The sequence below is a fragment of the Anopheles marshallii genome, chromosome 3 (assembly GCF_943734725.1).
Source record: "Anopheles marshallii chromosome 3, idAnoMarsDA_429_01, whole genome shotgun sequence".
In the NCBI taxonomy this organism is placed as follows: domain Eukaryota; kingdom Metazoa; phylum Arthropoda; class Insecta; order Diptera; family Culicidae; genus Anopheles; species Anopheles marshallii.
In genome coordinates this window covers 69,305,052-69,433,825 of record NC_071327.1, presented here as the reverse complement: position 1 = coordinate 69,433,825, position 128,774 = coordinate 69,305,052, and the positions used below count along the sequence as shown (strand labels likewise).

Below are 128,774 nucleotides of genomic sequence, written 5' to 3'. Positions count from 1 at the left end.
ATCAGATTATTTGGCAGTATAATAAAAATGTTCACGATCGTCACAAGTTCATTTTCGATTCACCGTATTCATTTGTTATTCTTCTTCAATAAAACAAACAATCGTCAGTACAAATTTGTTTAAATTATCTCAAAATCCATTAGCTAGAAGAGAAATAAAGCAATCGCTTGTTTACCCATTCGGGAAGTTTGACAAGTTTACAAGAATGGATTAAGGTGGTTTACTGAACTATTAAATTAAATTGTTAATTATACTAATGAACAGTAAAGGAAGTGAATTAATTGGGAATACACAATGGAATTAATACATATGTAAGAACATTTTGAAGCCTTTTTTAAGATATAATCATTATTAAACAAAAAACTGCTAACACCACAACTCACAAGTAAATAGTGCAGTCTATCGAAGAAAATGTCTCGAATCGAGTAACTGACAGAATGCTGTCTGACTGGCTACCATTGTTCATTTAACTATGTCTCTTAATCCGTCGTTACGCAAATAAATTATTCTTAAAGATAATGTGCATCTTACAATAATATTCTGCTCGAACGATAATCACCTCATCTGTCTCACACTTAACGATTGTCAGTTGAACTCACTCCGTGAGTCACAATCCCCATATTCATTTTGTCGAAGATTCATTTTTACGAATGTTTTACGACGATTTCGTTCGAGATATCAGTGAATAATATGGAAATTAATAGATTGAATGTTTTTAACAAAAATAAAACCTGTAAATTTTGATAACTTTAAGTAGTTTAGTAATAGCAGTACATAATATACTACTGTTGGTATATTTAAATAAGAAACGTACTGTAACGCCGCAGAAGCCGTATCATTGCCATTCTGCAATCCACCTTAAACGGAGCATGTGAAACGATCGATCATGCCCGGCACACATTGCCCGGCGCCTTTTTCATACATTTTCACTTTCAATTGAATTTGAGTGTGTCGCTTTTCTCTCTTCCTAGCCCACCAACTCCATAACCAGTTTGTGAACCAGTGACAATATCGCTCCACGAGCGCATCATCACGCCCAGTACTGTATCTGTTCGCCCGTCATGCTCCGTGTTTGATCACCGGCCATTGCGTCCATTGTGAATGATTGCGTTACGGCCGGCCAACATAACCGATTTGTAATCAATATAGCCAATCCCCCCAAAATCCGGCTGCCATCCATCCATTTGCAGCCGCATCGTATCACATTGCAACGGGGAGGGGAGATTTTGGTCGGCAGATGAGAAATGTCTGCGCAGAGTGCAATCAATGCAATGGATGGTGCGCACTGTTTGACTTTAGCATTTATGCCCTCCAAACACGTGTTGACAATCAGCACGGGTGACGGCAAAGCCAGCGTCACCCCAAAGCGTGATGTAAAAACTGAACCGATCGTTGATCTTTTTTTTTTAAGCTGTCCGTTGACTGCATTAGTGCACGGTGTGAAAATGATATGCCGCGAGCGTTATTTGTGGTTTGAAAAATGCTTTTAATTACCACCACCATCTGCCATTTCCTTCCGCACCAGCGCTTAACCAGCACTAATAGAGCAGTCAGGCTGTCCTTGAGCTGGTGGCAGTTTGTTGGCGGTTGGCAATAAAACAAAAAATCGACGGCCTCTACCGTATGGTAAATTTGTTTTATTATCAAACGATGCAATTAAGTTAAAATGTGACCAAAAATTGATTTCTCATTCGATCTGCAAATGGTTTCAGTGCGCCCCGCCGTTGTTCACATTATAATATTTTAATGGCCATTACGCCAGTACGGGTTTTGATTGATTTGCGCGGAACGGGGCGGAATTCCTTCCTGTTATGACGCATCGTGGTACACAATTCGTTGGCAGGCGGTAACCTTCACAACTCGCAAAACTATTGTTGTGATGGTGTTAGCATAAACAAAAACTTTTAGATGCGCCCTCGTGATTAATGATCGATGAGCAATCTATAGCGGCCAAGGTATTCATCTTGTTAGAAAAATATTGTTGTCTAAACTGTTGAGTATTTCTATATAAAAGAACCGTTAGAATGCTGTCATTTGGGTAATATTTTATCCATTATTTTAAAAAAAATAAGCCCTCACCAACAAACCCTTCTTTTATAAGTGTGAAGAGCGAATAGACCATATTGCTTCGTTATGACACTATGTCTAGACAGAATCGACCCCATAAAACATTTCAAAAATCATAACACTTCCAAAAGGTGCTCGCATGCAACGGAAAACAATGACTACAAGTTCAAGGTTCAATGTTTTTGGTCTGTTGAACACTTGCAACACTATGCGGATGTTAGTACTTCCATGACATTAGCCGCTGTCAGTGCCGGCATTCGTTTTATATTGCCATGAAACACAGAATTTAACACTGGTGGAAATGCAGGTGAAATCGATTTGGAAGCCTTTTCTGGACAATTTTCACGTAGAACTAGAATTAATCGATGTGGTTCAGGAATTCTTTTCATTTCCTGGAACAGCTGCAAGCTGATAACGATTGAAAGGATAATCCAGAATTGATTTCATATAACCAAAGGTCGAGAAAGGTGTAAAGATTCCATAGCTACCTTCAGACATTCTACCAAACAATTTCATATTTTCTTTATCTTTCCCGGCTTAACAAACCTCATGAGGCTTTCTTTGACTTTACAGGGTTTTTAAGAAAATAGAAGCACGCAAGCGCCTGTCACAACAAACGCAGCACAGCATTTTAACGGCCTTAGAAGACACCACAACCCCAACAGGCATACTGCAATACAAGCACATGAAATCACAATGGCAACGCACCTTACCACAACACCAGTACGATCCGTGGACTATAAACAGACGTTGATTCTTAGTACCATTTACTGTATTTTTCAAGAAAAAAAAAAAAGTAGTTTCAAGGGTGCTCTGACGACTTCTTGATGAAGTCGAGAATGATCAGTACATCTGCTTTAAACTCAAGGCTAATCTAGAGCTGTCCAATCTCTAGAACCAATACGGTCTACTGCAACATACCATGTAGACTACTTGTATTTTTAAGGGTGCTCTGATGACTTCCTGATGAATTCGAGGTGGATCAGTAAATCTACTTTAAGCTCAAGGCTAATCCGGAGCAGGATCACCACGATTATTCGAGCTTTATTAGCTAATCTCATTGGCAGATCGAATAAAACAGTTGATATGCCTTCAAGCATCACAATATGATGATCAACATCAGGCAATTACACATCTATCTCGGGGCAGTTGTAATACATCAGCTCCATCCAGCTGTGTCTGACGCTAGCAAATGAGAACGAGCTTATTAAGTTCTTCTCGCAAAGTTCTATGGCTAGATCTTGCAAAGTAAATGACTAGAACTTTCAAAAATCTCAGATCTCAATAAAGCCATAAAGCGTGGTCTATTGAAGTTTATACTGGAACAGAATGATCGTGTCACGTGATCTTGAAAGAATGACTTAAAGTGAATGTCTAGACCAGATCGTTCAATCTTATGCATCAAATATCTGTGAAGTTACCAACATCAAGATGTTGGCTTAGTGTCAGAAAATTACTTCCCTAAATGCCCAACAGTGCTCTGTTGGGAAGAATAGCTCTAGTCTCTGGATGATACTGACAAGGTTTTTTAATCGTACTTTAAACATTTTGCGAGGAATTATTATTGCTAACATCCAGCAGTTCTATCGTCACAGGGTGGACAAGGCTAGTGTTTCAGAAGGCTCATCGAAAGTGCATGGGATGCTAGATAGACAGGGACAAGCAACTGCTACGGTCAGTGTCTTTCAGACTATCGTCTAACACCGCACCTGTGGTGTCAGCGTCCACGATAGTAAAGAAGTAAGATATCACTTACTTAATACTTAGAATGGGAAATATTAGAATTTTTATCAATGTTATAAAAACTTACTTTCCTTTAAAAAACTAGTGTGACAGCCAAAAGACCTAACGTAAATGCCTAAAAACTTAGTCTTTTTACCGCTAGATGGCGTTTTTTTTCGATTTCATATTAACGAATCGCGTGAATGACCTGTGAGTGTGCCAACGCATTTTTACTCTAAAAAGGGGGCAGCTCTTATTAGCATTCGCCAGTCTGAGGTATTAGAACCGGTTTAAAGGCCGTTACTCGCGACTAACGTTCTGAACTCTCGCCTATTCCAGTCGAGTGTTATGAAACAAGCAGACGGTGGGAACTATCTGGCAAGCGTGAAGAAGAACAAACAGTAGCTTGGCTGATCTTCAAAAGAGAGGTGGAATTAGGCACGATCGCTCCGTAAACAGAATACGTTGAGCTGGGGTTTAGTCGGTGATTCATAGTCAGTCGCAACACATCTAATCGATAAGCTTGTTAAGACAGTATACGACAGACAGTCTCAAAGGATCGATCTAACTTCAGACGACATTGAATCGTGATCGTTCTCATGATGTACTCCAATTGCGGTGCATGCCCGAAGAATGAGCGGAGGAATAAGAACTTAAATGATAAATGTTTTCACACCAGATTTTAAAAAATAAACAACAACACTAACAAAATAAAAGTGTATATTAAAAAAAAACATATGATAAAGGTGGGTGAAATTGTAACTAATTACAAACTCTCAAGGCCCTAAGTGCGCCGGCAGTATGACATCTTGCAGTGAAAATGGACAACATTGCTTCAACATCTGCATAATTCTATGGTACTGAGATGCGTTGAACGGCACTAGACGAAGTGGATGAATGGCTTAACGAACTTTGCACTGCGTACGGAATTGTGTGGATCCATCTTGAGCACGTAGTTCCTTCGTAAGAAAAAAAAACAACTACCCGGAGCAGGATTTAGCCGAGGAAGAGCAGTTTCTTCAACTTCTTCAGCTTCAGGAAGGCCTGCGGATCTTGCGGGTTGAAGCTGTCTACTTCTGCCTCGTACACGTCCCCACCGAGAATGGACTCATCCTGGACGGCTGGCAGCGCCGACACGAGCGTCACAGCCAGAACAAAACAGAGCGAAGGACTGTTGGGTAGAGGGCGACCATTGGTACGTGAAGAGCGAATAGACCATATTGCTTCGTTATGACACTATGTCTAGACAGAATCGACCCCATAAAACATTTCAAAAATCATAACACTTCCAAAAGGTGCTCGCATGCAACGGAAAACAATGACTACAAGTTCAAGGTTCAATGTTTTTGGTCTGTTGAACACTTGCAACACTATGCGGATGTTAGTACTTCCATGACATTAGCCGCTGTCAGTGCCGGCATTCGTTTTATATTGCCATGAAACACAGAATTTAACACTGGTGGAAATGCAGGTGAAATCGATTTGGAAGCCTTTTCTGGACAATTTTCACGTAGAACTAGAATTAATCGATGTGGTTCAGGAATTCTTTTCATTTCCTGGAACAGCTGCAAGCTGATAACGATTGAAAGGATAATCCAGAATTGATTTCATATAACCAAAGGTCGAGAAAGGTGTAAAGATTCCATAGCTACCTTCAGACATTCTACCAAACAATTTCATATTTTCTTTATCTTTCCCGGCTTAACAAACCTCATGAGGCTTTCTTTGACTTTACAGGGTTTTTAAGAAAATAGAAGCACGCAAGCGCCTGTCACAACAAACGCAGCACAGCATTTTAACGGCCTTAGAAGACACCACAACCCCAACAGGCATACTGCAATACAAGCACATGAAATCACAATGGCAACGCACCTTACCACAACACCAGTACGATCCGTGGACTATAAACAGACGTTGATTCTTAGTACCATTTACTGTATTTTTCAAGAAAAAAAAGCATATTTTATTCGATAAATGCAGTAAATATTTCTTCGGATCAAAACAAACATCGTTTAGTTGTCAAAATCCTTCCCAGACTGCGTTTATTCTCTCGGATCGTACTTGGCTGATACCGCCGTGCGGGTTTTGTGATAAACAGTGCTGCCATTGTGATATCATGTGGTTGCATTAATCTATGCCTGCTAGGGTCGTGGTGTCTGCTAAGACAGTTAAAATATCCTGTGCTGTGTTTGTTGTGATAGGCGCTTGCGTTGTTCTGTCATCTCAAAAACCCTGTATTTATTCCGCAGCTAAATCGAAACTCCTGTGTACAGGGGATCGATTCGGATGAGATTTTGAACCGGCTCGGTCGTGTCTAGACTAGCGCCACTATAATAATTTAATACATAAAATTTTATTTACTATCGACTAAATCGTACTAACCCAAAGACAAACACAAAATTGGCGCTCAAGATATTTATATTTTATACTTGAAGAACGGTCACAGTGTGAGGAAAGAATGTTGAAATAATAATTTCCTTTGTTTGTGTGAATAATTTATGAACTAATTGGGTGTGGTTCGACCGCAACAGCACATTCCCAAAACCAAATCTGCTAACACGTTAAAGATGGCACAGCCTGTCCCTAGCTGCGCGTTGGATTCTTTAGAAAACAAGTTTCCCAATCCATTTATGCTTTGCCCGTCTTTCACCTGTTAGTCATCGTTATCTTGGCACCGGTGCCCGGAAAACCTTTCCCTACAGGTGTTTGCTTCCGGGATCAACGACTTGTCTCAACCGTTCCGGGACGGTAAAACATCGCCAACCAGGACCTTTGCCTCCTCCGGCGCGCAATGTATTATTATCGTTCTCCCGTACCCAAAAGGGCATTATCTCGGTACAGGCTCGCATCGCATACCCCTGCAGCCTTCGTCCGCCTCGGGACGGGTTTCGTCTACCGCGGCAAGCTTCTCGGTAGAAATGGTGAGTTGATCGACATCGGCCAGAACGGTTCAACGGTTCAAGGTTCCACACAATTTCTCCCCACAAGCGTGACGAAACAAACTTACCCGGTTCGTGCCTAGACTGCTGTTCTGTACGCAGTGCAGTGCAGTGTTCATTAACTCCAGGAGTAAGTGCTGGTAACCGGATGTGTAATGGGTAGTGCGCGAGACGCTCTGTGCAGGTGGCTAGCGGACGTCAAAGGCCATTAAGAATTCTTTGGATGATAACTGGCCGTCTTTAAAACTATTTACCAGGTGTACAGAAGGGCTAGGGAAGACACTATGCAATCCATACTTAACAATGATCTCTGCTGTAAATGGATGTAAGAATGCTAATGGGGACATTATGAATGTCTCACAGTATCTTTGTTGGAATTTCTATCATCAAAGCTCGAGAATCTGAAGAATCTTTTGAGTAGACTGCTCAAGAATCAAACGACTCTTCTTGATAGGTTCATTGAGCAGAAGACTCAGTGGTGATCACCCCGCCATTAAGGAGTAGCTCAAAGAAAACTGTAATGCAGCAAATAGTAAGTCATCCGAACTGAAATTAGACAGTTTTAGGCATTCAACTACCATTTCGCCCAGGGCGAAACCAAGGATTTTGGTACACAAGACTACACAGTATAGTTCAGTTCTCGTCCTATTTAACACTAGTTTCGCCTCTGTTGACTTGAAGAAGTCGCAGTAAAGTGACTTCTCCGTACATTAAAGGTAAACTCTTTGTGTAAAAACTATGATGTCTTCTTGTTATTGTCGTTTTACCACCGAAAAACCTGGTGCTTGGCTGTGATCCGGGGGTCATACAAATCAATAAGATGTAATGCATACTACCCGTACTGACCTACATCGCCGCCCCGGAAAGGGCAGTGCGATCCGTGCGATCCTGATCGTACGGCGAACATCAAACCAAAAAAAAAAAAACGAAGCATCCCATCCAACGGACAAGATAATTGTCGGATATATTTCGATTTCTCCGCAACAGCGTTACAGCAGCGCCAAACCGGACGGTGCGCACAGTGTCGACCTTGAGCCGGATAGCACCCCGAAACCTGGCGAAATTGGAGCTGCAGGGTTTCGTTGTTTTTTTGTTTTTTAATTTTCTTTCGCCCAACCGGACAACCTGTTACGTAATTTACGCATTGTCGCACTCCCCTTCACTCGTACTGATTTATTACTAAACGCTATCCCGGCTGAACCTGCTCGCGGTGCGGCGAGATTCGGCTAACACGATTCGGGTCATTGTACCAGGTTCCACTGCAGAACAAGTGAATGCGGTAACGGGAGGACCGGCAATTAGAATTAAAAAGTTGGAAATGAAACTGGGTTTGCGCAAGTGCGTAAGATTTCACACATAAAAGACAACCAAAAAACCTGATGACTAAACAGTGTGCAGCTGTGGCAAAGCAAAACCTGTTTTATGCACCGCGCGTAACCTTTTGTTGTGCGTTGTGGGGTGGAATTTCGTTGGCAGAGGAATGCATGTAACGCCATTTTAATGGTTTCACGTGTACAGGTTTCACTTTCTGCCTACCGGGTCCATATTGTGCGGGAGTAGATTAGGGAATTGGGTGGTAAATCACGTTGTCAAACACAATGCCACCCGCACACTCATTGGGTCAGTAGCCGGGGGATGGCCTGTGTGCAGATGAATCGCTCGCGCTAAGCAGCCAAAAAATAGTGAAACATAATTAAAACATGTTTTTTTTTTTTTTCACAACCTGTTCAAACATGCTCGTGATGCAAGACAGTTGTTACCAAGCAAGTGGCACAGTGGTTCGTTACGAAATGAATTTCAAACACACTGGTGGTAATAAGTGTAATGGTAGAGCACGTTGGTTGAGGATCGTAGCAATCATCTGGAAGGGCTGACAGTTGGTTTAGAATTATCTCTGAGCTTCTAGAATTGTATCTTCCAGACAGGCATCCCGGAAGATGTTCTGCTTTTTAACAGAAAGCACAACAATTGAATACAGTCGAGTTCATATCTTTGGTCTGAAGTACCTTCTGCAGTTCTGTCTGAGTTTATTCTGCCAAAGTCTGAAGTATCTGTACCTGAAGTACCAAATTTTTATTAATGCTTTCTTTGCAAAAGTATTCTAAATTGCTAAACAGAAGTGAAGAGAAAGAAGTAAACTCTGTAACTTCGACGTGTAAACGATTTTACATCAGGATTCGAATTACGCGAATCTTTTACGGATTATAGCGGTCCGCTTTGATTGCGTATCTCGGAGATTGCCTGTAAAGGTCTTTCTTCAAGATTCGGTCATATAAAAATCATATTTAGTATTAAAATCATAATTATTCGCCCCAATTCTTCAACAGATCTATCAAAATATTGTTTATAAAATATTATCAATTTTTTTTATAATTTGTAACATTTTAAAAAAAGTTAGTGTCAAGTACCCAAAGCACAAGAATTGTACCTGTTCGGTAAAGTAAACTACTTGCTGTTATATTTATTTCCACCAGTGTAGTTTGTGCGTAAGCTGCTGAAATGCACTTTCATTTTGGTGGTGTTTTAGCTACGCAAAACTCTAGCCACGGGACTAAATTTCTCGTTCAAGGTCTCGGCCAGGTTATGTAATTTACCAGAAGTGCTTAACAAATGTCACAATATGCAACAAATCAAACCTTTTATTTCTGCTATATTTCAGTGGATTAGCGATGATAAATATTTCGAAAGTTAAGTCAATTACGGTGAAGCAATCCCTTTGGTAGAAGCATCTTATCGAAAAAAACAACACGCAAAACTGTGGATAAAACCAATTGGTTGATTAATCACAACCCTCGCAAGCTCGTAATCGAAACCGTGACACATTAAGCCAGCATTAGCTTGGCTCTTCCACGTTCAAACTGGCCCTTTTCTCGCTCCGTAGCACGATCCATGCGTCCCTTCGTCACCTGCATGACGAAATCGTGCGCTAACGTACGCACTCACATATTCCAGCTTCCCGGCAACAGCCTCCCTCCCACCCCCTTCCCCATGATCCGCTCCCTTCCTTTCCGGGCGAACCGGGCGGATACAAACCGCACCGAAATCGCGCATCATTCTCAAATATTGACTTTTCACCAAATTCATTGAAGCCCGCTCGGTTGGTCAAATAATGATTTATTACACAAAATCCTTATTAGTATGCGCATCGGGCCGGGTCGTGCACAGGCACACCTGACGCACACTTCCTTAACGACTGCTCGGTGGTTTGCCCGGTGCTACCCTTCGCACGCAACCAACAGCAAGCCCTGTGCTATATGGGGACCGGCTTTCTAAGTGGTTGGGAGAAAAGCGCTTGAACATCTTGGGAAGAAGAGGAGAGAAAAAACCACCCTGCCGGTATACCGTTTGATATTTATTTTACCTATTATAAGCGATTATCTAACCAGTACTGCGAAGAGTGAGTACGGTGCGAATGGGTCCGAATGATCGTACTATAGGAAACCTTCAATAAGTATTATTATTCAATACTTGCTCCAGCAAAATAAATCCCCACCACAACATGTGCTGGATTATGATTACCGCAATGGTAGACGTTAATGTGTTGGAATTAGCGATGAGAATATTTTTTACAATTTAAGTTTTTTAATTTAAAAATAACATATTTTACTGTGACAAGCTGGTGGAATACTATTCGCAATGTATGAATTCACGTGACCATTTCGGCTCCCGAGCTATCCTAATCACTATTGCAGTGACCACTGCTACGAGCAAAACTCCTTGCAAAACTCCATGAGCTTGTTTGTGTCCTTGATCTGACGTTGATCTAAGCTTCAAGCCTTAGTCTGCTCTATACTATCGTAGCAAAACCAGTACTTAATAGCTGCTTGTGGCCTGTAAAATAGTGAGGAAATGATTAATTATTAAATTTTCAAAACTAATCCTCCTTGCAACTGGACAATTTCAGCAAAACAGTAACAACAACAATTAAGAAATCATGATAAATCATAAACTGCATAGAATTCAGCTGTAAGTAAGATAAAGTTCTCATCTATGGTTTGCATGTGGGCAAAAACGTGTGCGCTGTAAAATTTGAATTTTTGCGGGAAAATTCCGAAGCGCACATGTGTCAACCGAGGTTGTAAACATTACCAGACGGAAGGTTGGTCAACACGTTTGACTGTCATCAAATCGCGAGTACGTTTGACAGTTGCCTATCTATCCACTAGCGAAAATTATGCGATTTTATTGGTTTAATAAAGTTAAATTGGATTAAAATTTGAACGCATTTAAATTGCTTTGCTGAAAACAGTGCTGCATCGTGTTACATCTCTTTTAGGACGAAGTTTTGAGAAAAAAACTTATTTTGTGAAACTGTCAAACTCGGTTGGTTTTTGTATTGGGTGAGACCACCTCCTTATCGAATAATTTGTAAACAAACTATTTGATCCGGGATTTGTTAGCAATATTTATTAGCTTACAGCGTTTAAAGCGTATTTTTTAATGCGCACAAACCTTCCAAAAGTTTGAAAAAGTGTGTACCGTTCGTTATAATTAAACAATTCGCTTAGCTAACAATTGTTTGTTGATTGTGTTTTTTTTTTGCGTTCGTCTCGAATTCCTTCCTTTGCTGTCAAGTGTCGTCAAAACGCAAACGTACGTGAAAATTCTAATCTATTAGTCATAGCCAAAGCAACTCGAAAGAAAAAAACATCTGTGGAACGGATGATACAGTGCCGAAGGTCAGCCTTTTCTGATTCCCGGCAGTTAGTGGCAGCATCCGCTCGCTCGCACTACGTAATTGTAGCATCGCAGTAATAGTATTACAGCCCGTGAATCGACAGTGTGCTGATGCAATCGGCTGGGATTTAGTCTTGTGGATTAGAAAGACGTCGAAAAAAAAACAAAGGAGTCGCCGTATTCGATCGCAAAGCAGAAGCGATGTTGAATGGTGAGTGGAGCTGGTGGAGATTGTTTGTTTTATTCCTCATTTTAGTGTAAATACCTGCCATCAAACATTCCCGGAATGCCCGGAAAATTCCGGTTTTCCCAGCAGGATTGTGTGTCGTGCTGTGGAAAGTGTGTTCAACCCTCTCCAGCCTCGGGGGGGATATGTGAGCAGTGATATCGTTTGAGATTGGTGGAAACGTGACAGCATGAATTAATCACCTTCAAAGCTAACAGTTCATACAAAGTCTTGCGTATTGACTAAACCACCAGCTCATCATAAATCTTTCTGAAACAAAGTAAGGTTTCGGGGTGGAAGCTAAGTTAGGATAAAGAAAGTAATGAGCACAAGTGGCGCAGGAAAAGGGTCAACAACATCAGAACGAGCCGTCACAATCGTGCTGGAAACGAAAACGAAAATGTTTGTCTCGCGATTGTTTTTTTTTTCTTTTCTTCTTTTGCTCGCCCTTATATCGATTGACGAAGCATGGTTTGCTTCCTAGGGGCAAAGCGCCACTTCTCTCCGATGGGTTCGTGCGCACTTCTGTCCGCGTGCTACAAATCCTAGCAATAATAATGAGCGAAAGTTTGCATCCCTAATAAAACGATGTTGCTTTGATCTTTGCTTCGTAGGGCTGTGGAAAAACCCTCCAATCGTGGAAAGAGATTTCATTCAAGGTATTTGAGGTTTTAATAAGCTTTTAGAACGATAGAATAAGATAAGAATTGTTCATAATATGTCGCCTCGCTTGTATCAGTTCAACTCATGGGTATTCGAAAACGAAGTCTATTGCGCTACAATTATACAATCTCTCTAGTTCGATACTATCAGATTTGCTGTACTGTGGCTACATGTGTTCCGGTTTTAGCACTCACCCCTGACCGGAACAGTTTGATCTTGGTTTTACTTTTATATTATTCATCCCCGTTCACGTTCTGGCTCGACGCGCGCGTCATAATACTTCACGGTTGACAACGTACATATGGTTGCTAGATACGGTTTCATCTTCGAATCGCGGTTGGCATTTTGCTTTTGGTTGCTTGGTTAAACAATTTCTGGTGATGACCGGTGTAGTAGCGGTGGCGTGCATTTGTGTGTTTGACTATATGACCTCTGGGTATTTTTTGCCATTCTTTCACTCATCATTTGTACTCGTTTCAGTTCCTACAAGTGTCGCTACGTTGATTTGTTACCTATAAAACAACTCCTTCCGATTGTTCCCTACCGATTATCGATTACCATCCCACCTACACGGACCGCCGTTTAGTTAAGTGTTGTGTTTAGCCTTCCTTAAAATGTTCCCTCAAAGTGTCTTCCCCGTAATCCTTGTACATACTGCTCAGTAATAGTCCACTGCTGCAACGCGTGGGATCAAACAACCATTCCGAAGTAGCGTGTACCACTAAATGCAAATGGCTTGGCTCGGGATCGGTGCACTGGCATCCGGTTTAGGTACACACTCTTCCGTAGCTCAATTGTTCGTAGGACGCGCTGTATAGCACTATTGGGCTAACCATAATTTTCTCTTCAAATTTTGTTTCTTATCCTGTTGTCTCTTTTCTCACCACACCCGCATGAACACAAATAACTGCACAGTAATCCAGCGGCTGTTAGGCGGTGACGTACCACCCAACAAGGTGCAAGAGGTGAAGAATGAGTCCTACATCAACCTGCAAGTACTGCAGCGAAATGAATCGATGCGACTGTTTGCACCGAACCCGAATGCGCCCGACAAAAAGCTGGTGTACGAAATCATTCTGGAACGGCCCCATTCGGAAACGATCAACACGTCCTACAGGTGAGTGCGATCATTGCGAGAAGACTTAACAATTTACTAAAAACATTGTAATATATTGGCAGCTTGTACCGGGCACCAACACAAGCGGCAGCGGAGGAAAAATTTGAAGCCTTCCATCAACGTCTGCCGGAGTTAGTGAAAATTGTTCGCGAGGTAAGCATGGTCCCCCTTCAACGTGCTTCGACAATTCAGGCTCAGATGCATACTGGTATATCCTTTTTTTTCCCCCTTTTGTAGATGTATAATATTAACGGTTTGCAGAAACTTTGTGATGTGCTGATCGAAAACCCTTCCTGGTCCCTGGCACACGTTGTTGCTTTTTACAATCTAACTGACTACGTATCGAATCCTAGTATTATCGATTTTCTCGACTATGCCGAATATTCCGACATGATGACCCCACTGCAGGTAACTTAATTTAAAGTTTAACTCCCTCCCCCCTCGATGTACTGGTCTCTAGAAGGATTGATCTTATTTCCCTTTTTTTGTTACAGGTTGCCGTTAAAGCGAACAACATCGAGTTTGTGAAGGTGTTGGTACAATCGAATCAATGCAACTTGGAGCATCTGGATAAGAACAGCAATTCGGTGTTTCACTTTGCGGCGAGTACGACAAAAGAAATGATAAATGTAGGTAACACGCAATCTCCGCTTCATCGTAATTACAGGGTTTCGCAATAGATAAGATAGAACCGAATCAGATATTCGCGGCAATTGATCCTTGTGGTGGACAATGGGATTCGGATTGGATCGTAATCGTAAATCTAGGTTCGTCTGGATCTCGGTTCAGATTTGAGGATGGTGTCCAAAATAAGCTGGAACCGGATTGGTCTAGATCGGATTCCGCGATTTAAATATGTATTGTTCTGTAGTTGAAGCTCTAATCGTTGGAATCCAGAGTTGGATTCCCGAGTATTCATTATTATGAGCAAAATTATACCCTTTAATTTTGAACTTGAGAATATGTTATTGTTTATCTATAAATTGCGGAATCTTGGTTAAATTGCAAACGAACCTGGTTAACTTTGCCATTTCGTTTATTTGCAGCTGTTAACAGCAAAAAGTACCTCGAACCTAAACCATTGCAATACCGATGGTTACACACCGCTGCATCTGTCCTGCTTGGCCGATAAACCGGACTGCGTGAAGGCGCTACTGTTGGCCGGGGCCGATACGAACAAAATGGCTCGCGGTGCTGGAACGTCCTACAGCAAAACCATTCCATCGAGTAAGTAGTGTGCCCGGAAGATGGGGGATGGGGGCACTAATAACTAAACATTAGTTTCATTTACAAATGATTTCGTTCTGTTTCTATGTTTCTATTTCTTCTTTCACAAAAGCCTGCACTGATGGCAAGTGTTACCTTAGTGTTCCATAACTAGCACGATTTGTCTGTTTGTCGTTCTTTGCGCAAATGCTGCAGCACCTTATTTTATTTTTTCATTAATGTTTTTTTTTCTCCCTTTTTTGTTGTTTATTTTTTTCTAATAATGCTCTATTGATAAATGCTGCGACGTAAAATATATCAAAACGTTATTTGCTTACTTTTGGCTTCTATTTTAAAATTACACCAATTGGATATAATCGACGTAGAACCTTCTTCTACAGGTAATGTAGCTGATTTTCTTGTCAGCAATCCAAATAAACTGTTCACGCAGGACATGAAACACGGTGGCACACCGCTGCACTGGAGCTCGAGCCGGGAGGTACTGAACTCGCTAATAGAACGCGGCTGTGACGTGAATTTAGTCAACTTTAACGGCCAAACACCGCTGCACGTAATGGTAAGTGATGCTGCAGTTGAGTTCGACGCCATGTTTGCTGCATTGCTTCATTTTTTTGCATAATTCTTTAATGTTACTATTATGAAAACAGGGTTAAAATGTAAGCGTTTCAATTAATTTAATGCCACTTGTAGGTTGCCCGTGATCGGTTGGAGTGTGTTGTGGCGTTGCTAGCGCACGATGCGGATATCGACGTAGTGGACAACTCGGGCAACACGCCACTGCACATAGCGGTGGAGAAGAAACTAATCCCCATCGTGCAGTGTTTGGTGGTGTTTGGCGCTGACTTTAACAAACCGAACAAGGACGGTAAAACACCACGCCACATGGTCGGCAAGGATGATAATGGTTCGAAGGATTCGATGATACTGTACATTTTGCACTCGGTTGGGGCAAAACGGTGCCCGGAGAAGGGTACCGGCAAATGTCCGCCGGGATGTGCATCCGGCGGTACCTACAATGGTATCCCACCCGCACAACCGGAAACCTCGGAGCAACGGGAACACATCCAGCAGGTGTTGGCCCTTACGACCACCAAATCGCATCGGAACAGTGTGCCAAGCATCATATCGAGCACGATACGGGCTAGCATACCGGAGGAGCGCGAACGGCGCGAGGTCAAAACGATAGATGTCAGCCAGGAACGGAAGGGTGCCAGCATGATGGATGCGCTGCTGTCGATGTTTACGAACAAGGTAGAGGCGGCCTCTAAGCCAACGTCACCCACGTCGACCACTTCGTCGCTGAAGGGTTGCACCAATCTGCACGGAGACTTCGATATAGGCGACGAACCGATGCTAACGGACGAGATTGCCGGTGCGGAAGCGTCCAAAAGTCCTGCGGGAGAATGTTCCAGCGGTGGTGGGAGTCGAACGGAGTCTAGACCACGATCGGCATGCGAACCCGGAACTAGCGGTGAATCGTACGGTGGCCGGGGTCGTTTACTTTGCCTCGATGGTGGCGGTATTAGGGGGTTGGTATTGGCACAAATGCTGTTGGAGATAGAAAACCTCTCCCAGACACCTATCGTGCATCTGTTCGATTGGATCGCCGGTACGAGCACCGGTGGCATACTGGCACTCGCGTTAGGCTGTGGCAAAACGATGAAACAGTGCATGTGTTTGTATCTGCGCATGAAGGATCAAGCGTTCGTCGGTTCGCGCCCGTACCCGAGCGATCCGCTCGAGACGGTACTGAAGGAACAGCTGGGCGAGTTTACCGTCATGTCGGACATCAAGCACCCACGGTTGATGGTGACCGGTGTGATGGCCGACCGGAAGCCGGTAAATTTGCACCTCTTCCGCAACTACGAGGCGGCCAGCGACATACTCGGTATCGTAACGCCCTCGAACAATCGTGGGCAACCACCGCCACCGCCCAGTGAGCAGCTGGTGTGGCGTGCGGCCCGTGCAACCGGTGCCGCACCGTCCTACTTCCGTGCGTTTGGCCGTTTCCTTGATGGGGGATTGATTGCGAACAATCCGACGCTGGACGCCATGACGGAGATTCACGAGTTGAACGCTGCCCTGCACCACATTGGCCGGGCAGCCGAGGCAGTTCCGGTAGGTGCATTGGGAGGCAATTTTCAAGAAAAACAGTTTCAATTCATCGTTGTTTTTGCTTTTCGTGCAGGTGTCGGTTGTAGTTTCACTTGGCACTGGATTAACACCCGTGGTGGATTTGAAGGAAATCGATGTGTTCCGTCCGGATAGCATATGGGACACGGCAAAATTGGCGTACGGTATTTCCACTATCAGTAAGTACATCGTTTGAGCATCCTTTGTCGAAGCTGTTTATTACAAGCAAACTACTTTAAAAACTTCAGGTACCCTGCTGGTGGATCAGGCCACCGCATCCGACGGTCGAGTGGTGGACCGTGCCAGGGCATGGTGCAGCATGATTGGCGTACCGTACTTCCGCTTCAATCCCCAGATGTCGGACGATATAGCGATGGATGAAAAGATTGACGAACCACTGATTAATATGCTGTGGGAGGCGAAGGCATACATGCACAGCAACCGGAAGCAGGTCATAGAGCTGATCAATCTGCTCAAGTAGCAGCAGTAAACAGTAACCGAGCCGAAGGCTGTAAAGATGAATAAGAAAGTAACAGCAAGTACTACAACTACTTACCTTCTCCGTATTAGCACCCAATGCTAACCACCTTCAAGATGATACGGCCCACCCATGCAAAAAAATGCAAATAGAGTTTAGGCAAAGCAAAAACAGGAATTGCTTCAATTCTCCATATTCTCTCTCGCTGTTCCGCCTCTTAAGGCGTGAAAGCACGAACATTCCTGATAGTGACAAATTTTGCTTTTTTGATAAAACAAAGATGAAGTATATGAGAGAGTGTGAGAGAGAGAGAGAGAGAGAGAGAGAGAGAGAGAGAGAGAGATAGAGAGATACAGAGCGGAGAGCACTGTTACTCACGTATGCCTCAACACAGGTTTTCTTCATTGTTCCCAAAACATCGTACTGAATTGTTGACAATATCTTTAGCAAAACGAACAATTTATGGATAGATTATTAGGCGGGAGGAAGCAAACGAAATAGTTGCCCAATAGCCGATACAAAAACGAGTTGAAACATTTAAAACGCATCGAAAGTAACCTCGAATTACGGAAGAAGTGGAAGCAAACGGAATATAAATAATATTAAGCCACAGTTGCTGGATATTGGTTTTTAGTGGGAGGTGGAAGAAGGAAAACAAGGAAACAGTAGCAAAAGTTAGCGTACGATAAGTGATGAACCAAAAATACCTTTCACCGCGGGCGCATACCTGATATACTGTGTTACGGGCATTACATCAGGTACGGCTCCCAATGTGTGCGTCAACATATTTAAATTGTGATCATCGTGCGCGGCTTATCGAGTTCTGTGTCTACAAAGGGAATCGTTCCACTGTGTGTTGTTGTCATTAATCGTTAAGATTGGGGATAAATTATTGCGATCGTACTACAGCACAGGTGCGCGGTGTTGCTAACTGAGAGTAGTTTAGCGAGGATTTTGTTTTTTCATTTCATAGTTTATTCGTTCTATTCAAGTCGGGGAGGGTTTTTTTAGTATGTTATTTTGGAAGCAGTTGCACACAACCCTATACAAACAGTACTAAACAGGCAAACTTGAACAAAACGTTTGAGATATATCATTGCGAAAGGAGATGCCCACCAAACATGTGCGTACCGTAGAGTTCCACCAGGGAGTGAACCTTAACGGTTCCAGTTCGGTGGTTTGAGCAATTTTAATTCTGGGAACCAATACGCACCTGAATGTTTTGTAACCTATTTATGTTGTTTATTGTTTAAAAATAAGTATATCGGTGTAGAAGAACATGCTGCTTCCAGCAAATCGTTCCAATCGGTGTAACGAAAAGAGAAACGCGTAACATCGTGTTGCGTGTACATTCTTCCTAGCGAAACCTGTGCTTTGCGCAGCTCACGTATTACAATTGTCAAACAAATTAGATCAATTGGGCTACTGTTTTGTTGTTTTAGTCATAACAATTAAAATAAATTAGACACACTTAATAATATAAACGCTTGATGAAGAAAGCAAAAACAGAATTGGATAAAACATCTTGTCGTTGTTTAAAAACTAATGCGGAATAAAACCGTTTGTGCATATATCGCATTTCGGAGGCCGGGCCCGGGCATACACGCTCCGCGATCCCCCCACGCGTATTTTGTAATCCATTTTTCTCCGATTGGACGTTGACCTATTTTAACGTAATTGTACGTACGACACGATCGCAACCGATGTGTCGTGATGCTGCAAACAAACAAACAAAACCACTGCAGTAAAATTGCATATTTTAATGAATTGTTGGACAAATCGTGTGTACAATATCAAATAAATGTGTGAGGTGCGTGAGAAAAATGTTCAAATGCCGTTTGCGAATGATTGCTCGAAGGAAATCTTAACATTTCGTCCCTTTACATGCTTATATTGGAGTAGGAAACAATTTTTACTTCAATTCACTTTTTTATTGTTGTTATCTTCTTACAAAAAAAAACACATACCCCAAAAACTAAACTTATGCATAATGTGGCTATCGTCCCGTCGAACACACGGACCAGCAATTTATATCCGTCGGGAAGGGATCAGACATCCTGTGATATCTCACATGCGTATGACAAGTAAAAATTGCACGAACCGTAAACCCACGTTGCACTGGGCAGATATGTAGCCACACACACGTCCTTGGAGTTCGGTACAACGCCATCGATCCAGTTTTGGAATCCATTCAGATACCCGACCGGTCTGTCATTTGTAATCCAATAGAACTGGCCGTATTCGTCATGGCGGGCCCCATAGTTGGTTGCTGCTATCCAGTACGCCGTATCGTAACTGTCATACGGTGCTATAGAGCGATGATCATGTGAGGAATAGATCGTGAGTGTCTAATCGGTAAAAAGCACACACACACACACACATGCAGGAATTGTTCGGTTCTTACCGTTTTGCTCCTTGTACGCCAGATGGTCCTGATAATTTTCAATCGTAGCCAATCGTTGCCCTATTGCGCGACAATTGTTCCAAGCTTGGAAGAATGTTGCCCCGGTGTTGTTGAATGTGTATGTTTTCGAGCTGTACGTTAGTGGCGGTAGTCCATTGACGGGAAAGTTGCTCACCCCTGTTCAAGAAAACGTGTTCACCACATTAATGTTGCGTTTGCGTGACTTTGCGCTTGGCTTTATGGCTCCATTCGTCACTTCTTTTGTCGAATCTTTAAATTTGAGTAATGTGAGAAGACTTTTTGTTCTGTGTAATAGGATTATTTTAATATATTAAGTAAATATTTTTTGTCCAAAAGCATCAAATTTGTGGTGAGATTATATTTACATCGTACGAAAAAAAAAATCCGCTAACAAACAATTATTTTCTTATTGTGAAGTACAAAACTTTTCTATAAAAATATGACGTTTCAAGTTTCTAAAACTTTAAGTTTACAATTTTACAGTTTTAAGTTTTAAGTTTAAGTTTAAGTAAGTAACACAAGAACCACACACACAAAAACTGGGCGTCACCGCAGCACCCAAAAGGTGATGTTGGTGTGATTAATTCTTAGGCACGCGGGGGAGTGCTCTGATCGTGGCTGATGTGTAAGGAAATGGTGATGGGATGTTTTCTAGCTTGGGTAGGGCCAGATGCTCAGCAGTCGGCGAGAAGTTGAGTGTTGCTCAAGGAACTCTTGAACGATATTTGATATCTTAAATATGAGGATTTTTGGAATTTTTTGTCCCGAGAGCATTCAAGAACCTGCCAAAGTCAGAGAATATGCTGCTGGGTTATTGGGGTGAGCTTCTTGAGCAGCTGGCAATTGCCTCAGCAGAAGTGATGGGAAGTATGATAGGGAAGTTTAACCGGGCAGCTAGAACTACTGGAGTAAATGGAGTTGGAGTCAGCGTAAAATTCGATGATGTGTGAGGAGTATTTTATTTCAATTCATTGAAGCTTATCCCGGCTATTTGACTGTTTAGACCTAGCTCGAATCGGTATGATCGTTACCTACGCATCACTAACATACCCCCGGAACACACCGCAACCGTTTACACTTACCACCGTCCCCGCCACCCCGTGCCACGATTGTTTCCGCCGGCTTTGCTTTAACGATTTGCTCCGGTACCGAGGCGGCTGCTGCCAGCGACAGAACGAAAAGCACCGCCACGAGCGAGTAGCACAGTGGCTTACAGCACGACATCCCCCTTGGTAAAAGCAGCGGGTCACCGCACACGGAACCGAATGTGACAAACACCAAATCACCACCAACCGACTTGCGATCCTTTGCGATCCGCTCGGACAGACCGGGCAGACGATCGTTCGAGGCAGCGGACGAACCAGAAATGAAAGCATTACTTTCTTGTGCACATTTTTTTATAGTGTCCTTTTGCGGATTCCGCCCTCCCCAACGCCCCTCCCCTTTCCCCCTGGCTTCTCTGCCAGTGCTCGTCCCGTACGGCTGGACTGTCTTTTCTCTTTTTTCGGGTTTATCTCGGCCTGCAGTTAGTTTTTGGAGAACGCACACGGTAAAACGGTTCCGTACGTTGACCCTGTGCGGTGCCCGCGTACGAGTTTGGGGCGGGTTTATTGTTGTAGCTTTGCAGAAAACAGTTAACTACAGTCCCCGAAATCATGGCACCGAAAAACGAGTTTCCGATCGATTGCGGAAATGCAGAACGAGATGCGATTCTGGCCCGGGAATCTGACACGCAGCGAAGAAGCAGAATGGAGAGTATGCTAAGTACGGCTTTTGCCAAAAAAAAAAAAAAACTGCACCAAAGGTAAAGGGGACCAATGACCTCACGGTGAACTCGTCGAAGACACAAACCTGAATTTGCAGATGGAATGGAAACTGCCCAACAGTGCTTTACTATCGCACCTCTCTGAACGTTGAAATTGTTCTTCGAAGGGGTGCAGTAAATTATTTCTCCACAATATCCTTGATCGACGGGAATATCAACTATTGTTTAATAGTTTGAAAATTTGTTAGAGTGTTTGCAGAAAACTTACATATTTTACATTTACATATAATTGAACTTTTAAAGTGTTAACAAAAGTGAAAAAGTTTAAAAAAATCCACTTTTATTGTAAATAATTGTTTTTCCAACAACGAAAATGGAAGGCCCAGTTTATCAACATTCCCAGTTTTTGTTTGTTTTTGGTTCCCAAAATACTCAATCTCGATCGTCCTCAATTGCAGAATTGCCCCCCAAAAAAAAAAAACAAAACACGGAACCAGTTTTGGTCCATGGCATTTTCTTATTGCTGCTCCGTTGCTTTCTGCTCCCGGCGCGCTTATAAAAGAAGGTGCATCGCACGGACGGCTTTTCAGTGTCAAGGTGAGTTGCGGCCCTTCGACAGTACACGCCCAGTCCCGAAATGTTCCTTGCGCACGGAAACTTGGCCGTGGTGCTGCTGGCGCTTTTCGTCAGCCTATCGTTAGCCTTGCAGCGCGTGGACGATGCGGTGCCGAAGCCGCGGGAACCCGGACAGCAACGGAGCTTGATCGGTAGCGTGCGCCCTCTAGCGGGAAGTGCAGTGACAGTAAATGACCGCACTTACGTAAACATTGCCATTTGCTTTCAGTTTCACGGACGGGCCGTTTCCTGCTGCCGGCCGATTTTGCCGTGAAGCAGAAAAAGTACAGCATCGGTACGCGGGGCGTGGGAACGTTCTTTCGCGCCTGGCGCAACTGCATCGAGGAGGGTAAAGGTCTGGCCACCATAGAGAGCGCCGAGGAGCAGGCGTTTTTGGAGTCTATGCTACGTAAGCAGTGCAGCGCGCGGAGATGTCGCGCCGGCCGGCGTACTACTGATCGTACGACTTTATGTTGATCTATCTTGTTGCAGAGTCGATCTCATCGAAAACCCGTTACTGGATTGGCGCTACCAACCTGGGTGCCGTAGACAACACCACGCTGACGTGGATTACCACGGACCTACCGGTGCAAACTGCACCCGACTCGATAGATTTAACAGCAGACGGCTGCTATACACTGAGTCCTTCTGGATATTGGAAAAGGCATAGCTGCGACGGTTCGGAAAAGGCTCATCCGTACCTCTGTGAAGAGTACTACTAAGTGTTTGGGCATTGTTGTAGCTGGTCGTGATCATGATGTTTGTAGAACTGTGTAGCGCGCTAAGGGCTTTGGAATTAGTACAAGCAAGAAATCATGGGTTCGCGAAAACCCCTACCGAATAAACTCTTTACTCATGTGGTCTTGGTTTTGTATTGCTAGCTAAATGAAATTCTGATCTGTTGTTATCGCGGACTCTGTCCAAAAACCAGACGAAACCCTCGTAGACGTGAGCGGGTAGGAAGGGGCGCCGTATGTGTGGAAGGATCAGGACGAGCTCTACGAGCTGTACGACGAACTCCCTCCTGTACAGTGGATTAGACTCGTCAGGCTCCGGGTGGGCTGGTCACGTCATGAGCATGACACCGGATGACTCAGTCCTTTTAGGTCGTCCGTATATTGACAAGTTCAGCGAGTTGTTGTTTTTTTCGGGCATATAATTGACTTGTTCGGCAAGCTATTGTATTGTACAGTAGATGGCGTTGACATGTTCGGCAGAACTGTTGTACGACGGTAGAATGTTGTTGCTGGCAACGCGGTTGCTATGGATTTGACAGAAGCTGCGTTGCTATTCGCTGTGCACTTTGCTAGCAGCAGTGTTGCCAGAAACATCATTCAACGACAGCTCAATAGTTCTGTCAAACATGTCAACGCCAGCTACAGCTACAATTCAATAGCTTGCCGAACAAGTCAATTATATGCCCGAACAAAACAACAACTCGCTGAACTTGTCAATATAATCCCCGAAAACCCTGTAATCCTCGAAAACCCCGTAATGTGGTACGGTGTTTCAGACCGACAACCATAGACATTGACGATATCTGGGATATCTAGCAAGAAGGTAGTCTTGCTTTACATTGTCTAAATTTTGGATTCTTCTAGGCTCCTAAAGAGGTGTGTTTAGGAAGCGAACTTTCCGCGTTGGATTCATTGACGTCCAACTACCTTGCGATGGTTATACTTCGTCCTATGCTGGATCTACTTAATAAATCTTATTAGTTACTAGTGCACGCTTGTGTTTGAGCTATAAGAGTGAAGGACTGGAGTTTAAGAGAGCTTTTGGAAAGCTCTTCACCGTTTGTGAGTTTATCTCCAGTTGCACTCCTAGAAGTGCACTTAGTTCTATTTTGCTCCCACACCCAAATCCCATGTACCACTGCATCAATGTCTGTCGCAAGCTTAAAAACTGTATGATTAGACCTAGAAATGGGCCAGAAAAGCGTCGCTTTAACCCTCTCCGTATACTAGAGGGGCCCCCAAGGCTATCACCCCCGTTCAACAGTTATGAAATGGCAGCCCGTTAAGGATGTTATCGGGCAGCCCGTTAAGGATGTTATCGGGCAGCCCGTTAAGGATGTTATCGGGCAGCCCGTTAAGGATGTTATCGGGCAGCCCGTTAAGGATGTTATCGGGCAGCCCGTTAAGGATGTTATCGGGCAGCCCGTTAAGGATGTTATCGGGCAGCCCGTTAAGGATGTTATCGGGCAGCCCGTTAAGGATGTTATCGGGCAGCCCGTTAAGGATGTTATCGGGCAGCCCGTTAAGGATGTTATCGGGCAGCCCGTTAAGGATGTTATCGGGCAGCCCGGTAAGGATGTTATCGGGCAGCCCGGTAAGGATGTTATCGGGCAGCCCGGTAAGGATGTTATCGGGCAGCCCGGTAAGGATGTTATCGGGCAGCCCGGTAAGGATGTTATCGGGCAGCCCGGTAAGGATGTTATCGGGCAGCCCGGTAAGGATGTTATCGGGCAGCCCGGTAAGGATGTTATCGGGCAGCCCGGTAAGGATGTTATCGGGCAGCCCGGTAAGGATGTTATCGGGCAGCCCGGTAAGGATGTTATCGGGCAGCCCGGTAAGGATGTTATCGGGCAGCCCGGTAAGGATGTTATCGGGCAGCCCGTTAAGGATGTTATCGGGCAGCCCGTTAAGGATGTTATCGGGCAGCCCGTTAAGGATGTTATCGGGCAGCCCGTTAAGGATGTTATCGATGTTCTCAGAAGGATGTTCGCAGTAAGTTTGCCAGAAAAAAATAGTGCTTTTAAATAATGCTTTCAGACAAACTAAACGCTAAGTCGAATTGTCAAGTTCGGTTAGAAGATAGTAGTAGTAGTAGTAGTAGTAGATAGTCTCCTATGCAAGTTAATGAAGGTCCATTGTGAGCATAAAGAATGTGTGGTGTGATAATCTAGGGAACGGAACTGGAAAGCTCTAGTATTAGACTTACCAGACTGCAGTAAAGGGCTCTCGGCAGAAGCTCGGATCATAAAAGATCAAGATAGCACGTTCGATTGAACCCTCGGGTTCCGATGTGATTGTAGTAACACCTCTTCAAGCTGTAGTTAAAACATGGCACGATTAGCTAGTTGAACAGCAAGGTCACAAACAGCTATAAGGGGACTTACTATGGGACTTATGTTTACTAGTGACCTGCTTTTGATATGTCGTAGCAGTAACCGAACACTGCCCAGCTTGTAGCCAAGATATGGCCTTCGTCGATATATGGTACCAAGTTGGTTGATGGCGAGGAAGCTCCATTCCTCCCGCAGCATGCCCCCAAATAGTCATGTGAAGGCGAAGGCCTTCAGCGAAGATTCATAACACATGAATGGAAGGATGAATGATAAAGGCGTTTCTTTTTTTGTCACTAATCCGTTTCCTAACCGCGGTCAGATGGTTGGTGATCATGATAGCATTCTGCACTGTAATCGATTACATTCGCGCCGGCGTATGCGGCATTGTTTCGATTGACGCTAAACAGCCGATTTACGCTTACAGAAGTCATTCAATCCGCGTATCGCGGGCACGCTGTACAATAGCGATAAGATTAGCAATCTAATCTAATCCACCGTAGAAGAATGATGTCCGTGTCAGCGGGGAAAACAAGTTTGGTGAATGATTAGTGAACTTGTTGAGAGTCGAATCCACTATTTCTGGTCGCCGTATCCCCGTTGTCTTGGAACATGGAACGATTCGGGCAGAGGTAAATCAAGAACAGCAGTAGCAAAGATCATTCCCTTCTCGGCTGATCCACATCTCGAGAAATCCCCACCTTGATGATAAATAAGATAAAAATAGTCATCGAATTGTAAAGTGAAACGCTCTATAGTTTACTCATGTCATAAGTCCTCCGATTTATGGTTGCAGGAACACAGCAAAAAAAACACAAACACGGGAAATCAACCATTTCTAAGTTTATGAGGATCAGATATGGGTTGCTTAGATCGAAGAACGGCAATAAAGCAATACAACCATCGGCGATTATCTTATCGTTTAGGACTCGAGGCTGATATACTCGCCTACTGCCTGGCTGTCAATAGACGGCAGGGCAGGGTGGTTATTAACGTAAGCCGTAGGCAGATAAAGCATGATAGAGAGCATTGAGCAGAGTTCGCCCAGTCGGGCGGTGCCCCGGTAAACGCGCCCGGGGTATTAAAGCATTTGGTTTGGCAAAAGCGCTGACTAGTGCACCACTAAGGCTGCCACAGGATACAGCGGTGCAGCCGTGCGATAGAGAGTGACTCCCAACCCTCCCCCACCCCCCGGGAAATATGGTGCGTTCCGCGTTGATACTGGTGTCGATTGGTTTGTGCTGCTTTGCCGCGCGTGCCGAGCGACCTCCGTTCCATAGTAGTGGCCTATACGTCGACGAGCCGGAACTCGCCGCCAGTGAGGCTGCGGGCGATATTATCGGTGTCGTGCCGGCGCAACCCGTGGACGAGCGGTACCGTCTGCCGAAAACGTCCGTCCCGATCCATTACGAGCTTCATCTGCGCACGGAAATTCACAGCAATGTGCGTACGTTCGATGGGTCCGTGAGCATCCAGCTGCAGGTGCTGGAAGCGACGAACCTGCTGGTGTTGCACAACCGTGGACTGGCGATCGCGTCCGCGCAGGTTTCGTCCCTGCCGAACGGAGTGGCCGGTGCACCGACACTGATCGGTGCCGCGGAGTACAGCACGGACACTACCTTCGAGCATATTACGTTCACGAGCCCCGCCATCCTACAGCCGGGCTTCTATCTGCTGGAGGTCACGTTTGAAGGAAGACTCGCGACCAACGATGACGGGTTCTATGTGTCCTCCTACGTGGCGGACAATGGCGACCGTAGGTGGGTACCCTTTCCGCTGCAGGTTTTATGTTGGCAAGCCTCCGTAAACAATTCGTTTCCCATTTTCGGTTCGGTCGACAAAACAGATATTTGGCCACGACGCAGTTCGAATCGACGAGCGCCCGCATGGCATTCCCGTGCTACGATGAACCGGCGCTGAAGGCAACGTTCGCGGTGTCGATCACGCACAGCCCCACCTACACGGCCATCTCGAACATGCCGGAAAAGGAGACAACCGACCAGGACGGCATGCGTACGACGGTGTTCGAAACGACGCCCGCCATGTCGACCTATCTGCTCGCGTTCGTCGTGTCGGACTTCCAGTTTCGCACCCGCGGCACGCAGCGTGTCTACGTGCGCCCGAACGCGTTCTCGGAGGCGTTGTTCGCGCTGGAAGCTGGCGTTAAGATTCTGCAAGCGCTGGACGACCATCTGGGCATCCCGTACGGCATGTACATGCCGAAGATGGACCAGATTGCCGTGCCCGACTTTGCGGCCGGTGCGATGGAAAACTGGGGCCTGGTAACGTACAGGTAAGTGTGTGTGTGTGCGGTGCGGGGAGGTTAGGTGCAAGTCATGTGACATGAGTGTCCCGACGTTTGCCGGTCCGTCAATTGATCCCACACTGACGCAGGCTCAATCGATGGTGGCATCGTAAACGTCGAGGGGCAATTCAGCCGATAAAGCGCGATTAGAATGGCCAAAACCCACATATATAATGCTGTCCAATATCTTTACCACCATCGTTTGGGGTGGGGTTGGGGTGGTGGGTTTTGGATTTGATTACATTGCAGAGAGCAGGCACTATTGTTCAACGAGGCGGTATCGACTTATCGCACGAAGACGAACGTCGCGACCACGATTGCGCACGAGTACGCCCATCAGTGGTTCGGTGATCTGGTGACCCCCGAATGGTGGGAGTACATCTGGCTGAATGAAGGTTTCGCCACGCTCTACGAGTACTACGCGCTGCATCTTGCCTACCCGGACCAGGAGTACTGGGAGCTGTTCAACTTGCAGGTCATCCAGGCCGCGATGGTGCCGGATGGGCAGGCGTCAACCCGCCCGATGAACTGGAATGCGGCTACACCGGGCGAAATATCGTCGCTGTTCGATCGTGTCGCGTACCCGAAATGTAAGCTCGCTGCACTGTAGTGATGTGCGCACCAACGGCTCCGGAGCCGGTTCCGAACAGACGGCACTGGAGCCAGTTCCGACTTCAGCCCGCAGCCAGTTCCGAACCCACGGCTCCGGAGCCGGCTCCGAACCTATGGTTCCGAACCCACGGCTCCGGAGCTGACTCCGAACCCACGGTTCCGGAGCTGACTCCGAACCCACGGTTCCGGAGCCGGCTCCGAAACTACGGCTTCGAACCTACTGCTCCGGAGCTGGCTCCGAACCTATGGCTCCGAACCCACGGTTCCGGAGCTGGCTCCGAACCTACAGCTCCGGAGCCTGCTCCGAACCTACGACTCCGAACCTACGGCTCCGAACCCACGACTCCGAACCAACGGCTCCGAACCTACGGCTCCGAACCCACGGTTCCGAACCTACGGCTCCGAACCTACGGCTCCGAACCTACAGCTCCGAACCTACAGCTCCGGAGCCGGATCCGAACCTACGGTTCAGCACCGAACCTACGGCTCCGAACCTACGGCTCCGAACCCACGACTCCGGAGCTGATTCCGAACCCACGGCTCCGAATCAACTGCTCAAAAGCCATTGCCAAACATAAAGGGCCCCCCAATTTTCCCCGGTCAGCGTTTTAGTAAATTATAACCATCACCTCTCTCCTCCTCCTCCTGCTCCTCATCCCTCGTAAACCCCTCCTTCCTCACCCCCTTCGTGGTTCGAAGCCGTAGGTTCGGAGCTGGCTCCGGAGCTCCGTTTTTCCCATCACTACTCCACCGTGTACCGACAGGCTCCACTAAACGTTACGTCCAATTGCAGCTGGCAGTGTGCTGAACATGATGCGCCACGTGCTTGGGGATGAAAATTGGAGGGCCGGACTGAAGGCGTACCTTAGCGATCGTGCCTTGAGTGTGGCGATGGATGAGCAGCTGTACGCCGGACTGCAGAGCGCGATCGAGGGCAAGGGAGTGCTGCCGGGCGACGTAACCGTGGCGCAGATCATGCGCACCTGGACCAACGAGGCGGGCTACCCGGTGCTAACCGTGCGCCGCTCGTACGACACGGGCGATGTCATCATCTCGCAGGAGCGGTTCTACTCCGATCGCAAAGTGCCCAACGCCAACGTCTGGATGATCCCGTACAACTACGTGCGCCAGGCCCAGGCCGACTTTAACGAGTTCGAAGACTTCGAGTGGCTGGCGACGAAGGCGGCCCGGTTCGAGACGACCGTGCCCGCCACCGAGTGGATCATTTTCAACAAGCAGCAGGTGGGCTACTACCGCGTCAACTACGATGAGCGCAACTGGGAGCTGATCACGGACGCGCTGATAGAGAACTGGGCCTCGGTGCATCGGCTGAACCGAGCGCAGCTCATCGACGATGCCTACTGGCTGGCGCGATCGGGCCGGCTCGACATGCGGGTGGCGCTGCGCCTGATGACGTACCTGCGCGACGAGCGCGAGTACGCGCCGTGGACGGCGGCAAACGTTGCGCTGTCGTACTTCAACAGCCGTCTGCGCGGAACCGAGGCATACCGAGACTTCCTGGTGTTTGTGGACGCATTGATCGAGAATGTGTACGGCACGTTGACGATCAACGCGGTGTCACCGACCGATACGCTCCTGCACAAGTACCTCGTGCAGACGGTCGCCACCTGGGCCTGCACGATCGGTTACACCGACTGTCTGGAGAAGACGGCCGCACTGCTGACGGCGGAAGCGACCAGCATGGGCCTGAACGCCGTCCATCCGGACATTGCCACCGTGACCTACTGCCACGGTATGCGGGCGGCGGGTGCGACCGAGTTCCAGTATCTGTACCGCAAGATGATGGACTCGAAGAACCTTGCCGAGCGGACGATGCTGATCGACTCGCTGGGCTGCTCGCACAACAAGGAGTTCCTGACGTCGTTGCTCACCACCGCCCTCGGCAATGTGGAGATCAACTACCGTGCGGACGAACGTAGCCGCGTGGTGCAGGCGGTCTACTCCGGCAGCCGTGCCGGGGTCGATGCGCTGATCGAGTTCCTGATGGATCCGAACATGGTGAATGAGTTCGTCAGTGCGCTGTCGGCGTCCACGCTCAACTCGGCCCTGTCTGCCATCGCTTCCCGTACCAACACCGTGGAGGAGCTGAACAAGGTAAGATGGAGTCGAGCAGGCGATTCCACCAATACGTCAACACTAAACACACCAATCCTTATTGCCACAGCTGAACGCTCTGATCACCGCGCTGGGTGCGAGAGTTAGTGCCAACACCGCCACCAACCTGCGCAACACGGTCCAAGCGAACTTGGACTTTGTGAATGGGTTCGAGGGTTTGATGTTGTCCAACTTCCTGACCGAGTTTGCGGCGAACCTCCAGACCGAGGCTCCGGAAACGACTACGGTGACTGCTGCACCGGACACTACTACCACCGCTGCACCGGTTACTACTACCACTGCTGCACCAGGTACTACTACCACCGCTGCACCGGGTACTACTACCACCGGTGCACCCGAAATTACTACTACCGATGCACCCGAAATTACCACTACTGATGCACCTGTAATTACTACCACTGTTGCAGCTGAAACCACTGCCGCACCCACCACCGTAACGACCACAACCGTACAAACGACGACGGAAGATGACGGTGGAGCAGCAACGGTTGGTCTCTCGATAGCGGCACTGCTGGTCTCGATCACGATGCATCTGCTCGGATAATCACTGGTGGGCAGAGTAGGCGACCGTTTAGGGCCCTCGCCCGTGTAGGGCCTAGGATGTAGGCCAGTTTAGTAGGCCCCAAAGTGTAGAGTCGGAAGGGACCTCTGGAGAAAATTGAAATGTAATCCACCCCACCCAACCTCTCCCCCTCCCCCAACAGTTTTCAAATATGCGAAGGACCACCCCCGCCCCCCTCCCACCCCGCGGGGATAACTGGATTCTAAGAGAGACAGTTGGGGAGTCCATCCAATCCCGCTGTTAGCTTCGACTCTTTTGAGGGGCCTCGAAGCTACCCCCCCACCCCATCCCGCCAGGTCAGTATTTTTTTAAATTTCTTCATGACCCCCTCCCCCTTCCCGGAAAACTTTTTTTTTTAATACGGCCCGGCAAAAGGCCACGCAAAAGGGGGTGGCTATTGTTTTGCCAGAATTCCAGAATTACACAAGATCCGGTCGGATCGGATGATTAGGGTACGATTATAGATAGGGATATCAGGGATAGAATAAAACCAACAAAAAAAAGGAACGTAATATCAATCGGGTGTTCGATCATTCGTCATTCATTGTGTGTCGCAAAGCTGTGGCGCTTTGCAGTGAGTGTCCGGTTAGAAAAGAGGCATCCGAACGATGATGGTATCGATCACAATACATCCGTAATCGGTTCGTATTGTTCGCAACTGATAAAATACGCGGGTGAATTGAAATTTACAACCTGCTCAATGGTGAATGCGCACACAACACACACACCTCACACCTCGCAGTGATTAGATGATCGTGCAAACGTACGATGACTTTAATCTCGAAGTGATTCGGAGCCTATTCCCACCATAAAACAACATTGCACCGCGCCGAAACGAATCAGTTCCCAGGATTGCTGCCACCGAGGCGCTGGTATTTTCCGGGGTGAACACTTTCAGACCGAATCGCAATGGTGCCGAGCAGGGTGTCTACACTGTCCTTGCTGTTGGTGTGCGCGCTCGTACCGGCCGGTCTCGCACAGCCACACACAGCAAGCGTGTCGTTCGATCGTCAGCACCAACCGCGCCGCTTCGACCTTCGTAACCAGCTGCACTCGATCAACCGGGTACCGTTCAGTGGTGTGCGCAGTGCGAGGGATTCTTCCCCCTACCGGCTACCGAACGGGACAATGCCGGAAAGTTACACGCTCGAGCTGAGCTCCAACATACACACGCAGGACTTCAGCTACACCGGGACGGTCGGGATACGTGTGCGCGTGCTGCAACCGACCCGAACCATCGTGCTGCATACGCTGCGCAGTCGGTTGGTGAGTGTTGAGGTTAGGAACTCCAACCAGCTGAATGTGCCGATCGTCGGCACCGTGGAGGACGCCGAGCTTGAAACGCTCACGATCGGCTTGGGTGTGGAGTTGCTTCCGGGCGTTTATCAGCTGACGATCGCGTTCGAAAATACGCTGCGCAGTGATGTGAGTGGATTTTACTGGACATCGGTGAACGGTGGTAACGAGGTGCGATATGCCGCCGTTACGCAGTTCCAACCGGTCGATGCGCGCACGGCTTTTCCGTGCTTCGATGAGCCAGGCATTCGGGCGACGTTCACCATAACGATCAACAGTGGCGTCGGGATGAAGGTGTACTCGAACATGCCGGTACAATCCGTTACCATTACGTAAGTAACCGTTTTGCAGCGGGGGTGACTCACGGAAGATCTGACGTCACTGCTGACGTTCGCTTATCAGGAGTTTAATAACGCGTCTTCTATCGCCAGCGGAAATGGGCTGAAGCAAACGCGCTTCCGTACGACACCGAGCATGCCGACGTATCTCGTGGCGTTCGCCATTACGGACGACTTCGCGAGCACACGGCTGTCGTTGAAGGCACCACCGTCCAGCATCGGCATGGAGTTGATAGCGCCCCCGACGGTGACGGACAGTGCGCAAACGTACGGGCTGGACCTGGGTGGCGTCGTGATACGGGCGGTCGAACAGTACTTCAACCAGACGTACGATCTGCCCAAGCTGGACCAGCTGGCCGTGCCGGGTTTGTACTTTTCCGCGATGGAAAACTGGGGCCTGGTCATCTACGAGGAGCGGTACCTGCTGTACGATGAGCAAACGGGGACGAACCGCGATAAAGAGAACGTCATCGCGACGATTGTGCACGAGTTTGTGCATCAATTCTTGGGCAATCTGCTAACGCCCCACTGGTGGTCGGATTTGTCGCTGAGCGAAGGTTTTGCCACCTTTTACGAGTACTACCTCAGCAGCATGGTAATGTAGAGTGGTGACTTTCAAACCCTGCCCTTCCCACCGGTCCGAATCCGATGTAATTCGTCATTCCTTTTTCCCATCGCAGGTGGAGCCAAGCATTAGATTCAGGGAAAAATTCACCATCGAGGCACTGCAAACGGCACTGCTGCTGGACTGTGACATTAACGTAAGGCCGATTTCGTTCGATGTGGAAAAACCGGTCGATATTGCGCGGATGTTCGACATCATTGCCTATCAGAAAGGTGGCAGCGTATTCCGGATGTTCCACTACGCGCTCGGTGAGCGAACGTTCCTGAAGGGCATGCGTCGTTACATCAGCACTAAGTATGTTCGAGCTGGAACTTGCCCACATTCGAGTGTCGTTAATGCGTTGCTTTCGTTCTCAGCAAAGGCCGTTCGGTCACACCGGATGATCTGTTCGAGAGTTTGCAGCAGGCGGTGGCGGAGGATGCCATGCTACCACTCAGTCTCGACGTCGCTACGGTCATGAGACCCTGGATCTATCAGTCTGGCTACCCGTTGGTCACGGTGCTGCACCAAGACGGCGAGCTGATCTTCACGCAGGAACACTTCCTGTATCCCGATTCGTCGATCACCAGCAACCGGACGTGGTGGATCCCGATCGCGTACGACATCGGCTCCGGTGGAACGCAACAGTTTTGGATGCCTCACGGAACGTCGCAGGTTTCGCTGCCGGCAGACGATTTGCTGGACGGAGAGTTCCTGTTGGTGAACCCCCAGCAGACCGGCTACTATCGCGTCAACTACGACGAGGATCTCTGGATGCGTTTGATCGCGCAGCTTACCGCTGACCCATCGGTCGTGTCACCCATCTCGCGCGGACAGTTGTTGGACGATTGCTTCAAGCTGTACTACGGTGGACGAGTAGGAGCCAGCATTGTGTACAGCTTGCTGTCGTACACTGGTGGCGAGACGGATGTGATACCGTGGACGGTGGCATTCGCCAACGATAATCTTGGCGTGTTGCGGGACGCTTTGATTGTGGACAGCTCAGCCTACGATGCGTTCTCTGTAAGTTACCGCTACATTCTATCACATTGCGTTTGGACGAATTATTTAACAGTTTTCCACAGCGTGTCGTAGCGCTGCTTACGGCGAATGTCTTCAGTGCGGTAGGCTTCGATGCATCGCCGGCTGATCCGCACGAAACACAACAGCTGCGCCGCGCCGTCATAGAGTGGAGTTGTCGGGCGGGATCGACCGATTGCCGCACGGAAGCGTTATCGCGGATGTTGAATGATTTGAGCGGATCGGTACTGTTGCCTGCGTACATTAAGGATAGCGTTTACTGTGGTGGTGCAACCATCGCCAGCCCGGCCCAGCTAGAGACCGTGTGGCTACGGCTGCAGACGGTTAGCGATGTTGGCGAACGGTTAAACATCCTACAAACGTTGGCTTGTTCGGAGAGTGCCGAGTTTTTGGACGAGTTCCTTGATTCCATCTTCACCAACGAGAACCCGGGCGAGTGGGAATTCATCCTGTCCGCGGTTTATCGCAACTCAGCCATTGGGTACGAAGCGTTCGATCGGTGGCTGTCGCGCAATGCACTGCAAATTCTTCAAAGGTAAGTGTGAGAGAGGGAACCGTTTGAGGGGTTTGTGAATCGATTTTCATGTGATACACATTTTCAGCATCGGTATGGACCCATCGTTCCTTAATATTGTGTCGGACATTAATCAGCGGAAGGCGAACGTTCCAAAGTATGACGAGGTAAGAACACGGCATCTAACTGACTTATCAGATATATTATTCCACTTTAATCAAAGTCCATGGAATATTTCTAATGTAATATTACGGTGGTCCAATATAATATTTGTAGAGATATGCTCAACTCTCTGTGGTACTTTTAGCGAAGAACTTTACGTAACGTATCTCCAAATTAATGTCAAATCGATGCTCCAGCATCCATCATAATTTTCTTATAAACGCAATATTTGTGATCGAGGTCTGAAGTTTACTACCTCATCCCAGCTCATCCAGGATTTAGTATGTGGTGAAAATCTGCCCAGTGATTTATTTCCCGTAAACGTAATCCTCTCTGACAGTTTCCACACTATCTATTCACAAGACAAGTTGATCTTGAAGTATATCTTCTAGAGGATATCTTGTAGTCTACACCTCACTCAGTCTTATGGTCTATAACACCATAATAGATGGTATTTTGTAGTCTACATCTCAGTTAATCTCATGATCTGCAACACCATAATGGATGCTCATAGATAATCCAGGCCAGGAATTCCGATTCTAATCACAACATTTCTATTCTTAATCTCGGCATAGTTCGGTTATTGCTAATACCAGTGGGTGGCTTTAGCTCTCTAGCTTTAGCTAATCGTTTAATAATACGTCAAAATTTTGAGTCTTTCGCGAGAGTACCTAAGGCTAGTAACCGATTTCGATTAAACTCTCACCCTTTTTTCGACAATATCTTATCTTGTCGTCCAGTAAGGCTCTAGTAAGGCTCTAGTTCGAAGATCTCTTAGCTATGTGGTCACCAATTTACTTGCTCCGACTCAGCTACACATAAAAATAGATCTGTAGCCCAAGAAAATAGCACTTCCGCTTCCAAGTAAGGATCATAACTCATAGCATAAAATACACCACATCTGCATAAACTGTCTCGAAGATAAGTTTATGACTAGTAGGCAGTGCACCGCAAGGCAAAGCGTTATGCATCCACTCTGTTTTACGCATCCGACACGATCACTGGTCACTAGATGTCAGCCGTAACTAATGCGACGAATAGCCCCCTTTCCAAACAGTTCCAGCCCACTTAGTAACGAATGTTTTTTTTCTTATCTTTTATCTCGTTTTCAGTTGGTGCAACTGTTCAAGAACTCACTGCTGACGCGTTAAGCCTGTATTGTATGCATGAATAAATGATGGAAAACTGTGTACGCAAGCGTTTGTTCGTTTCGGGGGTACAATGTATCACAGCGGAGGTTGTATTTGACGACAAAAAAACACGTTACAGGCAAATAATGAGGTTTTTACCAATTAACTTCCAGTTTTCACAACTTGAACGCTGTCGGCAATAAAGTTAAAAGCTCATCTGCAGCTAACCCGTAACATTATCTTTAAACAATAGAACTTTCTATAAATAGTGGAGAACCACAGCGCAGGTTGAGCAGAACCTGTCAAGCGTACGGTGCAGTACGCTTACGGACAGTGTGTGTGATGGAGATGGCAGCAACTCGGTGTGTTTTCATAGTGTTGGTATACTTTGCCGCACACGGGTATGCGAATGGGAGCTTTCGTTTACCGAACGGCACCATACCAACGCACTACATCCTTCGGGTGGACACTGCCATCGATCGAAACACGTTCAACTACACGGGAAACGTACAGATCTGTGTCGTGGTGTCGCAACCGACCACTCAACTAGTGCTGCACAGTACGCAGAGCAGAATTTCGAAGATTCAGCTACGTGACAACGTCGGGCATCAGGTGCGAATAAAGAACTTTAAGTTGGACAATCTGAGGGAGTTCTTGGTGATCGATGCAGCCGCAGTGCTACACTCCGCGATCGGAACATACACGCTCGAGATCGATTTCACCAACAGTGTCGATCGTTTCGATTTGGCCGGATTCTACAAAGTGCCGTACCAAACCGAGAACGATACCGTACGGTAAGAACACAACAAAAAGTGCTTTAGTTGACAGCGCAAAACTAACATCTTGCCGTGTTCGTCTCCTCTTCCACACTGAAGCTACATTGGAGTGACACATTTCGAGTCAATCAACGCAAGATCCGCCTTTCCGTGCTTCGATGAGCCAGCTCTGAAGGCCACATTTGAGCTCCACGTCAGCTGTGGACAGGCGTACCACGTACGCTCCAATACACCTGCCCGAACCGTCCAGCCACTGCCGGGCGGCAACAGGTTGTACAGCTTCACCACAACACCCCGCATGTCGACGTACCTGGTGGCCTGGTTCGTGTCGGACTTTCCCAGCGAGAGTAACGTGCTGGCCAAAGGATCCACTGTAACAGTCGCCACATGGGCCAAACCATCGTCCGCCCATTTGCTGTCCTATTCGGTGGACGCCTCGGTGCGATTCCTCGGTGCCATGGGGCAATACTTTGCCGAACCGTACGGCTTGCCCAAGATCGACAACGTTGCCGTACCGCATTCGCACTTACTGCCGGATGCGATGGAAAACTGGGGGCTGGTAACGTACAAGGAGAGGACGATATACGTTAACCCCCAGACGGACGGTTTGGAGAAGAAGCGGGCCGTGGTAAGCATTATCGCCCACGAGTATGCGCATCAAATCTTTGGCAACCTACTCACGCCCGCCTGGTGGAGCTATCTGTGGCTTAAGGAAGGTTTCGCCCACTTCTACTCATACTACTTGGGATCGATCGTACGTAGCGTTCGGGGTTACCGCGAGACGGTGACGGTGTGTCTTTAATAACGTGACGCCTTTATACCACCCACAGAGCCATCCGGAGCATAACTTCCGCAAACGATTCCTTGCGGAATCGTTGCAGGTGACATTATTCTTGGACAGTGTTCCCTCCGTTCATCCAATGACCTACTACGTGGAGAAGCGTACGGAAATTGGACGCCTGTATGGTCATGTGGTGTACTCGAAGGCGGCCTGTGTTATTCGCATGATGAATTATGCACTGGGGGAAGGTGTTTTTCAGCGCGGCATACGTGACTACATCCAGCGAAAGTAAGGCTCCTTTCACTATCTGTCGAAATACTCCAATAATGGACATCTCCTTTCACATTTTCAGTAAAAAGCGTGGCATCGTGACGGAGACCGATCTGTTCGACAGTCTCGAGCAGGCTGCCAAGAAAGAAGGGGCTCTACCGAAACAGCTGACGGTGCATGAAGCGTTCGGCACCTGGAGCCATCAAGCCGGCTACCCTGTGGTGCGTGTGCGCCGTGAAGGAACTACCTACTTCTTCACCCAGCAGCGCTACGTGTTAGATCCTGCGTACAGGCCACCGATCAACAGCTCCTGGTGGATACCGATATCTTTCGCAACGGCAAACAACGCAACGTACGCAAAGTTGCCAGCCTTCTGGATGGCACCGAACGCTACCAAGGTGTCGTACACGATTCCAACATCCCCCGGTGAGGTGGTGGTGTTCAATCCTCAATCCACCGGCCTCTACCGTGTGGAGTACGACGGATCCCTGCAGCGGGGAATTGTCCATCAACTCTCCGAAAATCATACTGCAATTGACCCTACAGCACGTGCCCGTTTGATCGATGACACCCTACAGCTAACGTTCCACCGGGGTGGCAATTTCAGTGAAGTGGTGCAGCTTTTGAGCTACCTGCGCCGTGAAGCTGACAGCTTACCGTGGTCGGTTGTCAGCGAAAATATACGCTACATGCAGTCAATGTTGCGTACCAATGTGAAGGCATCGCGATTGTTGCAATCGTTCGTCGAAACGATCGCAGCTCCGTTGCTCTCCAGGCACGATCTACACCGTCCCACCGGTGGGTCCGATCCGATCGACGAGCTACAGTCAATTGCGATAGAATTAGCTTGTGGAGCTAGTGAGTCTTGCAGAAAAGCTTCCACAGCTATCGTACAACCTACCGCGTACAGTGCGTCAACGCGTTACGGTGCGACCGAAAGTGCTCTGTTGTGTTACGGCCTGCAGCAAAGCAATGTCCAGGATCGTCAAGCGTTCCTCAAACAAGCGTCCACAATGGCCCACGCGTGGAAGGATAACATTGGCTGTTTGGGAACTGCGATCACGGCCACGAAGTCGTACGCAAACGCTCTGTTTCAGCTCAGCGACTCCGTCCGTCCCAAGGAGTTACATCGTTTAATCGTTGGCTCCAAAGTATCGCCAAGCGTTCTTCTAGTGTCAATCGGATCTGAACTTTCGCTTCGCAATCGGTACGTATTCTCTGCCGGCTCGCCGTAAATGATTGAACAGCACACTAATGCAAATGCTTCTCACAGACAATCTACTGATCCAAACGCCATCTCCAAGACTCTGACCGCAATGGCCCGGTTTGCAATGGAACCGGCAGAAGAAAAGTCATTGATCACCGTTGCATCGACGTACGTCTCTGAGATTGTACCGGAGCTCGAGCAGCAGCTGATGATCAATCGTAGATGGAGGCATCGGACCGTTCAACCCCTTACGGATGCTCTTTCACGGTTCTTGCTGCGAAAGGCTTGAATCCACGCCAGTCATACAATTGCACGTTCGAAAATAAAATAAAAAATAATTCCATGTAACCAATTTGGTTTTCCTATAATTTAATAAAAAGAAGTATACAAAAAAACCGAATGTTTCATAATAATTAATAAAACAATAAGTTATGGTCAGACTGCTTCGTCGTTTGAATTCGAAAGTGCAATCTACAGTGGCGCCCTCTGTTGTTAGGTTACAATACTGCTTTGCACAGTGGTTCACACTCATCAGAAGCATTGATCACATTAAATATTATTAAATAAAAAACGATGATGAGAAAAATAATCAAAAATACGGTTGCTTCAAAAAATATTGTTCTTGTCCCACCTTTCTAACGAGAGAAGGAGTGTGAAAATGTGCTAGATAATAGATTAAAAATAATAATAATTTAAAATTGTCGTTAATCGTTAAATTCTAAAATAAGTGTTTTTTTATGTTAAGTGAAATGAAGTGAAAAACGACATTTCTCGCATTAGTAGACAAACGAAAAAAAAAAGTTGTATGCATTAATCTATTGAAATCAGAAGTTCAGTTCATATATTATTTTAATAAAAATAATCTTATTTTATTAAGAACCTTGTAAACCTCATTCAACCTTACTGTACATCTTCGGGTACTGATAGCTAAATCTTCATACAGATTATCTGGCATTAGAATCCCCTCGCATTGCGTAAACAAACGTTTAAATTCAAAAATCATCCACCAGTTTCGCAAGGTCAAGATAGTGTGGCTGGAGTGGTTCGTTGGTAAATCGAACCGCGCTGACTCACGCGAAAAGTGGACGATAAAATAATCTTATCAGCAGTGCCTTTATTCCCTTTTTATCAATATTACATTTGCGACAGTATCTCTTCATCGATGCATACCGATCTATGCCGATGCACGGTTTGGACGGCAGTTCCGTCGAAGCAACGCCCTGACGCACAGGTGGTTCAAGTTTTGCTGACCCTCGGGAGTATAGTGTCCACCGTTCATAATGTCTCAACTACCCGTATTCAATCCGGTAAGTGATGCCGGTTCTCCGGAGCGCGTCGAACCGTTTTGACATTAACGCACCTCCCCACTTTTCTCCCAAAACAGCCATCCCCGTTCCTGGCCCATATGCCAGCAGGGCTTGGAATCTATCGGAAAATTACGATTCGCGGTAAAATGACTCACGACCAGTAAGTGTAAACGTGGGGCTACCAAATATCCTTCCCAAATGCTCATCCATCGTTTGACTGCAGATTCAACATTAACCTGCAAACCGGCCCGAACACCAACCCGCGTGACGATACGGCATTGCACATCAGCATTCGACCGCGGGACGGTGTCATCATCCGTAACTCGGTCCAGTTCCGCAACTGGGGCATCGAGGAACGATTCGGTGGATGTCCGGTGCAGAAGAAGTCATACTTCGACGTGACCATCACGGTGAAGCCGGAGGGCTTTGGCATTGCGGTGAACGGGGCGCACTATTGTGACTTCAACCACCGTCTACCGTACGCGTCGATCCGCTTCATCCACATCGGTGAAGGTGCGAAAGTGGACGCCATCACGTCAGAATAAAGGACGAATCGAACGAACCGAGCTCCCTGCCAACAATAGCGTTTAATGTCGTGCCGCTGTAATAAACCATGTCACTCACGTATTACATTCGTGCCTGCGGAACGTGTTTCGTGTTCGTGGTTGCTAAGCTTACTTTGTGAGGTTATGGTTGGACAATGGATCTCTGCCAAAGTTCAACATGGAGGTGTAGCAAACCTTGCGGAGGGGACGCATTGGCAACGCTGTGTGGCTTGTCTTATCGATACCGGATGTGTATCAATTTTCCTAGGGCATCAGAAGGTTACACCTACTTATGATACTACGATAAGGGATTTTGCTACTCTACCGTCGCGCTGATACGGCAACGACTCCACTAATCGTTCCCACAACGACTCCACACCATTCTTTCGTGAAACAGACGTACACCTGCCTTTAATTGTAAACATATTAAATTAGCGTTTAGACATAACTCTCGCACCGCACAACAAAGCGCCGATCCTCTCCCGTTCTGGCGTTGCGTTGTCCGCCGCACACACGCGCTCCTACTCCGTAATGATGGCATCGATCTGTGCCCCGACACCGGTGTGTATGAACCGCACCGACGGGTACGGCAGCCTATGGCTAAAGTCACAGAAATGGCACCCGTTCACCGCTATGCCGTAACTGTCCGGTTTCACCGTGATGCTGACGTCGAAGTAGGACTTCTTCTGCACCGGACAGCCACCGAAACGCTCCTCGACACCCCAGCTACGGAACTGGTACGTGTTCCGCACGATCAGACCTTCCCGCGGCCGAATGCTGATGTGCAGTGCCGCATCATCACGCGGATCAACGTTCGGTCCGCACTGCAGGTTAATGTTGAACCTGTGGGCGAAGACGCAAGAACAGACTGGTGAGACCCGGTGCGAGGTGCTAATCCGGCTGCTCCGGCGTCTTACATGTCGTGAGTCATTCTTCCTCGGATTGTGATCTTACGGTACAGTCCCAACCCGGCCGGAAGTATACCAAGGAACGGTGAAGGCTAAAACGGAAAGAAAAACAAAATGGATTAGCGTGCAGGGAAGGTGTACATCAATGGCGGATGACGAGTTCTTACCGGATTGTACACGGGTAGCTGTGACATGGTTCCCTCGGTGTGGGTATGTGCCCGAACGGTTCGACGCTGTACCACCCGATTACCGTGTTCGCTGGGCGCTAGATAAATTCGGTTCGGTTTAGTGCAATGCGAAAGGCACACTGGGTTCGGTCGCTTAGACTCCGCGCACGTTATCGCAAAAATCACCCGTTCACTGAATCATTCCCGATTACTCCGCCGATAGGGTAGTGGTGGTGTGTTGGTGGTTGTTTGATAACAATTTCTAAAAGTGTTTTTTTTTTACACGATGGAGGGTGTTAGACATCGTTCGTCGCCTTTGCATTTCCACATCGAACGGGGACATTGAGGATAAAATGTGCAATTTGACAACTTTCCACTGTGGCTTGTGTGTCAGCAGACAGTTGCAGTATAAAGCTGGAATTTGTCAGTATAATGGCGTTGTTTTATTATTTAAACAAAACAAAATCTTAAAAAAAAAAAACGTTTAATAAATTCGTCACAACCGCAAAGATAAGACAAAATCCTTGCAAAATGATATCGATTAGATAAATTCGCAACGAGCGTTTGAAGCGTTCGGTGCAGCAGTCTTTTACGACCAACGCGTCAGAGGTGTCTTGTGAGTAGAGAAGATCCTCCATCCATGGCACTAATGCTTCCATTATTCAATCCGGTAAGCAAAACCAGAGGAACGCGGCCATTACGACGATTCCGGTCTACTAAACTGCTTGTCTTATTTCAGGACATTCCCTGTCTCGGAGCAATCCTTGGCGGTTTGTCGCCGGGAAAGAAACTGATCGTGCAGGGCACAGTGACGGACGATCGGTTAGTGAAAGCGCCGCAAAACCACCGAAATGATCTTACGTTCTCCCGTTGCCACCCCTCACCCACAGATTCAACATCAATCTGCAGTACGGACCGGAGGTGGAGCCGCGCGACGATACAGCGCTGCACCTTAGCATCCGGCCGCGTGACAGGCGGGTCGTGCGAAACACGTACGCCAACCAGTGCTGGCAGGACGAGGAACGTTCCGGCGGTTGTCCGATCGGTGTGGGCGAACCCTTCACGCTGGAAATCCGGGTGAAGGAGACGCATTATTCGATTTGGTTTAATGAGGAAAAGTACTGCACCTTCAGCCACCGGATGCCGTACGAAATGGTGAACTTTATACATCTCGGTACCGGTGCTAGTGTCGATTCGGTGTTGGAGACGTTTTGAGCGTGGTTTGCGGTGCGGTTGAAGAGTGTTGGTAGATATATAGTGTGACTGAGCCAGTAATGTGACCGAGTAATATGAATAAAATCGGCAGTTGAGTCTTCATCCTGAAGGTGTTGAGTAAACTGCCTCTTTCAACAGTGCAGAGTGCACTGATCTAAAGTCCTTCAGTAGTAATTAGTATTGGGCAATGAACAGCTGAGGGCCTCACTGAGCTTGTCTACTCTTCAATCTGGCGCTGTAGAGAGCCATCCGCGACTAGGAGATGGAAACTACGCGCATCATCTTCTATAGGTCAATCCAGATTTTAGCATATTGAGATTGAGCAGGTGGTGGAATCCTCGGATTGGAGGTTAATGAGGCAAACTCCAAGTAGATGGTGGCACCACCAGCGACTCTGCTAATAAATCTGCTAATAACTTACGCTGGGCTGTCCTACAGATAGTTGAGCGCACTTTCGAAGGCGTCCAAAATTTCACCTATCTTGGGTTAAGCATTGCTGTTGTTGGACATGAACTTTGTCCAAAACTGAAGAATCCCTCTTAGCCTCTTAGCGTTCGAGAGGTAGATGCTCATGACAATGCCGCTACAATGAGCTCTATGATCTGTACGGCGAACTTACTGTCGTACAGCAGACTACATTCGCCAGGATCTAGTGGGTCACGTCATAAGAATGGTCCCGGACAACCCAGTCCTTTTAGGTCGTCGACATGGTAGGCGTGGTAGGCCCAAATTGAGATGGAGTGATGGCGTTGTTGCGTCCTCCAGAATGGCCGAGATTATGAATTGACAGACGAATGTGATCGACCGTGAGCGGTTTAGAGGACTCCTGCAGCAGCGCCGGATAAGTAAGTAAGTTAGCAGTAGCTGCACTCTAAGGTCATCAAGTCGTCATCATGAGTGTGAATTAGTTCTTTATTCGTTCATCGTTCTTTTCGTTCACCCGTTCAGTGACAGAGCTCGTTGAGCGATGAGCGAATGAGCTGTTGCGAGCGAAAGAGAGCGAGCGTGCGAGTATAGCAGTATAGAGCTCCAAGAAGAGCGTTGAGTCAACACAGTTGTCTGTAAAGTTCGAGCGCGTAAGACCTCTACCGCTCATCTTCGTTGTAAGAGCTGTAGCTCTCAATGTGCTCGTTTGAGCGTTTAGTTCGCTTCAGTTACTTATCGTTCCTTTATTCTTCGCTAGTTTTTGTATTTCTATATGGAGCACAGTGAACTGATTTATTTAACTGATTCAGCGAGCGATTGTGTTAGCTCTTTCTCTCATGTGTCAATCACTCTTCCGCGGTTTAACGACAGCATTTTGTACTTATCCTTTTGTCAACTCCGCATTCGCATGCTGTTTTTCTTTTGTGAAAATAAGCAACAGTATAGCAACAGCGTAACTCTTAAGTTTTTGTATATATTGAAGCAAAAAGAGATTGAATAGTGGTACATATCGCGTATCAAGAATATTGTGAGAAAATGGTACATATTTGCTCGTTGTGTTTTGTAAAAACTGTATACACTCGCGATGCTTCCCTGTTCCTCCTATTCAATACCGAAAGCATTCAACTGCCACGTTGTGCAACGTTAGCAAGCACCAACTTCATTTTTTTCCTCCAGCGTTTACTTTGTTTTCCCATCGCCTTCTATTCTGCGTTGTCATGCAATGTTTTGGACGTAAAGTGGATAAATTTCTATAATGAGAATATTGTGCAAGAGACTGCAAAAAACGTTACCAAAAGATTCGATTGTTCGTTCAGTTCTTTTTAGCGTTTGCTTTAGTATTGTGCTTGTGTTTGTTTATCGTTTAGCAAAGGCTTTGTGTTTTCGTTTCTGACTGGCATGAATATCACTGTTCATCATCGATCTAAACGATCCTTTCCTGCACTGCCTATTGCATCTCTAAAAGCCTTGGCAAATATGAATTTGAAAACCGCGCCGCGTTGCAAAAAATATATTCTCGAAAACGTTTCAAGTTACAAAACGTTCTTGAAATCCTGTCACTACATGCCAAGAGGACTGCGAAGTTTTGTGCGTATATTTCACCTTGTTTCGTTCACTTCCCATTAAATGCAACGAGCTTTATGCTGAGACATAAAGCGCCTGTTTATGGAATGTGCGTTTGCTGTGTATATTGTCATTCGTTTTGTTTTCCTTCGCGGGATACAGCGTGGTAAACCAAAAAAAAAAAAAATACACAATAAATCCCCTTCTCACCGCTTCAATGATCGTCCCCAAAATGATATGGATTTCTTAATATAAAATTATTAGGAACAAACCATTAAAAAAACAACATTGACGCTATTTACCACTGTCGTCCCGTGTGTCTGTTTGAACTAATGCCATTAAAATCAACTATGTACATCCTTGGAACGAATATGTTACATCAGGGCCGACGAACGCAAACCAGTGCTTATCAAACCATATACAAAATTGCCTTAAATCATACGATGCTCGCGGCGAACAGTGCCTGTGCGTACGGGCATTTAGCTTACGAGTACAGTATTTTACATCTTCTGCAGCTCTGCAAGAGCCTAGCGGGCGATACGTAACCGCGATCTACACCTCTACCTCTTCCATAGTTCGCGACAGCCTATTACTATCGATCCGCCTGCGTTGGCTCCTTCGCACTGCATCGGCACGCCGGTAGGGTTCGTTCTTCAGCCCCAGTAGAATATCTTCCAGCGCACCGTTGTACACCTCGTCCTGCTGCAGCAGCTTCTTTTCACGCACAGCGTGTGCTTTCAGCTTAAGCTCGTTGATGACTGCTTCCTGCAAGTTAGAGTACGATACAGTAACGAAACATTCAGTCGTAATGGAATATCACCGCATCGCAGGTGCAACAGTGCTGGCTTTATATTGGCCAATATAGGTGTTTGGTCGTTCAGAGAAGCAAACAGGTAGTGCTTCGTTCGTTTACATACATTGGAGGTTTGAGCAGTTAAATATTTATATGCGTGTTTCGTTTTATTTTAAATTAGTATTTTGTACAGTGCCCACATTCCACAATATCTACATGCAGTGCAAAACCATGCTCAAATTTGGTGTCAATAAGTCAATAAGTGATATAGGAAAATAGAAAGTGAAAAGTTATAAATAACTGCCCGATTTCCTTTCAACTGCTCGAAAATAATTGAACAGTTTGATATAACTTTTGGCGTAAAATGCTAAATTTTCTTAACAAAATCAATGGTGCAATTGCAAATTAAACATTGGTGCCCGCATGTACCGCAAGCGTGAAGTAAGAGATCATAAAATAATAATTATTACAGTAAGCTTACCAACCACAACCTTAATATGAAACATTATTCTGAAAACAAAAAAACCATCAAAATAAAACCCCTAGCATATCGCGGTGTAGAGTGAAACTATTGAATGGGATGAAAATAGTTTTATTCGATAACCCACGAGATTAAGGACGAAGATTAACAAGATATTAAACCATAAAGAACATTGAGAAGAAGCTAATAATAGTATGTTTGTTTGTTGACGAAACATAAACAGCAGCAAAAAGTGTACAACTAGCAGTAACATCGCAATTTATGAGCTATAACGGTTCGTATAAGAAGCAATGGTCCACATCCTACTGCTTTAACATTACAGCATTTAATGTCGTCATACATACAAAAAGATTTGTTTTCCGAAAATCATGTAATATGTTCGCAAAATTACGTATAATATACTTTTTGTTTTGTTTTACTCTTCATGTTGAACACGCAGAAAAGAATCTTGTTACGGCGCAACACTATTTTTAACGTACCAAGCAATCAAATGCAACTAGCGTCACTCTCGGGCACGACGTGCTTATTATTATGGTTATACTTATAGCATTATGTAATTATAGCATGTACTATAGTTGCTCGTGTTCCTAAGCCATAAACATTTACACCAATTATGCACTATTTTGAGCGCATTTAATCGCGTTCGGTTGTCGCTGTCTGCTTGTAGTGAGCATTAGTTAAACGATAGACTGTGTGATAGACAATTATGGCTTCGCGAAACAATGAAATAATATAGCACAGTATGATAATCGAACAAGTTGACACTATGTATCGCTAGGTAAGGCCACCGAAAACCAAAAAAAAAAAACAATTAGGAAACACATTATGGCATTTGTTTTTGAAGTTGTTACTTATCGTAGCGTAATTAACGGAAAATTTTAGAGCAGAAAAATGATATACATAAATAATAATAATATTAGTGCACATACACACACACACACACAAACACCAAGCATTATCCTTAAAGAATAAACCCCACCAACGGGGAGCCACAAAATGGTTCCCAGCGAAAACTATGTTTGGTAGGTATAGTTTATCGATCCCCTTCCCTGCTTTTAATAATCCATTTGCAAACTCAGCTAACAAAGGAAGTACCCGAACCAAACACGTGTTGAAGTTCCCGGTTCGTATGGGTTAGGTTTTGCAGAAAGGCAGTGGATAGTCGGATAGGGTTACCGTCGGCCAATGGGCGTACCTGTTGCTTCTTTTGATTATTGATTTTATTGTTCCGTAGCACCACCTGCTCCTCTTCGTCCTTTTTAGCGGACGCTTGTAATGCAGCCGCCTCTAACCGTCGCCGTTGTTCGTTTTCCTGATCACAGGTCTGGTGGAGAGAAAAGTTTTTCACGGTTAATCACGGTTGCATACGGGAAGTTGGTTCGAAGGTGCAACGACAACCATACCTTAAATGCTCGTACGAATCGGACTAGCAGTGAGAAGAACGCATTTGCATCCGCATTTCGTGATGATTCGCCAAAGTATTCGATGCATTCCTTGAACGATTCCTACAATGGAAGAAATATTTATTGTTATTTGTTCAGTTTCAAAACATGGGGTTCACGTCTCCTCCACCCATACCTGTGCCGTTTTACAATCGGTTTTGATCTTCTTCAGCTTCTCCTCGGAGTTTGCGAGGAAATCGCGCAACACGTGGCTTTGGGTACCTTTGCCACGCAAATCCGCCTCCTTGCGTACCGTTTCCATACCCTTCTCCAGCTCGCTCACGTCCGATATGAGCATCTCGAGCGATACCTGTGCCGCCTTATCGATACAGAACAGCTCCGTATCGAAGTTCATCAATTCGGGGAATTTCTGCCTTATGGTGGCCACGATATAGTGCATCAAGCTCATCCGCTTATCGTTGGACTTGGTGTCGAGCAGTGTATCGAGCGACTGTAGCTTAAACCCATAGGCAGGGCCGCGCTTGCTACTGTTCAGATAGTTACCGAACGCTAATATCACCTCCAGCACGGCGCGGAACTTTTTCGAGGATTTTATCGACGAGGATGCGGACATGATGGAGTACACTTGCTGTAAATAGAGATACGAAAACGTTAGCGCACCAGCGGATGCGCCGTGAGGTATGCAAACCCCACGCAACGACAGCTTACCGGGCTGATGAGATGCCAACATTCGAAGAAGTTGCCGATGTAGTTCATGATGGACAGCTTCGACGAGATGCGTTCGACCTTCGTCAGCTGCAGCATAAACTTGTCCTCCTCGGTCAGCTGGTTCAGATCTTTCTTCTCTATCACATACTCTTTGTAAAGCTTCTGCTCCTGGTCGGTCGGTGTCATCTTTTGCAGCAGCTCTACATTCTCCAGCGACAGCAGCTTGAGATCGAGATTGTTGATCGCTTTGATAACGGTTTCTGCCGGCATTTCTAGCTTTCTTCGAGATATTGCTGCAAGGCGAGATGCTTATTAGTGGTGCACCGACACAGCGAGGCTACGCGTACTTACCAATGTTTCTTAATCTCGTATGTTCGAGCAGCGAAATGTGTTCCGGTTTCTTGAACCGCTTGCTGGGGAACGCCGTCAGCCCATCCATATCACAGTTGCCGTTGCTTACCGGCCCGCCCATGCCGATCTTAAACCGCTCCTCGAAATCGACAAAATCAATCTGCCGGTGCAGCTTCTCGTCGTCGAGCTCGTTGAAGATCGTGCCCCGCACCTGGTTCGGTTTCAGCGCGACCCAGTTGAGCGTGGGAAGCTTATATTTTGGCTGCACCTTGCGCTTTATCGTCATCGCACCGTCCGTGCAGTGCAGCGGATTGTAACCACCGTGCGGTCCGCCCATCGGCGGCGGCACTGGAATGAATGTGGGCGGTTTGGGTGGTGCTTTCGGTGGCTCACCGCTTCCGTTGAGCAGCCCGCCCGGTGGCGCTGGCGGGCAGGGTGGCGGTGGTGGCATCGGAGCATTGGCCGCCGAGGGTGGTATGGGTGGGGCGGGTGGAGGTGGTATCGGTGGTGCTTGCTGCTGTCCAGCCGCACCGGTACCGGTGGGGCTCAGTTCCGATAGGCCACCCTTCGCCAGAAGGTTCGATACGTCCGCAATGGACGTACCCTTGGGTAGCGTTTTGGTGAGGTTTTCCAGCTCGAGCAGCATCGACTGTCGGCTTTGGGATTCTTGCTCGTGCTGCTGCAGCGCTCGCTTTAGCTTCACTATTTCATCCTCCACCACCAGCTGCTTGTTATATAAATCGTCCCGCTCGTTACGCGTCCGGCTGAGGTCTGCCTCCAGTTCGCCCAGCTTAAACAGTGCCTCCCGCTCGATCTCGCTCGCCTGGTCCAGCGCCCGGCCGAGTTCGTCCTCCAGCTCGTTCACCCGCTCCAGGGCGGCCGTTTTCGTTTCGCTGTCCTCCATCAGGGCGGCCACATCGAACACGTTGTCCAAATAGGCGGATATCTGCACGTGCAGTTCCTCCGATTCCGTCAGCCGTAGCTTCTCCAGATACTCGTCCAAACCGAGCGCGGTAAACTCGTACTGCAGGTGCACGCGGTAGTTCATATCCTCCACCGAGTGGACGACGATGTTCACGAACTGCATGCACGCCACCATAAAGTCGATGTTGAACAGCTCGTAGTTCATAAAGTATTCCATCAACGTTTGAAACCGGCGCTGCTCCGAGCACACCTTCTTGAAGTTGTCAAACGCGCACAGGATGATCTCGTGCCCACCCTTCACCAGACAGATCGCGGCGAGCAGCTCCAGCACCAGCGCCTTCGTGCGCAGTGATTTGTGGATCAGGCTGAGCGCGATACAGTTGATCGCTTCCCGGTGCTGGATCACCATGTTGAAGCCGTACTTGTTGTTCATGATCGCGCGCATGCACATGATGCAGACGTGTATGTCGTCCGTGGTGAGGCCCATGTTCAGCTTGGCAATGTGCCTCGACCGCCGCTTTATGCTCGGGCTGTCCAGCATGTCACCCAGCCCGGGGCGCATAAATCCGTTCGGTGCAATTTTGTGTGTCGTTTCGTTGCTTCCGTACGAGCTGTTGGCCGCGGTTTCCTTCGTTGTGAGGCCTTCGTCGGATTCGGATTTTGCTTCCAGGATGCGCTGCTCGTGCCGCATCATCGCCAACCGAAAGCTGAGATAGTCTATCAGCGCATCGAGGCCTTGATTTTCGTCGTCCAGAAATTCTTTCACCCATTCGATGTGGTTCGTTCGGAGCGATATTTCAAGATCGCGCAACACCTGCGTTGACGTCGACTCACCCACCATCTTGCGTTTCTGTGAAATTTGTAAAATATTGCTGTTATATCTCATATAGCTAGTGAACAAACTACATATAAACAACATAAACATCGCCCACTGCCATCAGAAAATGAGGTTCGCTAATGGGGTAGATCATCCCAAAAGTTAGAAAGCTTAAGCTTTAAGCCTGTATCTGTCAAATAAACCAATTACCGGGCGGTATCATTCTGTACAGATTCGTAAAGGACATTGCATTTTGACATAAAGAATGACACAAGGGATCATTTTTGTAAACTACAATTTGAGAAAAATCGATTTAAGTTTAGTAATTTAATTTTAATTTCAATGCATTTCAAATAATATACAAGTCTGATTATTAAAATAATCCTTTTTCAGTTGTTTTCGTTAAAAAAAATTTGTTTACCTTTTTTTTCCGTTAGAACGGCCTGGCCGTATCGACTTATTTTACCACGTAGCCGGATAGTCAGTCCTTGCTACAGGGGATTGGCCCGGATGGGATTTTGGTGCAGTCCGTTCGTGTGAAGACCGGCGCTGCTACCATCATGCCACCGGGCCGCCCCTTGTTTACCTTTTTCGCACACGGGAAACTTGGCCTAACCTGGCTCAGGCCAGCTAGCAAAATTCTTTGTTTTGACATTTGTCGAGCTTGGGTTTTGGGTACTTGGGTACTTTCATTGAGAAACCAATCTAATCCTTCTTTCCTAGGCTTAACTTGGCTTGCCATTTATATGGCGAGCTGTAAGCGGATAAGCCTGGAATCGTCAAAACGCATACAAAAAACTGGCTTAGACCGTGATCTACCCCAATGTTGGTACACTTTGCGGACAAAGGCATTGGTTGGATGTGCAACAATTTCTGCAATAACTTCCAATTGGTACTGCAATGATATTCCCATCCATGCCATGATTACCATGAAGCCGTAAAATATTGCACTGCCTTTAGACACGAACACTGCACCCGCGACAGTTCCCTCCAATGCCGAATCGAAATCGATCGCGGCAACGTGACAGCGATACGGCGATCGTCCGATGGACGTTCGGCACGGATGACTTCCCCCCGTGTTGGGTGTGTAACGACGCAAAACGGCATTAGCGTTGCGGGTAAGCCGATCCACACCAGGTGGGAAAGAATTGGACAGCCAGCCAGACCCGGGAACAGCTTGCGGGACATTGCCTGGGAAAGTCGATATCTTACCGTAAATCAACTCCCCGCAAGCACTGATTTAGCGCGGGCGGCCATGGACATTGGTCGCATTTTCCGATGCGTGCAAAGTCCCCGGGCCCTCGATTCCAGACATTCGCATGCACCCACAGCACGGTACAGCGGAAGGCCACACTTCCGATTGTGCAGCTCAAATAACACAGATCGGTGCGTGAAATCAGCGCCTGAAATCCTATCTCAACGCTCCGCTGCTGGCAAATAGTGGCGATTGTCGAATACTTACCCTGTGACTGCGGGACGCCTTGGGATCGAGATAGGTGCGCAGCTTGGTGAGATAGTGTGCCGGGGGATCCTTTGCCTGTACCATTTCCTGGAGAGCAGAAATGAGAAATAGAAGAAACGGATCAAAATAGATGTAGTCGTAAGTGATTCATGCGCCATTTACGCAGCTTGGCCGATGCAGGAAAGTTAGCTCCCAACAATCGCATCGCATTCTTATCAACTCCGGGAAACGAGAGCATTACATTTATGGACCTTATTTTTAGAGCCGTGGAGCCGTGTGTGCAGATAAACCAAGCCGCGTGTGGCATTTCGTAACTCACTGGCACGCTGTTTGCATGATAATTATTTGAAACATCTCACCACCATTGCCATGATTTGATCGATCGGCGATCATGGATTATTCATGGATCGGTCAAATACGGGGCGCCCCTTCTTACATCACGCCCGTTGATGATTTATCACCGAATGATCTCACACCACCCAGCACCACGTGTGTGCGGGGGGATGATCTGCGCTCTGTGGAGTCGTACGTGTGTCGTCGGGCGTCATGAAACAGAACCGTCCAGAGTGGGTGAGGTCAGTCGGTCATCCGATGCCGATCGGTGTTTGGTCCAAACAAATAAGCGAAGCAGCCGACAAAGCGAGCCCTGAGCGGTGGCGCATTGCTGATCACGCGTTGCACAAGAGTTATTATTATTTTAGCTGCATTATCATACCACAGCTCGGTGAGCCTGTGCCCGAGCGAAAGTAAAAGCCGTGCAGCTGTTGCCGGCTTATCAAGCGATGCAAAAATATACGGAGCAAGCTGTATATAATGAACGGTACGATCGTTGTACGAATACAATAACGTAATTTTGCTACAATATTTATGGACTAATTAACTCCAGATTCGGGGCATAGCAATTCGATGAAAATGTTATTTAACATACAATGGTTGTTAAACTTATTAAACAGTGCTTCAAATGCAAATTCTGACTTGCAACAAACGGTTAACTGTTTGACTTTGATGATTATTTTTAGGAATAGACATGAGTATTGAAGAATTCTCTAGATTAGACAGGATATTGAAGAATTCCTTAAACATTTTGGAATACTTTCTTCACCGGGGTTACACAATCCAGATCTTTGTGGTCTTTGATGCAGGGTGTTCTGTGTAGTCATCTCAGGGTGTTCTGAGCAGTGAGCATCGTTATTTTCATGTTAAAAATATAACTTTCATCTGAGCTTGGTAGAATTCTAACCATTTAACTCTGGAACCAAACCAGTCCTGCTTTGGTTGACTTTGGAGCAGTTACGGCTATAGATGTTCAGCTTTTCCGAGGTCTTTTTGGTGGTTTCGAGCAGTTGGTATCCGTGTACGGATCAACTTATTGGACTAAGAATAGTTGAGTATTATAAGATCATAAGTTGCTCCATCTACAGTAGAGTACACCCACAAGACGATGAACGTTCGCTCCAATTCTAGATGTCGTTGGGCGACTGGACGTGAAGTTATGCACGACACGACAGCACCCGTCACCCGCCAACTTCCCGACAATTGGCTAGCGAACCCATTAGTGACTTTACGGACGCATAAATGGCATAAACAAGTTCAAATTGCGTTGCAGTACACTTTGCCAGAAACGGTTGCCTTGTCCTTTTTTTCCGCTTTCTAATAGTGCTTGGTATAAATATTTACATGATGTGTTTTTAGCGGTACTATAGCTGTACACATTACACACGGCAGAAACAGTAATTACTACGAACTTGACCATTGACTTTGAGGTACTATTTTTATAACTGATTGCTAGTAACAGGTTTGCCAATTTTTTATTCCTTTTTTTCCAGATGAGAAACCGTAGAAGAGCACAGGAATGAATCATACTATCGCTCTTTTTGTACTCTGTAGAAGAGCCAACAGACTAATGACATGATCCTACGTGAGTAAGCATCTTTATTTGATCAATGTCTTCAGACGTATGACCTTTCTAAACCTTCGCCACGTACACCAATCCACAAAACCACCGTCCTCTGTGTAGAGGGACAGTACAACGCCACATTAATATATCGAATAAAGTTGTAACGCTACTCACCATCCACTGCCAGTAAATATTTAGCTCACATTTTGCAGCTTGACGCTGTTAATGTAGCTCTATCTATGAACAGCCATTATCTTAAAACAAAAGTTCAAGGAATATAACGCAACAGAGTGATGGACGGTTTGATTCGATTTAAGGTTCACTCTTACGGACTGATGTCAGCACTGGTCCTGCCGAAGGGAAATGGTGGTTTCCCTCCGAGACATTCGAGCACTTTGAATTTAGGCATGCCGTAATCCGAAATAATTACAGACCGATGCAAACGCAACCTTACAGCGAGCGGGCCGTGCGGCCACAGGGAACGAAACGGTGCGCCACGATCTGGGGCACTGCACACTATCAATAGGTGAATCGGTTAGAAATTGCATAAAGCGTAAACCTTTTCTTTTTTTTTTTTTGTGGAGACGACCTTCCGCTGGTAATGAATGTTTCAACATGCATCGTGAGCTGAACGGTGCAGAACAGGCGATGAGCCGCTTCAGCAGAACATTGGCGACGAGTTGCTTTTGCCGAGCGTTTTACGTGCATTGCGCAAAACTTCTGATGTTGATGCTCGAGTTAACGGCTGGACACATAAAAAAAAAAAAAAACATTTACACCTTAATCGTAGTTAAGGAAAAGGTGATAAATTTGTGTATAAATATTTAAAATTCAATGTATCTATAAGATGATAATATTCGAGTATAGACACAATGTTCCTGAGAATAAAATTATTTCATATAAACATCATCTCATTATCAAATTAGCTCCAGTTTGCCACATTCCACAGCGGGTACTAAAAAGTGATCGATTAACACCTCTTGGGCTCTGTTCACAGCTTCCAAATCTATGTGCAACTAACGCAGTCGAGGCGCCATAGTAACACCACGATCATAACAAATGGTTCACAGTGATCGTTAGCCTCCAAATGTAGAGGGTATTATTGAAGGCACAGGTTTATACAACCTTGATATAATGCTCCCTCTATACATGTACAAATGTTGGCTACAAAGCATTTGTAACTACGTTGTTCGTAAAGCATGGAAAGACATTTATGGGCATTTGATTGTCTGTCTTGCTTTTAATGCACCTCAATAATTCAACTTATCGGCTCCCCATGGCTTAGTGGTGTCATAGTGGTAACCTCCTCTGGATCCTCCCGATCCTGGTGGCATAGTGGTAACGGCTTCAGTCTTCACAACAACTAAGACATACTATCAAATCTAGTGTTGGGTTGGGAAGTAGTTCAGGTTAATGTATCTGAATAAATCCTTGAAATGAATGAAAGAATCTGAATCTCCATTTTCTTGAGGTTCGTTTCTTTTTCATAGCTTCTTGAGGATCTTGAGGATTCATGAATTTGGGGGAATCTTGAGGAAGAATAAATTCATGAATCTTTGAGGATAATTCATTTGACGAACGACTCCTGATTTGAATGACTCCTCACTAAAGATTCATATGAATGACTCTTCTCAAAAGATTCATTAAGCACAAAACTAATAAAATACCATCCGCCAAACATAGGTCTTTAACTATATACACTTAATAGACAAAAAGTTTAAGAAAACCTTGAATAAAGAAATGGCCTATCAAGACCAGTCCCAGAGAATATATACCAGAAGAAAACTGAGCCCCTTTATCATATTTCCTGTAAATGCACCGCGTGCTTCAACATAGATTCTGATATTAAAAATGCATTCCAACGAGCTGATGTCATACGAAACCTTTGCGATGTGGCACGCCGCAGAACGCACAATGCTGGGAATGGCAAGCCTTATTCGATTTTTCTGCTTTTAGAATAGAATAGAATATACCTTCAACTGGCCACCTATCGTGCGCTTCGGCTGGTGCGACTGGTCACCATAAACGCTACGTTGCTTTTGTCCGGCTGAGCGGTTACACGGTCGTGTAATTGAACAATAAATCTCCGGTATGACACACTCACGCGAACAGTGGTAGTAAATGAAAGGTATGACTCGATCTGACGAGGTAATAAACAATTGATCAAGGCGCAAGGTTTTTTTTGTTGCTGTTGCATCGCGCTAGTATCGTGCAACATGTATAATGCACTTACACTTACGCAACGGTGCAATTACAATTACTTTCTCAGGGTAGCTTCGGCCGTTCAGAACTGTGGAGCTAACGCACGGAGCATCCATGCTGCACCTATAAAGTTATGCAAATCGCATTCATCACCGCGACGCCATCCGTTAATCGAACGCCATTGTGGTGTCCGCACCGCAACATACCTGATCGCATATGATGTCCCACTTCTTTTCGTTGTCATAGTTTTTCAGCAGCTTCGCCTTATCCGGCGGAAGGTCCATAGATGCCTGGAAGAAAAAAAAACAAAATCATAATGTTAATGAAGGGAACGTACGTACGTAACGAGCGGTGAGGATTAACTATTTTCGTCTTAATTTACAGCAATACAAATTGAATTATGCATAATCATTCTTTTCATGTGGTAATAAATTTTATTTTCCAACAAAAAAACACTCTTAATTAACAGTAGACCAAGTGTCTTCAGTTTGGTTTTTTTTTGTTTCTTGTTGCATATTCCTACACATCAACCACCATCAGAAGACCGCACCGAGGTGCTGCGCGTCCATAAGTGAAGGTTAATGAGCGTGAAATGTATGTAGTGGGCATGATGCAAACCCCCGGTAGATTCATTTACCGATTGCTTTTGCTTTCGTTCGATAGTCGCACGAAAGAAGGCACTGGTACCAACAAAACCAGAAAGCAAACCCCTTGCAACATAACGCCATAGACCGGCAACGACCTACAGACAATATGCAGGTCGCGAAAAGCCACTGGTTTTGTTATTTTGCTTCACAAGCGCCTGCACGGCCATAAAACTCCGTACTTAGTTGGAGTTGGCGGTTCGATGCGTCTCCCGTCCGGGCAGACACTAGACAACCCGAAGGACAGTCCTAAAGCAGGCCTAAGCGAAGCGTTCGGAGGACTTAGCACACCGTTAATGCTTCGTAGGCAGCGCCGCCACGGGCAAAGACCTCTCTCCGAAAGCACACGGTGATTAATGGTGACACATGCGCCTGGCTGACTGACTGACTGACTGAACCGTATGTTTACCGCGTTACTCGGCCACAAGGGAAGTTATTGCAGACCGTGAGCGTAACATTTGCAACTGTTTTTTTTTTTCTTTTGCTTTCTCCATTTTTGCGGATGGATGCTGACGATTCCGTTCCGATCCTACACAGTTGCGTAAGGAATGGTTCATTGTCACAGAAATCAAACAAAATGGAGTTGGTTATTGAATTGAGGCACAAATTACGTATGAAGCGTAGTGCAATGAAGTGAAAATGGCTTTTTGAGAGACGAAACAAAAGGTTTATTTATATTTATTCACTATTATATTTAATATAATTTTAAGTCTTTTCCAATAAATGTTTAGATGTTAGCAGCATTCAGAAGTAAGCGACAGATTAAATATTTACTCATCAATGATTAATACATATCTGATATTAACAAATAATACCGATATTATTATGTTTTGTTCGTGTCTACTTCAAAACATTTTTTAAATTTATCATAATTAATTATTCATATATCTTTTGAAAAAAAAAGTTTAGTTATCAGCAGAAGAAATTTGTTATATTACGCTTTGACCAAATATATTTCGACAAAATCCTATAAGCAGAAGACAAACAGACAGTTTCGCTAAACACAGTATGTCATGCAGTAAACAATTGTAGTCCATCAAGGGAAAGGAAAGAGACGGCATAATGTATCACTTTTTACAGTAAAGGACAAATCAACACTACACGATACATCGGAATTTAAAGCTTCAAAAGCACCAAACAACAAGCTGGCCACCATTGTGGTGCATGTAGTTTATTGTACAAGAGCTTTGTTTCGAACAACTTCTGATATTTCCAGCAAAACAACTAAATAACGTTGCTCGTTTGTAACCTTCTTCGTTTTTCCCACTTGGTTGCTATAATTCGCTTTACTACTAACAGACGATTCGCTTCTCATGAATAAACGATACATTCATGAATGAACAGGAAATCTGTGTCAGATCGATTACGGGTCCTTGATGCCTGTTTTGCGGTTTGTGTTTCCATTCGTTTGTTTATGTTCCGTCTGGAACACAATGTTTGCTCTGTGGGCGAGTGTGGCTTTTTTTTTTATTTGTTGCATTTCAAATATTCTTTTTGCAACAGTCAAACCAGTCGTTTAATATTTTCGAAGTCTTATGTGGCTTCATTCAACATCACTCATGTCTGGAGAAGATGTGAAAATAAATAAAATACACAGTGCACGATCCGTGCTTGCTACCAACGACGGGAAAATGTGTGACAACTGAGACGATAATAAACATTGGCTTTGAAAATGGATGATACTATAATTATACTATAAATCCATAATTTTAGTACAACTTTAACAATTACTATAAAAAGATTAGTACATCGGTAAACGTATCTGAAATCGTACGCTTTGAATAAGTTGTTTGTAACACCACTGGCAGGTTCGGAACGGCAAGCGCATCGGCAACTTCTGCGCCGTTCGCTTGCTGTCCGCGGAAACCGGTATTCAAATAAACTATTTCGTAATTAACTCAATTCTACAGTTACACAGTTAAAAAAAAAAGTGTACTCCCACTCTACGACAAGGTCCGTGGGCTTTGCTGGCCAGCGAAGAAAGTGGATCGTGCAACAGTTTCACGTAGGAGGTGTGCAACAGATCATACGCCTAGCCAAGCTGTGTTCCAGTTACGTATGTCACGACCAATCAAATGGTTGAATAAAGTGTTCGATTAAAGTGTTTGTTTAGGCAACCAGTGGTCGTTGCACATTGTTCCTGCAATGCTAGATATGGTTCCAGGTTTAAGACACCGTTTTACTCCACGCTTGTGGTACTAAAATAACCTTCTAGCTTACTAGCTTGAAATTTGAAGACTATTTGTTTTTGTTTATAAAATACATAATTTCGCATTTTAGTTCCTTGTTTATCAACCGTTTGGCATGGTGTTTTAATGGCGTTCTGTTATCGCAGTAATAAAATTTACGACTCTGTTCGTAGTAGTAAACTTTAGTACAATTTATAGCACTGATAGCAGTTCAGATCCGGGTGAAATATCAAAAAGAAATACGTTTACTGGCGCCATCGGGGAGATGAAGCCACTATTAAAGATAGATATTTAATCTCTGATGCTCATTTCATTCTCGTATCATGAAAGAATGATCTTAATGGTATAAATATTTAGTACATTCGAAGATCACGTGTCTGGAGCCTTGGTATCATGTAACTAATGTCGATCTGGTTCTTAATCTGCTATAATTCAGAGCATTTTAGGAATTTCTCTAGATGATAGGCCTTTATCTTATATTATCCTATCTTGATGTAATGAAAAGGTGGACTGAAATTTTGTAACAGTTTTTAACTTCTTCAAGCAAAATAAACTTCTTATATGTGGTAATTGTTTGTGCGTTTTGTCGAGTAAAAAATAAGCACCCTTCCCCCTATTCTACTAAGCCGCGCCAACACTACAGTACTAACGAGATATTTAGTCTGGCTGTGTACTAATAAAAAAGTACATTTTATAGCATGTGTTTTACCGCACAAATTTCCCTTTACTTTGTCATTGTATTGGAGCTCCCATTAATTTTGATTGCCAATAAATTTGAGCCCCATCGAGATTCATGCATTACCGGGGGGATTTTTTTTTCTAACACCAGTAGCGTACCCAGTGGAAATTCAATTAGTGCCGTCAAGCTCTGCCCTCATTGCTGGCTTTCTGTAAACGGAAAAAGAACTAACTTCTCTCATCGGGAACGGAACCACCAAATTTATGAACCTTATGGAAAAAGGGGAAAATCTTCGGAATAAAAGCTTTTTTTTTAGTTGCTAGGAGCGGTTTTTGTGTTTGTGGTTATTTCTGGAACGATGCCTCCACCGTCAACCGGTTCCACCAGATGCAATCAGGCCCCGTGCATCCAATCCCATCCAGTCACTTGTAGCGAGCAGCAAACACGAGCAGAGTGATTAATTGTACGCTGCACGCAGTCGGTGCGCACCAGCGTAATGTTGTGCTGCTCATATCGGACTTCTTGAGGTTTTTGGACGAAAATCACCACTGCCGCCTTTTTGACTGGTTTCAAGAAGGCAGCCTCTGCATAAACACACACGACGCTCCGAGGAGCCCTTTCCGCGCGCGACGACTGCATGAAGATCGGGCGAAAGGTCTTATGGTTGAGTGCTCCCCGTCGAGGCACTTAAACGTTCCGGTTCACGATGAATAGAATGTACCGCAAAAGCCAGCTGTGCATTAACATTTCACTGATAATCTTTGACATTACGGTACTTTACGCCAACCACGGTCGCTGTGTGCGAGAGCCATTTGGTGTTGACAAAGCTCAAAAGGGACCACACACTCAACTGTGGCGACCGAAGATGCTCACTCCTTGTTTCCGCCATTTCTTGATACAGACGCGCAAATACGGTTTCCGACCGATAAGCATCGGCCGATGTAGTCTGTTCTGGTTCAATCAGCACCATCGGACTGTCGAAAGCAGCCGCTTATCTGGTGTTTGGTAGAAATCCCACGGAAGGAAAGTGTCGATACTCAGAAGGTTGCGTGACGTTATATGCGCCCTTTCAAATACAAACTCCGCTCGTACAACGGCCCGCTTGTCATGCGGGTGCGTATCTGTGTACCAGTACAATTCGAAACAGATGAAAGGCAAGGTTTCTTTACAAGGCCTGATTCATCGTGCACAAACTGAGTCGGGTCGGACTCGGGTAGCTGTGTTCGTAATGTTCGAAGGTTGTGAAGCTACGTTCGTGTATGTGACAACATTAGGCTACCACCAAATCGTAAAGCCATGGTTTAGGAACCATATTGACTTGAAGTTCTCGGAATCCGAACATCGAAAAGAAGTGTAAATATAGTTTACTAATCGATACGTGCCATAATAATTGTACTAAATAAAAAAATGGCATATGATGCACTCCGAATGTACTCTCTTGTAGACACTTTTTACTGGTCGATATTTGGTCCATCAATATGAAAAAGGAAAGTGTGGCGTAGACCGCAGCATGCAGCTCACGCGATAGTTCCAGCAGTGTTTATGTTTCGAACGAACGAAACAAACAAAAAAATACGGCAAACCGCCACAATGTTTCCATGCATCATGTTCGACCCCAATAGCGGTGTGTCGTAGCACGCAACAGCAACCGAAACAGTTCAGGGTCTCGTAAATTTGATTGCCCTCTTGGTGTCGGTCATTTTCATTAAACCACAGTTGAAACCCCACCCGGGGCGGACCGCAGCCGTACCCGGCGTGTTCGCTACCCTTCCGCACCGAGCAGTGGACATTTGAAGGTAATAGCCATCGTTTTCAATCAACGCCATACCGTGCGGTATATCGCATGAAAGATCCATTTATTTGCATCTTGTTGCCCTCGAACCATTGCAGTAATAGGGCAGAAAATATACTGCTCAACAAATGTGAGGAAGAGGTAAGGTAAGGGACAGCTCTACCGAAACAACATTTCTGTTTGATCTCCTGAAATGTCACACAATAATCCTAAAAGATATTATTCTAATCTGACATATGGGACTCATAAACGAGGATAGTACTGTAAAGGACATGATCGTACAGTCAAGTCTCTCTAAGGTAGAATCTCATAAAGACAGTAAGTCTCCCTAAGAAGAACAATTTTGACAGTTCCTTCATTTTCAATACATTTTATGTCTCTTAAAGCTGCAAAGTCTCCTCAACATCCCTTTCGTTAAGCTGCACATGATGTTTTTACACCAATGTCTCTCTTAAGTAGCCGTGTTTTGGTACTTACCAATGACAGCTCGTGATGGCCGCGTTTACAAAGTATGGTTGAAGGCTTCTGCCATACATTAATACAAGTGTTTTTGCAAATCTCTCTGAAAGATAGCGCTTCCATCAGCATGGAGGTTAGAGAGACTTGACTGTATATCAAGAGACTTTTGTTTAAAGTCAAACAAATATAAGCTTAGAGTGTTGCTTTTTTGTGGCATTGAAAATCTGTCGAAGGCCCTGAGGTAACGCTTGAACTGCTTTCGAAACTTGTCACGTTGATTGTTCTCGTAGCGGTGAATCATTTGTCAAACGCCACACGCACAAAAACTGCATATCTCCATGTCAAATATTCATATCAGTTTGTTTGGCGGCAAAGAATTTACCAACTAACATTTAATAGTCACAGTTTTTAGCCGATATATTAGGTGGATAAACAAACTGTGAGAAAATTCAAATAATATGTTACAATTTCCAAGAAATTTTTGGTTTTTTTTTTCTTTCAAGCTATACGTCGTAATTGTTGTAAATGCGACACATGATCACACAGCAGGAGTGGTATTAGTACAAGCGGACCGATCGGCATCACTCTCGGGCGGATAAAATTTGCAACCGTAGCTTACACCCATACCAATATTGTTCCGGTTTCGCTCGACGTGTACACCAAGCGTGTGGCTCGGGCAAATCGAGTCGTCAACAAATGACGGGAATTATTATGGTGGGATGTCATGGCTGCGCAATACTTGACCCATACCCACCAATACCTGATGACGGTAAGCAGTTTTGGATGCAAGCGGAAAACAAAAACGTACCCACCGGTATGTTGCAGTTGTTGCAGAAATTGATTGATATGAGGACTAGCAAACGAAATGGGTAATGGGGCACGATGAGTTCCCCCACTATGCTGCAGGAAGTTTGTACCATTTAAATAAAACGTAACATTAATAGTTTGTTGCAAGAGTCGATCAGTTGCACTACGTTGTACTAAAATTGTACTAAATTATTTATAGCATTGCAACGTATGGTTTTTAATGCTACTGGGAATGCTTATTCAAACAAAATCATATTACAAAGACCTCCATTGCATGCTCTTTCATGTTCTTCGTACAACAACAACAGACTAATTCAGAACATGATCGTGCCGGTCAGATCCGAACCCGATGTAGAACAACGTCCCACTGTTACTGTGCAAGTTGCAGAGCAAATAAACGTGCTTCGCACTCATCCCCAAGCGCAGCTGTGGGAACTATGGCGCGCATATGGCTCAGTTCCGGAAGCCTGTTCATATAAGAAAAAAACCCCCCCCGAGCCCATGCACTTTTAAGATGCATCTTTCACCGGAAATTATGTTTTTTGTTCTGTGTGAGCTCACCATCCGTTTTGCGCCAGCAGCATCTTAGAATGGAAGCTGCAGAAGAAGCAAAACGAAGCAAACAAACTCGCACACACATGGCCAAGAACCAAGAGATCTACCTAAGCGGGAGCGTGGTAATGATGAGTCAATATTTATGCCACTTCCCGCCGTTCCCGCATCCATCCACACCTGTCCCGCCATCCACACAAGCTCGCGCCGTCACGGATGACAGCGGACCACGGTGCCCCGCGCCTGGGCGCAGTCTTCGTTGACATCCTCCGCAACGAGTTTGAGGCACACATCGCACAAGCGCAGCTTTGCTGCTCAAGGCAAACTTCATCAGTGCCGCACGGCCGGTGAAGTTTCGCTATGTTCTACCCAACATCCCATTGCTTCGGGACGGATGTGTGCGTGATGTGTACGCGCTGGAAGTAAACAGTCACCGCTTCCGTCCCACCCGTGGGCGGGTGGCACACTGGAACAGCTCAAGTAATTCCACAGACCTGGCCCAGCGGGTTGTATCTTGATGGGTGACAGTTAAAGCGCCCGCTCGTACGCATTTTATCACCGAAACCTAACACACGATTGATGAAGTCATTTTTCAATCGCACCCTGAGAATCCTATGACTCAAACCACTTCAAGCTTCAGGTTGTCTTCCCTTTGTGGAGTGTGCTTCTTCTTTTTTGGGGTGCTGTACGCGTCGCCCATGAGTATTCAGTATTCGCAGGCGGACATTGTGATCGAGATAATGGGTGTGACAATCATTGTAGGTCATGGATAATGGCCAAATCAAACCAATTCCATGCGTTCAAGCCAACTGGGACGATACCGTTGACTCATAGGATGAGTCAAATATGGCACCAATTTCGTTATTCTAGCAACCAATTTTTATTGGCAAATAAATGGCACGATGGCAATATACGTTTTGCTGACCAAAAAAAAAACAAATGTTTAAAAAACGACTTCAACCATCAAATCCAACCAAACGTATGGCAATAGCAAATGCTTAATTTATCGTTCCCTCTCCTGCCGTTTTATGGTCAGGTACGAAATTTGCAAGCGTATCGAACCGTGCAACGCAACATTTCCCGGCACGTCCTGGGTATTTCCCATGGGTTCGTGCGTGTGAAATGGCTTGTTAGAGCTTGTTCACACAAACCCGAGCCAGAAGGTTTTTGGCGTTCTTTTTGTCTAGCAAAAAAAAAAAAAAACAAACAATAGGAAAAAAAATCTTCCTCTTCCGCAGAACATTGCAGGCAGTGGCAGTGGGAGAAAACGCACCGATAATTGCACATTGACTAATATTTTCGCGTTACTTTATTTACATTTTATGGTGCGGATTAAATGCGCACGATAATGTGCCATTGCTGTTGTCTATCAGCAGCAGCAAATGGGGTAGATATTACGAGTTTGGACCAGCGGGATGTGAGAATCACAGAGGAGGATCGCGCTTGGAAAGATAGTCGGTTCCTACTGGTTCTTTCTGAGCGATATCAGTTTGGGACGGCCGGGTTGGTAGAGTGTTAGCGGTGTCGGTTTCTATGCGACAAGACAGGTAACTAATCTCATCGGGACCCATTCATTTTCTCTCTCTCTCTCTTGTGAAGATTTGAGAGGTTATTTAACTACAGGTAACCCTCGAAATTCGAGGATAACACACTCGTAGCTTCTATTTTTGAGTAGAGACAGCCCCTGAGATACGCAGCTTTATTGGAAATTTAACAATTGAATTAATTTACAACACAAAATCTAAGCAAGAAGGTTTAATAATTCAACGAAAATAGCTTCCTTTGTCATAAGAGAAAACATATGTTTTTTTTATTTATTTTAATGCATTCTTTCAAAAAATCTACTGTCTTCCTGAATAAATTAAGTGCACAGAAAGAAATCAACTCCGTAAGTGTGAAGCATAAACGATTTTGTACTAAAACATTTCGAAATTTGCGATTTGGAGTCTGCTATAATTTGGTGCCATAAACTCACTGAGCAGACCATTTTCAAATAGCAAATTTCACTACCTGGTTTTATAAATAAGTTAAAATAAATATAACAAAACAACCAAAAATCAACAAATTACAAGCTCAAGATACCCCTCCTAAGGTTGTAATTCCAACACGACGAATAAACTCCAAGTATCCAGAAGTCACTCCGTAGCTTGAATAGCTTAAAAGGTACGTGAGCAACGTTTTGAAACGATAAAACACTTACCAACACTTTCGCAAATCGTCGATCAAGTTCGCCTGCATCCGGCATGGGTTGCAGATTTCGCGAACGTATGCTAGCCTGACGGACGTGACAGCTCGACGTTTTCCAGGTGTCGATACTGCTGCTACCGGACGGCGACGGCAGTATCGAGCACGGCTGCTGAATGTTCGTCGACATCGCCGGATAGCTCGTCTCGACGATCACACTATCCTTGCTCAGCCGGCCATTGCTCTTCTCCGGGCCGGCACCGTGCGCCGTAACCGCAATGCTGTTGACGGCTTTGGACGAGGCAAGACCCATCCTGTGGCTGGCAGGGTTTGTAGGTTTTTGGTTTTATGCACAAACTTATACCACAGCAGCAGCGGCAACAGGCAGTGAGAATTGCTGAACTATTTTCCACAAACGTTTATTCTTTTGCGGCTCACTGTGACACATTTGGGGTTCGCTTTTGCGAACCAACCTTGCCGTCGTTTACCATTGGCAGTGTTAACATGAACACATAAACACAGCTTCCTATTAACATTTTCCTTTCCTCCTCACGGTACAAAACAAACCACTTTAGCGACACTTGCACTGGGACACATTTTTATTATTTTCCTTGCTTTACACCGATTTCTTCGCGCACTTTCCATTCCTCCCTAGCCATTTCGTTTCACATCCGTTTGTCACAAGACGGTACTTCCGGGACGAACTGAACGAATTGCTGCCGTTGTTGTTGTTTTCAAATCACATTTAAACATAAACGTACGCACCGCACTGTAACACACGCACCGGACATTTGCCGTGCGTCACATTTAGCATTTATTATTCCAGCAACACTTCCCTTGTGGAATGGTGGCAGGAACACTTCAGCGAATAACAACACTACACAGCACAGCACATCAAACTCCGTACGCTGCAAGTATGAATAGATGGTTTAACGTTACCAAATTTAGTACAAACAGCCTGCCTGCAAGAACGTGCTATAATAAATTGTGGATGCATTTACGACACGATCATCACCCGGACTTCGGAACCGTCCACCAACACTGTGACAGCTCGGTTCGAATAACAGCGCACAAGAGCCCGATTAAAAAACACCCCCTACACACACACACACAAACAGCAAAGCTATCCACAGCGATCATTACTGCGCGAATCACGCCTACCGGAAGTTGTTGCCATATGCGAGATGAATACGCACACCCCCTTCCCCCACCCTCCCCCCACTGGCCAGTGCCGGAAAAGGGGGAAGTTTTTTTTTTTTCGTTTGGGCAATCCCGGGACCAGAGGGCCAATAATAATATTGCGCGAGCCAGGGGGAAGTTTGCTGCGCGAGACGATCTAGTGTGCGGTGGCATGGTTTTCGTTTCCGCGGTTACCCATCTTGTGCCGTCTGAATAGAGACGTAAAGCAAAGCGAAGAAAGTTCAACTTCCGGACGGTAGGCGCAGGATGGGGGAGGATGGGAAGAACACCGTTCCCAAAAAAAAAAACGCTTCCAGCCACAATGATGTTGTGTTTTTTTTTGCCGCCCCTTTTTTCAGCTGCAATTAAAGGTAGTGCACGCACACCGCGTCGATCGATCGTTTCGGCGTTAAAACACATTTCGAACTAAGCGTTGTGCGCTCTAATGAACTCGTGCTTACGCATGTATGTATTTTTTTTGGTCCGGTCATACAACGTTGCAGATTATCTCGCAACCTGATCGGATGGCATGAACGTTCGGAAGAGTTCTCAATTTCGATGCATGATTTATTGCGATGGATTGTAAATTTAAACTTCACATTGGTGTGTTTGCATTGTTTGAATTGATAACGGTCCTGATAAACTGTGACCTATCATTACCGACAGTCTATTTACAGACAGGGGGACTATTTAAAATATTACATTATGATTTACACGGATGTTAATGTTAATTGAGCTTTAATTATATTTAATGACTGATTGACACAAGGGACCCTATCTATATTTCATATTATTTGCTTTCTATCATAGGATTTTATCAATATCGTAGTATAAACACCGAAAAAAATAAATTATGACCATCAACCATCATGATCCCTTCCCGTTGTGCAACAAACTGTCAAAGTAAAAATGCGAACGGGTAAAAGCGCCCAAAAGCGCATCGTGTAGATCATCGGTAATGTGTTCCTATACTACAGGTTCTGTTCAAGTTCGTCTACTTGAATGTGACGAGGTGAATCTTTCCAATATCTGCAGCTTTTACAAGTTGAAGTCGCTTCTAAATTGAAGTCCCAACACACTGGAAGGTATTTCGAAGTTTAAAGCTGCGACTTAAGTTGGGAAAAGGTGCGTCTAGAACTCCAACCTCTTGAAGGATTTCCGATCTATAACGACATGTTCTAGTTCAATTCAACAGAATCCAAATATGAGTATTTTCATGGTGTTTAAGTGCTAAAGTTGGAACCTTTTATGGATTCCTTTCCTCTCGAACAAGAATTTATTGAGGAAGATGTGGAATTTCTCCCATTTCAACTAGTAATTCTAGGATCTTGTTAAGTATACCTTACAAAGCGTTCTCAATTCCTTCACGTAGGAATGTTTGAACACTTGAGATGACCAAATCAGTTTCATCTATCAAAAGCTCGAGAAAAATAAAAATAATCCAGATCTAAACCAGCATGTTCCACTTCAACTTTTAAAGAATCTAGAAGTGGATTCAACTAGTGTTGGGTAATTCAGATTCAGATTCATGACTCTGAATGAATCTTTGAACTGAATGAATGAATCTGAATCTCTATTCTCTGTATATTCTATGAATCTCTGAGGATTCACGGATCTTTGAGGATACTTTGAGATCTCGAGGATTCATGAATTTTTAGAGAGTCGACTGCTGATTTGAATGACTCCTCGTTAAAGATTCATACGAATGACTCTTCGCAAAAGATTCATTAAGCACAACACTAGATTCAACTTTACCATTCTTTGGCACCTTAACCCGAAACCTCTGCATCATTTTTGTACATTGTACACAGATGGAGAAGACACAAACTGGTACAAACGGTTAATTAAATTAAACAGCAGTACACTGCACGACAACTTCCGTAAACATCCAACACAGCTCGCTGCTTTATTATTATAACTTTATTCTTGTTCTATTTCCCACATCAGCGCCAAGACATGCGTCAGAGCACGTTCTGCGTAAAGCAGTTGTGCAAATAAATCAAAGTATCTTATCGTGCCGGGGGAAAGAAAAAAAAAACCGGGGCAATACAAAACATAGTCCAGCTAGAACACGTTCCTCCAGTGGAAACGTGTCCACCGCCGCTAGTGTGTACGCAACGGACAAAGTCGGATGGCAACGAAAACATCTCGGATTTTATTTCCATTTTGCACAATAAAGGCTAACAGAAAACAAGGCTCCAGAGCAAAGGCGCAAGCTAGTAAAAGCTGCTCAAGTAGAAAATTAGCACAGCTATAACAAATCGTTCACTGGCAAGCGAAAATAATTATGGTTTGACGAGAATAAAAATGGTAAGCGGTAATAATAAACGTTAAAGGTTGCTTCCCCCCGTGCGAGGGGGTTGAACTATTGCAGTCATAAAATTCGATCTGTCGATAAAAAAATAATTCACAACCCCTCATCACGGGTTCGGTGCGCCATGCTTGACCGGCTGCAACTGCAACTGGGCGGGGGTTGAAAGGTTGAACAATAAACACTAGTCAGGCGGATCGAAATGCATCCCGATGCGTGGTGAATTGCAACCGTGACCATGTAATGTGTTGAAATAATATACATCGATCGTGTAAAACATTTAAAATTGTTTAACATTTTACATGCAAATTGATGCGGACATGCTTAATGAATCTATCTTGCTGTAGTTTTCGTCAATTCTACTGGGTGTTGTACAATGTACGATCTGAGGAAAGCATTCCCAACGTGCGTGTTCGCACCCATTTACGGCACGAATCGATTCCATGTTTGCCCCACCGAGTACCGAGAGAAGCACGTTGTCAACGGTGACTGTACAAAGCAGCCGGAAAGCCCCCGACGTACATCAGAGATTGAAGCAGATTTGGCCAACAAAAAAAAACGAAGCCTACAACGCAAGACCATAAGCACAACATAGCCCATGCTCGCGTGTCCCGCAGTCCAACGGTGAGGTTTGAAAATTGAAGTTTCATGTCTAGCACCGTTTATGACGAGGCATCGGCACAGGCAATCGATATATGCCCGCTGTGCATTAGCATACAGCGCAACACATACCCAAGCGATATCACGCACCACAGATCCGAGGGCCACGTTCGTTCCCTTTCGGTTGGATCGCGCCCGTAACAAACGGAAACAGACACGCACACACCTTTCCGGTGTGGCGGATGCCTACGGTTCCCCCGGTTCGGTGTGGATCTCTGTTCATTCTTCCTTCCTTCCTGCAAAAAACAACAACAACAACCATGTTTCCCTCGTTCGATCGGAGTGCGAGGGGAATACCGATACAGTTTCCTTCACTACCTTTACCCCCTTATTCAAAACGCCATATTTCCATCCAATCGAATGGCAATCGATCGAAGAAGTGGAAACAAAACAACGAACAAAAAGGAAAGAAAAAAAAAAACACAACCGTACTCCCTACCCCACCGTTTAATAACCCGCGGGCGCGGGGTGATTATGTTTCGATTTTCTCACTCACTTTGGGCCAAAAGTTTCACGATCGCTAAAAACGGCGGCCGGTTGTAATTAGCGGAAAAGAAGTGCTGATCGAACGAGCAAACCCCGAACGAAGAGAAGTGCAAAAACTGAAAAACGAAGCAACTTACTCCACAAGAGCATTCACTTCGGGTTCATTATTTTGAATTTTCCACCAAACGCCCCGCTGCAAAAGCATTTGTGGTGGCGTTCGGACGGGAACAACGGAAACACAAAATGGTGCCCCCGCTGCGTGAGTGTAATCGGTGTCTGTTACACTGCTTTGCATCCACTGCCTGCTTGCGATCGCAGGATTAGCGTCAAAGGTGAGCAGTTTTGAAGATTTTGCTGAAGCGATGCAACGATTAAACGAAATTGCATTCGCTGAAAAGGGTCATTAAGCAACGAGCAAGGAACCACAACCGAGGCGGTTATGTGAATGATCACTTAACTACGGCATAAAATGGTGATAAACGATGCGTATTACATTACAAAAATAAGCATTCGAATGCCTTTGTTTCATAATTATTGATGCTGTCCAAGTCATTCAGCTATCTGAAGAGTATTTATTTATTTGGAAACAAATTTGTCCGTCTGTTTGGGCCCCTACACTATCGGATTGAGAGCATAATGTCATGTTAATGTATTACTGAGCTTAGCAAAGATTCGATGTTGGTGTATTGAAGCCAATTTCTGGACAGAATGCTTTGAAACGATGGATCGCAGCTAATATTGATACGCTGCAGTGATTGGATAAGTTCCAAAATTAAACAAGGAACGGAGCGAATCCGTTCACTCCTTGGAGTGATGTTTCCAAGGAGTGATGTTTAGAGCGATAGATATTTGGATCGTCGTTCCAAGGAGCGATATTTAGAGTACCGTTTAAAGGAGCGATATTTGGAGCGTCGTTCCGAGGAGCAATAATTGGAGCGTCGTTCCAAGGAGCGATGTTAGGATCGTCGTTCCGAGGAGCGTCATTCCAAGGAGCGATATTTGGAACGTCGTTCTTGGGACCGATATTTGAAGCATTATTAAAAAGAGCGATATTTGGAGCATCGTTCCGAGGAGCGATATTTGGAGCGTCGTTCCGAGGAGTGATATTTGGAGCGTCGTTCCGAGGAGCGATATTTGGAGCGTCGTTCCGAGGAGCAATATTTGGAGCGTCGTTCCAAGGAGCGATGTTAGGATCGTCGTTCCGAGGAGCGTCATTCCAAGGAGCGATATTTGGAACGTCGTTCTAGGGACCGATATTTGAAGCATTATTAAAAAGAGCGATATTTGGCGCGTCGTTCCGAAGAGCGATATTTGGCGCGTCGTTCCGAGGAGCGATATTTGGAGCGTCGTTCCGAGGAGCGATATATGGAGCTCCGTGCAAAGCAGCGATATTTGGAGCCTCATTCCAATGAGCGAAATTTGGAGTGTCGTTCAAAGGAGCGAAATTTGGAGCGTCATTGCAAGGAGCGATATTTGAAGAGCCGTTCAAAAGAGCGTTATTGGGACGGAATCAGAAAGGAGTTGAATAGCGAAATATTTGGCACCTGCTGTCGTTCACTCTTGGTAAGAAGCGGAACTGTTCCGCCAGATTCGTTCCTTATTCCTCATCACTAATTCGATGGACGCATAGTTTGTCTAACCACAGAGAAAAAGTATGTTGAGTAAGTTCATTTTGATCAAAGAATCTTTGGATGCAACATTTGTCGATTAAAATTCGGTATGCAATAGTGTTCTAGGCTTCAAGGAAGTTAAGGGTTCACAATGACAATGTCCTTGATAACCGACAAATTATTTTTGAAGTTGAATAACGGCAAAATAAACACATAAACTGTTTGCATACACTAACAGTCGCCTTTGAACCTCAAACAACTTATATTTCTAAACAGGCCCGAGTGGACTACCTCCTTAAAAACATACTATATATATCTGAAAGTTGAACGTTTCTAGAACCATTCTAAAATACTGTGAGCATGTTTATGGACTGTATAATAAGCTCCATCTTTTCTAGCGAAGCGATGTACAGATGGGATTTATTTTCACACAATAAACTCAGCAAACGCGACAGACATAAAGCAATCGGCAAGCGAACTGAAGCTTCCATGTTCAAATACGAACCATATGGTTGTGGGGCAACTGCCTCCCCAAAAACAAATACCCCATCATGGGAGGAGGACACGGGCACAGAAATAGCAGTTCATCAAACGGACAAACCCGACGTCCGTGCGCGACGCAAACGCAGATGCAACAACAAACGGCCCACAGAACGAACGCATACCACTGCATCGCCGTTTATGTACAAATCGTTGAACTTTGCCTCATGCCCACCAATATCCCGCCCAGCTGCCCCAAGTGCATTTGCCTCATTTTGATGCGCTCGGTATCGTTCCAAGTGAAACCGGAGGAGAGAATCAAACCCGATGGAGCGGGCATCACTCGTGGCAGAACGTTTCGTGGGCGCGATGCAAATGCCAGTAGGGCCGAGACACGAACCAGAGAAAGCCATACTTCCCCGTCCTCATCTCACCACCCTTACCCCATACTACCTCGCACACACACACACATACAAATACACAATTTCATCTCCATTGTGCATCATGATCTCGCCCGTTGCCGTCGATGTTGCATCGCGAGTTTCTGTATCTGATCGCGCCCATAAGGCACGGGAGGTGGTTTGGAAAATGGTCGTAAAAACCGGACCGCAGTCACAACACAACATAAGTCGGTGATGGCAAAGAGGTAATGAAATAATCGAACGGGAATACGGAACGGATGGAAAAACTAAAACTGGCGAGGTTAACCCCAGGCCTTTCCAAACATTTCGAACCCAACTGCAGGGTACTGTATGATTGGATGCTATTGTACGGCAGCTGGGACAAGCTGGAAGGGGCATGGCGAGACGCTAGGAAAAGCCGCTTTGATGATAAACAAATGAGCTTCTAGATGCAGCTAAATACATCTTGCCGGCACCGTTGGGAGCACTGATTTGTGTCTCCCTTCGAAGTGCATCTGCATAGTTTTTTGGTGTGTATTTTACCGCACGAGAGCACTTCTTCGATATGTTTGATGTGAGTTTCATATATGCTTCGGTACCAGTTAAAGAATTCCGGAACGATATCCTCATGTTTAACACATAGTCTCGAACATGTTCGGTGATGTTTAAGGAATACTTTGAGGAATATCTGAAAAAAAAAAACATTCAAATCAGTATACCGATAATTAAAGAAGTCACAACCAAAATAGTAAACCCGTTCTTTAGTGTATGCCTCAATATTTGCCAAAGCCTCTACCCAGAATTCATCGAACGCCTATGAGTCAATTGACTTGACATCTTTACCAGCTATTCTTTAAACAATTTGTTAGAACTTTATTGATTGTAACTTGATGTCTTCATGTTTATTGGCGAACTGAACTTTGAACTGAACTGAAATTTTAACAATATTTTTCACATGTTCTTGCCGTGTCGTGATAATTATTTGAAAATTCCAATACTTCAGGTTGCTTTTTCATTTGAAAATATAACAAAAATGGGCCGGTTTCAAGGTAAAGCTATTAAAATAGTAAACTTCTAGATCTTTTTAACAATATTTTCCACATATTCTTGAACGTCGTGGAAATTACTCTGAATCCCAATATTTGATTTACTTTTTCTTTTGAAAATGTCAAATAATCGGTACACCATTCAGGTGCCGAATAATATTAAATTATTTTATTATTAAATTTAGTAAAATGACTAGTTTTTTGGAACTTCCTTAATACTGTACTTGCTGATCAATATATCAATTATTACGCACTGACGATTTCTCCGGTTGCTAGATCTCCTATCATTTGTTCTCCAAAATAGTTGCCTTACCGATGATAAACAGTGTTTGGAGCCTCCCCTGAAACATTCGGGAACCGGCATGACCAAAATCCCCCCGCACGAAGTGGGGATCGTTGCATTGCGAGAGAGGCACGCGCGCATGTTGCGACCGAACAGGAACCTTGGAATGTGTGACGTACCAAGAAGCTGGCGGTACTAGCGCCGTACTAAACCGGCTTTTTTCCTTATTTCCACTTTGATCCGTGCTTTCGGGGCAGGGTGTTCGCCTTCTTTGGGCCGACCCATGGGTTGGGTGAGAATTCTTATTTGGGTAGACGCATATTTCTGACGCGTTAACCTTTATGCAAAGCGTATCAAACGTAGGAGACAGCGGAGAGGACGACTAGAAAAGTACCATTCACGCATATGTGTGCAACGGTACGCATTCTGCACATGCACACCCTTTTCCCCCAACAACCAAAGTGCAGCGAAAGGAAATCGAACATATTTTCATTCTCTAAACCGATCCAGAACCGAAATTTGCCGTCGACCAACTTGGCTTATCACGCCCTTTTACTCGGGTTACAGAAACCCAACAAACCATGCAATATGCATCAGAATGCATATTTTTGCATTCCACGCACATTGCTACGGGTTGGGCTGGTGTACGGCTATTGCACGTACAGAGGCAGTTTTGTCGGAATCGGCCAGCTCACCAACACATCGCGGTACCATCAAACAGCACCATCTGTGCACGCGGCCTGTACCAATTTATATCCTTTGCTCACACACTTGCATCCGCACCAAAATACCCTCTATGCACCCCGTGCTGTCTCGTTTCCTTCTGCACGCACGCAACGTAAACAGACGCACACACCACACACACTGCAGCATCTTCACAGTGCATCTCCTTTCAGCGTCACCACAGTTTCACTAACACATGCACACAAAACAAAACATTAGCAACTGTATTAGCCGAAGCAGAGAAGAAGTAACAAAAAAAACACCGGTTCCTTTGTTATGTTACACGCACTCCTTAAAGCGACAGCTAAATTCCCTTTCATCAGTGGGGACACAGACATATGAATACGCAACAATTTTCCTGCATATGATCATACGCTGAAATTTGTACATTTGTTTCACGAAAAACGTAGTTTAACATCTTGCACGACAAGACACGCAATGGCATGACCTCGGCCAAAAGATGCGAACGATCATCTCTTTTGCTCCAGTGCACGCGTACCGGGCGTCTCTATTAGCAACCCGGAGCAAAAGAGAGGGAAAGAAAAAGCGCCGGAAAAAAGGCGAGCAAGGCACACTCAAGCTGGTTTGGCACACGCAAAGCAGCAAGATCCCTGTAGGCAAAGCACATACAAGCACACAATCAGCATGCAAGGGCTCCGTAGGCCCACGGTACTGTAGCTAGCGTTCGTACGCGGGTTCCGATTCCGATCGAACCATCGATAAGGTACAGGAATGTGTCCAGAATTCCAGAAACTGACGACCTCGCCCTTCAACACCGCCCCTACAAGGGACCGCATGCATCATCATGCCGCTGCATAGAGTTGTTTTATTGAAGTTTGAGTTGCACAATACAAGGATGCTGGTTTGCGCTGCGTTTACGTTTTTCTACTTCACACCGAAAACGATACACGGTTTGGTGGTATTTTGATCTGCGAACACCATTTTTATATTCAACCACATTTTAAAGCACATTAATCATCGCAACAAAAGCATCGCTGCTATCACTTTGTACACACAAATACCGCTACACTATGATGGTAATTTGTAAACAACTGCACTTACTCTTGTGTGTGTTTTTTTTTCTTATAAATTTCACAAAACTGTGCACAACGAACGATCTTCCGAGCTGGGCTCTTGCAAGCGTGCTGTACGCAGTCCCTTCAGTCATTGATCATGGTTGCGATGCCTGCGGCCTAAGCGACCACCACATAACGGCGGCTACGAATGGAATGCAAGTGACACGCACACACTGAAAGGCAACGATTACGTTCCCTGACGGCAACTGTTAAGCAGCGTTTAAACGTCGAACGTTTTGCAATGGAATCGTACTTTAATTTTAATACGATTTCCTATCTACAAATGTTTGCAACCGCGCGTAATTTTGCGCAATGCAACAATCTTCTTGCCTTGACTCGTGAATTTGTTTGGAGTGATTGAAGCGTTATTTAATATTTCGCTAAAAAGTTTTAACTGTATTACTCCGAGTTTATTCATCATATACAGTCAAAAAGGTATATTACGTTTTATAAAATAATGTATGGCACAAGACGGTATATTTTTGTAGTTTACCAATTTCACACATCGCTACGTATATGCTGCTTAAGTGCTTTTTTAAAAGCTGCTGCAACTGAAACGCTGCTTTTCTGGAGGCCTTGTTAAGATTCAATAGAATCGTTGTTTTTCGGTTAGGAATGCTCACTTTACTCCATCAGCTATGTTACTTTTATTACATTTCGATCCAAAAATTTTAAAAAATTAACGGGGATAGTACGAAATCAAATGAAATAAAAGGTTTTACACCATCTACTTGTTTTCCCATTTTTGTAATGTGATCTTCTTTTAATGCTTTGTGACAATTAACTTGCTATGCTAACCCTCTTCTTCTAAGCTTTACAATTACGTATGTGTAATTTTTTGTACACAATGAGTTCCTACACTGATGTAGATGTAAACAAATATTCTTTTGCATCGTCGTCCATTGCACCATCCAGGTTGTTTGATCTCTTTGTTGCCTTACAAAACTCTTTCAACACTGGTTAACTGAATTACCAATGTCTTCATCTGCTCTATCTGGCGTATTCGGACGATATAATGGACTAAGTGGTCTGTAGTTTGTACTATGAATCTCCACACTAGATGGATCCAGTCTACGGCATCGATGCAGATCATGGAGTGGATGGTATATATGATGGACTGGATGGATGCTCTGGATTGTTTGGGTTATATGATAGACTGCCTAGACTATGTGATGGACTGCTTGGACTATATGATGGACTACAGACGGCATATCCATCATTTGGTTCTAAACCCTTCCAAGGATCTTCCAGCATAGAGGGGTGAAAATAATCCGCAATATTACATGATTCGGGTTTGGCCTGCAAACACAAATACAACCATTATCATATTGCCGTATTTAGATGTGTGATTACACGCGTACCTGATGCTTTTGTCGATAGTTGTGCTGCGGCCTGTGCCCTCCAAAACGCTGGTTTCTATTCTGATGTCCTCTCCAACTGTGACCAAAGCCAAGCCGCTTTCCGGAACTGAAATTAGCATTACCCTGCACTGCGCCATCATGTGAATGATCTTCAGAAAAGTGGCTTGATCGATCGTGGTATTGAGTATTGTCCTGCCTGTGTCGGTAACGTCCATCCGAACCTTTAGCCCTTGGCAACATGTGCTTTGGCTGCACAGAATAATAATTTCTTGCTTGAGATGAGGAATTTCCACGCTGCTGGGGTGTGCTGAAACCCAGCGGATTAAACCGATCCGTGCTTGGATATAGCGGTGGGCTTTTGTCATTATAGCAAGAATAGTTCTGTTGCTCCGGGTTGTGGTCCGTGGGGGACGACATGTTGAACTGAATGCAATCTTCTAATGCTGATTTTAAATAAAAACTTTCCCGTTTTGCAGAGATTTACACAGAATCTTCACCAAGCTTTGGCTACTTTTGTTTGCACGGACTGAGCTGCTTGATTTGATGATGTTTCGGAAACGTCACTTGAATTGACTGGGAAGGGGTAGGATAGTCGTAACCATGTTTATTGATAATTTCAAACAATTTCAAGTTTTTTGAGTTACTTAATTAAATGGTTTTATGCTTTGAAGTGATTCTAATGAAAAATTATGTATTTAAAGAATTACAAAAAAACAAAAGGAGTTTAAAATACTGTACAAAATTTTTTACAACGCCCAACATAAATACCATTAGTACCCTACCCCTGTTAACATAGCAAAAAAGTGCGGGCTCCTGATTTGGGCCGCAAAGTAAACAGTGCTCCGTTTGCGCAGCAGAAAAACTGCGCTTAAAATGCGCTTAAAGTGTAATACTGCGAAGTGAAATCCCTGCAAATATGGTCAATTTGTGCAGTTTACTCCTGAAATACAACAATTTCAGCAAAGTAGAGGACGATATATTCCTGTACATTGATCGAATATTGGAAAACGCATTTGGTAAGTGACAGCAAAACAAGAGCGTTGCATTTGATAGTCGGCCACTTCAAAAAATCCTTTTCCGTTTTACAGAAATTCACAAAAAACACGCAGAAGCAAATAAGCAGTTAGCAGCTCTGGACGAACAAATAGCAGATAAACAAAAATATTTGCCTAACATATGCGTGAACTTGCACAATTCTCAATCGCCGATAAAGAAACGCAAGGTACAATCGTTGGATTCGTCGCTTTCGGCGTGTAAGGAAAATGTGTCAATACTGGAAGATTCTACCTTTTTTCCACACAAGTCAGACTCCGATGTGTCGTCGAAGCTCGAGCAGAATATAATAGATTCCGATGAACCATTCTTTGCCCTCACACAAACTCCTCCATCACCCGCTCCACCAGTGAGAGATGCTCTTTCCCCACAAAATCACCTAAGCGCGAAACTTTCAACCGCACGTACCAAGCTTTTATTTGGCGATGAAATTAAATCACCGAAGAAAATTATTCGCGAAAGCAAATTTGGTAACCGATTGTATGCAGCAGAGGCATCCCCCGGATTTGGAGTAAAACCTAGCGGCCCTTCCACCGTTACTCCCACTTCAACCGGCAAATGGACGGGAAAGAAAGGTAAACTAGAGGACAACAGCAGTGTGGAACACACACCCACCGGCCTTAAACGGTTCCATTCGTTGAACGATGGTAACCAACGTTTTCGTCAAGCAAAGTTGAATTTTCCACGACAAAACAAGCACTCCCCCGGAAACGAACTAGACCAGACAGTGAACGATACACTGTTTAGCGACTTTGTTGTACCAACGCCACCATCAGTGGCAAACAAATCAAAAATGTTAAGAAGTTTACGAATGAGGAAACAATCTTCAATGATTTCCAAAGGACAAAACGTTAGATCAGCGGCCAAAGCAAGTTCTCTAGCAACGGCATCCACCACAACTAGTGACGATTGTAAACGCGATTTGTCTCAGGAGGAAGATATCAACCAAACGTATTGCTCCGGAGTTGAATCAATACACCACATTACAACGGATCTATCGGTTAAGATAAAGCAGGAACCTAAATCGCAGCAGGGGAAACAACGACCGGCGATCAAAAGGACGGACTTTGCTATGAACCAGCAACGGATTAGTAACGAAGATTCTGAATCGAATGAAATAATACTTGTACGGACGCCTAGTCAACAGTCCATTATAACTGTCGTTGAATCACAACAAGAAAATGATGAATTTATTACCGAATTGCACAACGAACAAGCTAAACGCATGAGGGAACCGGCAGGGAAAGGAATGAATTCCGTACTAAGCAACAATATACAAAGGTGATTATAGAAAACAGGAATATTAATTATGAACGCTCTATTAAAGCAATATTTTCAATTTATGTTTGTTTTGGTTTTGCAGAACCAATCACGACTTTGGTGGAGGACCATCAGGAGGCAACAATCATCAGTACAATCGCAGCTTTGAACAGCTGCGAGCAGCTTTGTGTAATGATTGCATGAAGCTTTACAAGTTTCACACCGCACGTGGCATATCGAACGATGCAGCACTTTCAAAACTGACGCGCAACTGTCGTGGCTGCCGGATGGCTCAGCTGCATCACACACCACCCGGGTTTTGGGATCCGGATTTTCTTCCCACACCACAGTAACTGCTAGCCATCAACGAGTGCCATGTAAGTTGCCTTACCGTAAGCTATCTTCCTTGTTAATATTGTGGTGGAATACGTTAAGACCACCTGTTTGCTGTTACATCTTTATACATTTAAGATACGTTTTTTTTTTTGCAATGAAAACAAATACGGATTAAAATGCACAATTTTTCACCTTTATTTATGGTTGCCTCATTGCCGAAACAGAGCAAATGCCCGTTTGCATTGAGATGTATTTAATAGATATCATCCTAGGTCGTATAAGTTCATGTTCTGGGTTCCATTTACAAGTTTCCACGCTTTTCTTGATCCGCTTCGATCGCTTCGAACAGTGCCTTAAAGTTGCCAGCACCAAAACCCTGTGAAAAAGGGTAATTTAATATGGATAATTTAATGTTTCATCTGGTTAAACGATTTACTTACATTATGGTTGTGTCGTTGAATAACTTCAATGAACAGTGTCGGCCGGTCTTGCATATTCTTGGAGAATATCTGCAACAGATACCCGTCCTCGTCGTAATCGATCAGAATTTTAAGCTCTTGCAGCACCGCCAGATCTTCCTTAATCTTCACGCTGCTCGACTTGAGCCGCTGGCGCAACTGATCGTAGTACGTGTCCGGGATGGACAGGAACTGCTGGCCCCGGGCGCGAAGGTTACGTATAGCGGCAATGATGTCGCCCGTGTTCAGCGCAATGTGTTGCACGCCGGCCCCACCGTAATACTCCACGTACTCTTCGATTTGGGATTTTTTCTTCCCCTTGGCCGGTTCATTGATCGGCATCTTGACCGTTTCCTCGTAGTTCGTCACCACGATCGACCGGAGCGCCGAATACTCCGTATGGATCTGGCTATCGTCCACCGACCAGAAACGGTGAAACATTAGCATCTTCTCGTACCAGGCGGCAACCGATTCCATCTGCAAATCGGGCTGATTGCCCACCACGTGATCGATAAAGTTCAACCCGACCGTTGGCAGCGTGGGCAGCAGCACGTCCCGATACAGCGGTGGTTTGTAACCGGGCAAAAACAGTCCACGATAGCGGTGGCGCTCGACGAACGTGTGCACCGTATCGCCGTACGTTTGCACCGTCGCAAACCGCACCGTACCCTGCTCGTCGGACTCCTCCCATACGTCGCGCACCACCTTGGCGCCCCGCTCCTTTGCACGGCGCACGATCACGTCCAGGTCCTCGACCTCGAAAGCAACATCCTTAACTCCGTCTCCGTGTCGTACCAGATGGTCTCCGTGCTCACGGTGGCCCGGCTCGTAGGCCGACACAAACACGAACACGATCCGATTCTGGCGGACGGCATGCTTCACCAGCTGACGGCTGCCCGTTTCCAAACCCTGGTACGCGTAATCCTCGAAGCCGAAACGCGTCGTATAGTAGCTGGCCGCCTGTTTGGCGTTTCCGACGTAGAATGTGATGTGATCGAACGCAAGAAACTTTCCACCGTCCGGTTTGGGTCCTTTATCGGTGTATGTGGTCTGCGGGGGTTGAAACACGTAACGGACGTGCAGGTTGTAATGATACCATACTACACTATATACACTATATATATTTGCTATAAAAACCACTCACCATAGTACGGTTATGAACGTTAGAAACTAACCAACAAATTATTTAAAAAAAAAAAAAACAACAACACGCAATGAAGCGATTCTAACGCACAACACACAACGCTTGTTCACGCGCTTATAGTTTTTGAATCTGCACCCACTGTAATGATCGTTCCTCACCGACAGCAACTATCGAAAGCAAGTTTGAAGAAACACTGATTCTAATCCTCCCACCGGTTGAATCTTTTATAGCTTTGCATTGATCATCCGTACCAATCCATCGGGACACCAAACAGGTCGTCTCCTAGTGAAGTGTTTTTATTTTCAACCACCATTCCACGCTTATCGAGCGGCCACACTCCTGCCGCTTGGGACGGGTTTTGAGATCCTGTTTTGCTTGAGCACGAAAGAACAAACGCTTGTTCCTAACGTCTTGCCGGTGACACTGTTGATAGGGCGAGCGGAATGAATAACACACACACACACACGATCCACGATATGACGTCCCCGATGATAATGGTTCCCCCAAAAACCGGTCTGCGAGCTGGTATGCCGCAGTGAAATGTTAGCCCGTATGTGAATTAGAACTTTCTCGGTTCCGATCCTGCTAATATACTTTCCCCCTGGAGACATCCCATTTCCGACGATCGAGGACCGACATTCCACTAGTAATGCTGTACAACGGTTAGCAACGACGAAAGTAACACGTCCACACGTCCACACGTGGATTCGTAACGATCTTGCAGTCAATCAGTTTTGAATATTTAATACGCGATGGCAATGAAATGCCACGCGGTGGACAGGTGTAGTAATAGAGGGCCGAGCCTCCAGAATGTTGTTTACATCTGCGCGGTACTTACGACGTTGACGTCGTTGGTTCGGTACGGCTAAGCCGTGGATTGCCCCCTTATTTTGCATGCTGTTGTTGTTTACTACTTTGAGGGCTAGTATGAAGGTACGATCATGCTAAGTATTTTATTGCGTGCCGGAGTATTTGCCAATAAAACGTAATAACGTTAGTGATCTAACTACGAATTTGCGAAGTTCGGATCCTTCTTAGAGGAAACCAAGTTCTTCTCCAGCTCGTGGATTACGCTCATGACATAGACATAATTGGTTTACGGTTCTCCTACGTAGCGAATGCTTACCACCGGATTGAGCAGGCGGCGGAATCCACGGGTTGGAGATTAACGAGGCAAACATCAAGTTGATGGTGGCACCACCAGAGGCCCTGCTGACAAATCCTAACAAATTTTAATGGGCTTTTGTCCAACACTGATGAAACCCTCTTAACTGCGTTCGAGAGGAAGATGCTCGGAAGGATTTTTGGCCCCGTATGTGTGGAAGGACAATGGAAGAGCCGCTACAATGAAGAGCTCAATGAGCTGTATAATGAACTCACTGCCGTAAGACGGATTAGACTCGCCAGGTTCAGGCGGGGTTGATCACGTCATGAGAATGGCACCGAACGACCCAACCCGTAAAGTCCTTTAGGTCTTCCACATGGACATGAGGAAGCGTGCTAGGCCCAAATTGAGATGGAGTGATGGCGTTGATGCGCCCGCCAGAAAAGCCGGACTTATGTTTGAAAATCTTGCTTTTTATTTAATTTTTAATACAAAATACCGTGTTATTTACAGTAGTTAAGTAACGATCAATTAAGTAACTAATAAACAGTTTGCGAAACTATTTAATTAAATAAAATCTTCAATGTTTTCATGCTGTTTCAAAACATTATTCTCCTTTTTCATAAATGTGTTGCAAATGTTTACCGTTTTTTTTTTTTGCATATTTAAAATCACGTCACTGATCAGGCGATGGTATTTATCAGCCTCCCGTACGTCCGGATGTTTTGAACTGGTTAGCCATACACACTGTTGCGTCTGTTTTGTTGTGGTTGTTGTGCTCCGAAAATATCCACACCTCCACAAACCCAAAACCGGCTTGTTAGGGACCGGTTTTTTTTTTTTGAAGAATAATGTGTGCCTTAGAACCTTTTTTTTTGCTGTGCGCCAGAAACCTGGCAGGAATGTTTAGCTGCATACATGCATGACAATAAAACGAGACATAATTTCATTTTTGCTTAATCATGATGTTTATTTTGTATTATAGCAATATATTCAATTTTCGATGCAAGCAATACATGTGCAATATTACGGAGTTTTTTTTTTGTTGGGTTTGTTTTGCATTACGCTGCCTTAAATGTAACATAACACATTAAATACGCCATTAACACTATAACGATTGATGAAGCGCTATTCTTACTGAATAATGTCGATGTAGCCTATCGTTGCCCTTAATTTGCTTAGGTTGATATGCGTGGCTCTGATGGAGTGTAACATAAATATAACAAACTTTTAAAACAATCAAACAATTTGTCACGTGCAGCCCTCGTGTTGTGAATTGCTGTCAACATTATCTGAAGTTCAACGCATTGATTGCCAAATAAGGTCACAATCGATAGTAACGCATCTCCGATCCGTCCATCCACCAGAGAGCGAATGAACGGGGGGTACGGTTTGGAGGGACGATGAGCAGCGACAACAGTGTGTGTTTCGGTGTTGTGTTCCGTTTCATTTGGACGCCATTTAGAAAATAAAAGGATCGCTGCAAAACGTTTGACCCACAATCCCCCGTTACACTAAAAAAAAAAGCGTCTATACTTTGGGGCGGAACAATGCGTGATTGTCCGGGCACTGAAACGTATTACACTACTCCTCCACTGGTTGTTGGTAGTTCTTTTTGCGGAACGAAGCCAATCGCATCCGTTCGACCTGCAGTGCTTGCTCCAGCTCCAGCACCTTTACCTGTATCTCCATTTCCTTCGTTTTGGCCTGATGTACCGTCAGCGTGCCGAGATCGAGATCCTGTGAATCTTCGAGCCGCTGGCTACAATCCTTTGCCGTCGCAACAACAATCCCGGTGGCTTGCGTAACGTTCTTCGATGCCGTACCGAGCGCCGTCAGGTTGGTGCTGGAACGGGGTGCTTTCACGCGGCTGGCTACTACCAGCTGAGCGGTACAGGCTGCGATCTCCTGTGCGGCAACTACCAAATCCAGCTGATGTTTCGCACCACCGGCAACCGTTTTGTTAGCCGCCGTGCTGTACATGTACAGAAAGAAACGTTCAATACCAGCTTTTATGTATGAAACAAACGAGCGAACAAAACTTACACCAAGAAATTAGCCCCTTGGGCAACGCTCTTCGCCGCCGATATCAATCCCTCCGTCCATTGGTGGTTGCGCTTGTAGAATTCCTTCGCCGAAGCGGTTCCCTTGCCGAGTCCGACAATTTCCGATTGCAGCAAGCGTGACTTCTGCACCAGCACTCGTATCGCCTGCATGAGACTCGTGCAGGCATCCAGAATCTTTTCATTCACCTCCAATTTAATGCCCGAATCGGAGGCACGGGATTTCGATAGCATTTCCTGCAGATGGATTTGTACCGTGGTGTTACTCCTTATACGCTGGGTGGGGTTTTAAAATCGTTCAATTTAACCAACCTGAATACGCGATGCTGCCTCTTCGATCGCCTTATCCATGCTGCTCAGTTCAGACTCAACCATATCACCCAAATTCTCGGTGCCATCGGTTTGCTTGCCAAGATCCACGATCATCGTTGTTACCTCTTCCAGCTTCACCTTTAAATCAGTGATATGCTCACTGACGGTGCTTGCTTCGCTCGTTTTCTGCAGCGATTGGAAGAGGGTCGTGATCGATTGGCCGAGCCTTTTCAACTCTTCTGCAATACCTGTGGAAATAAGGCAATTATGAGTTTATTTTCTTCTGCAATTTGACTGTTCCGAAAGGGAATTATGTTGTGTAAATGTATAAAATAGAAGGAACTTATTGAATACTCACGAATAAACAAGAAAATAAATAAGAACGAAGTGCATGCAGCAGAAAAAAAAGTTTTTTTAACAAAATTAATTAAAAATTTATCATAATCACTTAATATTCTTTTTAAATCACTAGTCATTGTGTACGAAATAGAAGCTATCTACATATAGTGGCATATATTCCATTAAATTAATTTAATTTTATCAAGTTGAACCCTTAATCCCTGTTAGTAAAGCGTTACTACACAATACTTACGTTCACCGCTTTCAATGTTGGCCGATCGGTTGCATACGGTCATGCCCTGTACGTGTGCCGAAGCTAGCAGGTGAGCACCGATAATGACTTTCCGTGCCAGCGATTCAACGTTCGTCGAATTATCCTTCAGGTAGTTCTCGTGCACCATCTTCAGCTTAGTGAGCACCTCCTGGAGCTCTTCGGCAATCATCAGGAAGTAGGTCGGTGTTCCTCCAGCACCGGGCATTTCATTTTCGCCGATGGCGCGCAGTGTCAACTTTTCCGACGATTTAATACACGCTTCCAGCAGTGTGCGGAGTGCCGTTTCGCCACTAATTTTACTGTCGATCAATGCGGTCTGGGCCGCGCCCAATTGCGCGAGCGCGGCTTGCAGCTTCTGTTCCGTTTGCTCCTGTTGGTGAAGTAAATCTTGCAGATCAATTTCGACCGTTTCCTTTTCGGAAAGCAACCGTTCCATATTTGCATCTAGACTCTTTATGCGCAGGGCAGGAAAGGCAAAGAAATTACACAATATCCGGGTGCAACAACGAATCGTTGCAAAAGGGCGGTGGAAACGAAACAAAAAAAACCGTAATTAAAATATGTTTCTGTGTTTACGCTTATACACTTACGCAACAACACAGACGTACTGTTAACACATAGCGTATGAGGTTTTTGTTTGAATGCTATCGCAAGATAAGCCACGAATGAATGTTACTTTCAAGCACACCTGGTTTTGTGACGTAGAATGAGGTTGGGATAGTGAAGATGCAAATATGATCCACATGGTACACCAATGCTAATTAACGCCACACCACACCCGAATGATTGCCGGAGGGAATGAGGTTGTGAACGGGTTGTGCAAGCAATATTCTTATTTTTAGTAACGATCACCGCCAATACCTGATATTTCTCTTCCAGCTCGTGATACTTTGCATTTAGCTCCTCCAGCTCGTGATCCTTTTGCTCCAGAACGGATTTAAGGTCCTTTTCCAAGGATTCAAAGTCGGCCTGCTTTTGGGAGGTTTCGGATTGAAGCATTAACAGCTGTTCCCACGTTTGTTGCTTTTCACCCGCTATCGAATCCTTTTCCGTAGCGAGTGCGGTCAGCTTTTCGTCCATTTCCGTCTGTAACGAATCGAACCGAAGCAGTTCCTCCTGATGCGTCCGCTGGTATTCTGCCTCCTGTGACGCTTTGGCTGCTTCCAGTTCGGTGTAGTTTTGTTTGAGTGCATCGTTTTCCGCCCGCAGTTGTTCGATTCGATCGGCAAGTTCTACAAAACGAGGTTGAAAAAGTACATTAGGACCATCATGTCATTTGATTAAAAAATTGATTAAACATTAAAATAACACAGTAAATGTATAGTTTACCACGCTAGCTTGCTAAAAAAAGAATCAAACTTACAAAAGAATCACGTAAAAGGTAAATTGCATTCCATTTTGAATGAAGAAAAGGAAAATAAATTATCAGAAATTATTTTCAAAAAATACTTCAAAATTCTCTGTGTTCAGTAAATTAAACTGATTAAATAAATTGGCTACCAAATCGGTAAAGTTTAGTCTTGAAAACGTAACCAAAACACACATCGCTTACCCTGTGCTTTAAGTGTATTTTCGTTCACACTTTGCTGCAAAGACATTTCTTCCTTTGCGTACGTATCAGTCTTAAGCTCAAGCTCAGCAATCTTCCCCAGACATTGCTCGTACTTCAAACCAAGCTCATCCTTTTCACTCTGTATCTCGGACAACCGTTCTTCCAGCGTGCCCTTCTCGTTCGAGAGCGTGTCGCGATCCTGCTGGAATGTTTGCAATTCACCCTCCAACCGTTCCAGGCTGTGGCGAAGCTCCGCAATTTCTGCTTGGCGCGATGCTTCCATCTCATCATACCGACTCTGCAGTGATTCACACTTCTGCGTCATGTTCTGCAGTTGTTCGCTGATAGCTTCCTGCTCCTGCCGCGCGTCGTTCGAACTTTGCTGCAGGGCGTTCGCTACAAGGGCTTGCTTTTGCTCGAGTTCCTGCAGTTGGCATTGCAGTTCTTCCTTTGCTTTGCTTGCTTCCGCCGCCACTTTCGTTGATGATGCTAACTGTTTGCTAATTTCACCGTGCTGTGGAAGTGAGAAAACATGGCCAAATTATTACGATGCATGTAGTAATGTTTAATTAATTCCTTTATTCCTAACTAATTCTTGGTGTCAACACGTGTCTACTGAAATCCCCATGGTAAGACTTTTTACCTACAGGCACAAGCTTTTACTACCGAGCTCAAAACACCAGAATAGAATGGAACAATTCAATAGAAACCCGTTTCGCAATATAAATCGAGCATTTCTACCAACACATGTTTCGTGCTCTGTGGAACTCAACCTTACTAACCTTTTTATAGCACATTAATCGGTACTGATCTATTTTCATCTTTAAAACAAAATAATAAGACATTATCCCCATATGTGCATGCATTGAAAAGAGCGGAGTGAATTTGATAAGTATTGGAAACGATGTCAAAGTTTGCCGAAAACCACTCAAAACGATTCTACATACCATATGAAGGAGCTTAAGTTAGTATTAATTACCTGGCGCAGTAAGTTGACATGTTCGTCCCGTATCTGCGTGTACATTGTTTTTAACTTTTGGAACTTTTCCTCACTGGCTTTCGCCCGTTCTTCTTCCGCTTGTGCTCGCTCTGCAATGTACGAAAAGTCGAATAAAACTTTCAATTTCCTGTTGCGAAGATCATAACACAATTCCACTTACGCTCTAGATTTGGTGCCGTTTGGGTACGCAGCTCAAGTTCCTCTTTTTGAAACCGTAGATTCGTTAGCTCCCCATGGCTCTCCGTCAGCTGTGCATTAAGTGTAGCTATTTGGCCTTCCATTCGGCACTGCACATCACGCTGCTCGATCGACACCGCCTTCAGATGGTTGGACAATCGTTGCGTTTCCATCTGCAGGTGGCGTATGAGATCGTCCCGCTCCTGGATCAACCGTTCGAGCTCCATCACTTGTGCCACCGGAACGACCGGTGCGGCGGGTTGATGATGGTGGTTGTTCGTATGCGGTAGCTCCGGAATCGGTGGGGTTGCCTCCGCCGTATCTATTAGATTGTCAATCGCTGGTGGTTCCGGTTCATTGTCGATCGGATCACTGTCGGGCATCACTACCACCGGCGTCTGGTAGTTGCCGAGATCGCTTTGCTGCTCGAAGTTGGGCGGTGCCTCCGGTAGCTTCGGTACGGTGATCAGGTTGACGAAATACTGCAAATTACGCGACTGGCCGTAGAATGATTTCAGCTGATGGAATAGCGTACTGAAACGCTGCCGATGGCCGGTGAGCAGATCGGAGGGTAAGTTGGCGTGCAGTTTGAACATCACCCGCACAAGCATGTCGTACAGTGGGTTCGAGTCCTGGATGCAAGGAATCAGCGGTGCCAACCGGCACTGACCCGCCGAGGTCATCGAACTGACGCAGAATGTTGTGATGGAGTTGAATACTGCAAAAAATAAGGAACGATCGTGATGAAATGCATCCTGTCATACTACTCCACCGCTACTTACTTGTCGCCTGCACTGCTACGATATCGTCCAGATAATCGAATATCTCAACTGCAAGCTGAAAGCTGGTAAAAAAGCAATGTAAGTTTAAGTTTGTTGATGTCGGTTTTAAAACCTCAACACTTAACCACATGACACCTACTAAATGTTAATGTCTCCTTCGCCAATCTTTTCCAGATCGCCCTGGCGCAGCGAGAGGCTGCCCGGTATGCGCGGGTTGCGATCGTGAAACTCGAGCTTCGTCACCAGCAGCTTCGTGTAGTGCTTAATACAGATACCGTAGCCGTCGGTCAGATGGCCCCATAGCTTGCCCGAATCCAGCAGCATCGCCCGGTGCCTCATCGAATGGGGACAGCATAGCGGGTGGCCCTCGCGCAATATCTTGTGCAGCAGATGGCAAAACTTCCACGCCACAATGCGATTCTCCTGTATCGGTTGCCGGATAGCGATGGCCCAAAACGCGTGCCCACCATTGCTGTGGAATGTGCCGATGATAGCGGCCCGGACGTGCTTCACCTTGATGGGCATTTCCACATTGCTGAGCGCTTTGGAAATACTGATGCTCTGTCGGGACGAGACAAAAAAAAACCATGGAGAAAAGTTAAATTTCGAAATAGCGTTATATGTTTAACATATCACGAGAATGGTTTTTAAACATATTCGACGTGTGTTATGGACAAAACCTGTACTTACCAGATTATAATATTCCTTATCCGTTAGTGACATGTTTACAGTCATAAATGCTTTGCTTTACAAATGGTGCCGTGCAGAAATGCTTCGCTATAGGAACTGGGGAAGGAATACAAAATATTTACAATGTATGGACAATAACCATGCGCTAACCAGATCTTACACACAAAAGACAATTTGAACGACATAGTGTTAAACACTTATAAACCCAGTTCGACACCCAAAAAACGTTGTCGCTTATGCTGACACCAAATGTTGGTTGCAACTTCAATAGTGATTACAATGCTGGTGGCCTAATGGAAACAACGAGAAGTCTTTGTTTGATGGAAGACGTCATACACCCGGTATACGTGCCGCTATTGCAATTGTTTGTTGTTAATTGAGGGAAGAAACGTGTGTTCTTCTGTGTAGAACGCATACATTGAAAGTGAAACTCTACCATAAATGCAATGAAATAATCACGAGCAGTACCAATGGTTTTACTTTTGCCATTGTAAGTAGTGTTGCACTTGAGTCAGTCTTCTGAGAGCAGTCATTCATGTGGAGCTTTATTGAAAAGTCGTTCGCATCATGATTCACTTCTCAAAAGATACTTGCAGCTCTAACGAACAATTAAGAATTCGTTAATCTTCAAGGATTTATAATTCTCTGAACACTCATCACTTTACGCAGTTTTCCATTTGCTTGTCATCTTCCATCCCATCAGCCATCTTTAACGGCCCTTCCGGATATTCTGGGTCAAAAATAATGTTTTTTTTTTACAATTTCCATGATAAACTTCAATGTAGAACCCAAAACGATTAAGACATTATACCTCACCTAAAATTATAATTGGATACCCTAATAACATAATGCCCTATTATGTATGTAATTCCTCAGAATTCCAGAATTTTGCAGAAATGATTGTCATTTAATCGTCTTCAAAACTGGAGATATCGGAGGAATAAAAATTCGACATTCCACAGAATTGCAAAATTCCTTTTCGAATTTTTGTTCCTCAAATATCTCGCGTTCTGATGATGGCCAAATGAAAATAATGTCGTAACCCATTTGGATTAAGAGATTTCGTTCCCCTCGGGATGCAATGGATGAAAATGAATAAATTCCTATTACAACTGGAATTAATCTTACTACTTAGAAGATTGACAACTCTTCAATAAACAGACGTTGAGAGCTGCTGTTTCGAGGTACAACACTTCTTTAAAGCGAATATTATATGTTGTCTCTGTATGCGATCAAGGTTCTGTAAATTTCACCAATTTTAAATTACGTTTAGTGCCACAGCTAAATGTATTTTAATCAACAAATAATGTAATCCTTCTAAATCCTGTGAAGCGTTTGAGGGAAAGAACGGATTTTTTCTTCTTCCTGCGATACTCCACAAATGAACTTTTAATGTTAGCTTTAGCACACCTTCCGCTGGCTACACGGAGAGCGACCAAACAAATGTCTGATAAATGATAAGGAAGGGCTTTATCTCCGTTATGGGTCGTTACTACACATTGCGATCTGTTTGGCCAGTACCATCAAGTGTCCACAGGGCGGTCGATGAATCACACCGGGTCGGGTTTCAATTCATCATTTTCCACCAGCAGTCTTTCTGCCACACTTGTTAAACGCTTACGTATGATGGTTTAAGTACAACCGGGGGAAAAAAAAACGTAGCTACATGCACCGTCACACACGAAACTCACTGACTGCACACAGTTCACGATCGGCACGAAATGTGGTGAATGCCGCCAATGTATTGCCCAGAAGTCAGTCGAAACAATCCGAGGGGAAAGAAAACATTTTCACCCAAAAGGCCACCTGGCCGGCTGTATAATGCACAAATTAAATTAAGCATTTGCCAATCACACCACACACACACAAGGGAGCCTCCTCTCTCGCGGTTCTCGATCGATATGCGAGGAACATGAAGGAAAAAAAAAAGCTTAAAGCTTCCGAACGTAGCGTAGCGTTGGACAGTTGGTGTAATCGGGATGATAGATCCTACCTCTTCCTCTTTAGCAATAGTCACCGCGCGAAGACTACCGCCAAGATGATCCTGTCGGTTTCACTTTCAAAATCAATACTGAAGGTCCGGTTAGGTTGCGCCGAAGGTACCTCTGATGTTGGACAAACGTACGACCATTTCGGTGCGCCCTTGTCAGGCCAGATAAATGGGTATATCTAATCAGTTTAACATTTCGATGGACGAGCGATAAGAAGCGCAAAAAAAAAACACTTTCGCACACTAACTGTGTGTGTGCACTGTTTTCAAAACAAGAGTCTTCCAAATGTGTGCGTGTAGGGTAAGGTGGTTTATGTTTCTTTTTGAGTCACCATAATTCTTCTATTCGATTAACACATGACCGTACAAACGGTTACGGATGAACTTCTTACACACTCCGGAAACAGACCCCAACCGTCTTGTGTGTCATGTCCAGAGCCCTTTCTTTATTGCCATTACTCATTGCCAAACCACCAACAACACCCATCTCGGTGCAGGTGTATCAGATATGGGGTGGATTGCGCTTTATTTATTTACGCAATGATCGATCATGGTTGGATGGAAGAGAAAACAAATCGCCCCACGCATGTTCTTGTTGGTTTTTTAACAATTCCCGAATGATTTGATTATTGTTCTATCGTCTTAAGCACTAACAAACTCTTTGGTTGTACAAACAATCGCAAGACGTTTTTGGATTTTTTTTTCAACAAACATTTTTTTCCTTGTGGCCAAGTACTTATAGTTTATTTTATTTTAACATTTTTCGATATGTTGGTTGATTCTGGTGTTTGTATTTAAAGCTCTACGCAACCAGTGACCGGTTTGTCCATCATAACCTGGGAACCCTGAACCGATTCCCGATGTTATGCAATTTTAGTTGGTTATGTTGGCAAATTTCTAGAGATTTCTGAAACAAAATGTTATATAAAATATTGCAGTGTAATTTAAGTTTAGTAAATCAATACAGCGGAACGTCAATTATCCGTGGTTTTGATTAACCGGCGGGTCGGATTATCCGTGAGTTAAAAATGACAGCTAGTCGGACGAGTAAACCCGGGATAAGGTGACCTTTGGAGAACTGTTTGGAGAAGGAAACCTTAGATCCTTAATATCTTAGATTAAGTATTCTTCTTCTTTATCGGCACAACAACCTCGAGAGGTCTAAGGTCTATCATTTCTGACCTTCTGGGACTTTAATTACCCGTAGCAGGATAGTCAAGTCCTGTAGGTGCATGGAAAATTCTTTTTTTTTTTGTATTTAGAAATAGACATTGAGCACAAATGTTTCGTAGCAAATGTTTCTATGTTAGGAAAGACATTAAAGATTAGCCTTGCAACTAAGGTCAAAGATCTTAGATAGATTTAGTGCACCGTTGGCATGTGCAAGACACTTATGTAATACCAGGAGATAGCTATTATTGAGAGCTTGGGCCCAAAACCCTCTTACTGCCGGGGTCCTTCACTGCAGCTCAGTACACTTATAGGAAGATCTTGGGAATACTTTGAGGAGCAAAAACAACAGATTTTTTTTTCTTTGTAAAACTACTTTCTTCCACCCTTTATGATGTGATATATGATACACACTATGCACTTTCCAATTGTTCACCTACAAAGCTCGAGACCGGGCATAGCTACCATCGTACAATCCATTCCTAACGAATGCATTTTTCTTCAGCTAAACCACCGCTAAACCACTGCACCTGCCGGTGGGCAATAGAGAAAAGACCGGTGGAAAATGGGTGGATCTACTTTTACTCCCGGCGAGGGAGGGTGGGAGGCATTCATGGAAGGTGTAGTGGAGTTTTCACACATTTTACTCGCACTCACTGATGCGTGCAGTGGAATGAAAAGCTCTCTCACAAACACACACGCACACACAGCACGAAGGAGAGATTTGATCCGATTCACTTTCTTGTGCGATCTTTGCGCTTAAACGGTTTCGAAATAAAGTGATATTTACAACCGTTGCAAACCGATCGATTAGAGCGATCAATTATGCCCAATTTTTCCACGAGCGCGCAAAATGTAGGTGAACGAATTGGACATTAATCTTTCCTTTTTCAAAGAATAATCCAAGACAATAGTGCAATTCAAAGCGTTTTTGCTTTGCTGGTGACCTTCAACAAAAAGAATCTACAACCGATTATCCACACGGACATTCGAATGTAACAAAAAATGTTTAATAAACCTCCCAGCGCATTCCGGCGCAGTTAAGTTATGCTACCATTTTTAATCGATCCTCAACGGCAGCTTCCGGTTCGGCTTTTACAGAACCTCACACAGGAAGCCGAAGCATTCCGGCAGCATGAAGATGCCACTCCTCTTGCGGTGTTGCCGGTGGGTGGACCTGGGTGGTGATGTCGGAACGGCCGGACGGAAGTGTGCCCTTCTCTTTGTACAGCGCTTGCTTTACACACATGTTAATTTTGTTTTGGTTCAAATGATATCAACAATAAACAGCGGAACCGTCCTCCGTTCTCCCTTGTTTGGTGACCGCAGCGGCGATTGGTGTGTAAAGTGCGTGGTGTTAGTGTGCTGAGCGACAAAGCATTTGTGCATGGCAGTGAATCGATGAATGGGAGAGATTGAGTCATCGTCGTGTGTCAGGTGTTACCCACATGTGTTTCTCGTCATTGTGTGCGGTTGGGTTTGATGGTAAAGTAGTACAGTGTACAGTGGAAAGGGCGGTTCTGAGGTTGAAGAAAAAAACAAAATAGAATTGAAAGGTGGACAAACCCTCCCCACACCACGGGAATCGGATTGTTCCGTTCTTGACGGTGATATCCATTTTCTATGATCTTTCGCGTAGCGCAGATTTTTACATACAGACACACTCAAACACACACACACGATATGATGGAACAGTAATCATACCAAATTTTTAACGAGATTTTCACGCTCTATCTCAACGGGAGACTTCCGGTGCTGCAGTACGCGCGGTAACGATAACGATGCCATGCTCTTCCGCACCGAAACACACGCTGAAACTCAACGACACAAAGATTGAACAACTGTTCGCTGTACGCTTGATTCGGTGGCCGGATTCCACCAACTACTTGCACGGCGATCAGAACCTGTTAGATCGATGGTGACACCGTGACACTTCCCGTACTGGGCACCATGTAACACTAGAAACTTCCACCGAAAGCACCAGCTGCTGTTGCGGAAGGTTCGGAATGATCGTGATCGCTTGGGATCGAAGCAACTGCGGCGTTTTTTTTTTCACACCAACAAAAATGCAGTACCGATCGTGAACCGCTGGGGAATATAAATTTCCACGGACACAAACGCACGCTTGACGGTGGTGGAAATATTATTCCCTCTCTATTGCACACCTTTCATACACATTTTCCATTGCGAAAAACAGCATAAGAACGGGTGGACTGGCACTAGACACGCACTCAACGACTCAACCGACGGGAAGGCGAGCGTGGAATGAGCGAACGAACCGAGGGCGTATATGATGTGCACTGGAAGGCAGAGACGATCGTTTAGCGAGCAGCAACATTGCAGCTGCATCGGCCACATTCGTGGAGGAGGGGTGAGTTTCTATGTCAGCGGTACAATAGGCCTGGGCCATGGAAGATACGCGTTGCAATCGTTTTGGTTTATCGTCAGCCCAAGAATGCTTTCATTCTTCTACGACCGCCCCCCACCCGGGGTTAATTTCTTCCCATGTATGAAGCGATTGATCAGCAGGATCGATGTTTGGTAAACAAACCGTTTCTGTATTCACCGTCATGTGTGCCGTTTCAGCTGCTGTTGCGTGCCACGATAACCACGTTCAATTATTCCGCCCGATAATTGATTCGAAAACACACCACAACATTTCACGCTTGTAATTTGAAGAACATTTCTGTACACACAACGAGATCCAACCGAAAAAGATGCACCGCCTCACTGTGGGCTCGCCGCGGACCATCCCGGTTGACGTGCTGGTAAACAATAACAAGGTGGAAAAATGGTGCACAGTATGGTTGTTCAATGGACATATGTTTTTGTAAAGAATTTCAGTGAAATAAAATTCATAAAAGAATAAAACAACGTGCCGTTTTTCGTGTATCAGTACGATAAATATGATTGAGAAAATAGCTTATTTTAATTAAATACCTTTTATTTTTTACCACAATTCTAACATTACCAAAATTGTCGAAATATGTCTGGTATTAAATTGTTATTAAATGTAGAAAGCCTAATAAACAATACAATACAATTAAATGTAGAAAGCCTTATTATTAACAATATTAGCGTATCAGCAGAGTTGGCACGAGAGCTACTGTATCGGTAGCAACCACTATGAAAATTCGTACCAAATTTTCACTTCGATTGTCAGCTGCGCAGTGTTTACATTGGGCATTGCTTGCTTGCAACGTCATTTCTCATCGGGTTCCGTTTTTGCAAATTAAAGCAAGCTCTCGCGTTGCCAATACAGTGTAAAAATAGTGTAATTATGGTAGTGTAGTCAATCCTTAGCTTGGTTAAATGAACGCTCCGTTTTCCTAGTGAGTATCTGCTCTCGTTTTAGCAGTAGTAGCTAAAATGACCAGCCAACCAAATCATGATGAAAGCGACATTAAGAAGCAGATTTCGGACTGTGAAATGGGCGAACCAAATGGTGCCCGTCCCAGCCAAACCTGGCACCATATGTTGCTGTATCCATCGCCTTCCTCCTCACAACTGTCGTATGTCTCCGAAATCCAAACGGATGTCGGTAGTCAACCATCAACGCCGTTGCAACAGCCGTTGCGCCACGCAACGTTCGGTGAGATGGACGAGAGTGCCACTAATTACGATTCGGGCAACTTCTCGCTATCCGATTCTGGTGGTAAGGAAAAGCTCACCACGGCAGGGGCGAACACGGGCCACGGAGACATGCATCAGCGATTCGTTCAACTAAACACCGAGCTGTATCAGACTAAAACCGAACTGCTCACGTACAAGTACAAGTGGAACGAAATACGCAATGAAATTGAGCTTGGATTGAGTAACAAAATTGACAAACTGTTGGACGAAAAGAATGAAGTGGAAAAGGAGCTGGAAGATGTGCGGAAGGAACTAGCCCGCCTGAAGGCACAACCAATGGATCAGAATGGACGCGAGCTGCTACGCATCCGTTCGGAGCTGGATGGTGTGAAGCTTCAGCTAACATGCAAAGAGCAAGCAAACGAAAGTTTGAAGCAAACAATTGTAGATCAACACGTGGAAAAGGAGAATCTCGCCATAAAGATAAAAGCCCTGGAACATCAGCTGTTCGATGGTCGCAGTGAGATATGCGGCGTAAAATCAACGGAAAGATGGTACAGGGATGAGCTACATCGTTGCCAAAATGAAAATGCCAAATTAAAGGAGTCGTATGGCTCGTTAGAGAAGCTGCTGTATAGAGAACGTATAGAAAAGGGAACACTCGTTGAAACAGCACGTAAGGAAACATTGCGTTTACAGTACGAACTAGAGGGCTTACAGCAGGAAGTAAGCAGAGCAAACCATCAGCGATCCGGAGCAATGCAAGAGATTGAAACAAAACAGTTAACGGAAGAGTTAACTACTAATAACAACACTTTAGTAAATCGTGTGCCAGATTTGCTTGAAAAGAATGAGCTTCTGGAGCAGCAAAATGAAGAACTCCATGCCGTACTTTGCCAGCTTCGTGATTCGTTACAAACACAGCGGCAGCAGTTCGAAACACTGTGCAAAAAGGAAAAGGAAGCCCTAAAGGACATTGTCAGCCTTCGGGAGCATCACGAATCTGACAAAAGCCGTATTGAAACCCTCACTGCGCAGCTGGCGCGCGAATGTTTCACCAAACGACAGATAGATGTCAGCGTGGAGAAGCTGAAAGCGCAGCTGAAAGTTTTATCGATAAACTTCACCTCCCGCGATTACCACCGGGCCGATGCGAAGGAATGTGACTCGCTTCGTCAACGTAATCACGACCTACAGGAGCAGTGTAATCGGTTAATTAACGAACAGCAACAGCTAAGAGCCGCGTTAAACATGTGCACGGAAAAAACGAACCTCAAACAGGACGAAATGCTGTTGATGGAGAACTTCCGGTGCATACAGTCGAAAAATTTAAATCTAGAACTTAAACTAGGTCAGTGTGTTAGCGTCGGTGGCGATGGTATCGATGGAACCGGCCGTGGAATCCCCTCGATAGATATGGTCAAAAGAAGCGAACAGACCATCAGGACGCTCAAGCAAGATGTACAAGAGTTGCAACGAACGCTTTTCCCACCTCACGCGGAACATGAGAAGCAAACCAACGAAAAAAGACAAAAATCGTCATGTCCAAAGCATGGTTCTAAATGTTGGGAAAATGTATCATATTCCGAGCGTACCAACGAGGAAGAAGATGTGGAAATACGTAACTTACGTATCATGTTGAAAGCGATTGAGAGCGAAAACCGTCGTCGCATGAAGCGCTATGAGCTAAACAACAGGACACTGCTGAAAAAGGTGAAGGAACACGCGCGCGACCGGAAACAGGCCGAACAGCGTGTCGAGGAACTACGGAAGGAACATGCGAAATGTGCAACGTTGCGCTGCGAGATGTCATCGGCCCGCGAACGCTGTTTGCTGATGGAAGCCGACGTGGAAAGCTACAAACAGGAAGCGGCCACACTGCGCTCGGAGAAAGATCGATTGATCGATCTGCTCGAGAACAACTGTCTGCTGACCAATGATGGTGACATTTGGGGATCGCTGAAGAGAGCCTTCAAAGAGCTGCATGAGCTGAAACGTGCACGGAAGGAGAATGTCCGCCTGCACGATGAGCTCCAACGCGATGCGGCCAAAATCGTACAACTGGAAGCTTCCATCGCCGAATGGAAGTTGGCGGCTGACGCACTGACGGCCGAAGCCGATGACGTTCGCTTTGAACTGACGGAGAAGGCGTTGCAGTTGGAAGAATCGCAACGCGCACTCTTAAAGCTCACCGGAGAGAACTCATCACTGGAGCAAACTGTTTCGATGGCGGGACTGAACGAAACGCATCTCACCGAGAAGCTGCACGATCTGAAACAATTGGTACAGGTGCAGGAAATTCGGCTCGAGACGGCTAACGAGCGGTTGAAGCTGTACGAACAGTCGGAGGCAATGATTGTGGCCGCGAAGGACACGTTCCTTACCGACCTTCAATCACTGCAGGACGCAATTTTGCTGGAAAAGCAGGAGAAGTACGAACTGGAGGAAGAAGTGCGCGAACTACGGCAGACTATGGTGAACGCGGTTGGAAACAGTTTACAGGTGAGTTTTTGGAAATCCGTGTGTGACATGTGCGAATTTTTCGCACAAGGGTTCATTTTAAATGTAACGAGAAATACCCCTTGTTCATTTCCCAGAATTTCCATCCACGGGATATTTCTGCCGAAGGAAGCGGACATCTATCCGCTGCAGTACTGAGCCCGGAAGGGCAATCCCTGTCATTGTCTTGCACCAGCCTAGACATCGATCAGCTGCGTGCACTCGTGGAGCAAAGTTCCCAAACACGCTGCTCGCTGCAACCGCTGCACGAATGTGTCTCCTCGCTGAAGCTGGAAATGGACAATCTCAATTCCGTCTTACAACTCGCCAACCATCATCCACAGCAGCCAGCTCATCAGCAGCTACATCAACGATTTCCGCTGTCCCTGATGGATGAGCTAAACGATGCGACTAACGGTCGGTATGGGAGTAGATGAGTATAAGCGTATAAGAGGGTAGCCAGGAAATCTGTTCCTGGTCTAACTATCCGCTGTGCAGAGGGAGAAGGTACAATGCTGAACAGTTGCGTAAATTGTTGGCGTGGAAATCTTGCTTCCTTTTTTACTTCTTTTTGAAGTAAATTTAAAAAAACTATTCATTATTTACTGTCATAGAATGTAAGCTTCTCGCCACTGGCAGTCACATTCGGATCCAAGTTCTAGTCTCAAAGCTGAATTGTACTTAAATTAGTGCAACCTCATTATTAGTGTTTTGAAAAATCCTTATCAAACAAAAGTGTGAAGCTTAATGCTCTGTTTCTGATGAAAATGTTAAGAATATTTTCGAAAAGATAATTTTATTTAATTAACCATACGCTCTATCAAGTATCGTGCATTGGTGATAAGCCTGCATATAGTGTTTGTTTGTTTCCTTGTCAAATTAATGTCATCCAATCTTAATGTATTACATTCTAGCTTGCGAAGAACAATGCTTTAACTTTAAACGGGGTTCAATACCGTGTAAGATAATCACGTCCAAATGTATATTATTCACATTCCGTACAAATACATGTGATGCACAATGCTTACCAGCATTCATTAATGCCCTGTTTCCCTTCCAACAGGCAAACCGAAGATATTGCTTGCAAACATAGATGTCTATTTTTCTAACTTTCAACAAGGGTGAAAGTTGTGTTAAAGTAGTGTTTAGCAAGTGTTGCCTAGTGGGGCCGAAGAAAAAAGAACAGTTTCATAAGAAAAATAATGTTTCGTAGTGTAAGTGGTGAGAGTAGATAATAATATTATTCATAAGAAACAATATAAAATATACACCTCAATTGTTAAGGTAGCGTTGCAAGTTACACAACATTACAGAAAGGAATACCAAAACTATTACGGTATAAATTAGGAAAAAGTTCTAAAGTAAAACACAGTCACATGAATTGCAAACCGTTAATAACTATCTATGTACAGGCATGTCAGTGATTAATTTATATTACTTGTTGGTATCGTTTCATCACAACCTTTCGTGTGTTTAAAATAGCTTTTACTTTAAACGTTTTTATTTCGTTAGCTTATGCTTTTGTGTTCCTTGACATCTTGATTCCTGCACATTGCTATTGTTAATTTATTACTCATTTCTTTAAGAAATTTTGTTATCCAGAGGGAAAACACAGCTGTGATGGGAAAGATTTTGTTACATTTATTTATTCATTTCATCACCTATTTACTAACCGCACACCAGTGTTGACAGCATTATAAGTATGTTAAGCATCCAGTTCAAAAAGAGCAGTAGTGCACATTATGATAATAACACTAAAAAAAACTCTGTTCGTAATTGCTCAAATATTGCAAATCGGGTCAATAAAGTAAAGTGTGAAATAGTTATTAAAAAGTATTGTAATCCGTCTAGTCAAATAGATCCCTAGCTCTTACCATGATCGTCCGCAACCTCTCAGGTTGAAGGTTGATTTGCGAACAGTGATGATGCGTAGGGTGGAAACGGTATCAAATAACCGACGTTGGTGGCATAACGTTGCCCCTCCGTTTCGATCGATGCGAATGAGTGAATTGCAGCAAAAGAAAGATGACAGCATTGCGAACGACCGCGGGACTTTTGCCGTGTTTCGCCATCCACTGCTAGACGATCGATTGCTTTCCATCTGTACCGGTGCTCACTAATAAAGCTACGTACTACAGCACGCGTTGTTTGTCCACTGTAGCAAACGGCGTTCGCTGCCGTCCCGATCGTAGTACGCTCGGCCTGCCGGCCCGGTTTATCGTTCCAGTTTCACCCATTTGCCTGTTGTGCCGTTTGTCGCTCAGCTGACAGATGATTGAACGATGAAAGAAACGGTGCCGCCGTCTCGTACTAGAGCGCCCGGACGCGTTCGGACAGCCGGGCACAGCAGCCAAGACCTGAAATGTGATCCCCATCACATACGCCTTCTTGCCGGGCGCCAATTGCGTGGAATTTGCGCTCAAAGGGATAAAAGGGACGATCCCTTTTGGCGGGATAGTTTGCGCAACAACATTGTGAAGCAAACGGCGATCGCATTGATCAGCTAATTAACGAGTGTCTTGGCAATGAATTTATCAGACGAACTGACAGATTGCAACGAGCGGGTTGTGCAGAATCCATCCAGGGAATGGTGGTAGGATTAGTTTCATCACCCCGAATGAATGAGGAAGTTGATTGAAGGGGTTCTTTTCGGGTTAATGTTTCTGCGGTTTGCTAAATGGATTTTTAAACCTCATTTATGCTAACTTCAAGCAGTTGTTTTTGTTGTCCTATTATTCGGACTTCAGGGGAGTAGGTGAGTCTTGTGATCCTTCGTTTATTTCATTTTTGTCTGAAGACCTCTAGATCTAGGTCATATTAGTCTAGAATCTGAATCTTATTAAGTATTCCGCAAGAATGTATCGATGCCATCGTGTGCCACATCTCTAGATCGTTCTCGGTCTCTTTGGTGATAGACCACTACCTTCTTTAGGTAATACAATTATTAGTGAACACAGTGGTGCATTAAACCGCTTGAAGGCCCTGGGCGGACTAGGAGTAGACTGCTCGATAACAGCATCCTCAACAACCTTCCTTTGTCAACCACTGTTCGAGTAATGAGTCTCGAGTCTTTATACACTAGCAACTTCAACTAAAACTTTAGTCTGGGAATTCCTGGTCAGATATGATCGACCTGGATGGACCCTTTCACAGTGTCCAGATAATGCTTTAACGCCTTTTGGTTGCATGGACATCAGGTATGTCTGTACGAATACCCATACCGTATATGCTAATTCTGACTTGATCTACGTCTTGTTCTTTATCACAACGCAACCTGCGTGTAGGGGTTTGGTCCAGATGGGATTTTGGACCGATCCAGTCGTGTAAAGACAGGTCCCGCTATCGAATAAACCAACGGGTGGCCCAAATCTACGTCAGCTACTATAAATAATTCTAAATTACAACATTTTTTGTGCACATAGTTGCATAACAATATGCAGCTTGTATATTGCATTCTTCACTATGCAAAACAAAATTCCACTCCAGCATCTTTCACATCTTTCTGGAGATTCGGGCAATTTTGTTTTTGTTTGTCTGTTTATTTTTTATTCATTCATTGTTTCCTGCTGCACGTTTTACCTTTTCTCCGTCCATGCAAACGCATCATCTTGAGTAAATCGCAAGCATCTTTGGGCTATAAAAATCAGTGCCCCGGTCTCGCCGGTCTCCGGCAGCACCCGTTACCATCCGCCTACTATAATCCGTTTGTTTATTTATGAGTCACAAAGTAGTTCACATGAATGCAAAAGCGAACCAGTTGGGTAAAGCAGGGGGACCACTTGTTTTTTCGTTGCTGCTGTCAACTGTAATGCTTTTACTGTTCCTTTCCAACAGTTCGCATCGCAGTAAGCAGTGAGCCAAAATAAAAAAAAAAAAACGAACCAAAATTCGCACAACAATCGTGCTGCAGCCCGGAATGCGGAAGATATGCGCGCTTGCTGTAACGACCGTTTTCCAAAGGGCTTCTGCGATTGAGTGCGATTTCTCCCCGGGGACCAGTTTCACTGTCCGGCAAGGGCCTTGAAATCGATGGCAAAACAATACCGATACAGCAAACGGTTGCTTGCACTCTGTGCCTTTGATCCTTAAATTAAATTTCTTCTGATTTTGTCCACCGGGAGCGTGCGGGCACTGCCAACCATTATTTTCACTCTCACTTGCAGCAGCAACACGGACCATCCAGCAGTTATGTCCGGGTGGAAAAAGAAAATGTAAACCACCCATTCCAATGTAGGGGTGTTTTTTTTTTAAAGAAAGTGTGGTTTAAAGAAAGGACAAATAATTCGCACACACACACATACACAAATGCTACAAGAAAGTTCATAACGACGGACGATTCCTTGGAGCGTGTCGCACGGACTGGTACGGGCGTCCTGTCCTCCCGGTGCTCTTTATTATTCTCACTAGATAATTGAACCTTACCGGAAACAGGTTATCCTTTTATTGCTTTTAGAATGCCAAATATCCCTCTCTAGGGAAAGCAAACCCCCCGTGTGGACAAATTCGCGCTTTCTGCTCGCTGCTTCCGATTTCGAACGATTGCATCCCTTGTCGCTTGTTTCTGCTATCCCACAGAGAAGTGAACAAACGCTGTGCTCGTTGCGAAATGTGTCGCCACTGTACTTGGTGTACGTCTGGCGGTACGAGGGACACTGGCTGGGGCGGCTACTACGGGCTGTGGTGTATGCTTCAGGGTTGGCTCACCGTCACTTACAGCTCGAGCACCAGCAGACCGCTGGTGGTCGAGGTCAGGGCGTTACAGACAATTTGTTCGGCGAGCATTTCCGCCGTCCTTTTTGGGGGGGGGAGCTGGCCATAAACAGCTGCTATCTTTGCCCATGAAAGTAACGCGGTAAGTACCTGTGGTGGTTCTGCTGTTTCTTACTTACTTGAAGCCACTTAAGGATAGCTGTTGGGGAAGATGCGTAGGTTGTCTAATTTTGTATTCATTTTCAAGGTGCTTGTGTACAATGTAGCATTTGGGTATGTTATTTGTGATACTTTTATGATAAAATTTCGAAAGTTCAATTAGAAGGTTTGATGATACACTCCGATGATGCGGACCTGCTTCAATGTTGGACAGACGGTAGCTCTGCAACTGTATCAACGCAACAACCGTGTGCTAAGACTCTTTTCTCCCAAAAAGGGAACAAAAAGCTTAGGAAACGGTCATTTTAATGTTTTTATAAAAGAAAACATCTACAAGAACATTAACTGTTGTGTAATTTCCCAAGAATGATCTTCGGAACACTTCGCTAAGAATGATCGGAAATAGTGTTGTGCTTAAAGAATCTTTTGGTTAGAGTCATTCTTATGAATCTTTAGTGAGGAGTCATTCTTATGAATCTTTATTGAGGAGTCATTTAAATCAGGAATCGACTCTCAAAATATTCCTCATGAATCCTCAGAGTAGTGGCCCATCGGAGGTCTTAAGTGGAATGGTAATTGACTAGTTGGAGGGGGAGGGACAAACTCCTAAATGGAAGTCTTATATCAGGGATGATTCATGGATCTTTCAAATAGAGATTCAGAGTCATTCATTCAGCACAAAGATTCAATCAGATTCATGAATCTGAATCAGTTTCTCCCACCGCTAGTTGTAGTGAATTTATAGGAAAAAACTTTCTGAATAATTCAAAACTTTGAGTAATTTCGTGAGAGTGATCTTCAAAACACAGCGTCAAGAATCACCAGAAAATAGAAATTTAAAAGTATAATTAAAAAGATCCGTTTCGATCCCTCCTTAGTCTTTCTATACTTGAGGCAGGGTTACTGGCGCTGCGCTCAAGCCACTGAGTACCTTTTGGGAATTGTGACAGCTTAGTTTAGTGTCTGGTTGTCCCCCCGATGGTCAGCTCGGAGGAGACTGTGGAAACTTCAAGAGGCTTCGGATCTGGGATATAACGGCGCTCGAAAGGATACAAATCGAAAAGGTCCTTTCGGGTATTGTTGAAATGTTAAGAATGACCCCACATAGGACAAGTATCAGAAGCTATTCTAGTACTATTTTAAAGTCTTCGGATCTCGTGAGACATCTCCATTGAAAGTCCTGACATTCAAGACACTATAACTACCACAACAAGCATCTTGCATGGTGATGAGTAAAGCGGTGAGTGGAGTTTATCGTTGGTTGTAACATTACGAGTACGTTACTAAACTATTGCTAGTCAAAATTCTAGAAACTTACCATCAAATTTTCCGTCAAGTAAATCATCATGCCATCATGCATTGTGAATGATCCACCTCAATTGCTTAACAATTGCTTGGTAGGAAGCCAATTAAACCAAGCCTAATTGAATCCCAACATGGTTACGCAGCGACACCATGTATCGGAGTTGGTGAAGTTCCTCTTTTACCGCCAATTTAAGTTGCTCTCGAAGCCACACTTTCTGTGCATGTAGAGCTCCTTTAAAATTCTTCTAAAATTCACAACTTACAATGCTGTTCATTAGCATCTCAATCAATATTGATTCCAATGGTAAGGAATGCTTTACATTTGTATTTAATTAAAAAGAAAAAAAAAGAAAATGTTGCCATAAAAAAGCCATAATTATATTAATATTAGTTAGATAATTAGATTAATATAAAATAAAGTTTAAACTTATACCCAACGAAAGCAGGAATCAGACAAAAAAGCGTAATTTAGTCAACCAATTCGTAACTAATTACCTCATAAGTAAACTTATTCGAATTAAGAAAAAATATGTACAAAGAAGCATTCTTTAAGTATCAGAATCCAATAGTTGAACTTCGAATAAGAATGTAGACAATCATTTTTCCTATTAACATTCCATCAGCATGCTGAGGTATTGGTCCCATTCGATGTGAAAGTATGCTTGTGTGTCATGCATTTTCCCACCCGAAATAGATGCAGAATGCTGTTAAAAAAAATTACTACGCTTCTGACCTTGGGAGAAGCATTCAAGGTCCCTGGAGTTAAAAAGATTCGTGCGCCTTTCTGGCACTACAATCCACGGCCAACGCGAGGGTACGCAAACACCGGAACGTATTACGATAATTGCTGAGCGGGATTACATCGTAGACGCGCACGGGGTGGGTTGCATATGTGGCAGGCTTTGGTTTCCGGACCGGAAGCCAAATTACCTCAACTATTATAGTATTCGGCCGTCCCCAATCGGAAACACCCTCTTACAAGCTCGGCTCATATTTCCCCACCAGAAGCATAGTGCATTCCTGTGAGGTGTTGCGTGGCGTGTTGGTGGCCAGGATGCTAGGAACAGAACATCACCCGAGAGTCTTGAAGTGGAATTTAGATTTAGATTTGAGCACTTTGCGCCAGCCCCAGGATGGTGGAAGCCTTCCAAACCACAGTCACGTCACTGCTCGCCCTTTTTGGCTGTTGGAACAATTGGGCGAAGCGGAGTTGGAGGAGGTAACAATTCCCGTAGCGCACCGTCCGGATTATGGATTGAAGTTGATGGGATGAACGACTAAACATGGTGTATGTTTTTGCGGTGTGGCAAACGATTATGAATCTCCGCCATTAGCTTTACAATAATAATTCATCAAACAATCGATTTTCGTTGGGGTAGCAACAGAAAAAGGTGTAACACTCTAAGCTCTTCTGTTCCCATTTAAATGCCGGCATGTTTTGGATTGCGAAGTAATGTGTTTTTGCCATGGTTTTAATTAATTTCGATAGTGCAGGTTATTGCACAGCTCTAACAAACATTAGCATTACGCGCTGTTGCAGCAGCTTCCGGTAGCGCTAATCCGGGTACGCGGGCTTCGCGGATCGTGACACATGTTCACTAGTGATGCATGGGAAAACTTGTCCGCGTTAATGAAACACGTTTTTGTTGCTGTGTTGTTGGTGATGTGCAAAAAAGGAAAAAAAAATACACTGTGCCGTTTGACGAATGTTGTTTGAATTGTAAATTAATGCATTATAGCATTTGTTATCTGATCTAGTTCACAGTGCAGCAAAGTCACGGCTTTGTGAACGAAAGGATGATGAATAGCAGGGAAACATGAGAAGAAGAGCGAATAGGAGATTTGATGTGCGAAAAACTATTTCTTTGTATTACATATGATATATTACCGGAATGGTGTAATCTTAATGTAATATTTGGTTATGAAGTATCGTGTATTGGACTTTTATGCTTTTTCGTGTGCCCAAGACTTGAGCTTTGGACCGACCTAGACCTCTTGAGGTTGTTGTGCTGATAAAGTAGAAGTTTAACGTGAATTTTGAATTCTTTCATTTGGTCATTAAGGCTAATTAAACTTTTATTGATGTATGGTCGAAAAGTGTTGATCAACCAGACGAATAAAATAGAAATAACAAAAGGGTAGGACTTCAAATAGTTATCGTCGATATGTTCAAGATTGGTCAGAACTTCTCAACCTATAAAGACTTTAAATGCCATGGTCTTCTAATGGCGGATGGCTAACCAGGGCTTATAAAGTTATTAAACTAGAGTGAGTGTTTCATCAAACGCCGTCATCATGGAAGAAATAAATAAATAATAAATAAATAAATAGAGTGAGTGTTTTTCGTGAGTGTTGATTTACTGATCACTTCTAGGGTCACGTAACTATGACGAGCGTCTTCCAATAACCAATAGAGAACTCTTGCAGATGAGCATACTGTAGAACTGTAGCATTCAACATTGATCTGGATATTATTTTCCTTTTCAAGACAGGCCAAAGAACCTAGACATAAATGTTATTTTCGGATGTCATGAACATATTTTCGGAGTCCGTCAAATTTGCCGTACATTATGCCTTCTCTGGTGCCGTTGAGGACTTTCTCTTTTTTTAAACCTTTCCTCATTACCAATTTTCGAAGAATTCCTAATTCGTAATAGCTTTTGAAGTTGCACGACAAAACCTTTTCCCTGCTCAGTGGATTGTTGTTATCCGTACTTGGTGAAGTTACTTCGGCAGCAATTCGAGAATTCGAGCATATCGATAACTATAAAAATAATCTCAAGGGTACATTTGATGTTATCCATATACCAAATAACGACCTTGGCCGCAAATACCAGCGTCCAAATGAGTCTGGTTTGAGCAAGCCCTACCCCAGAGATATGTGTGAGTACTAAAACTACGATTGTTTATGTCCATACTATCATGTCGAGTTAGTGGAATGAAGTCCCTCAGATCGTGGTATAAACTTTTGCTATAAAGTGTCGATCCAAGGCCCAAGAGTAACCAAATGTTGGACATCTTCAAAGATGCGATCTCCGTACCGCATAGTAAAACCCATATGACCCATAGAACATTATGCGTATTGAGCTACTAACCTGCTGGCATTCTTTAATTCTTCCCAACAAACAACTGCGTGTGCTGTACGGCTGTGTTATTGCATTAAAAAAAAACCACCCATCGGCTAAACATCTTCGCCCCGTACAGCGTACGCTGTTATCAACCTTCCGAAGCGTTATCGGTACCCGAAGCATTATAGTGCCCGGAACGTACCAACAATTCCTCAGCCCGACCACGAATCGTGCTGAAACTTACTCAATCGATCGTACGGTGTAGTTGGTCGTGATCTGGAACGCCACTCCAGTCTGGGTCGACGTGACACGGTTCCTGTCTCTAATTCCGGACCACGCAATCTCCGGTGATTGATCTGCACATTCTGCGCAGGGTTTGATATTGCGTGCGCTGCGACAAGTAAGTCAGCAAATGCCGGTGCTTGTGCGTACTGACGTGAGCTGTGCTGTGATCTGACATGCGTGCGTTATTCGGAAGCGGCGTTAAACGGTTCCAATTAGACGGCAGTACAGTGCGTCAAGGATTGGGCAAGGGTACCAAGCAGTTCCGTGATGATTAATAGGGTACAGTAATTGCGCTAAGTGAAACAGCAGCACCTCAGCAAGCAACGTCACACAGGTGTATTGCTACAACCGGGCTGTGAGTGTTGTACGGTTGTTCGCCCAAATAAAACATCATCGCATCAGCAGCACCGAACAATCGATGCACTTGTTTGCGTTCCCACGAGCAGCAGCATCCACTTTGTTTGGAGCGTATTTAAAACATTCATCTACGATCATTTCCCCGCTCAGTCAGTACAGGTGTTTGGATCGAACGTGTCGTTGTTGGTGTCGGTTGGTGAACCCCTTTTGTGAAAGAGTTAAAGTACAACATGTTGTCCAAAGGCCAGACCCTGTTTTTGGTAGTGTTTGCTGTTGCAGCTCTCGGTAGTGCGGTCGTCGAAGGTGCCGCATTCAATCGAGCACCACGGCAGCTGAGCAGTCTACTAACGTTAAGCGGCGAATCGAATGCTAGAATAGAAAATGGTAAGTGCTCTCCGATAGTGTCTTTCAACATCAATGCTGTTATGGTTTCCATCCCACCCTTCCCCCTCCAAAAAAAAAGGTACCATCATTTGTGACACGCTCACATGCCCACCGGAATCGTTCAAGTGCGTGATCGTCAAAAACTCAACCAAGGACGACGTGAACAAGATTCAAGTGACGCGCGAATGCCTTGATCCGGCCGGCAAGGCGACGGCCAAATCGGTCACCACCGAACAGTCCAGCTTCCCGGGTCAGCAGTTCGAAAGCTACGCCGAAATCGATAAGAATGGCAACATTGCATCGTTCGACAATCGGGGCAACACGTACAACCACTCCGGTACCGGTGACATTCACTCCTATCTGTACGAGCAGATAGAGGACCTGCACAAGGCGATACTGGATCAGCTGACCAATGCCGGCAATCCCTTTACGGCGCAGTGATTGCAGTGCAGGCGATCGGCAAGTGGCGCTTCAATAAAGTTGTTGTTTATTACTAACGTTACAGCTGGATTGGAAAGTCCGCTTTTATTGGTGAAAGAAAAATATTGATGTCCGATGATGTACGCAGGTGGTGCAATCGTCTAGCATGGCGCTAACGTTCCCAGCAGCTACCATGCGCTAGCGGACTAATTGGAACCATTTCTGGATGGTTGGAGAGTGTAAAACTCGCAAGTACTGCGGCAACTCCAAACGGCCAGCTCGTTCAGAGATGGGAAGTGGAATTTGTTCAGCAGTTTGACGTGATGATTAGCAACCGTCTAGCGAACGGCCATTGTTACAGCTTGGGTTTGCCGTTGCAATGAACGCAAGTGGGAAAAGTGTGGGAAAACTAATGTCGAGTTGCATGGAATTGCTTATCAAGAGTCGTTATCGATGTGTTCTAATTAGCAGCGAACAATCGTTGATCTACCTAGCGGTTGGATAGTTTTCTCGTTAGAGATACAGGATAGTTGGCTTGGTACTTGGTAGCAGCCGTAGGTGAGCTGTTCAAATTGGCAGACTCTATTCAGAGATGCTTAGAATAAGGATAGAGGCATTTTGTTTCGTAAAAGAGGAATATTGCCATTGAAAGTTGATGTTACTGATGTATGCTTTCGATGCGTCCCAACTTGAGCGGTATGCTGCAAATCATGGAATAGTTTTTGTGTGTACAGACAGTTCCAGAGAAAGGTGGTTTTTTGATATTTGACAGCTGAGTTAGTTTATAAGACCTAACACCTAAGCAAAAAGGTGAACAATTAGTCGAAAATACCTTCCTTTGCCATCATCATTAATCATCTACATTTGTTTTTAATTTACTTTAATCAATTCTTTCAAAAAGCCGCCTGATTTGCTGAACAAATTAAACGCAGAGAAGGAAGTTGACTCTGAAACTTGGAAGTATAAACGAATTTTATTCCCGGATTATAGCAGTCCGCTATAATAGTGTATCTCGTGGACTGCCTATACATGGGTTTTTTATTGTTCGTTTCAATAACGTTCATAATCATCATAATTATCAATCTATCTATTGAAAAAATACTAAAACTTAGCGAAACTCTCTTTGATAAAGTAGCCATCTATTCAAAAACGTTTAAAACATATGATAGCTCCAGTGTTATACAGTGGAATCTTAATATCTCTTTTTGATCTCAACTGATCAGCAAACAAATTATTATTCTTTACTTTAAACAGATAAAATAATTTATCATTGCAACATAATCACAAACATGGCACTCGATTCGTGTAGTGCAATTGAGGCTGCAATTAATTAAAGCGGCACCAGCTCGCACAGGCTGTTCTTTTGCTGCCGTTTTGCTAGTCATTAATGTAAACGCAAAACAGTACAAATCATTGGGCCATAAAATAAGATTGGCATCTCAAGCCACAATGACAACGGTTCGTTTGCGGGTTCCGACCGCTTTTCATCGGGGTATCGGCCACTACAAAACTGGAAATTTTAATTGCCCTATATCATTTCCACCGAACACATCGATGTGCATCGGGTTTTGTTGCAAATCAGCCGAACCCCCGGCGGGCTGTGAAACGGGTGGTGGGAACAGAGTTAGCGCTGCATTTGCATTGCAACGGGTGCGCTATTTCCATGCCTTATCTTTGCAAAAAAAGGTGATGCATTAATTTGCACGGTTTCGCATTTTTCACACGTGCTTTGAAGATGAGCAAACTACAGGTATTTCCGGTTATGGGTGGGTTTTACATAGAAATTGCTAAGCGCTTAAAGTACGTTTAGGTTGCGAATCACGCGAATGTTCAAGGTCATACGTCATAGGTCAATAGGCAGTTCAAGAGTAATCTCGTTCATTTTTGAGGGTCATTCAATGAGTTTTCTCAACTTCGGTGAGCTGGTCATGTCAGCAGAATGACACCGATCAAATTGAAGTGATGGTGTTGATGCTCAAAACGTTTGGTTTTAAGACCCTTGACTGGGATCGTTTCAGAGTAGTGATGTGCGGTTCCATCCACATCTGTCATGTAAGCTCAGAAGGTTCAACAAATCCTGCTGTTACTAGACAACATAAGCGACGCCGACTACCGAATTACTAGTAAAAATTTTCATCAAAATCGAGACCGAGTAGGTTCAGTAGTTTCAGTAGGTTCAACGAGAATCGGAATCGAGCCCAAATAGCTCACGTTCTTTTATGCACCTCGAGGAATCTTCAAACCCGCAATGCCTACTTGGATATACAGGCTGACTGATCTGTGAAATGAAGCGTATGACCCGTCACTAACTCTGAGGACTGTAAGAGGTTAATAAGGTTAATTTCTTTTTTTAATGAGATAAAAAGCATAAAAGCAGACTGTTATTAGACGTCTAGTCGACATTTTTTTGTAGTCTATTGATGATATGGAATGTTGCTCTGTTCTATGTGGCTGCAAAAAATAGAAGAGTTGGTAAAGCTCGACGAAGTTACGCCGTCAAAGCAACCGGGAAAGGTTTGTAGTAAACAATTGAAAGAAACAACAATGTTTACATGAAGTTCGCTGATTTGCGAACGAAACAGAAACCGATTTGTTGCCAATAAATCGCTTAATAGTTGCAAATAATGGTTGAACTAAGTGGGGAACCAAGTTGCATGTACAGTAAGCTGCAACCCGGGAAAAAATCCGCGTAAGTTGAATCCTGGTGCAATATCGAAACTTTCTCATAAATAAAACAAAACTAAACAAGATCTGTCATTATTGCGGGTATACCTGATAATAATACAAGTTCCAACGGAATATTATGATTTTCGTAACTAATGTATAACACACAAAACAAATGTACTAAAAAATTACAACAGTCAATACCAGTTCTAAATACACTAAACTGTTCCGAAAAAATGTAAGTATTTGTATAAAAATGTACGACATATTTGAAAAGGACGATTGCAATTTGTTCATTAAAAAGTAATTATTTATTCTTCATATTCGGATTACATTTGATGTGTCTCATTAGAAGTTCACACAAAATTCTTTTAATAGTTGGCAAGTTTAGTTTGTTTCTTAAATCATTCCTCGACTTCATAAAGGTGTATTGCATTACTCTGTGCACATAGTTTTGGTACAATTTAGATTAAAACCTGATCCTCCTATTCTCATTCATTTAAGTCAGTTTCAGCTATCTACAGTACAAAACTGTATGATGTGCTATCACGTGAGAATTAATTTAGAACAAACGATAATTTAGACGCAAACGAGTCCACATGTCACTGCAACATTCAAGTCCTGTTTCACAATTCGTTGCGAACAAAGTGCACTTTATTGGTACACAGATGGGTTCTCTCTCTGCTTTGGTAACGATATATTCAATGTATCACAATTTTGATCTTGAAAAACTCATCCCTATCTCGTTTGGTTTCAATATGTTCGACGTTTAGTACTCGATGAAACTGATGGAATTCTTCTATACCGATGCTCAACCTCAACGACCGCCGGTATATTGGCGATGTTGAGAAAAAAAGACGCGTAAAGATAATCGGCCGAGCGACTGCAAAACACCCTTGCAAACAATTCCAAACCACCTCACAGCAGGACTGGCATTTGTTGACTGCCGTGGCTGAAGCGAACGAACACCGTCTACACGTCTTAGGCCGTGGTCCACCCCTATCCATCCGCTGCGAGACAGCTCCGGCGAGAGCAAACAACCGGCAGGATCTGCACATCCCCCGCCAGCGGCGTTCCGGGCCGGCCAGATTCTGGCTGTATCTTGCTTTCGGTGTATGGGTTGTGCGTACGTACGGCGGCGAAGCTGGTTGTTTCGCTCGTGCCATTTCACTCGGCATAAATTGCACGCTCTGGTTGGTTCATCAGGGCTCCCCGGGAAAGATAAAGTGCCGCCGCCACTGCAGGGACCGTGCCGGGGCAGGGTGTCGATGGTAAATAGAGAACTCGGACCGAACGCTTCCCCACACGTTCTCGGCACCAACACAACCGTGGCGTTATCATCATCATCATCATCATCGTGGACGGATTGGCAGGATTGGTAGTGCCGTGGACGATGATGACGCGTTACTGTGATGCCCGCTGATGGTGGTGAGCGTGTAAAAGCGAACGTGTAAAGACCCGCCAGCCCTCTTGTGTGTTTGTACACGCGTTTACATAGGATCTTGCCATCATCTTTTCTGCGGGGTTGTGTGTGTGTTTTTTTTATGTGGCCAGCACCCATAATTCCTCCATCATCTTCACCGTCGGGTTGCTTATCGTCCGTGCGCCACATCACCACCGCCCTGCCCTTCCCTTTGCCCCCCCCCCCGGGCATCTCTTTGCATATACCATATTTTTCGATCAGTTGCGCACACCACGCACCGTGTACACGATTTTCCGTCCTGCTACACAAACACGTGCGCACGATGCCTGGCAGCATGGAGCATGCCGACCGCGTTCGTCCCATGCCGAAGCAGAAGGTAGCCAAACGAATCAAGTCAAATCAAAACAAAAAGCACAGATGAATAGTTCCCTTTTCGACTGCGGATGAATGCACATCGGTACATGTGTTTTGCCGTACTTCATCGTCATCCATCGTCGTCGATGCCCGTCGAGCGCGCGGTCGCTGCTAAACGGAGTGTGAATTCGCCACACCGTACCGGAACGTCAAACGTCAGCCGGCCGATCGGACGGCAAAGCGAAGCAAAAACAAAGAAAAAAAGAAACAACACCTGCGGTAAGGCACACGGTGGCCAAATTCGCGCACTCACAAAACGCATTAGAATTATCGGGTTTTTGGAGGCCCAAAAAATTAGCATTTCTGTGCATCGATGCTGCCTGTGGAAGTGCTGGAGCGACGGTAAGTGTGTGACGGAACGGAACGGAAAGGAAAGTGGAGACAGAGTCGAGGGACTTGTAACAAAACAAAAGGAACAAGGAGCGAACAGAAAGATCACAACAGAGTGGAACGAGAGTGATTAAATCGTTTAAACCACCCACCACCCCCCCACCCCTCACACCCGTTTGGGGGAAGAATTGTATCGGGCAGCAGAAAACGTTTGAGTTTGATAAGTTTCGTTGTGCACGGCGTTTAAACTTTGAAGAATTCAACCGTGCAAAGCAAACACCGAAAGTAACGCATCGTAACGCTTGTGTGTGAGTGGTTAGTGTTTAGTGCAAATCTACGATCGTCAACCCTTCCCAAACGGTTGTAATGTGTGCTGTGTTGTGCAGTATTAGTGCAAAACTTTGCTGTTGATCCCTTGGGCCGAATTCAAACCGTCAAGAATTCGTTCTCCCGTAACACCCATCACCGGGTACTTAAATAATTAAACATTGCGAACGAGACGATGCTGGCCGGTACCTTGTGAGTGCACCAGCTTTAGCGTATAGTTGCTCCCGATCATCTGATTCAACCGAACCGTTACCGTTACGCGGGCGTAGTTTTCAGGCCCGCTGTGTGTCACCAATTTCAACAGGCGTGCGAAAGCAACCGGTAGTACCCGTTGCGATAACGTATCGAGGTGTGTTGATTTTTTGTTTTTTTGGGGTTGGAAATTAAACCATCGCAATGTGGGCACGGTGCAATCAACAAACAATTCTGAACTAATCGAATTGCAGTGTGCGAAACGGGCGATACAATACTGTACTAAACTGGCGAGTTTTTAGTACAAGTGCCCAAGTGACTTGAGAGCTGAACGATAACGAACAACAGTGAAAAGGTGTTTAATAGACTGAAACAATTAATTAGGAAACTGTGTGTGATGTGAAGCATGTTTTTAAATCTGGTAATGTTAAAAATTTACCAATAAGAAGACAATTATCGGGGTAAGTCTAATAACATAATAAAATTACAGTAAATCTAAAATAGCACAATATTTAAAATTTTGTTGGGAAATGTTTTTTTTTAAGAAAAAACTGTCACAAATATTGTATTGGAAGTGTTTGAAAGTATACGCATCTGAGGAGTAAGAAAAGGACAATAAAATACAACACCAAACATAAAGTTTTTACAGGGCGTTCTTTGGATCTGTCTTTGGATTTCTTTTGGCTCTGAAATCCTTGAGTTTGTGAATAGCTTTTGTAAATTCAAAATATTAGCCGTAAATTAAACCTGCAAAAAGAGAGTGAAGTATATTAATTGTCGACTTGGAAGTACCTCCTGCTCTGTAGCAGACATAACTCCGTTCATCCGGCTATACACAGAAGCTTACCACGTCGTTTGGGAGTCATATCGGCGGCAAAATAAGCTTTCGATAAGTACTAAAAATCATAATAAATTCTGTAACGAACACGTGATGAAAAGTTCAAGCCAATCAGTCCGCAACATGTCCAAGAATCTTTGGGTTTTTAGTGATGATTAGAGAAAATCTCGTTTGAGCTCAGCACAACATGCGTTTTCTCTTGGGGATGTGCTTATTTTTTGGTCTGTGTCTTCCGAATATCTCAGTGTATTGATTTGAATTTCTCACCAAATATTGCTGAGATCTTAAACTAAAAAAAAAGACTGATAATATCCTCCTACCCATAATGTCCAATAAATTACATTAGCTTCAAACACTCAACTAACTCGACTGAATTTTCCCACCGGCTGTCCCAAAGAGCCAATCCGGTCCGGAAATTCCGTCACAGCCGGGCCTGATCGCAGGTCAATGTAACAGGCCCTTTAAACATCGGTGCAAAAAACCCACCACACCGTGACAAACCGTCCCAGCGGTGCCCAGTGCCGGTGCCGTATTGTGTTGCGGTTTCGAAATTATTATTTCCAACGTACGATCAACACCCGTTCACCGCTTTGGCCACGCGACAGTGCCCCGGGTGCCGGTCGGTAATCGGCTAAAGGTGAAAATGCCAAACACCCGGCTTCTTGCACATGCCTCCACACCGGCTAATTTAATGCAAGGATTGGGCAGTGTGTAAAATGCACATGCGATAACGCACCTTTTAGTACGCGTCCACTGCACGCAGCAGTACATCTCGCATCGTGTCAGCAGTGCGCGAAAGTAGCTGCTTTTGTGGGTTTTTGTTCGTTAAACAGTTGTCGCATGATGCAGGGACATGATGAATCCCGGGCCAGTACCGGCAGTGTACGCGCGTGCAACTACGAAAACAGTGGTTAATAGGTCCAACGGCAGTCGGATGATAGTGGTTTTGGCGTATTTCATCACCAACTTTAATTGTTTTTCCACAAACTGTCACGTGCAGGTCAATAAAAGTAGTAGTATATTTTAATAGAGAATGTTGTATCACTAAACAGATGGCAATGGGTTGAAATGTAGTTAATTAGCACCTCCAATTTCCAGTCCTCGAACCGATGGAGACGCCTAGCCGCCCTTATGAAAAATGTTTATTACTTAATTGAACAGGACATTTGATACTAAGCGGAAAAATATAAAAACACTTTTTACAAATTTCTGTAAAATACAACTATTTCCTTGATAATATTTCCATCAATTTAAATCACAACGATTTTCCGCGATAAGCTGTAATAAATATTTTATATCAAAAATAAAATTACTTTCGATCACTTTAGCTAATGGAGACGCCTAGCCGTTCTTAAGCAAAATGTCATTAGCGGAAGTGAAATAAATATTATAATTCCCTTTCACAACCAAAAAAAAAAAACTCCCCAAATCACTATTAAAAAACGCGTCTACAATTCATCACCACACCAAGCAAAATGCCGCACCAATTTAGGTGTCCTAAACGATACCGGAAAATGGTTCGCCATCGGCAAACGCAGCACCAAAACGATGACTCCCTACAAAGACTCGCCCGGCACATTGCAACACAACTTTGCCAGCGCGGATAAAGCGCATAATTTAATGATAAAGGTTGACAGCGGCTTCATATATAATATTTCACGACGGCTTCACCATTTATCGCGCGGTCCACAAAGCCACGATGGCGCACAAACATTTTCCGGTTTTTCCTTCAAACGTGTGCGGGGTGGGGAAGGTGGAGACAGTGTGTGAATTTACGACGTGATACGGATGTACTATCTCTGTGGCTATCCACAGAGATTCCTGCAGCAGAAAGACCCCGAATCTGCATGCATTGGGCAGGCCCTTACTCCGGTACCGTGTGGGAGCTCCATAAATCCCCCTTTTCCCGTCGAGTGTTCCTGCTTTGTGTGTGTGTGTGTGTGTGTCCAATGTTTTTCTTCCCTTATTGTCACCCAACATGGGGTGTCGTACGCGAATAACCTTTAGAATATCCGCGCAAAGTCAGATGGACACTGCTAAAAACTGGCCGGCAAAGATTACCACCGAGCTCCAAACTCCATAAGTCAAACTGTTTGCTGCGGTTCGAAGCTGGGGGTCGCCTGTTGTTTCATGTTGGGTGGGGGGAGGGAGAATTGGGACCAAGGGGAGGGGGGGTTGGGGGATGGCATTATAGGAGAATATAATAATTTTATCTATTCCATTGTCTCGTGAATGCTGCATGAAAAGCCAAAGCTTTCCGAACCCGTCCCCAGCATCCGGTGCCCGGGTGGCAAATCCATTTTTGCTGTGGGGGACTCCTTTTACTTCCATTTCGTTCCATTGGCCAATTGGGAGGGGGAGGGGTAAGGAGGAATTGGTGGGTGGCAAATGCGATATGATCGCGATGTTTGCGAGCGGTGTTCTTGCTCGGTGTCTATTGTTAGCGAAATGGTGGCCAAAAACCGTGTGGAATCATTTTGGCTGATGTTGGCAACAGTGCCGATCGGGTTTGAACGAAATAGTTGTAAGTTACGCTTAAGAGGGAATATTTGCTTTTGATAAAATAACATTAAATAACACCTTTTCATATACAAATTTTGAGCAAAAATGCCAATTTTTAGCAAGAGTACAAAGTATAACATGAAATTGCTAAGTTTATATAGATAATAAAATATGAAAATATATATAAAAAAGCATACTTATTTGTGCAAAAAAACATTAAGCTCAATCTGTTCTTAATAAGCATCGCCTACTCCACCAGTTTGCATTCATTTTTGCGTGCAAATTAATTTCACTGCATTAGTGTCTTCTCAGCTGCCCATAATAAAGCACAGCATTTATCCAGCACTGTACGGTACTGCTCTCGGTACCGCATCCAACAATCCTTGGATGACCCCAAAGCGGCCAGACCTCACCGTCGAAAGAAAGGCCTGCCACTAGCGACCGCTTTTGTTTGCTGCAAACGGCCGCGTCGAGCCACATATCCTGTGCGCGTCCGACACATCCGCCCTCTGTGTTTTTTTTTTGTTCCTCTGGCAAAGCCATTTTGCGCGAAAGGTGGCACTTTTTTGCGTGGCGGGATGTGTGATACCATTGTTGTACATCTTGTGCTTAATGCTGGGAGCGCTTAATTTTCTGTGCGGATTCCGTGTTGTGCGGATGAGCATCCGCCGGAAATGGAGAATATCAAAGGCGACACCCGATGGTAAAAGTGGCACGTCGGAAGAGCTTTACACGTTGGCCATCCTGAGCGTCCAACAGCGAACCGTGCTGGGTGGGAGCGTTCGAAATCATGTTAAGGTGTAGAAGATTGCCTGCAAGAAAATGTAACGTAACTACTTTTCAGAACTAAAACAGCTCGCTTCCATCCTTCCACAAATGAATTGTTCGTCACCGTCACCCGACCACGCTGCCAGAAAATTATAAATTACAATTGATTTCGCCATGGTAATGATGTTTGCCGTGCGGTATGTGACAAAAGTGGCAATTTTATGCATGTACAGTGTGAAAACCGAAGCCATCATCAAACATTTAACATGAAAATCTATTTTGCGTGCCTCCCCGTCGGTGTGTGTTGTGTCGCTCCGTACGGTCGCGCCGTATCCGGGTGGTGTTTGGCAGAAAAAAATGAATATTTAACCATATTTCCTTTTGCTTCCCACTGGAAGTGAAATTCGCTCCAATACCATTGTCCTCTAGACGTGTTAATTTTCTGTCAGGATCGGGTGGCATTTTTTTTTTTTTTGTTAATAATTTCACGTTATCACACACCTTTGCTATTGATTTTTGCACCACCGGAATGTGTCCGCCGTCTCACAAGCGCCTTGCTGCGGAAATGGGCGATAAGCGTGCGTGTTGTGCCCGGTTTACTATTCAAATATATTTTGCGTGATGATAAAATTCCACATATTGTACACCATTCATCCACTTTGTGCTGGTTCGCCATAGAAAAAAAAAACTGGCTGAACGAAACACCGTGCGGCCACCGTTGCTTATGCAAAATTGTATATATTTGCGGAAAAAGGCATTGACATTCCCGTGTTTTTTTTTTATTTTGGTTGGTTGGTTTTCTTTTGCATTCCGGTTCGGTACATGATCGATGGCAACAATGGGTTTATCGCAAACTTTTCTCCACGTAACCCTGTGGCGGGAATTCGTCCTTTCCGGGTGACAAACGTTCTATTTGCATTCGAACGCGCTCGGACAATCGCTTAATGGGTTAATGTGAGATGATTAATGCATTCGGGACGGTACCACTGTTTGGCAACGGTTTTTCGTTTGTCAAAAGGTGGTCGCCCTTGTGTGTGTGTATGTGTGCGTAGGTCCAACTATTTGTTCACAGCCAAACAACACTTACCAAACAAAGCGATAACAGGCTTTTAGTTATTTGTAGCACAAAGTTATAACAAAGTGGTGTTATTTAGATGGTGAATGAGTGTGGAGTTGGGTAACAGATCAACAATTTCATTCATTGGCTTACTGCAAATCGCTCTTAATTCATCCGTCCATGTAGTTCATCCCCATAATTCATTTGCTATAATTTAATCAAACTTCACATTGACATTGTATCCATGTTTATACCATCTATTTACCGGGTTGTGAGCTATAATTTGCCGAACTTTACTAGAAGCTCAAGTGTTTCTTGTATTTTTTGTATTAAAATGAATAATACATTTATATTCCTTAATACTTCATTAACTATTAACTTTAGTGATTTCTATTAAATATATGAAAATAAGTTTGTTTTAGTAGTTTAAATTGTTGCTTTAAAAAATTATCAAAAGTATGATTTATCTGTGCAGAAAATGCTGTATAATTTACTATTATTAGCTCCGGTGTTCATTTTCGCTCCGTACTTTGCAGAAATATTATTGAACTTTTTATCAAGGTTAATCCCTTTTGCTTAATATTAAAACAAACTTGTTAAACAAGCGCTTAAATCAAAGCAACGCATACAATCTTTTACACCGCCCAGCGTGTAGCTCTAAACATCAATGTCAACGCCCTGAGTCTGTGTCCTCCGGTGACTTTTGTGATAACCCGCGGGGGGTGGAAGGGCGTGGGTGTCCACGGCAGGCACGACAACCCCGACAGATATCGATTTTCCTCTCTACTTTCCGCTCCAAAAACTTCGCCAAAAACCATATGACTCCGACGTCGGCCTACAAACCCCCTCCCATCTTCCGGTTTTTCGGAAAGTCGGAACCCGCGCGGAGGAATCCATCAGCACTACCCTCCGGAGTCAGTCACTCGCGTCAAAATCGTCCTTCGCCCTTGGTTGGCTCATTGGGAAACCGTGTGGAAAAAAACCGGTACGTCGGCACCCGGGCACCGGGGGATGGAACGTGCCACGATGTCAGGGCCGCTGTACCGCCAGGGTACATGGCAGTGGTGGCTGTTGTAGTGTAGTGTCATTTCGAGTGACGACGCAATCCGGCACGCTGGGGACGAGATCCTCGAGTGCCACGGTTCGAGAGGGAACTGATTGCATTATTCATTAAGTCAACTGATGCGGAACGGACCTGCGCAAACCGGCAAACCGGGATGTGTTGGGAGGAATGATGACCGAAAAGAAAAAAGGACCAGGCCACGACAAGCCATCGAAGCTGGGTGGCCCGGTTGCAGTTCTCAGTGCAGTCCGTGCGAGAGCTGGAAGACGTTACCCGAGAGCTCAAGAAGGAACGGTTCGATTCGCAAGACGGCGAGTGGCGATCGGAAACAGTTCAACCCGACGCTGCTAGACGCTTGGGATAGCTGTGGGCGAATGCCGGCCGTTCGGCGTATCGACGCTGACAGCTGAGCAGGAACTCGAGTGGAAGATTGCTAGACAACCAAGTCATCTTTAGCATCCGATGTCGGAGGCAGTGCGCGCGCACATCGCACCGAAAGGCACCAGCAGCCTTTTTAACTCTATGCGGAACTGAAGGCTGCAGCAGCAATGTCAGCTGTTCCTGACAGCTCGTGAACGTACCACCACATTCAACGAAAACCCAGTGAGTGAGTAAGTGTGGAACGAAGTCTGCAGTCGGGCCATACTTGCCATTGGCAGGCTCCGGGGTACGCCTGGATGGCTACATCTTGTCTTTTTTTCTTCGGCAGAGCAGAGAATTCCCTCTGCCACTAGTGCGGGGAAGCTGCTACCGGAATACTCCCTCCGGGGGCCCACCGTGGGCAAACTGTTGACTGTCATGTAGCTGAGCACGTTGCGACAATTATGGGGTGGGCACGCTAGGAATTGGGTGTAACCGTCTTAAGGACGCCGGTTGTACCCGGCACGAAGTTCCGGTTCACGCATACGGTTCCGATACGGTTCGATTGCTTTTTGTGCCAAATCAATGTTACAATCGGTGCGGATGGCGTCGTTAAAGCGAACTCAGTTTCTGTTTGAGTTTAAAAGTTTGAATGCCTAACATTTTGAAGTTCGCGTAACAAGGCACGGAGTTAAAAAATTATGGCAAACCTTTTTTTTACCAATATTCGGCAGTCTTTGCGATGGGAGAGTTAATTAACTGAGCTCGCTTCAATTACGAAAAGAATGTGAAGCATTTAGATGTATCACTGCAACCAGCGTTCGATTGTATTCTTCCCCTTCGGAACTCATGCACTACTTCAAACTCATATTTTTTTATGATTCTTCACAGCAAGTAGCCGGGGTTCGGATTGGATTTTTGGCGATTTATTTGCTAAGTGCGGCTCGCTTCCTCACCCACTCGCCAGGAATGTTTGTGTGCTTCAATGTGATGCTTTAAATCCGCTCAACGAATTGTCTCAAATTGAAACACGTTTACGGTTTTATCCGCCCGCCATCCGTTCGTCGGTGGCGTGTGTCCTCCTGGTGTTGGCACCCGGTGACGAATCCCGCACTCATCGACCATCGAAACTCCCCTGTAATCAACATACGGGGTTGTTATTTTTTTTTCTACTTCTCCAAAACACCGGGACGAGAATTAGAACACACCGTCCAAACGTTCCGGGACCTTGCCAACCTGCCGAAACACACAGCGCTCGGCGCACATAGCGCCGTGGGTAGAACTTAGAACGGTTTCGATATGCGTTTTGTTGGATGGTTCATCCCATCCGGGGACACCCTCGGTAACGGTAGAAAACACATTTGCCGTGAGGCGTAACGAAAAGGCATGCGCGATAGAGTCAAGGGCTGGATCGTGGGTACGGTCCTGGACACAGCAAGGCCTACCGACCGGGGAGCCGATCCTACGGCACTGGCAACGGTTAGATTTCCTGCCGGCGAATGCCTATTTTATTTCGGCTCGGTTGGCTGAGAATGATTCATATTAAAGATTGCGAAGGGACTTACTGGAAACCGGGACACCCCTAGCTTCCGAGAGATGTTTGTGGAAATTGCGTTCCTGTGTGGCTTTAAGATGTAGTCAAAGTGAAACATATTTGAGGCTAAAACTTTTGGCGAATGCAGATAACCGAAGTGCATGAACATTTTATCAGTAAAGGTATTGATTGATTATCATCTTCTGATGCTTAGTAGTATGGCAGAGTTATTAGTACAACATGTTCTAAAACATATATTATATGACAGCAATTTACCATAAAATGTGTTTCTGTCATATTCCTGCTGGCAACTAGCGGGGAACGCACATGTGCTAAGCACATAACGCAAACCACAACGCACTAATACCCGGCAGACGGCTGTAGTGCATGTACCGCTCGACCAACTACTCCTCGATATCGGTTTATTTCACAGCACCGGCAGGGAGAATTTAGTTGGTTGAATTATTTTTCCATCTATAAATCTTGTTTTTTTTTCTTTTTCTTCCTGCCTCTCCGTTACTTTACCGCCTTTGACCAACATTACTACACTGGACGGGCGGCACGGACCGGGGCGGTCCATCGATCCGTGGTGCCGGGCTGTGGTCGGCAACACCCAGCGCTGCTGAGACTCCGGAAACCTGGCACGGAAATCGAGAAACATAAAACCCATTGTGTAGATAAGTTGTTGGATCCACTGCCGTTTCCGGGGCAGTGGCCGAAGATTTGTAACTGCGACGTACTGTCACACTGCTGTCGTATGGGTACAACGGTGGATGACAACTCTAGGTTTTTGGAACAACTGGAATACTTGCTTGCTGCTCATGGCCGAATGCATGGCCACAATGTATGACACCCCCTTTTTATTCCTTCGTTTATGTTTATGTTGCTTTGCAGCAGGACTTTATACATCACATTCTTTTTGTGGCGAAACTAAACAAACATTATTTTAAACACCAAACAATTAGTAAACTTTTGATAGAAAAAATACACTCTTTTGATTATTTTTCTGTACTTTGTATTGCAGATTATCGGATAGAAGTATTTAATATGTTTATATCTATCGTACACATTAATCAATCTATCTTACCACCTGTTGATGTACTCACCAGAAGAAGGTAAAAACAGCACAACTAAAGCATTTTTTTAACCCCCGTACATATGTGCCTTAATTTTTACGTAGAACCGACGCACCACAGTTCGTACTCGTTATCTCGATAGCGTTACTAACAGGCGATCCCATCGTAGCGAAGAACTGAGGCATTCTTTCTACACGCTTCAGCTACAGTCACCCTTTTGTTTGGTACCATCAGTTGTCTTAACAGTTTTACCGAGCTGAGGAAACCTTCTGTCGATGAACTGATCTAGTGTTACCAATATTCCAATGGCAACATTTTTGTGACATTAGCAAGTGCTATAGTTCTAAATGAATATTTGAGTAATGTTGTAATATTTCACCTCTTCGCTATAACTTTCTTTTGTCTCTAAAACATTTTCTATATCTTTATTAAACTAATTTTATAAATATTACTTGATTTGCTCTAAAAACAAACATAGCTTCTTCTGCCACTCAATTTGTTTAGACATTCACTGTAGTGATATTCGAGTAATTTTCCATTAACCTCTCGGCGATAATTCGTTTTATGGTTGGCTAACTTTCCACCTGTTTTAAGGTTTAGTGAATCTCATTTTCAAAAAATGTTTATTCATCTCAGGATGTTTAATCTATTTTATAGCATGTGTTACAAACTAGCTAAAGAAAGCACAGCAATATCAAACAAATAGCTAGTAATAGTTACTCTCATACATGCAAGGGGACTTGTTTCCATGATAGTTCAATTGCTTCTGATTTACTCAAATTCATGTAATCAACTTCATCCTTCAACTCTTCTCTCTCCGTATACCACCGCTAGTTGAAGTGTTAGTATCGAGTATTGTAACCTTGGTTCTAGTTTGGATTGTGTTGTAAACATGTCTTTATATGCTTTTGTGCTAAAATTTATATATTTTTGTGCTAAAATTTACAGCTGCTCATTTTACAGTCAATTAATTTAATTGATTTACGTACTTTTAAATGTTCATTATGGTGTACTAATTCATTATTTCATCATTTGGTTTGTCTTTGAATTTATGTCAACTAGTGTGTTGAAATTGTCTTTTTTTACTTCAATATTATATAATATTTGTATCTATATATGTTAAGTTTAAATTCTTGTACACATAACATACTGTATTATTATGTAAAGAAATAATCATTGTAAATTATAAATTTAAATTTTAGTCATCATCAAACCGAAATTTATTCGAATTCCCACCAGCATTCTGTACCATCAGTATGCCAATTGTTCAATTTAACGTCACTTTCAGATTGCCCACTTGTTCTCTAGTATGCTCATTATATTCTTCTGGCAATTATAAATTGAATACCGTAACGTACAAATGCATCTTATTATACTTTTGCTTCGTGCAAAGTGCGAGTCTCCTAACAGTGCGTTTTTATTAAAAAAAAGTGCGACACAAAAGAATGCAGCGAAAACAGCATGCATGCATACAGGGTTTTTTTTTTTTGGCATGAAGATGGTTGGAAGTGACTAATTAAAGCATTAGATGACACTCGGCCCTGTGTCTATTGCTCTTTCGACGGCCGGTGCATGTGGTTACTGCGTGTCGTACAAAGCGACACAGTATGAAGCTGAATGCACCGTTTTCATAAGAGGTCCTGCACAAGCACACACTCTTTTGTAAGAGCCCTGCATTGAATGATGACACATCTTCACAATCGCAATGTCTGTATGGGAATTCGCACCTAGCACCAGCTTATCTAATTGGAAGCTTGGCCCATGCAATTAGCGTGGTTTCAAACAACCGGCTTTTGGGCGAGTTGCGCCTGAAAATGGAAGATTCTTTTTACGCAAATGATCATTAGGAAGGAAGAAGTCATGTCATAACTCTAGCAGCAAATAAAACGTTGTCTAGTCTAGATTTATTCGTGACTGTATGTCTGTAAACACAAAGCACTAACTAGAGCACAAGGATTAGAATTTCCCTTTTACAATATACACACTTTGCTGTACACGTCAATGTGGCTTAGGTATGTTCCCGTGCCCTTTACTGAGCGTTATACAAGCGATACCGCGGGTATAACGAGTTTTCCATTTTGCTGCTGCCGTGGTGGGGTCTGACATACCAATGCCATCCACTCCACACACCACACATGTCTGCAGCTTTCTCCCCAAAATGGACGCTTTTACCGTCCTCATAATACTCATTACCTTAATGGCGGGAGAGACTTGTTTGCCGTCCTGAAATGATGTCTCCGTCCCAAAAACCACGCTGTGAATGGAAGGCATGAGAAAGAGGAGGAGGCGCGAAAAACACGCGTCTACTACTTTCCATTTTCCACCCAAAAATTGTGAAAGCTTTCACTTAGTATGATGAATATTCAACGGCAAACAACACCAAATTTCTTCGGCGGTGTATGTGCTTTGCGTGGTACAGACACTGCACGGGACGAGTGAGGACGCGAGATGCTTACAGTTGATGGTTTATGGAACAAAAAAAATAAATGCTTTGAATTCGCCACGTTCAGGGCCAGATTTGATTCATCCGCAAGCAAATTTTTTTGTTGAGTAATAAATGGAAGGTACGCCAGACCGAAATAAAAAGAACAAACCACACTCTACTTCAAACGCCTTTCCGGTTCCGCCTTCGTGCACCGTACTTTTGGGAAAGATTGGAAAGTTCTGTCTCGGTGTCCTTTTTCCAAAAACCAGCAACCAGTATCCAGCAACCAGCAAAACCAGTATCTTCTGGAAAGAGGCAGTATTTTAATTGTTTGCAATTATTTACATCCTTCTAATGCTGTACGACACATGTAGTACAAGAGAGCGGCAGAGATTGTGATGCGTTAAATGTGTACCATGATCGATCTGATTTATGTGCTCGGCCCAACAATTTACTGCTGCCGGCCGTGCTACAACGCCTATGTCCGTCGCAAATCAACAGGGAACACCGGGGAAATGGATTAATCGACAGCTATTACAATCAATTACCGGTAACAAACGTACCCTGGGTCACAACGTCCAGAAAGGCCACTGCTTCACGCGCCAGGTAATAGATCTTTCCGGGCCGTGCGTTGGATTCAATTAAAAATGGAATCGAAATGGAATACGAATTGTGTGAAAATTATACTCCCGAGAGTTTGTTGATGGGTGTGCCCGTGTTTTAAATCAATCCCGCAAAGTGTCTTCATGTGCAGCGTGTGAAGCCTACTGTAATTTTTGCCGAAGCCGAAATTTTAAATTATTTGTAAATAAGTTCCCTCCATCTCTGATGCTTACCGGCAGTGCCCACAAGAGTCGATTGCAGGCAAAGCTAATGAGAAACCAGAACCATGATCATAATACCCTCTAGGATCTTTACGAATGGCCACCGGTTTTGAAGACTTTCACCTTCACTTCAATCTGGCCATACGATGCAGATCCGGGACAGAGCTTGATATTTCCTCCACGCACCCCGATCGGGCGCCCGGCGAAGCTTTCGGAAAACAATGCCACCTAGATCGTGCTACAAAGCACACCGATATCCTACCCTTCGATAGAACCCGCCGGCAGCCACAGTTTCGGCACAATGGCAGGTTTCGGTTTTTATCATAACTTTTCTGCTCCCGCTCCCGGTGCCGGGCTGGCTTCTTTGTTATTTGTTAAAATTTTCCAGCCAGCGGACAAAATGGGATATTTTTTGATTAAAATTAGTCATGCGTATAAAATATCAACACAAAATTCTATGGCGCATATCAGCCGCTTGTCCAGGTTCGTCCTGTTCGCTTGAACAATTGTGTAGGTTTTATGTGTGAGTGGTTTTTTTTGTTCCCCCCCTGTCGTTTTGCTTTCCTTTCTGGCGTTGTTTTTCCTTTTGCTGATACAGATATAATATGTACGGATACATGTCCGTGGGTTTTATTCATCGCCGGACAAGAAGGTTTTTTTTGCTGTTGTTTTGCTTGGGATAGGATGATAAAGCTCCGTTCTGTAGCAAACGAACGATTCGTACGGCTTTTGGCGTGTACAATGGATGGAATCGAAATGGACACACGGCGCAGCCGATGGATCTAGTGCCGCCATCGATGGTGAAGGTTGTCCAGATTGGATTGGCAGCCAGGCGGGGGGTTGGACAGGGATAGCCATTGGCATTCACTGGTTTCCATGGTCGCTGGAAGGATGCGGATATTTTTATACACTGTTTTAGGTGAATGCTATCAGCTTGGGTTCTTGCAAACGAATGGTGGAGCAGTAATCTTGATACCGATCCAGGAAGTGTGGAAAGATGCATAAATAATTGAACGTCATTATAAACTGGCGTACAGCTTAACAGAATAGCTATTGGATGGGAAGTACTAAAACTTTAGATTATTGTGATCTAGTACAGAAATCTATTCTTTTTTTTCTGCTTATAGTCACTTACAGAGAACATGGTATAATTTTTCATTCAAAGTTTCCGGACAAGATTTTTGTTAAACTCTCAATTTAATGTTATAAACGCATGCAATTCTATAGTCCGGATCAATCTCCTTTAGGTGTTGCAAACCAACTGCTGTAATGTCATGAAGATTTATTCTAAGGTTATAGTTTATACCTCCTACAAAAGCGCTTTTGAGTATTTTTAATTGTTCGGGAAGTTTGCTTTCTACAGGATGTATTTTAATACAAATCCTTAAAAGGAAACTATAACAATGCTATCCCATCTATTGAAATTTTACTCAATTTATGCTGCAATGAATGATATATTTTGGTATTTTTGATGCCAAAATAAGAAAAGACGCATCCCAATTTGCTCAAAAGGGGTTTTAGTACAACAAAGTTTTATAGATATTTTATAGCAATTTTTGTTATGGA

The 128,774-nt window shown here is 44.6% G+C and overlaps 15 protein-coding genes and 1 pseudogene across 15 annotated transcripts; 10 read left to right on the top strand and 6 right to left on the bottom strand.

The window, feature by feature from the left end:
• Positions 1-13,025: 13,025 nt before the first annotated feature.
• LOC128715952 (85/88 kDa calcium-independent phospholipase A2) lies at positions 13,026-17,252 on the top strand. The gene is made up of 11 exons (XM_053810876.1): positions 13,026-13,065; positions 13,210-13,411; positions 13,474-13,564; positions 13,649-13,819; positions 13,906-14,040; positions 14,458-14,620; positions 15,004-15,194; positions 15,329-15,933; positions 16,051-16,756; positions 16,827-16,950; positions 17,020-17,252. Exons 1-11 carry the CDS (start codon positions 13,026-13,028, stop codon positions 17,250-17,252), a joined length of 2,661 nt encoding a protein of 886 aa, XP_053666851.1.
• Positions 17,253-19,297: 2,045 nt separating this feature from the next.
• LOC128713091 (protein A16-like) lies at positions 19,298-21,067 on the bottom strand (annotated as a pseudogene).
• Positions 21,068-22,076: 1,009 nt separating this feature from the next.
• On the top strand, positions 22,077-22,776 carry LOC128714838 (protein A16-like). The gene is made up of 3 exons (XM_053809719.1): positions 22,077-22,230; positions 22,284-22,463; positions 22,547-22,776. Exons 1-3 carry the CDS (start codon positions 22,077-22,079, stop codon positions 22,774-22,776), a joined length of 564 nt encoding a protein of 187 aa, XP_053665694.1.
• A 3,545-nt stretch (positions 22,777-26,321) lies between these two features.
• On the top strand, positions 26,322-30,718 carry LOC128715371 (aminopeptidase N-like). The gene is made up of 6 exons (XM_053810255.1): positions 26,322-26,881; positions 26,968-27,414; positions 27,676-28,016; positions 28,832-30,153; positions 30,224-30,464; positions 30,582-30,718. The coding sequence occupies exons 1-6, from the start codon at positions 26,322-26,324 to the stop codon at positions 30,716-30,718; spliced, it is 3,048 nt and encodes a 1,015-aa protein (XP_053666230.1).
• A 927-nt stretch (positions 30,719-31,645) lies between these two features.
• On the top strand, positions 31,646-35,842 carry LOC128713090 (aminopeptidase N-like). The gene is made up of 7 exons (XM_053807954.1): positions 31,646-32,364; positions 32,464-32,965; positions 33,051-33,289; positions 33,352-33,997; positions 34,060-34,550; positions 34,618-34,696; positions 35,804-35,842. The coding sequence occupies exons 1-7, from the start codon at positions 31,646-31,648 to the stop codon at positions 35,840-35,842; spliced, it is 2,715 nt and encodes a 904-aa protein (XP_053663929.1).
• A 327-nt stretch (positions 35,843-36,169) lies between these two features.
• LOC128713089 (glutamyl aminopeptidase-like) lies at positions 36,170-39,144 on the top strand. The gene is made up of 6 exons (XM_053807953.1): positions 36,170-36,615; positions 36,697-37,351; positions 37,428-37,666; positions 37,731-38,550; positions 38,722-38,855; positions 38,922-39,144. The coding sequence occupies exons 1-6, from the start codon at positions 36,170-36,172 to the stop codon at positions 39,142-39,144; spliced, it is 2,517 nt and encodes an 838-aa protein (XP_053663928.1).
• Positions 39,145-40,135: 991 nt separating this feature from the next.
• On the top strand, positions 40,136-40,707 carry LOC128713425 (galectin-7-like). Its single transcript, XM_053808285.1, has 3 exons — positions 40,136-40,162; positions 40,240-40,322; positions 40,386-40,707. The coding sequence occupies exons 1-3, from the start codon at positions 40,136-40,138 to the stop codon at positions 40,705-40,707; spliced, it is 432 nt and encodes a 143-aa protein (XP_053664260.1).
• A 521-nt stretch (positions 40,708-41,228) lies between these two features.
• LOC128713874 (galectin-4-like) lies at positions 41,229-41,809 on the bottom strand. Its single transcript, XM_053808745.1, has 3 exons — positions 41,783-41,809; positions 41,625-41,707; positions 41,229-41,550 (listed from the first exon to the last, which is right to left on the bottom strand). The coding sequence occupies exons 1-3, from the start codon at positions 41,807-41,809 to the stop codon at positions 41,229-41,231; spliced, it is 432 nt and encodes a 143-aa protein (XP_053664720.1).
• Positions 41,810-42,422: 613 nt separating this feature from the next.
• LOC128715065 (32 kDa beta-galactoside-binding lectin-like) lies at positions 42,423-42,997 on the top strand. The gene is made up of 3 exons (XM_053809948.1): positions 42,423-42,452; positions 42,522-42,604; positions 42,673-42,997. Exons 1-3 carry the CDS (start codon positions 42,423-42,425, stop codon positions 42,995-42,997), a joined length of 438 nt encoding a protein of 145 aa, XP_053665923.1.
• Positions 42,998-45,538: 2,541 nt separating this feature from the next.
• LOC128716056 (formin-like protein) lies at positions 45,539-65,643 on the bottom strand. The gene is made up of 9 exons (XM_053810979.1): positions 65,347-65,643; positions 56,231-56,314; positions 51,926-52,012; positions 48,723-50,496; positions 48,372-48,664; positions 47,839-48,291; positions 47,664-47,765; positions 47,456-47,584; positions 45,539-45,751 (listed from the first exon to the last, which is right to left on the bottom strand). The coding sequence occupies exons 1-9, from the start codon at positions 65,641-65,643 to the stop codon at positions 45,539-45,541; spliced, it is 3,432 nt and encodes a 1,143-aa protein (XP_053666954.1).
• An 11,031-nt stretch (positions 65,644-76,674) lies between these two features.
• LOC128713088 (uncharacterized) lies at positions 76,675-77,363 on the bottom strand. Its single transcript, XM_053807951.1, has 2 exons — positions 76,947-77,363; positions 76,675-76,884 (listed from the first exon to the last, which is right to left on the bottom strand). Exons 1-2 carry the CDS (start codon positions 77,361-77,363, stop codon positions 76,675-76,677), a joined length of 627 nt encoding a protein of 208 aa, XP_053663926.1.
• A 481-nt stretch (positions 77,364-77,844) lies between these two features.
• On the top strand, positions 77,845-79,612 carry LOC128714947 (uncharacterized). The gene is made up of 3 exons (XM_053809828.1): positions 77,845-77,962; positions 78,035-79,280; positions 79,363-79,612. Exons 1-3 carry the CDS (start codon positions 77,863-77,865, stop codon positions 79,610-79,612), a joined length of 1,596 nt encoding a protein of 531 aa, XP_053665803.1. The 5' UTR covers positions 77,845-77,862.
• A 284-nt stretch (positions 79,613-79,896) lies between these two features.
• Positions 79,897-82,093, bottom strand: LOC128713087 (4-hydroxyphenylpyruvate dioxygenase). Its single transcript, XM_053807950.1, has 3 exons — positions 82,019-82,093; positions 80,036-81,103; positions 79,897-79,971 (listed from the first exon to the last, which is right to left on the bottom strand). The coding sequence occupies exons 1-3, from the start codon at positions 82,091-82,093 to the stop codon at positions 79,897-79,899; spliced, it is 1,218 nt and encodes a 405-aa protein (XP_053663925.1).
• Positions 82,094-83,886: 1,793 nt separating this feature from the next.
• Positions 83,887-89,570, bottom strand: LOC128711935 (huntingtin-interacting protein 1). Its single transcript, XM_053806825.1, has 12 exons — positions 89,492-89,570; positions 88,941-89,362; positions 88,802-88,863; positions 88,003-88,737; positions 87,822-87,931; positions 87,625-87,663; positions 86,843-87,356; positions 86,152-86,522; positions 85,270-85,741; positions 84,678-84,925; positions 84,349-84,602; positions 83,887-84,277 (listed from the first exon to the last, which is right to left on the bottom strand). The coding sequence occupies exons 1-12, from the start codon at positions 89,534-89,536 to the stop codon at positions 83,887-83,889; spliced, it is 3,663 nt and encodes a 1,220-aa protein (XP_053662800.1). The 5' UTR covers positions 89,537-89,570.
• A 6,450-nt stretch (positions 89,571-96,020) lies between these two features.
• Positions 96,021-99,160, top strand: LOC128715369 (coiled-coil domain-containing protein 18-like). Its single transcript, XM_053810253.1, has 2 exons — positions 96,021-98,726; positions 98,822-99,160. Exons 1-2 carry the CDS (start codon positions 96,021-96,023, stop codon positions 99,158-99,160), a joined length of 3,045 nt encoding a protein of 1,014 aa, XP_053666228.1.
• Positions 99,161-108,837: 9,677 nt separating this feature from the next.
• Positions 108,838-109,432, top strand: LOC128714142 (uncharacterized). Its single transcript, XM_053809017.1, has 2 exons — positions 108,838-108,991; positions 109,071-109,432. Exons 1-2 carry the CDS (start codon positions 108,838-108,840, stop codon positions 109,430-109,432), a joined length of 516 nt encoding a protein of 171 aa, XP_053664992.1.
• Positions 109,433-128,774: the final 19,342 nt, after the last annotated feature.

Coding starts and splice junctions, on each gene's coding strand:
- LOC128715952 (XM_053810876.1), top strand. CDS start 13,026: ATGGCTTGGCTCGGGATCGGTGCACTGGCATCCGGTTTAG. Junction 13,066..13,209: donor TGCACTGGCATCCGGTTTAG/GTACACACTCTT, acceptor ATAACTGCACAG/TAATCCAGCGGCTGTTAGGC. Junction 15,934..16,050: donor TCACCCACGTCGACCACTTC/GTCGCTGAAGGG, acceptor AGAATGTTCCAG/CGGTGGTGGGAGTCGAACGG.
- LOC128714838 (XM_053809719.1), top strand. CDS start 22,077: ATGTTCCTTGCGCACGGAAACTTGGCCGTGGTGCTGCTGGCGCTTTTC. Junction 22,231..22,283: donor CGTGCGCCCTCTAGCGGGAA/GTGCAGTGACAG, acceptor ATTTGCTTTCAG/TTTCACGGACGGGCCGTTTC. Junction 22,464..22,546: donor GTTTTTGGAGTCTATGCTAC/GTAAGCAGTGCA, acceptor ATCTTGTTGCAG/AGTCGATCTCATCGAAAACC.
- LOC128715371 (XM_053810255.1), top strand. CDS start 26,322: ATGGTGCGTTCCGCGTTGATACTGGTGTCGATTGGTTTGTGCTGCTTT. Junction 26,882..26,967: donor GCGGACAATGGCGACCGTAG/GTGGGTACCCTT, acceptor TCGACAAAACAG/ATATTTGGCCACGACGCAGT. Junction 27,415..27,675: donor TGGGGCCTGGTAACGTACAG/GTAAGTGTGTGT, acceptor ATTACATTGCAG/AGAGCAGGCACTATTGTTCA.
- LOC128713090 (XM_053807954.1), top strand. CDS start 31,646: ATGGTGCCGAGCAGGGTGTCTACACTGTCCTTGCTGTTGGTGTGCGCG. Junction 32,966..33,050: donor AGTACTACCTCAGCAGCATG/GTAATGTAGAGT, acceptor TTCCCATCGCAG/GTGGAGCCAAGCATTAGATT. Junction 34,697..35,803: donor ACGTTCCAAAGTATGACGAG/GTAAGAACACGG, acceptor TCTCGTTTTCAG/TTGGTGCAACTGTTCAAGAA.
- LOC128713089 (XM_053807953.1), top strand. CDS start 36,170: ATGGCAGCAACTCGGTGTGTTTTCATAGTGTTGGTATACTTTGCCGCA. Junction 38,551..38,721: donor CAGCTATCGTACAACCTACC/GCGTACAGTGCG, acceptor ACGGCCACGAAG/TCGTACGCAAACGCTCTGTT. Junction 38,856..38,921: donor GAACTTTCGCTTCGCAATCG/GTACGTATTCTC, acceptor TGCTTCTCACAG/ACAATCTACTGATCCAAACG.
- LOC128713425 (XM_053808285.1), top strand. CDS start 40,136: ATGTCTCAACTACCCGTATTCAATCCG. Junction 40,163..40,239: donor AACTACCCGTATTCAATCCG/GTAAGTGATGCC, acceptor CTCCCAAAACAG/CCATCCCCGTTCCTGGCCCA. Junction 40,323..40,385: donor GGTAAAATGACTCACGACCA/GTAAGTGTAAAC, acceptor GTTTGACTGCAG/ATTCAACATTAACCTGCAAA.
- LOC128713874 (XM_053808745.1), bottom strand. CDS start 41,809: ATGTCACAGCTACCCGTGTACAATCCG. Junction 41,708..41,782: donor AGCTACCCGTGTACAATCCG/GTAAGAACTCGT, acceptor TTTCCGTTTTAG/CCTTCACCGTTCCTTGGTAT. Junction 41,551..41,624: donor GGAAGAATGACTCACGACAT/GTAAGACGCCGG, acceptor CTTCGCCCACAG/GTTCAACATTAACCTGCAGT.
- LOC128715065 (XM_053809948.1), top strand. CDS start 42,423: ATGGCACTAATGCTTCCATTATTCAATCCG. Junction 42,453..42,521: donor TGCTTCCATTATTCAATCCG/GTAAGCAAAACC, acceptor GTCTTATTTCAG/GACATTCCCTGTCTCGGAGC. Junction 42,605..42,672: donor GGCACAGTGACGGACGATCG/GTTAGTGAAAGC, acceptor CCTCACCCACAG/ATTCAACATCAATCTGCAGT.
- LOC128716056 (XM_053810979.1), bottom strand. CDS start 65,643: ATGGGTCTTGCCTCGTCCAAAGCCGTCAACAGCATTGCGGTTACGGCG. Junction 52,013..56,230: donor GGGACATCATATGCGATCAG/GTATGTTGCGGT, acceptor TCTGCTCTCCAG/GAAATGGTACAGGCAAAGGA. Junction 48,292..48,371: donor GTTGGCATCTCATCAGCCCG/GTAAGCTGTCGT, acceptor CTCTATTTACAG/CAAGTGTACTCCATCATGTC.
- LOC128713088 (XM_053807951.1), bottom strand. CDS start 77,363: ATGTCGTCCCCCACGGACCACAACCCGGAGCAACAGAACTATTCTTGC. Junction 76,885..76,946: donor ACTATCGACAAAAGCATCAG/GTACGCGTGTAA, acceptor TTGTGTTTGCAG/GCCAAACCCGAATCATGTAA.
- LOC128714947 (XM_053809828.1), top strand. CDS start 77,863: ATGGTCAATTTGTGCAGTTTACTCCTGAAATACAACAATTTCAGCAAA. Junction 77,963..78,034: donor AATATTGGAAAACGCATTTG/GTAAGTGACAGC, acceptor TCCGTTTTACAG/AAATTCACAAAAAACACGCA. Junction 79,281..79,362: donor CTAAGCAACAATATACAAAG/GTGATTATAGAA, acceptor TTGGTTTTGCAG/AACCAATCACGACTTTGGTG.
- LOC128713087 (XM_053807950.1), bottom strand. CDS start 82,093: ATGCAAAATAAGGGGGCAATCCACGGCTTAGCCGTACCGAACCAACGA. Junction 81,104..82,018: donor GTCGTAAGTACCGCGCAGAT/GTAAACAACATT, acceptor CAACCCCCGCAG/ACCACATACACCGATAAAGG. Junction 79,972..80,035: donor TTCAACGACACAACCATAAT/GTAAGTAAATCG, acceptor CCTTTTTCACAG/GGTTTTGGTGCTGGCAACTT.
- LOC128711935 (XM_053806825.1), bottom strand. CDS start 89,536: ATGACTGTAAACATGTCACTAACGGATAAGGAATATTATAATCTG. Junction 86,523..86,842: donor AAATACACTTAAAGCACAGG/GTAAGCGATGTG, acceptor CTCGTTTTGTAG/AACTTGCCGATCGAATCGAA. Junction 85,742..86,151: donor AGCTGGAAGAGAAATATCAG/GTATTGGCGGTG, acceptor CTGCGCATAAAG/AGTCTAGATGCAAATATGGA.
- LOC128715369 (XM_053810253.1), top strand. CDS start 96,021: ATGACCAGCCAACCAAATCATGATGAAAGCGACATTAAGAAGCAGATT. Junction 98,727..98,821: donor CGGTTGGAAACAGTTTACAG/GTGAGTTTTTGG, acceptor TTCATTTCCCAG/AATTTCCATCCACGGGATAT.
- LOC128714142 (XM_053809017.1), top strand. CDS start 108,838: ATGTTGTCCAAAGGCCAGACCCTGTTTTTGGTAGTGTTTGCTGTTGCA. Junction 108,992..109,070: donor GAATGCTAGAATAGAAAATG/GTAAGTGCTCTC, acceptor CCAAAAAAAAAG/GTACCATCATTTGTGACACG.